This window comes from Oncorhynchus clarkii, chromosome 10 (assembly GCF_045791955.1).
Source record: "Oncorhynchus clarkii lewisi isolate Uvic-CL-2024 chromosome 10, UVic_Ocla_1.0, whole genome shotgun sequence".
Taxonomy (NCBI): domain Eukaryota; kingdom Metazoa; phylum Chordata; class Actinopteri; order Salmoniformes; family Salmonidae; genus Oncorhynchus; species Oncorhynchus clarkii.
The window spans coordinates 26,344,154-26,470,095 of record NC_092156.1 but is presented as its reverse complement, the minus strand read 5'-3'; the positions used below and the strand labels follow the sequence as shown (position 1 = coordinate 26,470,095).

General features: G+C 42.5%; 3 protein-coding genes across 3 annotated transcripts; 1 reads left to right on the top strand and 2 right to left on the bottom strand.

Annotated features, from left to right (window-relative positions):
• Positions 1–11,682: 11,682 nt before the first annotated feature.
• On the bottom strand, positions 11,683–13,673 carry LOC139419487 (alkB homolog 4, lysine demthylase). The gene is made up of 3 exons (XM_071169439.1): positions 13,547–13,673; positions 13,108–13,299; positions 11,683–12,913 (listed from the first exon to the last, which is right to left on the bottom strand). Exons 1-3 carry the CDS (start codon positions 13,652–13,654, stop codon positions 12,395–12,397), a joined length of 819 nt encoding a protein of 272 aa, XP_071025540.1. The 5' UTR covers positions 13,655–13,673; the 3' UTR covers positions 11,683–12,394.
• Positions 13,674–27,938: 14,265 nt separating this feature from the next.
• On the top strand, positions 27,939–53,783 carry LOC139418194 (E3 ubiquitin-protein ligase CBL-like). The gene is made up of 15 exons (XM_071167458.1): positions 27,939–28,442; positions 29,771–30,018; positions 35,507–35,653; positions 35,808–35,964; positions 42,859–42,980; positions 43,136–43,273; positions 43,730–43,817; positions 44,136–44,267; positions 47,472–47,708; positions 47,972–48,088; positions 48,240–48,526; positions 49,033–49,191; positions 49,335–49,456; positions 51,224–51,403; positions 51,506–53,783. Exons 1-15 carry the CDS (start codon positions 28,299–28,301, stop codon positions 51,820–51,822), a joined length of 2,595 nt encoding a protein of 864 aa, XP_071023559.1. The 5' UTR covers positions 27,939–28,298; the 3' UTR covers positions 51,823–53,783.
• Positions 53,784–54,739: 956 nt separating this feature from the next.
• Positions 54,740–122,568, bottom strand: LOC139418193 (cell surface glycoprotein MUC18-like). The gene is made up of 16 exons (XM_071167457.1): positions 122,463–122,568; positions 68,254–68,378; positions 67,758–67,986; positions 67,285–67,355; positions 67,100–67,187; positions 66,670–66,849; positions 65,829–65,956; positions 65,243–65,387; positions 62,764–62,879; positions 62,475–62,616; positions 62,097–62,227; positions 59,871–60,012; positions 59,171–59,206; positions 56,868–56,997; positions 56,502–56,619; positions 54,740–56,356 (listed from the first exon to the last, which is right to left on the bottom strand). Exons 1-16 carry the CDS (start codon positions 122,524–122,526, stop codon positions 56,336–56,338), a joined length of 1,866 nt encoding a protein of 621 aa, XP_071023558.1. The 5' UTR covers positions 122,527–122,568; the 3' UTR covers positions 54,740–56,335.
• Between the last annotated feature and the right edge of the window lie 3,374 nt (positions 122,569–125,942).

The following is a 125,942-nucleotide window of genomic DNA, read 5'->3' as shown; positions in this document are numbered from 1 at the left end:
GATGTTTTCAATGAGATCAGTATCTTTAAGAAGTGTATTGTTTAATTTCCAATATCCTCGAGTATCTTTTGATTTTTTAGTAGCTTGTAAATTCAGGGAAATCAAGTGATGATCAGAAAAGGGAGCCAACTGATGATCTACATCTATAACAAATTGTAACAAAAAAGGGGAAATTAGGAATAAATCTATTCTAGATTTACGTGATATAGTTTTGTTGGTCCAGGTAAAACCCTTAGCATCCGGATTGAAATAACGCCAGGCACCCTCAACACAGAGATCCTTGCATAATGTAATGATAATGTTACTATTTTGAAGGTTTTGACTCGTTCTAGGAGGAAAACGATCAGCAGATGCATCAGGTGTTTCATTAAGATCCCCTGAAATAATTAGAAAAGCCTCAGAGTATTTGTTGTTTAAATCCTGTACTTTCCTGGTAAATTGGGTAAAAAGGGTCTTATTAGGAGCATGTGAGTTATGTCCGTATACATTACAGATCATGAAAATAGCATTGTCAAGTTTAACAGTTACTATGACCCATCTGCCGTCTTGTGAAGATGTGGATTCTAGAATGTCACCTTTAAACTTGTGAATAAGTGTCAAAACACCAGCAGAATGATTTGATCCATGACTGAAATAGGCCAAATAGGCCATATCTCCCCAAAATTTCAAATCACTTTCACCCGAATGAGTTCTCTGAAGAAGGACAAAATCTGCATTACTGCGTTTACAGTATAAAAATAAAGCTTTCCTTTTTGTAGGATTTCTCAAACCCCTAGCATTCAGACTAACGATATTGAGTGAATTGAAAACGAACTCCTGCATTAAAAAATAAAGAACACAATTTAGATAACAAGTATTAATGTGAACAATAAAACAAACAGTGAACCTTGAGAGGATTACTCGACGTAAAACTACGCTCAGATGAGGTAGCGGTGGTTAACAGAATAACAAATCTATTTACTTCCTTTTCTTTGGCAAGTGTTCATCAGTTGTAGTTCGAACGGTACATGTATAATTGGCAGTACATTAACTGTACTCATGGTAGTACTCACAGTTCCAATTTGCTTAATGTCAACAGAGTTACCCAGTAATCATTCTTCCTTCGATAAACGCGTGTGGGCCCTTGAACCCCGCCTTCTTTCCTTCTTGTCGCGCCTTCTGTATATCCTGCGGTATCAGAGCTTCTTTGATGCAGAGTTTCTTCTCGTCCAGAAACTTGTTCCCCTTGGCCATTTTCCATATGATGTCCCTGTAATGGCGCATAGTTAAGCGCAAGAGGATATTGCGAGGGGGTCCATCAGATCTTCGTTTCCCAAGTCGATGTACCACATCAATCACGTCTCTTAGCCTGTCTTTGATGCATGGTGCCACTTTTCCCAGGATATTAATGACTACTTCTCTAATATCCTCTACCTCTTTTACACCTTGGATTTTCAGATTCCACCTGCGAGAGTACCTTTGAAGTTCAGCTACATTCTCACACAGCTCATTATTTTTGGATTGCATTTTCTTCAGCTCATTCTCTAGGAACGTTATCTTTTCCTTGTTCTCGCTCTCAATTTTGTGTAGTTGATTGACAGTTTCTGACAGATTATCGATCTTCTTTGATGTTTCTTCTGTAGCCCGCTCTATGATGGACACTTTGGAGAGTGTGGCGTCTTGTTGTAGACAGGGACTGGATTGCAGAGAAAAGTTCCGACATGGAAATGTCTTCTTTTACTTTTTTTACCGGTGGATTTTACTTGGGGTCTGAGGTAAAGAGGTTGCAAGGATTTCATCCTGGTCAGTTGTGTTCTTTCTCTTGTTTGAGATCGCGGCTTTGAGTGTATCCATGCTGCTCTGGTCCTCGTTGTGGCTAGCTAGCATGTCAGCCGTCTTCTGTGAGACTTGGATATTTAGTCTACTTTTGTCTTTCTGTCGTGTTCTTCCCATTCAACTTGACAAAAACTAACTCTAAACTTATCCCATGTCCATAAAAAAGTTATAGTTAGTTTCTTTCAATATTAATAGCCAATATTTGACTGTTAACCACCTAACTCTCAATATTGCTTTGAAGAGCGGAAAACACTCCCTCTCACAGCGACGCCATCTTGGAGTCCTCCTTAACCAACCATGTTGTTCCACCTCCTACATATGCGATGACATCACCTGGTTTAAACATCTCTAGAGACTATCTCTCTCTCTTCATTACTCAATGCCTAGGTTTCCCTCCAATGTACTCACATCCTACCTTACCTTTGTCTGTACACTATGCCTTGAATCTATGCTATCGTGCCCAGAAACCTGCTCCTTTTACTCTCTGTTCTGAATGTGTTAGACTGCCAGTTCGTATAGTCTTTAGCCGTACCCTTATCCTACTTCTCCTCTGTTCCTCTGGTGATGTGGAGGTTAATCCAGGTCCTGCAGTGCCTCACTCCACTCTCACCCCCCAGGTGCTATCATTTGTTTACTTCTGTAAACGTAAAAGCCTTGGTATCATGCATGTTAACATTAGAAGCCTACTCCCTAAGTTTGTTTTACTCACTGCTTTAGCACACTCTGACAACCCAGATGTCTTAGCCGTGTCTGAATCCTGGCTTAGGAAAACCACCAAAAACCCTGAAATCTCCATTGCTTACTATAACGTTTTCCGCCAAGATAGAACTGCCAAAGGGGGCGGTGTTGCAACCTACTGAAAAGATCGCCTACAGAGTTCTGTATTACTATCTTAGTCTGTACCCAAACAATTTGAGCTTCTACTTCTAAAAATTCACCTTTCCAGAAACAAGTCTCTCACTGTTGCCGCTTGCTATAGACCTCCCTCTGCCCCCAGCTGTGCCCTAGATACCATATGTGAATTGATTGCCCCCCATCTATCTTCTGAGCTCGTGCTACAAGGTGACCTAAACTGGGACATGCTTAACACCCCGGCCATCCTACAAACTAAGCTTGATTCCCTCAATCTCACAAATGATCAATTAACCTACCAGGTACAACCCCAAATCAGTAAACACGGGTACCCTCATAGATGTCATCCTAACTATTCGCCCTCCAAATACACCTCTGCTGTTTTCAATCAAGATCTCAGCGATCACGGCCTCATTGCCTGTATCCGTAATGAGTCTGCGACCAAACGACCACCCCCCATCACTGTCAAATGCTCCCTGAAACACTTCTGTGAGCAGGCCTTTCTAATCGACTTGGCCGGGGTATCGTGAAATGACATTGACCTCATCCCGTCAGTAGATGATGCCTGGCTATTCTTTAAAAGTGCCTTCCTCACCATCTTAAATAAGCATGCCCCTCTCAAAAAATGTAGAACTAGGAATAGATATAGTCCTTGGTTCACTCCAGACCTGTCTGCCCTTGACCAGCACAAAAACATCCTGTGGCGTTCTGCATTAGCATCGAATAGCCCCCGTGATATGCAACTTTTCAGGGAAGTTAGGAACAAATATACACAGGCAATTAGAAAAGCTAAGGCAAGCTTTTTCAAACAGAAATTTGCATCCTGTAGTACTAACTCAAAAAAGTTCTGGGACACCGTAAAGTCCATGGAGAATAAGAGCACCTCCTCCCAGCTGCCCACTGCTCTGAGGCTAGAAAACACTGTCACCACCGATAAATATACTATAATTGAGAATTTCAATAAGCATTTCTCTACGGCTGGCCATGCTACCCCTACCCCGGTCAACTGCCCGGCACCCTCCACAGCAACCCGCCAAAGCCCCCACCATTTCTCCTTTACCCAAATCCAGATAGCTGATGTTCTGAAAGAGCTGCAACATCTGGACCCCTACAAATCAGCCGGGCTAGACAATCTGGACCCTCTCTTTCTAAAATTATCTGCCAAAATTGTTGCAACCCCTATTACTAGCCTGTTCAACCTCTCTTTCGTATCGTCTGAGATTCCCAAAGATTGGAAAGCTGCCGCGGTCATCCCCCTCTTCAAAGGGGGTGACACTCTAGACCCAAACTGCTACAGACCTATATCTATCCTACCATGTCTTTCTAAAGTCTTCGAAAACCAAGTTAACAAACAGATTACTGACCATTTCGAATCCCACCATACCTTCTCCGCAATGCAATCTGGTTTCAGAGCTGGTCATGGGTGCACCTCAGCCACGCTCAAGGTTCTAAACGACATCATAACCGCCATCGATAAGAGACATTACTGTGCAGCCGACCTGGCCAAGGCTTTCGACTCTGTCAATCACAACATTCTTATTGGCAGACTCGACAGCCTTGGTTTCTCAAATGATTGCCTCGCCTGGTTTACCAACTACTTCTCTGATAGAGTTCAGTGTGTCAAATCGAAGGGCCTGTTGTCCGGACCTTTGACAGTCTCTATGGGTGTGCCGCAGGGTTCAATTCTCGGGCCGACTCTCTTTTCTGTATACATCAATGATGTTGCTCTTGCTGCTGGTGATTCTCTGATCCACCTCTACGCAGACAACACCATTCGGTATACTTCTGGCCCCTCATTGGACGCTGTGTTATCTAACCTCCAGACGAGCTTCAATGCCATACAACTCTCCTTCCGTGGCCTCCAACTGCTCTTAAACGCAAGTAAAACTAAATGCATGCTATTCAATCGATCACTGCCCGCACCTGCTCGCCCGCCCAGCATCACTACTCTGGACGGCTCTGACTTAGAATAAGTGGACAACTACAAATACCTGGGTGTCTGGTTAGACTGTAAACTCTCCTTCCAGACTCACATTAAGCATCTCCAATCCAAAATGAAATCTAGAATCGGCTTCCTATATCGCAACAAAGCATCCTTCACTCATGCTGCCAAAACTCGTAAAACTGACCATCGACTTCGGTGATGTCATCTATAAAATAGCCTCCAACACTCTACTCAACAAACTGGATGCAGTCTATCACAATGCCATCCGTTTTGTCACCAAAGCCCCATACACTACCCACCATTGCGACCTGTACGCTCTCGTTGGTTGGCCCTCGCTTCATACTCGTCGCCAAACCCACTGGCTACAGGTTATCTACAAGTCTCTGCTAGGTAAAGCCCCGCCTTATCTCAGCTCACTGGTCACCATAGCAGCACCCACTCGTAGCACGCGCTCCAGCAGTTATCTCACTGGTCACCCCCAAAGCCAATTCCTCCTTTGGTCGTCTTTCCTTACAGTTCTCTGCTGCCCATGACTGGAACGAATTGCAAAAAACTCTGAAGCTGGGGACTCACATCTCCCTCACAAGCTTTAAGCACCAGCTGTCAGAGCAGCTTACAGATCTGCACCTGTACCTGTACATAGCCCATCTGTAAACAGCCCATCTATCTACCTACCTCATCCCCATACTGGTATATATTTATTTTGCTCCTTTGCACCCCAGTATCTCTACCTGCACATTCATCTTCTGCCGATCTACCATTCCAATGTTTAATTGCTATATTGTAATTACTTCGCCACCATGGCCTATTTATTTCCTTAACTTACCTCATTTGCACTCACTGTATATAGACTTTTTGTTTTCTTTTGTTCCACTGTATTATTGACTGTATGTTTTGTTTATTCCATGTGTAACTCTGTGTTGTTGTATGTGCCGAATTGCTACGCTTTATCTTGGCCAGGTCGCAGTTGCAAATGAGAACTTGTACTCAACTAGCCTACCTAGTTAAATAAAGGTGAAATAAATCAAATAAAAAGTTGTAATTCTTTTTATACTTTTTTTTAACCTTTATTTAACTAGACAAGTCAGTTAAAAACAAATTCTTATTTACAATGACGGCCTTCCAAAAGGCCTCCTGCAGGGACGGGTCTGGGATTAAAAATAGAAAGAAAATAAAAAATAATATAGGACAAAACACACACGACAAGAGAGACAACACAACACTACATAAAGAGAGACCTAAAACAACAACATGGCATGGTAGCAACATGGCAGCAGCACAACATAGTAGCAGCGCAAAACACGGTACAAGCCTTATTGGGCACAGACAATAGCACGAAGGGCAAGAAGGTAGAGACAACAATACATCACGCAATGCAGCCACAACTGTCAATAAGACTGTCCATGATTGAGTCTTTGAATAAAGAGATTGAGATAAAACTGTCCAGTTTGAGTGTTTGTTGCAGCTCGTTCCAGTCGCTAGCTGCAGCGAACTGAAAAGACGAGCGACCCAGGGATGTGTGTGCTTTGGGGACCTTTAACAGATATACTGAGGCAGTGAAGAAAATAGAGGAAGATGGGTCTAGGGGGAGGGCACCTGATAGGAGTGATGTGAGTAGTAGATCTTTATCAGTAGAGGGATTTTTTTTGTTTTTACCTTTATTTAACCAGGTAGGCCAATTGAGAACAAGTTCTCATTTACAACTGCGACCTGGCCAAGATAAAGCAAAACAGTGCGACAAAAACAACACAGAGTTACACATAAACAAATGTACAGTCAATAACAGAATATAAACAAATCTATGTACAGTGTGTGCAAATTTGAAGAGTAAGGCAATAAATAGGCCATAGAAGCGAAATAATTACAATTTAGCATTAACACTGGAGTGATAGGTGTGCAGATGATGATGTGCAAATAGAGATACTGGGGTGCAAAAGAGCAAGAGGATAAGTAGCAATATGGGGATGAGGTAGTTGGGTGTGCTATTTACAGATTGGCTGTGTACAGGTACGGTGATCGGTAAGCTGCTCTGACAGCTGATGCTTAAAGTTAGAGAGGGAGATATAAGATTCCAGCTAAGGTGATTTTTGCAATTCGTTCCAGTCATTGGCAGCAGAGAACTGGAAGGAAAGGCAGCCAAAGTAAGTGTTGGCTCTGGGGATGACCAGTGAAATATACCTGCTGGAGCTTGTGCTACGGGTGGGTGTTGCTATGGTGACCAGGGAGCTAATGCGGGGCTTTACCTAGGAAAGACTTATAGATGACCTGGAGCCAGTGGGTTTGGCGACTAATATGTAGTGAGGGCCAGCCAACGAGAGCATACAGGTCGCAGTGGTGGGTGGTATATGGGGCTTTGGTGACAAAACAGATGGCACTGTGACATCCAGTGTGCTGAGTAGAGTGTTGGAGGCTATTTTGTAAATTACATCACCGAAGTCAAGGGTCGGTAGGATAGTCAGTTTTACGAGGGTATGTTTGGCAGCATGAGTGAAGGAGGCTTTGTTTGCGATATAGGAAACCAAATCAAGATTTAATTTTGGATTGGAGATGCTTAATGTGAGTCTGGAAGGAGAGTTTACAGTCTAACCAGACACCTAGGTATTTGTAGTTGTCCACATATTGTAAGTCAGAACCGTCCAGAGTAGTGATGCTAGTCAGGCAGGCAGGTTGCAGGCAGCAATCGGTTGAAGAGCATGCGCTTAGTTTTACTAGCAAGTATAAGCAGTTGGAGGCCACGGAATGAGTATTGTATGGCATTGAAGCTTGTTTGAATGTTTGTTAGCACAGTGTCCAAAGAAGGGCCAGATGTATACAGAATGGTGGCGTCTCCGTAGAGGTGGATCAGAGAATCACCAGCAGCAAGAGCGACATCATTGATATACATTGGGGCAAAAAAGTATTTAGTCAGCCACCAATTGTTCAAGTTCTCCCACTTAAAAAGATGAGAGGCCTGTAATTTTCATCATAGGTACACTTCAACTATGACAGACAAAATGAGAAAAATCCAGAAAATCACATTGTAGGATTTTTAATTTATTTATTTGCAAATTATGGTGGAAAATAAGTATTTGGTCAATAACAAAAGTTTATCTCAATACTTTGTTATATACCCTTTGTTGGATGATATCTAAGAGGGTACCCATGGTTATTCTGTATGTCTTCACAAGGTTTTCACACACTGTTGCTGGTATTTTGGCCTATTCCTCCATGCAGATCTCCTCTAGAGCAGTAATGTTTTGGGGCTGTTGCTGGGCAACACGGACTTTCAACTCCCTCCAAAGATTTTCTATGGGGTTGAGATCTGGAGACTGGCGAGGCCACTCCAGGACCTTGAAATGCTTCTTACGAAGCCACTCCTTCGTTGCCCGGGCGGTGTGTTTGGGATCATTGTCATGCTGAAAGACCCAGCCACGTTTCATCTTCAATGCCCTTGCTGATGGAAGGAGGTTTTCACTCAAAATCTCACAATACATGGCCCCATTCATTCTTTCCTTTATACGGATCAGTCGTCCTGGTCCCTTTGCAGAAAAACAGCCCCAAGCATGATGTTTCCACCCCCATGCTTCCCAGTAGGTATGGTGTTCTTTGGATGCAACTCAGCATTCTTTGTCCTCCAAACACGACGAGTTTAGTTTTTACCAAAAAGTTATATTTTGGTTTCATCTGACTATATGACATTCTCCCAATCTTCTTCTGGATCATCCAAATGCTCTCTAGCTAACTTCAGACGGGCCTGGACATGTACTGGCTTAAGCATGGGGACACATCTGGCACTGCAGGATTTGAGTCCCTGGCGGCGTAGTGTGTTACTGATGGTAGGCTTTGTTACTTTGGTCCCAGCTCTCTGCAGGTCATTCACTAGGTCCCCCCGTGTGGTTCTGGGATTTTTGCTCACCGTTCTTGTGATCATTTTGACCCCACGGGGTGAGATCTTGCGTGGAGCCCCAGCTCGAGGGAGATTATCAGTGGTCTTGTATGTCTTCCATTTCCTAATAATTGCTCCCACAGTTGATTTCTTCAAACCAAGCTGCTTACCTATTGCAGATTCAGTCATCCCAGCCTGGTGCAGGTCTACAATTTTGTTTCTGGTGTCCTTTGACAGCTCTTTGGTCTTGGCCATAGTGGAGTTTGGAGTGTGACTGTTTGAGGTTGTGGACAGGTGTCTTTTATACTGATAACAAGTTCAAACAGGTGCCATTAATACAGGTAACGAGTGGAGGACAGAGGAGCCTCTTATTAAAGAAGAAGTTACAGGTCTGTGAGAGCCAGAAATCTTGCTTGTTTGTAAATAAATGTTAAAAAAAAAAGGTGACCAAATACTTATTTTCCACCATAATTTGCAAATAAATTCATTAAAAATCCTACTTTTTTCTCATTTTGTCTGTCATAGTTGAAGTGTACCTATGATGAAAATTACAGGCCTCTCTCATCTTTTTAAGTGGGAAAACTTGCACAATTGGTGGCTGACTAAATACTTTTTTTGCCCCACTGTAGGTCTATAACAGTTTAGGTCTAGAGTGTCTCCCCCTTTGAAATGGGGGATGACCATGGCAGCTTTCCAATCTTTGGGGATCTCAGACGATGCGAAAGAGAGGTTGAATAGGCTAGTAATAGGGATTGCAACAATTTTGGCAGATAATTTTAGAAAGAGAGGGTCCAGATTGTCTAGTCCAGCTGATTTGTAGGGATCCAGATTTTGCAGCTCTTTCAGAACATCAGCTGTCTGGATTTGAGTGAAGGAGAAGCGGGGGGGGGGGGGGGGGGGCTTGGGCAAGTTGCTGCAGGGGGTGCTGAGATGTTGGCCGGGGTAGCCGGGTGGAAAGCATGGCCAGCCGTAGAAAAATGCTTATTGAAATTATCGATTGTCGTAGATTTATTGGTGGTGACAGTGTTTCCTATCCTCAGTGCAGTGGGCAGCTGGGAGGAGGTGCTCTTATTCTCCATGGACTTTACCGTGTCCCAAAACTTTTTGTAATTAGTGCTACAGAATGCACATTTCTGTTTGAAAAAGCCAGCCTTAGCTTTCCTAACTGACTGAGTATATTGGTTCCTGACTTCCCTGAAAAGTTGCATATCGCGGGGGCTATTCGATGCTAATGCAGTACACCACAGGATGTTTTTGTGCTGGTCAAGGGCAGTCAAGTCTGGGGTGAACCAAGGGCTATATCTGTTCTTAGTTCTATATTTTCTGAATGGGGCATGCTTACTTAAGATGGTGAGGAAAGCACTTTTAAAGAGCAACCAGGCATCCTCTACTGACGGGATGAGGTCAATATCCTTCCAGGATACCCAGACCAGGTCGATTAGAAAGGCCTGGTCGCTGAAGTGTTTTAACGAGCGTTTGACAGTGTTGAGGGGTGGTCGTTTGACCACGGACCCATTACGCACGCAGGCAATGAGGCAGTGATCACTGAGATCCTGGTTGAAGACAGCAGAGGTATATTTACAGGGCAAGTTGGTCAGGATGATATCTAAGAGGGTACCCATGGTTACGGATTTAGGGTTGTACCTGTTAGGTTCCTTGATAATTTGTGTGAGATTGAGAGCTTAGATTGTAGGACGGCCGGGGTGTTAAGCATGTTCCAGTTTAGGTCAACTAACAGTACAAACTCTGAAGATAGATGTGGGGCAATTAATTCACACATGGTGTCCGGGGCACAGCTGAGGGCTGAATGGGGTCTATAACAAGCGGCAACGATGAGAGACTTGTTTCTGGAAAGGTGGATTTTTAAAAGTAGAAGCTCGAATTGTTTGGGCACAAACCTGGATAGTATGACAGAACTCTGCAGGCACTCTCTGCAGTAGATTGCAACTACGCCCCCTTTGGCAGTTCTATCTTGTCAGAAAATGTAATAGTTAGGGATGGACATTTTTTGGTGGCCTTCCTAAGCCAGGATTCAGGCACGGCAAGGACATTTGGGTTGGCAGAGTGTGCTAAAGTAGTGAATGCATGAAACCAAGGCTTTTATGGTTACAGAAGTCAACAAATGAGAGTGCATGGGGAATGGGAGTAGTGCTGGGGGCTGCAGGGCCTGAGCAGGGCTGGAGGCTCTACAGTGAAATAAGACAATAATCACTAACCAAAACAGCAATAGGGATAGGCCAACAAGTAATATATGTTTCAGTAAGATTGGATTTTTAGCATTTATAGCAATGGTTATCAACTGTACTAAAGGGATGGAACGTAAGTCATAGACAATGTAGGTTGTGGTGGCAGCTGCAGAGAGGTATTTGGGTGTGCGAGACTAGACATCAGAAGAGTGACAGGGTGTGTTAAGTGGTGGTGTCCCATCATTTCAGGTTGTTGGCCTGAGGTAGGACTAAATAGTGGAGTAGGGTGAGTGTAGTGTTAGATGGTATGGTATTTGTTAAAATAATGTTTAAAACAAAGTATAAGTGAGTTGTACTCCAGTCTACTAGGTAGCGGTAAGGCAACATTTAAAGGATGCCAACCTCCGTTAAACCTCATCGAAGAAGCCTTCTAACCACAGCTTTCAGCCATTAGCTTTGCCCACGGCTGGCTCATGTGAACTACAATCCCGATACTGTGTTTTAACATTTAGAAGCATCAATGATTGTTGCTTGCGGGCTTTCAAAAGATATGTCCCTCATTTTTCATTCGTTATGAAGAATCGTTCAAATAAAAAATATACTTACTGTAGCAGTTTTTCACAGATCCACACAGCTATGGATGCCTCCATCCGATGGAACTACACTTCTGCTACACTTCCCGAGTTACGCTTCGGCGCATGCTAAATAGCTAAATAGCACAGGTGGCCTCTGATCTTCCGTCTGTTTCCATAAACAAGAGCTGTAATACGAAGAAATGACCTTGTGGGAACCCTAACCTTATCAAGTGGTGTATAAATGTAACCTTTTTTTCTCACTGATATGAAAGAAGGTGAATTTGCTTCTAAAACTGTACCGCAAACGATGCGTGTTAATGAAAAAATTGAAAGTAGGGGTTCTTAACAAAACTCACCCATGGAGAAGACGCCTTCGTCCAATGACTTATGTGTAATGTAATGGAACTGAGAGTCATGATCAAGGGCTAGTGAAAGGGCTGGAAAGATAGCTAGATGGTCAAGTTTAATGTCCTCCTTTGACAGCCAACACATACACTCATACAATGCAGTAACTTGCAATATTAGTTTAGTCTAGTGAATAGGACACTCTAGCTCTGGCAGAAACGGAATATTACGTTGTCCATGTCATAAGCCGTGAGTCGTCTATTAACTACCCAACACTGGGTGCATGCCCACTTTATAACATTCCCAAACTAACTGAGCAATGAGAACCACACATTACTAACATGCGCGCAGAATCGCATTAGCGGAAACGAAGACTGTTCTCAGGGCAGACCTGGTTATATATATATATATATATGTTCGAGTCACGTCAGGGACAATTTTGGCTAACTCTTTTCCTAACCTGTTTTACGAAAAGTCACTTCTGATAGTTAAAACTGGCAGACCTGTGCTAAGAGCAGTGTGAGTATCCAGTAATGCAATAGCCAATCACTACAATACATAGATTTCAATGGTCTGATTTATTTTACAAAATACACTCAAATACACACTCCTAGCAAGAAATGCAGTACAATGTGTCACCGTGTTATAACATAGTTATAAGAACTGTGAATTTACAGTTAAATTAATCAAACAATCCAACTGTATTCGTGCAATGCTTAGCCAAAGCATGTCAAAATAGTGTGCATAGAGGCTGCTTTCAGTCAAGGACATAGGATTGAAAAAAAATGAAACAGTGATGATTGCAGTCTTTCTATATCGGTGTACCCTCAAAGCTCAGAGCTATGTCCAGCAGTTGGGAGCCCATGTTTTGCTGCTCTCCCCCAGACATGAACTCAGCAGACAGCTCCCTGTAGGTACTGCACACCCTGCGCTCATGGATGTCATGTCTATGGATGGCATGTTTCCATCTGTGACGTGCTTCGCTGTATACCACCACAAGGGATCTGCAGGGAAGGTGCACAGACACTCGGACCCCCCCCGGTCCTAGTTCTGTCAGGCCCTCCTCCAGGGACATTGTGAGAGTGGTGTCTGAGAGCAGGTTGACGGTGACCAGACGCTCCCCCCACAGCCAGCTGTCATCCAGGTGGGGATCAATAGCAGACCCACGCTGGGGGTGGTAATCCAGGTTGCACTGCTCCACTGGTTGAAACCCGGCTAGGACCGGCTCCTGGGACATCCGTAGCACCAGTTTACGGCTGATTGGAGGCAGGCCGCAGAAGCCACCAAGACGCACTTTGTGTTTTTTGAAGTTCACTTTAGGCCCAAAGTCCTGTAAAGACATTTAAAAAAGTGGGTTATTCTTTCTCGTTAGGAGTGAATGGTTGCTATCATGGGTACCTCCCATGATAGAAGAATGAACCACTGGTCATTGTCAGAGGTGATTCTGCAACTCATGCTGCCAGCCCCTATTCACTTGCCAAAATTGCGTCATCTTGCAGCAAACGTTAGAAGATGACAACAAACCTGTTTCCGTCGACCAGACTGTGACTCTCTCCAGGCGTTGAGGTCCATATCGGTTATCAACTCATTCTCCTCCTCTTCTGATATGAAGTTATTCCATAAAAATATTCCAGGGAAGGGAAAAGTCAGCTGCTGCCCACCATAATTGCGCACAGCTCGTCTCAGCAATGGGTCGTACATAAAATCGTGTCGTATCTAAAGAAAGTCAACAAATCTGTTTAAGGGATCTCATGAAGTCAGTGCTGTAATAAGTGCTTTCCGGACACATTATACAGCTAAACAGTAATACGTAATATTACTGTAGTTTAGCTATAATATGATGTATTTGTTGACAGTGCTCAGACAGGGGGGCTGGCTAACGGCGTTTGCTTCAGAGCGCTGTGTCTAGCAACCGAACAGGATCTTATTTACATTATCTATTTTTCAGTTAACACAAACTTACCGGTTGACCATTCTCCGATAATAGTCCATTTCCATTCACGCTCTCACACAATAAACAAGTTCGAATCCCCTTACAACCACAATTAGCATGGTGAATTTCCGTCGCCATTAGTAGATTACGTGTCCCACCATAACAGGACGTAGCAAAAACACATCAAATGCATTAAGTTCCGCATTGAACCAGGCAAAATGCATCAAATACAGTAGAATCATTCAACAGTAGAAATGTTTATTTGCTCTTTTCACATTAGTGTCTCATGTTGTAGTCACTGATGCTTGCAATAGAGGCTTTGTAAGAATGTAAAAGGTATGAAGAAATATTACAATAATTATTTATTTAAAAACAAAAACAAACCTTACAGTACATAACAAACCATTATTCTCAGACAATTTAGGGTCAAATATGGAGCATGTTGGGCATTGCAAAACTAAAACATTTAACAGCAATGAATGTGATGCAAAATATTTCCATTAAATAAAGTTTTAAACCATGCTTGCCAACTTTCAGCTGGTTAGAACTACAGTACAGAATTGGATTCGAATGAGTTTAACAACATGTGCTTCTGTTTTGAATATACCAAACCACCGTATGAGCTCAGAATTTCAGTTTTAAATCACACGTTTCCTTATAATGTTTCTGTGTTAGAAAAATACAATTATTTGACCGATACAATTACATCCTTTCCTGCATATATGTTATCATGGTCTAGAATGAAAACTCCATTCAGTACTTAGATAAAGGGACCATGCTGTACCTTGTCTAAAATACAGTCCTTTTAAAGAATCCTAGTCAAATGAAAAGTGGAACAGTTCATGATATTGAGAACTCTTCAAAGTGACATCCTCTTTCCCAACATTATGCACCAATCCTCATTCAATTCCTTCTTGCTTGTCCTTATCCTAAAACAACCTGAAACCTGAAACAAAGTTTAAAGAGATATCATGAATTTATTTGTTACACATTCAGCTAATCTATCTGTGTCTATTGTCATATAGTCATTTAACTTTTGTTTTTATATTATATCTCTTGGTTAAAAAAATTGTATTGAAGATGAGTGTTTCAGGTATATTGCTAGTTATTGCAAGTGAAGATTGATGGAACGTAGATGATAAAACAAAGCGACCCATGAATAATTAGCGTAAACAATAAACAGTTATATTCTGGAAATTGCAATCACGAATGCTACTGGTTTTAGCCTTTGCTGTAATAAAGGCTTTACAATTTTAAAAAAATTTAACTGGAGCAGTGGAAACGCATTCTCTGGAGTGATGAATCACGCTTCACCATCTGGTAATCCGAAGGACGAATCTGGGTTTGGCGGATGCCAGGAGAACTCTACCTGCCCGACTACATAGTGCCAACTGTAAAGCTCGGTGAAGGAGGAATAATGGTCTAGGGCTGTTTTTCATGGTTCGGGCTAGGCCTCTTAGTTCCAGTGAAGGGAAATCTTAACACTACAGCATACAATGATATTCTAGATGATTCTGTGCTTCCAACTGTGACAACAGTTTGGAGAGGGTCCTTTCCTGTTTCACCATGACAATGCCCCTGTGCACAAAGCAAGGTTCATACAGAAATGGTTTGTCGAGATCGGTGTGGAAGAACTTGACTGGCCAGCAGAGCCCTGACCTCAACCCCATCAACCCCATCATACACCTTTGGGATGAATTTGAACACCAACTGCGAGCCATGTCTGATCGCCCAACCTCACTAATGCTCGTGGCTGAATGGTTGCAAGTCCACGTAGCAATGTTTCAACATCAAGTGTCAAGCCTTACTTTAATTTTCCTAAAAGCATGACATGCATCTACTGTAATTCATTGAAGACTGGTTTGGATTTCTCGCTGACCACAAGCATTTTCATAACATTCTGGAACCTTGAGGGTTTATGACATAGTTAGCTCCTAGTAATTTAATAAGATCTCTATGATCGTAGCCAACTAAACTCAACTAACGTTACACGATGAGTTAAGCGGCGACTAGTGTGGGCGAACTAGAGCGCCGACGTCACATACATTTTTTTTAATATGAAAATATAAACTACTTATTTCAGCACCCAAAGAATAGCGCACAATTATACATAACCGTGTCGTGGTAAACGGTAGTTTGAGACTATTCTTTGAGCGCTGAAATCCAGTCGGCCTATTATATGCTACTCTAGATGATTCTGTGCTTCCAACTGTGACAACAGTTTGGAAAGGGCCCTTTCCTGTTTCAGCATGACAATGCCGGCATTGTAAATAGTAGAGTTGGGTTTAATCGGCTATATAATCGTGGAGTTGAAAATTCTCAGCTAGCTAGTTTGCGTTATTTCGCTGTAGTAGCCAGTATTATGCTAACTTGCCAGCTAGCCGTTTAAGACTGAAATACTAACTAGTCTTGAGTCTCTACGACTCTAGCTACTGTGAAGCTATGAATAACTGTCAAAGCACAAACATAACGTTAGCCTGGCAGCATGCTGTGCAGCTATCTAGCTAGCTACCTCCCTGACAGTTAATGTATAGCTAGCTAACGTTACCATAAATTAACCAGAGTAACAACAATAGATAATGCCAGCTAGCTAAACGTTCTTGGAGTGAAACGTCAGCAAGGGATCTCGTAATAAATTACAAATCAAATCAAATCAAATGTATTTATATAGCCCTTCGTACATCAGCTGATATCTCAAAGTGCTGTACAGAAACCCAGCCTAAAACCCCAAACAGCAAGCAATGCAGGTGTAGAAGCACGGTGGCTAGGAAAAACTCCCTAGAAAGGCCAAAACCTAGGAAGAAACCTAGAGAGGAACCAGGCTATGTGGGGTGGCCAGTCCTCTTCTGGCTGTGCCGGGTGGAGATTATAACAGAACATGGCCAAGATGTTCAAATGTTCATAAATGACCAGCATGGTCGAATAATAATAAGGCAGAACAGTTGAAACTGGAGCAGCAGCACGGTCAGGTGGACTGGGGACAGCAAGGAGTCATCATGTCAGGTAGTCCTGGGGCATGATCCTAGGGCTCAGGTCCTCCGAGAGAGAGAAAGAAAGAGAGAAGGAGAGAATTAGAGAACGCACACTTAGATTCACACAGGACACCGAATAGGACAGGAGAAGTACTCCAGATATAACAAACTGACCCCAGCCCCCCGACACATAAACTACTGCAGCATAAATACTGGAGGCTGAGACAGGAGGGGTCAGGAGACACTGTGGACCCATCCGAGGACACCCCCGGACAGGGCCAAACAGGAAGGATATAACCCCACCCACTTTGCCAAAGCACAGCCCCCACACCACTAGAGGGATATCTTCAACCACCAACTTACCATCCTGAGACAAGGCTGAATTACAGTAGCTAACTATATGTAAATCTTACTTCTTTTCCATTCAAACAACAGAAATGACTCAAATGCAGGTGGCGCGTTCATATTTGATAACTAACGTTACATAGCGATAGACAAGGGTGCAAAAACTAAGAAACAGCGAACACACACCGCAGAGTACTTGAATGAGCAAGAAGACCCTGACTGCAGTTGGTGGAGTCAAACGGGTTTAAGCCGTCCCATGTCTTTCATGGTCACCCAAGTTGAGGTAAACGTCAAAGATGTCAACGACATCGAATCTTAATTGAACCAAACCTACATGTATACCATGGCAGTAAGTGAGACTGTCATTATGCATATTGTACTTTGTAATATTCATGTTATACCAGTGCAGTGGTATATTTTTATATGACTAACTTCCGAACCTATTTGCACGTGAGCTAGCTAATTGCTCACAGTGAGAGAATCGTATTTTGACAAATTTGCCTACTTGAGCAGTAAGCCTAGGTTTACATGTACAGTTATGTATTCGATTTGATCGTTGATTGTCTGTGTTTCTTCAATGTATGCCTTATTCTGTTTGGCTGGCTCTAAATGTGTATAGTTGATGCCATTCCCTTAGTTACACATAGCGAGTCTACACAGCCTGCACATAGTATATACAATAATGAAATCACCTGGTCCCAACATACATGACTAGTCAAGAAAAGTCATTGTAACTTGTCTACGTTGCAAACTAAGTTAAATAAGTGAAGTTAAATAAACTTCAAAACACATTTACGTAGAAAGCATACACATTGCTTTGAAACAGTGTCCATGGAAATATTTTGGCATGTGAGAGCATTGATGTGAGGAAATGGTGTGTTTGCAATCGAAAATACATTTTCTGGTCCAGCAACACCCATACATGTTGTGAAAAATAGTTTGGCTAATTCAGTTCCAACTGTGTTCAAAACTGTTATGCAATGTAATTTTTTTAAATGTAATTTTTCTTTACTTTCACATGCACCGTGTAAACAGAAACATTCTCGGATCTGGTCCCCTGGACCTTGGAGGACTTTTGGTGTGGATGTTCAGGTTAGATATTCCTTTACATTATTACACTGAACTGTACCATTTGATTGTCATTCCTTTATTGAAAATTGTATCTTGTTCACACCACAGGGCTTATCAAAGCAAAGTTTCTCAAACAACTGCGGGGTGTTTGTTTTGATGGTAAGATGCTGGCTATTCAGTATATTATATTAGTCTTATTTTCTTTTATAATGTATGAAAAGTTATTATTTCTGTGCTTGCAGCATGCAAAGCACACTATTGTTATTGCTCATACTTTTTCTTGTTTATTATTCTTGACACTTTTTGGGACCTATTTCCTTCAGTTTTTACACTACATACATCAAACTCCTGCAGAGCTAGATGCTGATGTGAAATGCTGTGACTTCATGGGGGGGGGTTTATTATGATTTACTATTATTGTTATCAAACTTAACCTAATCTTTCTTAATTTACAGTTCGCTCTGTACATTGCAATGGAAGCACAGTGTGATTTCACTTAGGTACGTATAAATTATGAAATTCTCATCACTAGTGGATATGTTTTTTGGGATACTCATCTGATTGTGTGATGAAAAAAATATTATTTTTATTTCAAAAGGACAACATGCAGCAAATTAGGTGATGGTGGTGCCTAGTTCTCCTGCAGGACTTTCCCCTGCTGTAAGTCTTGAACATTAAATAACTTTTCATTTGCTTCCTTAAAATCACTTGTTTCACTGTAGCTGGACTGACCTGAATATATGTTCATATGTAATTTATGTCATTCGCTCACTAAGGTCTGAAGAAGAGTGGTTGAAAAATTGAAAAAGGCGGCGAAAACAAAACACACTACATGTAGTTTAAAGACTGAACCCCCCCACCCCAATATATTTCAGGATGATGTTGATTGAGTCTGTAATACCAACATGCTTCAAGCGACCACCATAGTCCCTGTGCCCAAGAACACAAAGGCAACCTACCTAAATGACTACCGACCCGTGGCACTCACGTCCGTAGCCATGAAGTGCTTTGAAAGGCTGGTAATGGCTCACATCAACACCATTATCCCAGAAACCCTAGACCCACTCTAATTTGCATACCGCACCAACAGATCCACAGATGATGCAATCTCTATTGCACTCCACACTGCCCTTTCCCACCTGGACAAAAGGAACACCTATGTGAGAATGCTATTCATTGACTACAGCTCAGGGTTCAACACCATAGTACCCTCAAAGCTCATCACTAAGCTAAGGAACCTGGGACTAAACACCTCCCTCTGCAACTGGATCCTGGACTTCCTGACAGGCCGGCCCCAGGTGGTGAGGGTAGGTAGCAACACATCTGCCACGCTGATCCTCAACACTGGAGCTCCCCAGGGGTGTGTGCTCAGTCCCCTCCTGCACTCCCTGTTCATCCACGACTGCATGGCCAGGCACGACTCCAACACCATTATTAAGTTTGCTGACGACACAACACCGACAATGACGAGACAGCCTATAGGGAGGAAGTCAGAGACCTGGCCGGGTGGTGCCAGAATAACAACCTATCCCTCAACGTAACCAAGACTAAGGAGATGATTGTGGACTACAGGAAAAGGAGCACCGAGCACGTCCCCTTTCTCATCGACGGGGCTGTAGTGGAGCAGTTTGAGAGCTTCAAATTCCTTGGTGTCCATATCAACAACAAACTAGAATGGTCCAAACACACCAAGACAGTCGTGAAGAGGGCACGACAAAGCCTATTCCCCCTCAGGGATCTAAAAAGATTTGGCATGGGTCCTGAGATCCTCAAAAGGTTCTACAGCTGCAACGTCGAGAGCATCCTGACCGGTTGCATCACTGCCTGGTACGGCAATTTCTCGGCCTCTGACCGCAAGGCACTTCAGAGGGTAGTGCGTACGGCCCAGTACATCACTGGGGCAAAGCTGCCTGCCATCCAGGACCTCTACACCAGGCGGTGTCAGAGGTAGGCCCTGAAATTTGTCAAAGACCCCAGCCACCCCAGTCATAGACTGTTCTCTCTACTACCACATGGCAATCGGTACCGGAGTGCCAAGTCTAGGACAAAAAGGCTTCTCAACAGTTTTTACCCCCAAGCCATAAGACTCCTGAATAGGTAACCAAATGGTTACCTGGACTATTTGCATTGTGTGCCGCCCCCCAACCCCTCTTTTACGCTGCTGCTACTCTCTGTTTATCTTATATGCATAGTCACTTTAACTATACATTCATGTACATACTAGCTCAATTGGCCCGCACATTGGCTAACCGGGCTACCTGCATTGTGTCCCATCACCCGCCAACCCCTCTTTTTACGCTACTGCTACTCTCAGTTCATCATATATGCATAGTCACTTTAACCATACCTACATGTACATACTACCTCAATAAGCCTGACTAACCGGTGTCTGTATATAGCCTTGCTACTTTTATTTTCAAATGTCTTTTTACTGTTGTTTTATTTCTTTACTTACCTACACACACACACTTTTTTTTTCTCCGCACTATTAGTTAGAGCCTGTACATAAGCATTTCACCTGTTGTATTTGGCACATGATAAACTTTGATTTGAAGATATAATAGTTGTGATGACTGGTTGAGTAGTTATAAATATCACTGAAAATCCCTTTAGTAATAGTGGCTTTCATTTGCATGGTGGTATTGTGAAAGTGGGGTGTAATTTGACTTCATCACCCTTAATATGTATTCTTCAAGGAAGCAGATGTTTTTCTAAGGGACACCCTAGAGGCAACAAGGTGGTGCAAACTCCAAACATTTTAAAGGCACTGTTTCCTTCCCCAGTGTAGTTGGGAGGGACGGGGAAGACCGCATTACAACCCTTAAAGAACTACGGTTGTATGATGGCCTGGATAAAGAAGACAATATTCTCCTCATGGAATCATTCATAGGAGACGTGGAGGTAGTTGATGACAAGAAAATAACTGTCTTTGCATCTTTTGAGGAGCAGGAATGAAGCCATGTTTGAGTGATCAAACCTTGTTTTTGTCAGCTTTGTCAATTGTTAAATGTGTTATGTTTTTTAGTAAAGATGATGTAGTAGTCACCCGAGTCTTTGATCTCTTTGCTGGCGCTGGTATAACTTAATGTACAAAGCACATTCAGCTTGTCAGTATGTCTATATGGAATAGTCTGTCTCCATTCTCATTAGGAAAGTAAATAGCATTATTAATCAGGATGGGTAGTAACTGTGTGTATATATGCTCAATTACATAATATAATTAAACACTTATCAACACAATTTTAACAGGACACAAGTCTGCTCACTGCAACAATATTAGTAGCTTATCTCCAATATAGCATGAAGCTAAAAGTGTTACAACACATCTGCAGGTACCACTTTATATAATATTTCTTACGATCTTCAAAAATGCGTTTGTATTCAACGTGTGCCTTGCGAATACGTGTTTGTTGTATTCGGTGTGTGACTGTCAAACCTCAAAAGGACAAAGGGTGGGCGGGGTCAAACGTTTGACTCCGCCCACATTGAGCCCGGCCCCGAATTGCACGCTGCAGTCTTGGAGAGAGGGGCTAAATAGCTGGTGGGACCAACTTCCTGTAGTGTTTTTTTTATGAATGGATTTCAAAATAAAGGGATTTTTCAAGATCTGAATCTTAAGTGAAATCGTAGAAACGAAAGAATTATCAAATGTGTTTAGCGGTTTATATATGCCGAATATAGTGCTCACTCGGGGTTTAAGATTTGTAAATGAGGAACTGCACTGGGATTAAATTATAACTAGAAACTATCTTGCCTAATTGATTTACTTGCTTGTGCCTGAAGAGTCCAATTGGATTGATAAGGAGTGGTTTATTTCATATGTATGTCCCGTGGGCTATCAACATATCTAGTGTTCACTATCACAACCTTCAACGGTCTACGATACGACCATTACTCAGTAGACCTATTCACGCCATTGTTTCGTTGTTATTCAAATATGTTAGGTGCTTGAACCAACTACAAATCGGGTTCCATGAGCCTTTCTTGGTAGTTGAGACGTATTATGTGCGCAGCCAAAGTGACGTATGATGTAACATGCAAGTATTAGTTTACTAGATAAACTGCTTTGATAAAAATCCGTACATATGCTTTCTTTACTCAGGTTGTTTCAGGTCAAGCTTCAAATCAAATCAAATCAAATTTTATTTGTCACATACACATGGTTAGCAGATGTTAATGCGAGTGTAGCGAAATGCTTGTGCTTCTAGTACCGACAGTACAGTATATACATATGAGATGAGTATGTAAACAAAGTGGCATAGTTAAAGTGGCAAGTGATACATGTATTACATAAAGATGCAGTAGATGATATAGAGTACAGTACATATGAGATTAATAATGTAGGGTATGTAAACATTATATTAGGTAGCATTGTTTAAAGTGGCTAGTGATATATTTTACATCATTTCCCATCAATTCCCATTATTAAAGTGGCTGGAGTTGAGTCAGTGTGTTGGCAGCAGCCACTCAATGTTAGTGGTGGCTGTTTAACAGTCTGATGGCCTTGAGATAGAAGTTGTTTTTCAGTCTCTCGGTCCTAGCTTTGATGCACCTGTACTGACCTCGCCTTCTGGATGATAGCGGGGTGAACAGGCAGTGGCTCGGGTGGTTGTTGTCCTTGATGATCTTTATGGCCTCCCTGTGACATCGGGTGGTGTAGGTGTCCTGGAGGGCAGGTAGTTTGCCCCCGGTGATGCGTTGTGCAGACCTCACTACCCTCTGGAGAGCCTTACGGTTGTGGGCGGAGCAGTTGCCGTACCAGGCGGTGATACAGCCCGACAGGATGCTCTCGATTGTGCATCTGTAGAAGTTTGTGAGTGCTTTTGGTGACAAGCCAAATTTCTTCAGCCTCCTGAGGTTGAAGAGGCGCTGCTGCGCCTTCTTCACGATGCTGTCTGTGTGGGTGGACCAATTCAGTTTGTCTGTGATGTGTACGCCGAGGAACTTAAAACTTACTACCCTCTCCACTACTGTTCCATCGATGTGGATAGGGGGGTGTTCCCTCTGCTGTTTCCTGAAGTCCACAATCATCTCCTTAGTTTTGTTGACGTTGAGTGTGAGGTTATTTTCCTGACACCACACTCCGAGGGCCCTCACCTCCTCCCTGTAGGCCGTCTTGTCGTTGTTGGTAATCAAGCCTACCACTGTTGTGTCGTCTGCAAACTTGATGATTGAGTTGGAGGCGTGCGTGGCCACACAGTCGTGGGTGAACAGGGAGTACAGGAGAGGGCTCAGAATGCACCCTTGTGGGGCCCCAGTGTTGAGGATCAGCGGGGTGGAGATGTTGTTGCCTACCCTCACCACCTGGGGGCGGCCCGTCAGGAAGTCCAGTACCCAGTTGCACAGGGCAGGGTTGAGACCCAGGGTCTCGGGCTTGATGACGAGCTTGGAGGACACTATGGTGTTAAATGCCGAGCTGTAGTCGATGAACAGCATTCTCACATAGGTATTCCTCTTGTCCAGATGGGTTAGGGCAGTGTGCAGTGTGGTTGAGATTGCATCGTCTGTGGACCTATTTGGGCGGTAAGCAAATTGGAGTGGGTCTAGGGTGTCAGGTAGGGTGGAGGTGATATGGTCCTTGACTAGTCTCTCAAAGCACTTCATGATGACGGAAGTGAGTGCTACGGGGCGGGGCGGTAGTCGTTTAGCTCAGTTACCTTAGCTTTCTTGGGAACAGGAACAATGGTGGCCCTCTTGAAGCATGTGGGAACAACAGACTGGCATAGGCTGGGATAGGGATTGATTGAATATGTCCGTAAACACACCAGCCAGCCAGCTTATGGTGCATAGCCTGCCCTACCTGACGCTGTGTAGAGACTATTGGAAAAGGTTGGATAGATGTTTGAGCACTGTGCAAGGTGAGTTGGTGTTTTAGAATGTAGCCTGGTAGGCTTTTACGTTATTTGTGTGTCACTGGTGGCACCTTAAATGGTGAGGACAGGCTCATGGTAATGGCTGGAACAGAATACATGGAACGGCATTAAACACTTCAAACATATGGTTTCCATTAGAGTTCGACCGATTATGACTTTTCAACACCATACCGATTATTGGAGGACCCAAAAAAAAGCCGATACCGATTAATCGGACAATTTTTATATATATATATTTATAATAATGACAATTACAACAATACTGAATCAACAATGAACACTTATTTTAACTTAATATAATACATCAATAAAATCAATTTAGTCTCAAATAAATGAAACATGTTCAATTTGGTTTAAATAATACAAAAACAACGTGTTGGAGAAGAAAGTCAAAGTGCAATATGTGACCATGTAAAAAAGCTAACATTTAAGTTCATTGCTCAGAACATGAGAACATATGAAAGCTGGTGGTTCCTTTTAACACGAGTCTTCAATATTCCCAGGTAAGAAGTTTTAGGTTGTAGTTATTATAGGACTATTTATCTCTATACCATTTGTATTTCATATACCTTTGACTATTGCATGTTCTAATAGGTACTTTAGTATTGCCAGCCTAATCTCGGGAGTTGATAGGCTTGAAGTCATAAACAGCGCAATGCTTGAAGAGCGGCTGGCAAACGCAGTAAAGTGCTGTTTGAATGAATGCTTATGAACCTGCTGCTGCCTACCACCACTCGGTCAGACTGCTCTATCAAATCATAGACTTAATTATAATATAATAACACACATAAATACGAGCCTTAGGTCATTAATATGGTCAAATCTGGAAACTATCATTTCGAAAACAAAACGTTTATTCTTTTAGTGAAATACGGAACCGTTACGTATTTTATCTAATGGGTGGCATCCATAAGTCTAAATATTGCTGTTACATTGCACAACCTTCAATGTTATGTCATAATTACGTAAAATTCTGTCAAATTAGTTCGCAACGAGCCAGGCGGCCAAACTGTTGAATATATATCCTGACTCTGCATGCAATGAGAAATGACATAATTTCCCTAGTTTAATATTGCCTGCTAACATGAATTTATTTTAGCTTAATATGCAGGTTTAAAAATATATACTTCTGTGTATTGATTTTAAGAAAGGCATTGATGTTTATGGTTAGGTACATTCGTTCTAAGATTGTGCTTTTTTCGCAAATGCGCTTTTGTGAAATCATCCCCGTTTGGCGAAGTTGTCTGTCTTTGTTAGGAAGAAATAGTCTTCGCACAGTTCGCAATGAGCCAGGCGGCCCAAACTGCTGCATATACCCTGACTCTGTTGAACAGAACGCAAGAGAAGTGACACAATTTCCCTAGTTAAAAGAAATCCATGTTAGCAGACAATATTAACTAAATATGCAGGTTTAAAAATATATACTTGTGTATTGATTTTAAGAAAGGTGTTGATGTTTATGGTTAGGTACACATTGGTGCAACGACAGTGTTTCTTTCGCGAATGCGCTTGTTAAATCACCCGTTTGGCGAAGTAGGCTGCGATTCAATGATAAATTAACAGGCACCGCATCGATTGTATGCAAGGACAAGCTAGATAAACTAGTAATATCATCAACCATGTGTAGTTAACTAGTGATTATGTTAAGATGTATTGTTTTTTATAAGATATGTTTAATGCTAGCTAGCACCTTACCTTGGCTCCTTGCTGCACTCTCATAACAGGTAGTCAGCCTGCCACGCAGTCTCCTCGTGGAGTGCAATGTAATCTGCCATGATCGGTGTCCAAAAATACAGATTGTTATGAAAACTTAAAACTTTCCACAATAAGTTTGATCCAAGTTAAACAATTTAAAGGCAAAGCTACCAAATACTAATTGAGTGTATGTAAACTTCTGACCCACTGGGAATGTGATGAAAGAAATAAAAGCTGAAATAAATTATTCTCTCTACTATTATTCTGACATTTCACATCATTAAAGTAAATTGGTGATCCTAACTGACCTGAGACAGGGAATTGTTACTTGTATTAAATGTCAGGAATTGTGAAAAACAGAGTTGAAATGTATTTGGCTGAGGTGTATGTAAACTTCCGACTTCAACTGTATTTGTATTATTGCTCTTTATGTTTTCCCCGATACTGTATTGCTTCAATTTATATGTGGGGAGGTTGATCCTATAGTGGAAGTTTCTCTTCATTGGGTTTGTCACAGCGGTAGCTCATACATTGTCCCCATGCCGTTTGCTGTCTCTGACATGTTTTTTCACTGGATGGAGATGTGGTGCTCGTTCCTCTTAGGGCTTGTATGTTAGTGAACATCAGATATCCCATTTGGGGCTATTGCCCCTTGTGCCCAAATTGGAGATAGGCTGAGGGTAATTTTCCCTCTCTATGTCCACCAGGTTATACTGTGGATTTGAAATGGTCTTCTGGCAGGTCATGTCGTCCTCAGCACTTAAGTGGATCCACTGCATGCTCCAGTAGTGCAGGAGTGCACCACTTGAGGGTACTGTCTATTTGAACACACTGCCTCGACTGGTAGGCGAGTACTGGTCATGTGCAAGTTGCCAGTTGTTAACACCTGCAGGAGGAGTTGTCCAATATGTTGGTCTTCTAGCAGGTCATTGTGTCCTCAACATAAACGCATCCACTACATACTTGTTAAAGTTGTTACCGAGTGTAGCACTCCAGCTGGCTTTTGGCCCTCCCAAATGAGGGCTTCCCAGAAGCCTCAGCAGGACCCTTCCCTGTTAACCTCACTAATGGAGGACGAGTCGTCCTGGGTGGTCCAGGTACTACTGAGCATGTGCAAGAAAATTGCCGCACCCTCAGCATGTGACTGATAACCTTTGACCCAGACTTCCTTGGCTGCTACAGGAGCACTGAGTGACCGCCCAAGAGGGTAGACTTTTGATGATGCCCACAGGTGAGATGCGATAAGCTCCAGTACAGTAATGGAGGAGTGCACCTTGAGGGTTCCCGGCTCTTTGAACGCACTGTCTCGTCTGGTAGGCTTTTTGTGCATATCCGTTTTTAGTTCTTCACCAATGTGTTGGTGTGCCGCTCCTTGTTCAATGAAATGTAAGTTATTGTAATGGAGGCCTAGTCAAAATGCTGAATGAGAACATTACGTTTGGAGGGCAGCTGTACCTCCTCCATCTGAACACTACGAACCTTACTGGTCAGCAAAAGATGAGAACTCTTTCTTTAGCCAGGCTGAGAGCAGGACATACTCTCTCTGAGGCTAGATGTGGACTAGAGCCAGCACACACTGCTGGCTTGACTGTCAGAGCCTGTTGTCAACTTGTTTTGCTCTTGAATGCTTTATCCAGAACACCGTCCTCTACAGTTCCTACATACATTGTAACACATATGTCTATGAGCCTATGGGAGTCACTCTTGGCTTTGAGGCAGAATAGAATAATATATTGCACTGCAGCACTTGGAATCCTAAAAAGTAGGTTAGGTGACCCAACAGCTGCCAACACAGACATAGTGCTGTCGTAGTCCTCCTTTGTTAGTGATTTTGTAACATGTAAAATATGTGGAACATACATCTTCTTCCTTTTTTACAAGGCACATAACTACAGTACATCCAAACCAACAATTATGACTGACAACACATCTTTGTTGAATTACTGAACTCAGTTTATATAAAAATGTATTTCTCATTATAAACTGGGTGGTTTGAGGCCTGAATGCTGATTGGCTGACAGCCGTGGTATATCAGACCGTATACCATGGGTGTGATGAAACATTTATTTGTACTGCATTAATTATGTTGGTAACCAGTTTATAATCGCAATAAGGCACCTCGGGGGTTTGTGGTATATGGCCAATATACCATGGCTAAAGGCTGTGTCCAGGCACTCCGTGTTGTGTGGAGCCTTAGCCATGGTATATTGGCCATATACCACACCACCTCGGACCTTATTGCTTAAATAAAGCATGAAGAATGTGCCTACATTTTTGTCATTTGGTATTTTTTACATTTTTTTTCTTGTTTTGATTGCATTGTAATGTTTGTATTCATTAAAAACGTAATTGTCAGAAGAGCATTATTTCATGGGTTTCAAAATGACTTTTATTTTGACATTTGAAGATCATTCCAAGCCGGAAGTTAGCCAATTCACTCTACAGGCAAAAAAAAGGCTGAAACATAGGAAGAAAACAGACAAATAGTAGTTACTTTCCTATTTAGCTGAATGTCTGAAGATGTACGCCTTTGTATTTACCTGTCTCCAAAGATAACAGACGGGTCAGAAATAAAATAAAAAACAGGCAGGAGGTTGAGTTATGCAAACCCCTGTCTTTTCCGGCGAAATGAGAAGGCGGATGAGGACTTTAAATTAGCTAGTTAGCAAGCTCACGATTTTCTTCGTCTAGCAAGGTTTGTGTGATTATTACTCTTTTTATCAGATAACAATAGAGACAGTAATCACGGCAGTTGTCTGTAAATACGTGCCCAGAATTGTCATTCATTGACCGCCTCGGGGTTCTCCCCCGGCCGACGACAGAAGCATGGCAGGAAATCCGAGGAGGGGCGCAGGTCTCATCGGCTTGATGAAGGACGCATTTCAGCCCCATCACCAGCTTCTCCAGCCTCACCAACCTGCAGTGGTAGACAAGAAAATGGTGGAGAAATGCTGGAAACTTATGGATAAGGTAGGTAACAAGCCATCTAATTTCCTCTCTGGTCATGGGAAGTGCATTTAAATTGCAAGAATACTTAACATATGAAATGCCAGGTTTACTGTAATGTCCATAGTGTAGCAATAGCAAAACAATCGGTCACAGAATATAGGAGAGATACAGTTTGACAGTATTTTTTTCTAAATGAGGGGAACAATTACCACCACTAATCATGTAAATACTATTTATTCTGCAAAATGAAGCATGTTTTCAGACATTTAGTTATTTTTCTTCATAAAATGGTATCCAATACGTTGTTCCCCCAAATGGCCCGAATTTCACAAATTATGCTAATTGAGCAATGGAAGACACTTGGCTATTGAGTTTCACAACTAAGTCTATTTTCAAATGTGTGATTGAACTATCACGTGCTTTTTTTCAATATTTATTTTTTTGCTCACTGACTCGGCTTGAATTAACACAATTGTACCTGATCCCTGTGTCAAATGGCCTATTCAACCAGAACAACAATACCAAATGATTTTGTCATGTTTTATATATTTGTCATACAATCGTGTAGGCCTATCATTTGATGTTGTATGTTCCCTTTCCTACTACTGGTATGGTAAAAATATCAACACTTTTGAATTGTATTTTCTTAAAAACAAAGATGAGGACTACTTGGTGTACTGTCATTAGACAATTGAGACCATAACAAGGGACTGGCTAGGCCTGGTTGAATGAACCAGTTGAATTACAAACATCATCCAGACTGTAAATAATTGGTTTAACCACAAGCAGGAGCCACAATGTAAATGTTGAATTCTCCACTTGAATGTAAATATCCAGGTCACTCATACCCCAAATTTACTCTCACACTGTGTATCATGATATGTCCTGACTGCTTATTCTGTCTCTACATTCAAATATCCATCTTCCCCATTCATGCAGTTGGCCCACACAAGCAATATAACATATTATCATAAATCATAAAGGCAGAACAAAACAAGTGCATCTGTATCCTGTGTCGTTGTTTTAATTCCATCCCAGTGTACGCATGATATTACTAGTGACACTTTCAGTTCTTGTAATTTCTAGGGCCGGACTTGCTCTCCTAACCACTTACCTTGAGCAATTATTATGACCCAAGACAGTTTGTTTTTGTCTTGACAAAGATCAAGTGTTGACACAGCCCATGCATAGACAGATGTAGAGCAGAGAATGTAAGCTTTTAAAAAAGAAATAAAGGGGTGGGGAAAAAGAAACATCTGAGAACCCATTGTTATATGACCAGTCATTCTGGTATGCGCTGCTTTCTCCAGTTTCCTCCGACCTCGTCTCACCCTCCCTTTCCCACACAGGTGGTGCGTCTGTGCCAGAACCCTAAGGTGGCCCTGAAGAACAGCCCCCCATACATCCTGGACCTACTGCCAGACACCTACCAGCACCTCCGCACCATACTGTCACGCTACGAGGGCAAGATAGAGACGCTCGGGGAGAATGAGTACTTCCGGGTGGTGATGGAGAACCTGACCAATAAGATCAAGCAGACCATGAGCTTGTTCAAGGAGGCCAAGGAGCGCATGTATGAGGAGAACTCTCAACCCAGGTAAAATGGAGGGGTATATTGCGCCTGCTGATAGCCAGTCTGTTTCTGCTATAGCCAACATGTTGTTTCTTCAAGGCAATAGTTTATAAACCAAACAAAAAAATAAATGCAACATTTTAAAGTATTGGTACCATGTTTCATGAGCTGAAATAAAAGATCCCAGAAATGTTCCATACACAGCTAGCATGAATCAGTACAGATATTTATATAACTATTAATGTGTACAGTCAGCAATGTTATGTTGGCTCATTTCTTTGTTTTGCCTGGTGTTTACAAAAATGTTATTTCTCTCAAATTGTGCACAAATTTGTTTACATCCCTGTTAGTGAGAATTTCTCCTTTGCCAAGATAATCTATCCACCTGACAGGTGTGGCATATCAAGAAGCTGATTAAAACAGCATGAACATTACATTACACAGGTGCACCTTGTGCTAGGAACAATAAAAGGCCACTCTAAAATGTGCAGTTTTGTCACACAACACAATGCCACAAATGTCTCAAGTTTGAGGGAGCGTGCAATTGGCATACTGACTGCTAGAATGTCCACCACAGCTGTTGCCAGAGAATCTGTTCTTCTATCTACCATAAGCTTCCTCCGTCATTTTTGAGAATTTGGCAGTATGTCCAACCGGCCTCACAACCACAGTCGATGTGTATGGTGTTGGGTGGGTAAGTGGTTTGCTCATGTGAACAGAGTGCCCCATGATGGCGATAGGGTTATGGTATGGGCAGGCATAAACTAGGCACAACGAACACAATTGCATTTTATTGATGGTAATTTGAATGCCGTGGCGATATCCTGAGGCCCAGTGGCGTGCCATTCATCCGCCGCCATCACATTTTTCAGCATGAACGGCCCCATGTTGCAAGGATCTGTACACAATTCCTGGAAGCTGAAAATGTCCCAGTTCTTCCATGGCCTGCATACTCACCAGACATGTCACACATTGAGCATGTTTGTGATGCTCTGGATCAACGTTTACGACAGCGTGTTCCAGTTCCTGCCAATATCTAGCAACTTCACACATCCATTGAAGAGGAGTGGGACAACATTCCACATGCCACAATTAACACCCTGATGAACTGTATGTGAAGGAGATGTGTCACGCTGCATGAGGCAAATGGTGGTCACACCAGATACTGACTAGTTTTCTGATCCACGCCCCTACCTTTGTAAGGTATCTGTGACCAACAGATATATATATTCCCAGTTGTGAAATCCACAGATTAGGCCCAAATTAATTTATTTCAATTGACTGATTTTCTTACATTGCATTCGGAAACTATTCAGACCCTTCACTTTTCCCACATTTTGTTACATTAGCCTTAATCTAAAATGTATTAAATATATTTTTTTCTACATACAATACCCCATAATGACAAAACGAAAACAAGTTTTTAGAAAGCTATAAAAAGCATACCTGATTTACATAAGTATTCAGACCCTTTGCTATGAGACTTGAAACTGAGCTCGGGTACATCCTGTTTCCATTGATCGTCCTTGAGATGTTTCTACAACTTGGAGTCCACCTGTGGTAAATTCAGTAGATTGGACATGATTTGCAAAGGCACACACCTGTCTATACAAGGTCCCACAGTTGACAGTGCATAGCACAGTAAAAACCAAGCCATGAGGTCTAAGGAATTGTCCGTAGAGCTCCAAGACAGGATTGTGTCGGCACAGATCTGGGGAAGGGTACCAAATAATTTCTGCAGCATTGAAGGTCTCAAAGAACACAGTGGCCTCCATTATTCTTAAATGGAAGAAGTTTGGAACCACCAAGACTCTTCCTAGAGTTGGCCACCTGGCCAAACTGAGCAATCGAGGGAGAAGGGCCTTGGTCAGGGAGGTGACCAAAAACCCAATGGTCACTGACAGAGTTCCTCTGTGGAAATGGGAGAACCTTCCAGAAGGACAACTCTCTCTGCAGCACTCTACCAATCAGGCGTTTATGGTAGAGTGGCCAGACGGAAGCCATTCCTCAGTAAAAGGCACATGACAGCCCGCTTGGAGTTTGCAAAAAGGCACCTAAAGGACTCTCAGATCATGATAAACAAGATTCTCTGTTCTGATGAAACCAAGATTGAACTCTTTGGCCTGAATGCCAAGCGTCACATCTGGAAGAAATCTGGCACCATTCCTCCGGTAAAGCATGGTGGTGGCAGCATCATGCTGTGGGGATGCTTTTCAGCGGCAGGGACTGGGAGACTAGTCAGGCTCGAGGGAAAGATGAACACCGCAAAATACAGAGAGATCCTTGATGAAAACCTGCTCGGGACCTCGGACTGGGATGAAGGTTCACCTTCCAACGGGACAACGACCCTAAGCACACAGCAAAGACAACGCAAGAGTGGCTTCGGGACAAGTCTCTGAATGTCCTTGATTGGCCCGGACTTGAACCCGACCGAACATCTCAGCAATGCTCCCCATCCAACCTGACAGAACTTGAGGATCTGCAGAGAAGAATGGGTGAAACTCCCCAAATACAGGTGTGCCAAGCTTGTAGCGTTATACCCAAGAAGACTCAAGGCTGTAATCGCTGCCAAAGGTGCTTCAACAAAGTACTGAGTAAAGGGCCGGAATACTTATGTAAATGTAATATATATTTTTTATATATATATACAGTGCCTTGCGAAAGTATTCGGCCCCCTTGAACTTTGCGACCTTTTGCCACATTTCAGACTACAAACATAAAGATATAAAACTGTATTTTTTTGTGAAGAATCAACAACAAGTGGGACACAATCATGAAGTGGAACGACATTTATTGGATATTTCAAACTTTTTTAACAAATCAAAAACTGAAAAATTGGGCGTGCAAAATTATTCAGCCCCTTTACTTTCAGTGCAGCAAACTCTCCAGAAGTTCAGTGAGGATCTCTGAATGATCCAATGTTGACCTAAATGACTAATGATGATAAATACAATCCACCTGTGTGTAATCAAGTCTCCGTATAAATGCACCTGCACTGTGATGGTCTCAGAGGTCCGTTAAAAGCGCAGAGAGCATCATGAAGAACAAGGAACACACCAGGCAGGTCCGAGATACTGTTGTGAAGAAGTGTAAAGCCGGATTTGGATACAAAAAGATTTCCCAAGCTTTAAACATCCCAAGGAGCACTGTGCAAGCGATAATATTGAAATGGAAGGAGTATCAGACCACTGCAAATCTACCAAGACCTGGCCGTCGCTCTAAACTTTCAGCTCATACAAGGAGAAGACTGATCAGAGATGCAGCCAAGAGGCCCATGATCACTCTGGATGAACTGCAGAGATCTACAGCTGAGGTGGGAGACTCTGTCCATAGGACAACAATCAGTCGTATATTGCACAAATCTGGCCTTTATGGAAGAGTGGCAAGAAGAAAGCCATTTCTCAAAGATATCCATAAAAAGTGTCGTTTAAAGTTTGCCAAAAGCCACCTGGGAGACACACCAAACGTGTGGAAGAAGGTGCTCTGGTCAGATGAAACCAAAATTGAACTTTTTGGCAACAATGCAAAACGTTATGTTTGGCGTAAAAGCAACACAGCTCATCACCCTGAACACACCATCCCCACTGTCAAACATGGTGGTGGCAGCATCATGGTTTGGGCCTGCTTTTCTTCAGCAGGGACAGGGAAGATGGTTAAAATTGATGGGAAGATGGATGGAGCCAAATACAGGACCATTCTGGAAGAAAACCTGATGGAGTCTGCAAAAGACCTGAGACTGGGATGGAGATTTGTCTTCCAACAAGACAATGATCCAAAACATAAAGCAAAATCTACAATGGAATGGTTCAAAAATAAACATATCCAGGTGTTAGAATGGCCAAGTCAAAGTCCAGACCTGAATCCAATCGAGAATCTGTGGAAAGAACTGAAATCTGCTGTTCACAAATGCTCTCCATCCAACCTCACTGAGCTCGAGTTGTTTTGCAAGGAAGAATGGGAAAAAATGTCAGTCTCTCGATGTGCAAAACTGATAGAGACATACCCCAAGCGACTTACAGCTGTAATTGCAGCAAAAGGTGGCGCTACAAAGTATTAACTTAAGGGGGCTGAATAATTTTGCACGCCCAATTTTTCAGTTTTTGATTTGTTAAAAAAGTTTGAAATATCCAATACATGTCGTTCCACTTCATGATTGTGTCCCACTTGTTGTTGATTCTTCACAAAAACAAATACAGTTTTATATCTTTATGTTTGAAGCCTGAAATGTGGCAAAAGGTCGCAAAGTTCAAGGGGGCCGAATACTTTCGCAAGGCACTATATATATATATATATATATATATATATATATATGCTCATACATTTCTAGAAACCTGTTTTTGCTTTGTCATTATGGGGTATTTTGCGTAGATTGAGGAGCAAAAAATAATTAATGCTAATGTAACAATATGGAAAAAGTGAAGGGGTGTGAATACTTTCCGAATGTACTGTATATGAACTAACTCAGTAAAATCTTTTAAATTGTGGCGTTTTATTTTTGCTCAGTATAGTTGTTGATTTGTATAACCAGGTGAGGTCAAAATTAGCGCAACGGCTAGAACCCAACTTGAAAAGTAGGCCTAGGTGATCCTATCAAATGTTTCCTTTCTTGTTGTCAAGATTACTGGTATGTCTTATTTTCGGTGGGGTTTCTCATATGATGTCTTGGTTTTTTAGTTAATGTGGGTCGTTAAACATTTCTACCACTTGCGGGGAAGTGTAAGCGCAGTTAAGCTTCAAAACAGGAACCCCCCCCCCCATGACCCTGGTGGGAGATGCTTTGTTATCAGTGTTTTGAATCTCCATGTTGGTTTGTGATAAGCAGAGTGCTGCATGCTGACTACGATTTCCAAGAAACTACCTCACACCTCAAACCAATGTTCCATTAATTAGGCACGTGTTATTTGAAAATATTTTTTGCCATTTTAGCCACAACAAAAAATACTAGAAAATATCATGTTGCATAAAGGAAAGTGGGGATGTAAGAACCGCCTTAAGCTAAACAAACAGCTCTTTTTAGGGTATATTTCCTCTACTCAGAAATACATTGCTAAAACCCATCCTGTTTACTTTAGTTTCAGTTTAGCTATCATAAATATCTCATTCTAGTTCTGTGGAAGCAATGATGCTATCAGGGATTCTTCTGACTCACAAGTAGCACAAATGCATGTGCCATTATAAGAAACTGACATGCTAGTACTCATATACCGCATGCAATAGTTTGGTCATAAATAAGGTTAACATACACATTGATTAGTAGTTTGGTGTTGTGTGCCTTTGCAATGGGTTCTCAGCAGATGACACTTCTAAGAAGCTCATCACACATTCTTACAACTGAATGATTGTATACCAACCCCAACTCAAAGGCATCCAGTCCTGAAAGACTAGGCTTATACTACCTAGCCTTAAATGTTTGACCTGGGGGTACCAAAGTCAAGAAAATACATTACCATTGGTCAACTTCAGGGATGAGGTTTGTCTGAGGACGCTAAGATGACATACCTTTTCTTCATAGGCGGAACTTGACCAAGCTGTCGCTGATATTCAGCCACATGCTGGCTGAGCTAAAAGCCATCTTTCCTAATGGCCTATTCCAAGGAGACAACTTCCGCATCACCAAAGCAGACGCCGCCGAGTTCTGGAGGAGGTCTTTTGGTGACAAGTGAGTTTTTTGGGGGGGGCTCCGTTATCTTATAAAATGTCCTTAGTTGGGATGCCATATTTAAAAAGGGGTTAAAATGAAACAAACTCTCAACTAAAAACATGCCTGGGGATAATTACTACTTTTGTATCACTAAACCCTCTCCTCTCTGTAGGACCATTGTTCCATGGAGGATGTTCCGCCAGGCTCTTAATGAGTTCCACCCCATCAGCTCAGGCCTGGAGGCCATGGCTCTGAAGTCCACCATCGACCTCACATGCAACGACTACATCTCCGTCTTCGAGTTTGACATCTTCACCAGGCTCTTCCAGGTAATGATTTCTCAAACGCAAATAATGATGGATGGGTTTTAATAACTTTTCCAGGTGCCTAAAGCACTTTAGATTGAATGGTGGAAACTCAACTCATCCACTACCAAAATAGTTGTACACCCCTTCCACCACCAATATGTAGGGAATCTGCTTTCACTGCTCCCAATTCCCATTGCTGACCCACTCACTATCATAATACTTTGGATAAGAGCATCTCCTATATTAATACAAAGTGACTTACATTAAGTAAATTCAGGACCACTTACTGTAGCAGTTATCGTATTCATAAGTAATGAACTACCTTTCATGCAGTCAAAGTTCTCTGAGGAGCCAAATGTTTACAGAGCTCAACTGCTGTGTAGATAGTTAATTGTAGAAGCTAACAAAACATGGGTACCTTTTATTCCATCAGAGGCAATAAAGACGTTTGAGTACAAAGCTAGAGATAGAGCAGCTATCATCATTTAGGGTGGGGTGGTTAAAGTACAGTCAGTACGTCCTCTATTGGATGTCTCTCAACTGGGCGGGGCCTTTACAGTAGTTCCTTCAACTTTGTGTGCACAGAGGCTACAAGTGTTGGCACAGTCTGTCTGGGCAGACAGAAACCAAAATGACTTCCTCAAATTAGCCTTGAGAATTGAGCTGGAGCCTGTATGTTTAGTTTGTAGTGCAGTAGTGGTTACCGGCCAGTGGACAAAATGAACACCTATGTGAGAAATGCTATTCATTGATTACAACTCAGCGTTCAACACCATAGTGCCCTCAAAGCTCATCAATAAGTTAAGGAACCTGGGACTAAACACCTCCCTCTGTAACTGGATCCTGGACTTCCTGACAGGTGGTGAGGGTAGGTAGTAACACATCCGCCACGCAGATCAACAACACTGGAGCCCCTCAGGGGTGCGTGCTCAGTCCCCTCCTGTACTCCCTGTTCACCCATGACTGCATGGCCAGGCACGACTCAAGCACCATCATTAAGTTTGCAGACGACACAACAGTGGTAGGCCTGATCACGGGCAACGATGAGACAGCCTATAGAGAGGTCAGTGACCTGGCCTGGTGGTGCCAAAATAACAACCTTATCCCTCAACGTAATCAAGACAGAGGAGATGATTGTGGACTACAGGAAAAAAAGGCCCGAGCACGCCCCCATTCTAATTGACGGGGCTGTAGTGGAGCAGGTTGAGAGCTTCAAGTTCCTTGGTGTCCACATCACCAACAAACTATCATGGTCCAAACACACCAAGACCGTTGTGAAGAGTGCACGACAAAGCCTTTTCCCCCTCAGGAAACTAAAAAGATTTGGCATGGGTCCTGAGATCCTAAAAAAGGTTCTACAGCTGCAACATCGAGAGCATCCTGACTGGTTGCATCACTGCCTGGTATGGCAACTGCTCAGCCTCCAACCACAAAGCACTACAGAGGGTAGTGCGTATGGCCCAGTACGTCACCGGGGCCAAGCTACTTGCCATCCAGGACCTCTATACTAGGCGGTGTCAGAGGAAGGCCCTGAAAATTGTCAAAGACCCCAGCCACCCCAGTCATAGACTGTTCTCTCTATTGCCGCATGGCAAGCAGAACCGGAGCGCCAAGTCTAGGACCAAAAGGCTTCTCAACAACTTCTACCCCCAAACCATAAGACTCCTGAACCGGTTATCAAATGGCTACCCGGACTATTTGCATTGTGTGTGTGTGTGTGTGTGTGTGTGTCCCCAACCCCTCTTTTACGCTGCCGCTACTCTCTGTTTATCTTATATTCATAGTCATTAACTATACACACATGTAAACTACCGTTCAAAAGTTAGGGTTCACTTAGGAATGTCCTTGTTTTTCTTTCAAAAACATTTCTTTGTCCATTTTTAAAATAACATAAAATTGATCAGAAATACAGTGTAGACATTGTTAATGTTGTAAATGACTATTGTAGCTGGAAATGGTAGATTTTTTATTTTTGGGGGCCCATTACATGGGCGTACAGAGGCCCATTACATGGGCGTACAGAGGCCCATTACATGGGCGTACAGAGGCCCATTACATGGGCGTACAGAGGCCCATTATCAGCAACCATCACTCCTGTGTTCCAATGGCACGTTGTGTTAATGGTCATTAGAAAACCCTTTTGCAATTATGCTAGCACAGCTGAAAACTGTTGTCCTGATTAAAGAAGCAATAAAACCGGCCTTCTTTAGACTATTTGAGTATCTGGAGCATCAGTATTTGTGGGTTCGATTACAGTCTTAAAATGGCCAGAAACAAAGAACTTTCTTCTGAAACTCGTCAGTTTATTTGTGTTCTGAGAAAACAACGCTGTGCACTAACCAGAATAGAAAGAGTGGGAGGCCCCGGTGCACAACTGAGCAAGAGGACAAGTACAGTCGTGGCCAACATTTTTGAGAATGACACAAATATTAATTTCCACAAAGTTTGCTGCTTCAGTGTCTTTAGATATTTTGTCAGATGTTACTATGAAATCCTGAAGTATAATTACAAGCATTTCACAAGTGTCAAATGCTTTTATTGACAATTACATGAAGTTGATACAAAGAGTCAATATTTGCAGTGTTGACCCTTCTTTTTCAAGACCTCTGCAATCCACCCTGGCATTCTGTCAATTAACTTCTGGGCCACATCCTGACTGATGGCAGCCCATTCTTGCATAATCAATGTTTGGAGTTTTGTCAGAATTTGTGGGGTTTTGTTTGTCTACCTGCCTCTTGAGGATTGACCACAAATTCAATGGGATTAAGGTCTGTGGAGTTTCCTGGCCATGGACCCAAAATGTAGATGTTTTGTTCCACGAGCCACTTAGTTATCACTTTTGCCTTATGGCAAGGTGCTCCATCATGCTAGAAAAGGCATTGTTCGTCACCAAACTGTTCCTAGATGGTTGGTAGAAGTTGCTCTCGGAGGATGTGTTGGTACCATTCTTTATTCATGGCTGTGTTCTTAGGCAAAATTGTGAATGAGCCCACTCCCTTGGCTGAGAAGCCACCCCACACATGAATGGTCTCAGGATGCTTTACTGTTGGCATGACACAGGACTGATGGTAGCGCTCACCTTGTCTTCTCCGGACAAGCTTTTTCCCGGATGCCCCAAACAATCAGAAAGGGGATTCATCAGAGAAAATGACTTTACCCCAGTCCTCAGCAGTCCAATCCTTGTACCCTTTTTAGAATATCAGTCTGTCCCGATGTCTTTCCTGGAGAGAAGTGGCTTCTTTGCTGCCCTTCTTGACACCAGGCCATCCTCCAAAAGTCTTTGCCTCACTGTGCGTGCAGATGCACTCACACCTGCCTGCTGCCATTCCTGAGCAAGCTCTGTACTGGTGGTGTCCAGATCCCGCAGCTGAATCAACTTAGGAGATGGTCTTGGCGCTTGCTGCGCTTTCTTGGGTGCCTTGAAGCCTTCTTCACAACAATTTAACCGCTCTCCTTGATGTTCTTGATGATCCAATAAATGTTTGATTGAGGTGCAATCTTACTGGCAGCAATATCCTTGCCTGTGAAGCCCTTTTTGTGCAAAGCAATGTTGACGGCATGTGTTTCCTTGCAGGTAACCATGTTTGACAGAGGAAGAACAATGATTCCAAGCACCGCCCTCCTTTTGAAGCTTCCAGTCTGTTATTCAAACTCAATCAGCATGACAGAGTGATCTCCAGCCTTGTCCTCGTCAACACTCACACCTGTGTTGAGAGAATCACTGACATGTCAGCTGGTCCTTTTGTGGCAGGGCTGAAATGCAGTCAATGTTTTTTGGGGATTCAGTTCATTTGCATGGCAAAGAGGCAATTAATTACAATTCATCTGATCACTTTTCATAACATTCTGGAGTATATGCAAATTGCCATCATACAAACTGAGGCAGCAGACTTAGGAAATTTATATTCGTGTCATTTCTCAAAACTTGGCCACGACTGAACATTAGTGTCTAGTTTGAGAAATCGACGCCTCAAGTCCTCAACTGGCAGCTTTATTAAATAGTACCCGCAAAACACCCGTCTCAACGTCAACAGTGAAGAGGCAACTCCGGGATGCTGGCCTTCTAGGCAGAGTTCCTCTATCCAGTGTCTGTTCTTTTGCCCGTCTTAATCTTTTATTGGCCAGTCTGAGATGGATTTTTATTTGCAACTCTCCCTAGAAGGCCAGCATCCCGGAGTTGCCTTTTCACCGTTGACGTTGAGACTGGTGTTTTGCGGGTACAATTTAATGAAGCTGCACAGCTTTTTGTGCATATGGAAAATGTCTGTGATCTTTTTTTCAGCTCATGAAACATGGGACCAACACATTGCATGTTGCATTTATATTTTTGTTCAGTGTTATAACCAGATGCAATCATTTTCTGTTAGTGAGAAGAGCAAAAACCTAATTTGATCTATTTCCTGTTTGTTTTTTTCCCACGATCATTGCAGAATAAGTTCTTAAACTCTTCTGATGGTTTCATACTCGCAAAATAGCCAATAGGCCTACAACAATTTAAGATGGGCTACCATTCGTCCCATTTCTCATTTAATTGAACCCACTTCACAGTAGGAAATAGATAATCTATTTTAAAGTATTTTGGTCTATGCTGTCCAATCCAAAGTGCAGTAGAACAGACTGTTTTTTTTCTGAGTAGAGAATGTTTCAGAATTTGTGGGCAGTGCAGCTTATTTAGGTTCTGGAAAAAGTAAATGCAAAACATCATTGAATTTGAATGATCTGTTTACAGGTGCACAACAATTTAATTGTTTTTGTCTTTCAGAAACTGTCAAGCTACAGCAAATGTAACTGCAAAAGAAAACATTCTGCCAACACCTCCGAAGGCATTTAATCAAGTTTGCCATTGCTATTCCCTTTAGATACTACCAAAGTATACAAAAAATAAGGACCACCTTGTCACCATAAAAACTGAAGGGTGTTTTTCAGGCAGAGTTGTTATGCTTGTTCACGGATACAGTTTGACAACAGGTCTGATTTTATAAACAGAAAACATGCGTGTTCATGGCATGTGCCAAATGTATAAATCTCAATATTTAGTGTAAAATGTACACAACGGTTCTAAATGAGACCGGGTGTGAAGGCGTTTTGTTCTCAACCATCACTACTAGAGGTTGACCGATTTAATCGGAATGGCCGATTAATTAGGGCCGATTTCAGGTTTTCATAACAATAGAAAATCTGTGTTTTTGGGCGCTGATTTCCGATTACTAGGCAGTTAAGAACACATTCTTATTTTCAATGACTGCCTAGGAACTGTGGGTTAACTGACTTGTTCAGGGGCAGAACTACAGATTGGAACCCATGAGCTGACAATCTTGCAACCGCACAGTTAACTAGTCCAACACTCTAACCATTGCACTCCACGAGTAGCCTGCCTGTTACGCGAATGTAGTAGAAGCCAAGGTAAATTGCTAGCTAGCATTAAACTTATCTTATAAAAAACAATCAATCATAATCTCTAGTTATAACTACTAATTATAACTACTAATTTATAATATAATACCAGTTTAGCAGGCAATATTAACCAGGTGGAATTGTGTCATTTCTCTTGCGTTTACTGCACGTAGAGTCAGGGTATATGCAACAGTTTGGGCTGCCTGGCTCATTGCGAACTATTTTGCCAGAATTTTACGTAATTATGACATACATTGAAGGTTGTGCAATGTAACAAGAATATTTAGATTTAGGGATGCCACCCGTTAGATAAAATACCGAAAGGTTCTGTATTTCACTGAAATAATAAACGTTCTGTTTTCGAAATGATAGTTTCCGGATTCGACCATATTAATGACCAAAGGCTCGTATTTATGTGTGTTATTATGTTATAATTAAGTCTGATTTGATAGAGCAGTCTGACTGAGCAGCAGCAGGCCCGTAATCATTCATTCAAACAGCACTTTTGTGCGTTTTGCCAGCAGCTCTTCACAAGCACAGCACTGTTTATGACTTCAAGCCTATCAGTCTAATGGCTAGTGTAACCAATGTGAAATGGCTAGCTAGTTAGCTGGGTGTGCGCTAATACTGTTTCAAAAGTCACTCGCTTTTAGATTTGGAGTAGTTATTCCCCTTGCGCTGCAAGGGCTTTGGCTTTTGTGGAGCGATGGGTAACGATGCTTCGAGTGTGGCTGTTGTCTGTGTTCCTGGTTCGAGCCCGGGTAGGGGCAAGGAGGGGGACGGAAGCTATACTGTTACACTGGCAATACTATAGTGCCTATAAGAACATCCAATAGTCAAAGGTATATGAAATACAAATGGTATAGAGAGAAATAGTCCTATAAATACTGTATTAACTACAACCTAAAACCTCTTACCTTGGACTATTGAAGTCTCATGTTAAAAGGAACCACCAACTTTAATATGTTCTGAGCAAGGAACTTAAACGTTAGCTTTTTTACATGGCACACATTTTTACATGGCACATATTACTTTCTTCTCCAACACTTTGTTTTTGCATTATTTAAACCAAATTGAACATGTTTCATTATTTATTTGAGGCTAAATTGATTTTATTGATGTTTTATATTAAGTTAAAATAAGTTAATTCAGTATTGTTGTAATTGTCATTATTACAAATAAAAAAATAGTCAGATTTTAATCGGTATCGCTTTTTTGTTCCTCCAATAATCTGTATCGGCGTTGAAAAATCATAATCGGTTAGCCTCTAATCACTACACATCAGCTTCAACTAGAAATCAATTGATCATTAAGGTATTGAGGAGATTTTAGAGCTGGGCTGAAACAAAATTATGCACGCCCTGTAGTTCTCCAGAACATCGTTGGTGACCACTGTTGCCGTGAATATCAGGTGAAGAACACAAGTTCTTCTTTGTTAACTAGGATAAAGATTTGTTGTCAATACAAAGACAAGCTGTTGTTGCATAAGGGTTCTGACTGTGGTGTGTGTGTATTGTGCAGCCGTGGTCATCTCTCCTGAGGAATTGGAACAGCCTGGCTGTCACACACCCAGGGTATATGGCCTTCCTCACCTACGACGAGGTTAAGGCCCGACTGCAAAGGTTCATCCACAAGCCTGGCAGGTGAGACACACACACACAATGACACATACACTTGACGCTGAAGTAAATATTTTGACATGTACACTTGCATTCAAAAAAACATCACAGGCCATCCAAGTACATCAACATGTACACAACTTCTCTCACACCACACATCTTTGGTCTGCCTCTGTCAGTTATATCTTCAGACTGAGTTGCACCCGGCTGGGCCAGTGGGCCATTGGCTACGTCACTGCAGATGGGAACATTCTGCAGACCATCCCCCACAACAAGCCCCTCTTTCAGGCCCTCATTGATGGATTCAGGGAGGGATTGTGAGTATGACATATGTAACGGATGTGAAACGCTAGCTTAGTTAGCGGTGGTGCGCGCTAAATAGCGTTTCAATCGGTGATGTCACTTGCTCTGAGACCTTGAAGTAGTGGTTCCTCTTGCTCTGCAAGGGCCGCGGCTTTTGTGGAGCGATGGGTAACGATGCTTCGTGGGTGACTGTTGTTGATGTGTGCAGAGGGTCCCTGGTTCGCACCCGGGTATGGGCGAGGGGACGGTATAAAGTTATACTGTTACACATAGTTAAGATGAAAGAATGACCAAATACTAGCTTTTCTGGTTCAGTCAAGGCGTTTGTAAAATCTGTTGTGTGACGTTTCCTCTGTAGTTTGTAGTCAAACCGATTTCAACCTCTTTCAATCATCACATAATTGCTAATTTAATTAGCCTCTGGCTTCAACTGGCCATTGAAATGTTTAGACTTTTTGCTCGCTCTCCAGCTACCTGTTCCCAGACGGCCGGGCCCAGAACCCAGACCTCACAGGGCTGTGTGAGCCCTCCCCACAGGACCACATTAAAGTAACACAGGTCAGACACATTCTCACATCCACTAAGTTCATAACATTCACTACAGGTCGTAATTCAGACTTCAGATGCACTTGTGACTCAAACTTTTGCCTAATGTAATTTTCAATTGCTTACAATGCCCTTAACATACATTTGTATATTTGTCAGAATACTGTCTGTTTAGATGGATTTAGTTTGTCTGTTTAGATGGAGTTTCCTAAAATCAGAATTAGGCCAGAAAAATATTTGTCCTATTGAAGTATCTCATACACTGAGATGACAATTCTGATGTATAATTTACTTGTGTGATACTCATCCTTTCTCTTCTCTGTGCTACAGGAGCAGTATGAGCTCTACTGTGAGATGGGCTCCACATTCCAGCTATGTAAGATCTGTGCCGAGAATGACAAGGATGTGAAGATAGAGCCCTGCAGCCACCTCATGTGCACCTCCTGTCTCACTGCCTGGCAGGTATTTCCCAGAATTATGTCATCTTGCAAGAGTGTCTATTGTTTCACATTCATTTTGTACATTTTATTGGTCGTAAGTGCTGAGAATAGACATTTTACTCCTACTCTGGGTAAAATGAGAAAAAGAAACCCGCACTCTGCTCTTTAATAAGCTTTATGTATCGGTTCCATGGCCTTCGTCAGAGCTTTTGAGTTTTTTAAAATTGGCACCCTCATGTAGACCTAGCCCCACCCACATCTGTTTCACCCATAAAATTGGGTTTGAGTTGAGGGAAAACAAATAAGTGCTACCAAATATAACAATATGCATTTCATAAATATTTAAATAAAGTGTGTACATAAAACGTATTAAAGACGTCTGTAAAACCACAATGAGGATATCGACCTACCAAGAAAGTTTTCATGAATCGCTGTGTACAGCGCAAGAAAAACGTCAGAGTAATCTGAAATAGGGGAATAATTCATGTTCACATTTACAACATAACATACATAGGCATTTCATCATTAAGACCTTCAGGAAATAATGTCTGGAGAGTGAAAATCCCAAAACATTCTCCTTTGCTCAGAGTATTATTTTGATCACCTCCCCTGCCTCATATCTTAACTTTGTCTATGCCACAAAATCTAAAGGTAGAAATGTAATGTTTTAGGTCATTAAAATGTACTGCGACTGGATAATCCCTGTCGTTTCTCCTGATTGAATTTATGTTCACAGATTCTCTATGAGAGAACGAGAGGTTATACCTACATAGCACATCCTACTCTTATGGGTAAAACTAAAAGCAATGCATGAAGCTTCTTTAGTCATAGGCTCAAAAAAATAAAGAGAACACTTAAACAACACAATGTAACTCACACTTCTGTGAAATCAAACTGTCCACTTAGGAAGCAACACTGATTGACAATACATTTCACATGCTGTTGTGCAAATGGAATAGACAACAGGTGGAAATTATAGGCAATTAGCAAGACACCCCCAATAAAGGAGTGGTTCTGCAGGTGGTGACCACAGACCACTTCTCAGTTCCTATGCTTCCTGATGTTTTGGTCACTTTTGAATGCTGGCGGTGCTTTCACTCTAGTGGTAGCATGAGACGGAGTCTACAACCCACACAAGTGGCTCAGGTAGTGCAGCTCATCCAGGATGGCACATCAATGCGAGCTGTGGCAAGAAGGTTTGCTGTGTCTGTCAGCGTAGTGTCCAGAGCATGGAGGCGCTACCAGGAGACAGGCCAGTACATCAGGAGACGTGGAGGAGGCCGTAGGAGGGCAACAACCCAGCAGCAGGACTGCTATCTCCGCCTTTGTGCAAGTAGGACCACTGCCAATAGCCCTGCAAAATGACCTCCATCAGGCCACAAATGTGCATGTGTCTGCTCAAACGGTCAGAAACAGACTCCATGAGGGTGGTATGAGGGCCCGACGTCCACAGGTGGGGGTTGTGTTTACAGCCCAACACCGTGCAGGACGTTTGGCATTTGCCAGAGAACACCAAGATTGGCAAATTCGCCACTGGCGCCCTGTGCTCTTCACAGATGAAAGCACTGAGCACATGTGACAGACGTGACAGAGTCTGGAGACGCCGTGGAGAATGTTCTGCTGCCTGCAACATCCTCCAGAATGACCGGTTTGGCGTTGGGTCAGTCATGGTGTGGGGTGGCATTTCTTTGGGGGGCCGCACAGCCCTCCATGTGCTCGCCAGAGGTAGCCTGACTGCCATTAGGTACCGAGATTAGATCCTCAGACCCCTTGTGAGACCATATGCTGGTGCGGTTGGCCCTGGGTTCCTCCTAATGCAAGACAATGCTAGACCTCATGTGGCTGGAGTGTGTCAGCAGTTCCTGCAAGAGGAAGGCATTGATGCTATGGACTGGCCCTGCCCGTTCCCCAGACCTGAATCCAATTGAGCACATCTGGGATTTCATGTCTTGCTCCATCCACCAACGCCACGTTGCACCACAGACTGTCCAGGAGTTGGCGGATGCTTTAGTCCAGGTCTGGGAGGAGATCCCTCAGGAGACCATCCGCCACCTCATCAGGAGCATGCCCAGGCGTTGTAGGGAGGTCATACAGACACGTGGAGGCCACACACACTACTGAGCCTCATTTTGACTTGTTTTAAGGACATTACATCAAAGTTGGATCAGCCTGTAGTGTGGTTTTCCACTTTAATTTTGAGTGTGACTCCAAATCCAGACTTCCATGGGTTGATAAATTTGATTTCCATTGATCATTTTTGTGTGATTTTGTTGTCAGCACATTCAACTATGTAAAGAAAAAAGTATTTAATAAGAATATTTCATTCATTCAGATCTAGGATGTGTTATTTTAGTGTTCCCTTTATTTTTTTGAGCAGTGTATTTAGGACCCATCATAAGCTGCCCTGACCAGTTAAGAGTTCAACAGGTGTCTTGATAATAGAAAGATTCAGTGAGTCAGTGTTTCCTGTGTCACATGCAATTGCTTTTGAGTTGTTCAGAATGTTTTGATATTTTATCAATCCATAAATAATCTAGACCTACATGTAAAAGTATCGCTTGCACTTTTGACAATTTCACAAGACATGTTTTATATGATGTGCCTAAATACTTAACCACTTGATTATTTAATTACCTACATGTTATTTAAAGTTATCCGTTTGGAACGCAACATGTTGTAAAAAAAAATCTCTAAATTGGGCATGCCTAAAAGTAGTGCAATTGAAGGCATATATAGTGCGTGTGTTAACTTTGATAGTGTTGTATGCAACATTATCGCCAAGTGACTTGATGCCTACTGTCCCAAAGTGATTTAGAGTTGTTCAACGGGAGTGACAACGAGTGTGTGTTGATAACAATAATATTGTGAAAATTCCACTTTTAACCATATAAATTTGATTAAAATAAATGTTGTGCATGTTAACATTAGGCGATAATTAAGAGTAGGCAAAGTGATTGTCAGGCAAAAATTATAAAACATTTTACCTTTACATTTGATGTACAGTCACATTCACTGTGGTCTGAAGCATGCTATATAGAATTCACGCTGGCGATGCCGCATGTCTAAGCAGTGTCTTAACATCATCCTAAAACCTACTCTTGAGCTGGGAGGTTTCTTTCCTTCTTAAAACAGGTTCACAGGATTTCTTGGACCTTTTCTGAGATGCTTTGTGGATATCAGCCCTTTGTCCGATTTGATGTTAAACTGCAGTATTGCTCTCTCCCAGGAATCGGAGGGGCAGGGCTGCCCATTCTGCCGCTGTGAGATTAAAGGCACAGAGCCCATCGTGGTAGACCCCTTCCACCCCAAGAACAGCAGCAGCGGGGCCTCCTTTGCCAGCTTCCAGGGGCCCTACGGGGTGGAAGGAGGTGGCTCCCTGTCAGTCTCCCCCAGCAACGACGAGGATGATGACGAGCGCCTGGAGGATCCCCACCTCATTATGAGCAGGCTAGCCTGCACCAAGGCAAGGCCACCAGCCACCATCTATGACCAGCAAGGCTTTGTCATGTTCTCTCTATTTCTCCTACACACACCATCTCACATCACCATTGTGTCCTTGTGGTAAAAGTGAAAAGACGATCTATAAAAGACTTGGTAGTTTTCAGAATTCGCCAATTAGATACACCACCCAGTAAATCAACAACTAAAAAACCATCTCCCTCCATCTACATGTTGTAGAAACAAGCTCACGTATTACTTGTTTTGATGTCTCCCCTGTGTTTTCAGGTGGAGCGCCCACCCTCCCCTGTGACGCCCCTGCCCCCCGTGCCCCCCAGGCTGGACCTGCTGCAGCAGAGGCCCCCCAGCTCCCCAGGGGCCCCGGGCCAAGGAGCAACAACCAAGGCAAGTGGAAGACCTAATCAAATTCAAGCTTTCTTTATGTATATAATGGTGTGCCCATGCATGTCATGTGATTTTTACATTTGACTATTTTAGCAGACACTCTAATCCAGAGATAGTATTGCATACAGTCATTAATATCTGCTCTCCCCAGATTGCAGCCCTCCACAGAGACAAACCTTTGCCCCTCCCTCCTGCCCTGCGAGAGTTACCCCCACCTCCCCCACCCGAACGCCCTTCTCCCCTTGGACCCCCAGAGGGCCGGCTTCAAAGGAGACCTCTGCCAAGCACCCCTCCAGAGCCCAACTGGGCCTCCAACTACATGGTTCCCCGGCACGTAGCCAAGGCCCCCCCACAGACCAACGGACCCAGTGACAGTGACTGCATCCACAGAGCAAAGCCGCTAGCAGTGACCAACGCTATCTACTCCCTGGCAGTCGGGTATGGCATTTGTATAGAAATTGATAAAATGTGGTATGGATGTAATGTAGATGTTCAATAGAGAGAAGTCACTCTTGCCCTGAAGAGTTATGGGAAATGCTGATTTTTATTCTAGTCCAGCACTAAAACAATAGATAAAAAAACATTAAAAAATGATTTGACCTTTTATTTAACTAAGCAAGTCAGTTAAGAACAAATTCTTATTTTCAATGACAGCCTAGGAACAGTGGGTTAACTGCTTTGTTCAGGGGCAGAAGGACAGATTTTTACCTTGTCTGCTCGGGGATTCGATCTTGCAACCTTCCGGTTACTTGTCCAACGCGCTAACCACTAGGCTTCCTGCCACCCCAAATGTAATGGTGGCCTTCCATTCCTGACGTGATTGGTTGAATCAGAGGCTCTCTGGGACTTAGATTGTCTGTATACCCTGTAGTAACTCAGTGACTGATTGGTAATTCAATGTGTTGTATGTATTACCTGGCTCAGTCTGTCTTGCTCTCTGTTAGGCCTCAACAGGAGTCTACTGGTGAGAAGTCATCTGGGAGTGATGAGGAGAATGAGTACATGAGCCCCACCTCTCTCCCTGCAGCAGGACCCTCCTGGGCCATGGCAGGTGCTGTCGTGCCCTCACCACCACCGCTCCAACCCACTAACCGTGACTCACGGTGAGTGCTCAACACTGTCACTATGAGGTGACCAGGTTGATTATGATCAGTACAGGGTCCTAACTAAGGTTTTTCTGATGCCTCTCCCTCTGCCCTTTATCTTCCTCCATCCCTACCTCTCTCCCCTCCCCCTTCTCTCCTAGGACTGTGGCGTGTGATGTGGACTGTGAGGACCCTCAGGTGTATGAGTCCATGTGTAACATCCAGGCTAGTGCTACGGAGCCCCTCCCTCTGCCCTCCCTGCCCCAGCAGCCACCAGAGTCAGGTACATGGAGATGGATGAAGGATCTCTATTCTCACTTTTCTGATTGCACATGAAGTTACATAAGTCATCCCCTTTGTACAATCAGAAAACCATCATGAAACTTGAATCACACTGGCGTCTTTTGCATGTCTACACCTGCCAAGAAACATACTATCTCAATGAATGTGGCCACAATCCGATTACAGTTATGTATCTCAGCAAGTGGAAAATGCACACTACTGTTCAAAAGTTTGGGGTCACTTAGAAATGTCCTTGGAAGAAAATCACATTTTTTTTGTCCATTATCAAATTGATCAAAAATACAGTGTAGACATAGTTGTAAATGACTATTGTAGATGGAAACAGCTGATTTTTAATGGGATATTTACATGAGGGGGTACAGAGGCACATTATCAGCAACCATCACTCCTATGTTCCAAAGGCACGTTGTGTTAGCTAATCCAAGGTTATCATTTTAAAAGGCTAATTGAGCATTAGAAAACCCTTTTGCAATTATATTAGCACAGCTGAAAACTTGTTCTGATTAAATAAGCAATAAAATGGGCCTTCTTTAGACTAGTTGCGTGTCTGGTGCATCAACATTTGTGGGTTCGATTACAGTCTCAAAATTTTCTTCTGAAACTCGTCAGTCTATTCTTGTTCTGAGAAATCAAAGCTATTCCATGCAAGAAATTGCCAAGAAACTGAAGATCTTGTACAACGCTATGTACTACTCTCTTCACAGAAGAGCGCAAACTGGCTCTAACCAGAATAGAAAGAGGAGTGGGAGGCCCCGGTGCACAACTGAGCAAGAGGACAAGTCCTCAACTGGCAGCTTCATTAAATAGTACCCGCAAAAACACCAGTCTCAACGTCAACAGTGAAGAGGCGACCCCGGGATGCTGGCCTTCTAGGCAGTTGCAAAGAAAAAGCCCTCTCTGACTGGCCAATAAAAAGAAAAGGTAAAGAAGGGCAAAAGAACACAGACACGGGACAGAGGAAGATTGAAAAAAAGTGTTATGGACAAGTTTCTAAGTTTGAGGTGTTCGGATCACAAAGAAGAACATTTGTGAGACGCAGAAAAAATGAAGATGCTGGAGGAGTGCTTGACACCATCTGTCAGGCATGGTGGATGCAATGTGATGGTCTGGGGTTACTTTGGCGGTGGTAAAGTGGGAGATTTGTACAGGGTAAAAGGGATCTTAAAGAAGGAAGGCTATCACTCCATTTTGCAACACCATGCCATACCCTGTGGATGGCTCTTATTTGGAGCCAATTTCCTCCTACAACAGGACAAAGCACACCTCCAAACTATGCAATAACTATTTAGGGAAGAAGCAGTCAGCTGGTATTCTAACAGAGTGGCCAGCACAGTCACCGTATCTCAACCCTATTGAGCTGTTGTGGGAGCAGCTTGACCGTATGGTATGTAAGAAGTGCCCATCAAGCCGATCCAAGCATGGGGTGAAATCTCTTCAGATTACCTCAGCAAGATTGACAACTAGAATGCCAAAGGTCTGCAAGGCTGTAATTGCTGCAAATGGAGGATTCTTTGACGAAAGCAAAGTTTGAAGGACACTTATTATTACAATGGAAAATCATTATTTATAACCTTGTCAACGTCTTGAATATATTTCCTATACATTTTGCACCTCATTTCATGTATGTTTTCATGGAAAACAAGGACATTTCTAAGTGACCCAAAACTTTTGAACGGTAGTGTATATCCTGTGTTCAGGTATTCAAATCACTCTTTTTATCCCTTTAATCCTCTTGTTCACCCTCCAGACTACCTCATCCCTCCCCCTGCGGTTCCCCTGCACCATATGGTAGAGGAGATGGAGGATGAGTATGACTACCCCCGACCCCAGGCTCCCCCAGCACCCGCCAGGCGCACCCTCTCTGACGTCACCGGCACCTCGGCAGCCTTCAGCTGCCTATCAATGGACAGCCCTACCATAGATGCCTGTATGTAAATCAGCATTAGAGTTTTCAGTCCTTTTCCTCTCTTGCTTTGTCATGTTAAGAGTTATATTTATCAAACACTACGAACATGTTCCTCTCTCCCAGCTACGTTTTCATCAGGTCAGGACCCCGAGTGCCCCCCTAAGCCCCTCCCACGCCGGGTCAACTCAGACCACCGGCCCCGCCCCCTTACCCCAGAAGCCCTGCTCCCTGCCGCCAGTCCATCAGCTGGCTCCCGAGGGGGGCCCGTTCCCGGTGTGGCGCTACCCATCAACGGGGAGATAGAGCATCTGATGAGCCAGGGCTACTCGTTCCAGGACATTCAGAAGGCCCTGATGATCGCCCAGAACAACCTGGAGACGGCTAAGAACATCCTGCGCGAGTTTGTGTCCATCCCCTCCACGGCCCACATCCTCACGTAGCAGCCTCAACACCACACCCTATATCCTTTACCTACTGTGCCATAATGGATAGCATTTCTACTGTGCTGGTTGTGACCTGTCTGGAAGCACTGTAAATTGTAAGGGGAAGAGGACTCGGTCCCATGCACAGGCATCTAAGTGAGAGAATCTAAAGGGAGAGGGAGAATGCTTGACGTGGCCTCTGTATGGCCAAGCCTTTGACCCTTGTATGGTCGTTTGTGCTTGCCTCCAGTCTTATTGTGTGGCTCTAAGCATTTCCTTGTTTCTGAGTGCAAGGTAGAGTAAGCCGAAATTCACACGGTGTGCTTAGGCTACAGTAAGGAATAGTTATGGACTTATTGTGCAGCAGCAGTAACTGTTGTTGGGGCATACCTGACTCATGATTCCCACTCCCTCTTCACCCTAATGGTGACCATGTTAGTCTTGATTGTGTCATAGTCGTACATAGAGTTTGTAGCTAGATACGCCAGGTGGAGACTAAACCATTTGATTCTGTGGTTTGTGCTAAAGCCAATGAATGTGAATATTTTAGTTGGATTACAGTATTACAGGGCTCCATGTCATGCATTTCACTAATTGCAGTAGGTGAAGTAACTATTTTTTTAAAGTAAGCATAACTCCAAATTGCTTTAGTTCCTGGTTTACTTATAATATATAAGCCTGAATGACGTGTACGTAATCTCAGAATGTATTCAGTGTAGTGCTAACATTGACTGGTGAACTAATGTAACATTTCTGATGTCATCATTCACTGTTAGGCCTTATTGTTAATTCTGTGAATAGCTTATATTTTAAAGTGAGTGTCCTTTTTTTAATGTCATACTTAAAAATAAAGGGAGTATATCTGCCCTATCTGAATTTTGCTCTCTGCTAATCAGTGTGCAATTGGACTGCTGCTTGTAAGGGTTTGTTTTTTTCGGATCCATACTATTCATTTTCCAGACAATAATATATTGATTGGGCAGAGAAGACAAAGTGATCCAAGTCATGTATATACCATGATATTTAGTGAACTGAAGTACTTAATTGGCACTACCTCAGACTTGCTTTGCTGCCTCCTCTGGGAAAGAACACTTTGTTCAACGTTCTTGTTTATACGTTACAAACAGAATGTGGCTCAGTATGCGTTTTGAACTAATGTATTTTCTTTGTACCTACCTTGATTAGGATTGTTTTTTTTCTCCCAATTATGTGGCTTCGACATATATATGAATCATTTAAATCTCTTTCCTTTTGAAAGGATTTTGAAACCCTGTTGAACACTGCGTTTTTGTCATTGTCCTCTGGACTTGGGTACAACAGACTGGACAATGTGCAGTAATATGCCAAGGTTATTTGGGGACTCACACCACAAATGTTAGGTGTTAATGTGTTGGATTCAAAGCCAAAAGTATTTAAATACAGGTTTAAATCACATTATTAGTTGTAGATACTTCTAGTTGTAAAGAATGGCCATGATGTTTCTGTTTCTGTTTGTTTCGCTTGAGTTTAATACTGTTTTAACTTCTTTCAAATTGTGATGTACTTTGACTGCAATTCCTTGATCATCAACTTAAGTGCCACTCCTTGTAAAGTCATTTGAGAATTGACTTCAGGCCTCTGCTTTCCAGTGTCGCTCATATGTGGACTCACCACAAGAGGACACTCTGTCATAAGAGATAGCTGTGGTCTCATACGCCACACTAGTCATTGCTCAATAGTTGCAGAATTTACTGGTGTACGGAAGCACAGTTGGTACTTTGTCGTTCGATCGAAGATAACAATGTGAAATTGTATGTTAGAATTCATTGTGCGCCTCACCTGTACATATAGAGAGAACTAACAAACTTTTTTCATTGCCTTATTGCATGTGTAGTTAAAGTATTTTATTTATTCATTTTAATGTACTCAGCATTCATTATGTTGCCATGTGTTCATTCCTCAGCCATTAAAGATTTTCAAATAAACAATATTTTCTTTAACATTTTGATTGGTATATTTTATGGAAAATGTTATACTGTAAGATATGGTCCATGTAGCTCTTGTTACAAACCTAATAACTAGCCTACTAATATTGTTTTGCACTTACTTTGTCTAGGGGTCCCAGGCCTATTTACATGGTCTGTCACCTGAATGAATGTGCACATTTGGGATTAATCAGCAATTTGAGGACTGTGTTGGTCCTCACTAACCCCCCCCCAATGTGCCCAGGAGACAGCAACTTACTGAGTTCAGGGCCAGCTCTGTCTTCTTGTTTTGCCTGTAAAAGCAGATTATTATTCGTTCAGATGGTGACAAAACATATGTACAAAAAGGAACAATTCTAAAGGCATGGCCAAACAAAACCAACAACCTCACGGCTTGCAAGCTGGGACAGACTGACGATCACCTTAATTGCCAGTACCTGATGTGCTTATCAACCAGGCTCAGCACCAGGACAAGGTTGCTGCTGCCTCCTGGGGGAATGTAGTGTGGAAGTGTATCCGTCTATGTTCTAACTAACCTCCCGCCCAATATCATAATACTGGAAGAGCATGCTGTTCCAACATGTCTAGACTATTGTGTTGAACATCCTCTTCTTCCCACCAAGCATGCACTCTGGAAATCTGAAGCTACTGTGCTACTCACTCCAGGAGACAGCATAACAGTGGTTAGATGGGAGAACTCACCCCTTTCCCCTGTCGATCACATTCTGGGTCTCTGTTATAGACCATAGTGAGGTGTAGTGTGCGTTATGATCAATTTTGGCTGTTGTGAATTAAATCAGTGGAAATATGTATTTTCAGTCGTGCCTTAGCCATTGAAATGCACTTGTACGTTTTCATTTCTCAGCTATGAACTTTTCTTTAAATATTTAGTGTAAAGATAATGAAAAAGATCAAATGTAGCTTTTTTATTTGGCATTTTCTTGCAAAAAATAATTATAAAAAGGCAAGCATCAAATCACAAGAACTGTACTTTAATTTACACACGTTTGCAAGATCAGACCATTATAAACCAATAATGAACTGTGCAGGTCCAAACATTCCTGTCCAACGGTAGCTGTTTTATATTGTCAACAAAAACACATCACTCAAAGAAAGCGGTTGGGGTGGGAGGAAGCCGGTATAACTGTCCCCTCAAGTTTCTGTTTTCTGAGCCAACTGCACAACAAGCTGTTTTTACTGTTGGTGGTGGACAACAGTGAACCTTTTTCACATCATGATGGCCAGTCATCCACATACTGGCATCAAAAAGTGTTTCCCGTGTTGGGATCTGTCTTTGGGCAACATGAATGTAATTCAAACAGTGTTATTAAGGCCAGACCTCTTCTTTCCATAAGCATCAGAACACTACAACACAACTAAACCAGACTGAACATAAAAGGCACACAGTTGAGAGCAGTGTCTTTACTGGAGTCATACTACCAAAAGTCCACTATCTGCAGTCCTATGGCCGGATGTAAGCAGGCTGAACAAAATGGGTCATTTCAACTAAACACAATGACCACTAAAATATTACCTTGAAGGCAATATTTGGATCACAACATACAGTATTTGTACCAATTGAACTCTCCCCTTTGTGTACAATATCAAAAATCATAATACCTTTAACATATCATTCTGTAAATGATGCACGTCAGGCAGTCTTTGCGCTAGCAACAGCTTCTTCCATGCACATAACTTACAGTAAGCATCCAAAATGTATCACACACAAAATGAGCTTCAGGTCTCCTTGGCCCTCACCCAAATATAAAGAAATAAACAGCAAATCATAAAATAAGGAAACATTTCAGTGTATCTTACATCAAAGTGAGACAAATTTCCACAGGCGCTGCAGATAACACAATAGGCCATTTCAAAAAAGACAATCGAAGGCCACAGCTACAAATGGTTCTTATGCCACGATTATTTACAAACAGTACAAGAGCTTGACAGTAATTCACAAGAGAATTACTCTGAAATTATGAGTTTTGCTGAGAAAATGTTGACGTGGTGTTTCTCCACAAACATATTGGTGGTCATTTATGGCCAGATTACCTCCATAAAATAATGTAGAATCGCCAAATCAAGGACCATGGATGAATAGCTAAAGTAAGTGAGACCATAAACAGATAATACCATACCAAGTCTGAATTTGAAAGGTCTGTGTCAAAATATCTTAAATAATGAAATATATATATAATATATACAGTTTATAAAGTTTATAACGCACAGTTAATGAACGTCATCATCGTACACTTGAAACCGGCAAACGAGAGAGTAAAAAGGCTTTGGGGAAACAGTGTAAAATTACAATGGGTAAAATGGAGCAATCAAAACATCCTCCAAACACCTTAAAATCAGTCGTGTGTGTTCCTGTGTGGTTTTGGCCAGATATGGTGAATACTGCTGAACACAAATGTGGGGAAAGTGATTGATTGGTTGACTCCTAATTAGAGTCCTAACTCATTTTTCCCAAGGCTTCCAGTAGTCTAGCCTTGGCTTGTGGGTGGATTTGGTGGGGTGGCGAAGAGCTTCGGCTGGCTACGTCAGAGCTCAGCCCTCTGCATATATCACTTCCTCAGGTCCATGTACTTTACTCCAGGGAAAAGCACACAGGGAAAGAGGAAAGGGAGAAAAAACACCAACAAATGTCAATACAGTGGGCAATGCAAGATTCAAGAAAGACAGACAGTAAGCTACTTCTGTTTAGCGTATAGCTTTCATATTCATAGTTACCTGGTCGTTGGGGACATTCTTGTCACCGTTAACGCCCTTCAGAAGAACAGCCTCCTCGGTCTTGGTGTCAGTCTTCATCTCTACCACAATGCCATCTTTGTTAGGGTTCTCCTTAGTGCTGTGGATAGAGAGCACAAACTCAGTTTCCTCTCTACTCCTCTCCAGTGAGGATAGTATCACATTCTTGGAGGCAGAAAGACTCAATTATGGATGAACATATGGAATACATTTATATAACACTTTTTCAAGTGCTCAGAGTGCTTTACATTGTAATTTACCCTCATCCACTACCTATGTGTAGCACCCACCTTATAGAACTAGACACAAAACCTGGCCCTAGACCAGTTGTTGAAGTAGAAAACTCACATTTCCTGCTTGCCAGAGCGGCCACAGGGGATCTTGCCCTTCTTGTGGAGGAAGTAGAGCACACTGCCCAGGACGGCCAGCAGGAGGACACAGATGATGACGACCACGATGATCACACCATTTCCTTCAGCTATACACACAGACAGACAGGGAGAGGGGAGGGAAAACTCAGGTTAATGCTTATACCTGATCATGGAATCATCCGGACATGATATGTGTAAACATTTCCTGGTTACCTGTGCTGCCTATACATGTGTGACCAGTGACCCATAACCCCATGTGAGAGTGCCCCTAGCATACAAAACAAGTGAAAACATCCCTTGACAGACAACATAAGGCCAAAATGACTCAGATTTGTCTACATCAGCAGTTGTCAAAGCAGTTGTGACAACTTGTTACATCAGCAATTGTCACAAAGTGTTTGCAGTAAATAACCCGGCCAAGACCCCAAAGAGCTAGTAGAAGCAAAATCAGAAGCATAGTGGCCAGGGAAAAAAACTAGAAGGAAGAAACACAGAGAGGAACCCAGCTCAGATGGGAAGCCCATCCTCTTCTAGTAGGACAAAACATAGGAAGATGTGGAGGATAACCACTATCCAGGACAGTCCACTCAGTAACATATTACATTTTTTCCAGGGAGTCCTGGGATCCAGGTTGTAGAACAGTGTTAGAGTATGATGATATTGGTCATGATTTATGGGTCAAGTCATAAGAAGCAGATGGGAAACAGATCAAGGGCTCTATTCAATCCACATCGCGGAGCTTCAGTTTTACAGGGTGATTGAAATGTAAAGTTTAAGCAGTGACTGCATTCACGGTAAACATTCACGGTAAACGCTGCATATGTTAGCACAATCGGAAATTACCTTTAAATGTATATGCAGAATCAAAAATATTAGTTAAATGTTGATATTTGGTTGTGTTGTCAACAAAACAATTCAATATAACTTTTGTATTACAGTAAATAGCATAAAGTTAAGGCTATCTTACAAACGAATGTAACGTTCAACCTTAAAATGTGCAACACATCCATGGCCACATTTTTAAGTTACTATAACTATACATTTCTTATTAAGTAATCAGTAAAGTGTGCATGTTCGAGAGAGCATTCATCGCAGGGCTGTAGAGATCGTCACAATTACTGTAATAATCTGCACAGAATCTTAAACTTGCACCATGTACATTTAATGTAATCTCAACGATATCACAATCTGTTGTATAAATAAACAAATTATCTGATATTGTATTCCCATTTGAACTTTCCTGTGCTTTTAAAATGGTTGAAAGCGCAGTGATAGACATTTGGGTGACAATTAAACCAAAAATGAGACATTGTTTTTCCATTGGAATTTGGTTGTGCTTTTAGATAGAACATTGGAAATACAACAAACTTTTGGCTATATTTTTGAGTGGGTGAATATAGGTTGTTGTAATCTCATAATGTCTCAACCCAATATTACCCAATAATCTATGTTGAAATGCGCCCAGTGAGCAGCTTCAACTCTCATGCTTGTGAGTGAGTGCTCCAGACACTGGGCAGAGAGCGATGTGAAACAGCCCTGGCCTGCCCCTCTGACAGAGCCATCAACACTTCAGTGCAATCACCCCAGGAGGAAATGAGTTAGTGCTCCTCCCTACCAGAACTACTAACTCCTCTCTTTAAACATGGAGTAAGCCCTTGTTAAAAGGAACATTATGGGTTTATGAGAACTTCTATTGCAGCAGCTCAATAAAAGAAGTGATACAGCGCATTAACTTCCCCAAAATTTAACTCAAAATATGTGCTTTTGGCAATCAACCACTTCAAAACATTTCTCGAAATGCTAGACAAACTGTAAAAAACATTAGGTGTTGGACATCCTTATATTTTCCTAAGTGTTGTCTTGTTCTTTTTTTCCTATTTTTCTGTCACATAATTTTCAATGTATGAGCAGAGCCAATTCTCCCGCCTTTTCCTGCAAACACTATGCCCGTATGAAAATCATGAATTATTTAGTTGCCTTGTTGGCTAATCCTTCATGGTCTGGATTGGTGTGGATTCAGAAATCATTTTTAAAAGCGCTTCTCAACTGGATCAGAGTGATTCAAAGGTCAAGAAGAAGAGAAACAGTGCTGGAGCGTTATCCATAGTGCCATGGGTACGAATCCCACCCCACAAGTTCATGCTGTTTCCTCTCTATACTCTGTACTCCATCTAACTTCCAACTGTCTAGGGTTAGGGTTAGGGTTATCCTCCTTGCGTGATCAAACACGCTCCTGTTCTCATCAGCAAGAATACAATAATAGCAAGATCTCTGTCTTACCAGGTGAGTAGGGTGCAGTTGAAGTGACCATGGGAACTGTGGACAAGCAAAACAACACTTAAAATGTAAGAGGTTCCCATCATCAAATATATTTCCACATAATATGCCCATATACAGTATTCCATACATTCTAAATACAAAACATTAGGAACACCTGCTCTCTCCATGACATCAGGTGAATCCAGGGGAAAGCTATGATCCCTCATTGATGTCACTTGTTAAATCCACTTCAATCAGTGTAGATGAAGAGGAGGAGACATGTTAAATAATGGGTTTTAAGCCTTGAAACAACTGAGACATGGATTGTGTATGTGTGCCATTCAGAGGGTGAATGGGCAAGACAAAATATATAAATGCCTTTGAATGGGGTATGGTAGTAGGTGCCAGGTACACCGGTTTGAGTGTGTCAAGAACTGCAACGCTGCTGGATTTTTCAAACTCAACAGTTTCCGGTGTGTATCAAGAACGGTCCACCACCCAAAGGACATCAAGACAATTTGACAACAACTGTGGGAAGCAATGGAGTCAACATGGGCCAGCAACCCTGTGGAATGCTTTCGACACCTTGTAGAGTCCATGAGGCTGTTCTGAGGGCAAAAGGGGGTGTAACTCAATATTTGATGTTCCTTATGTTTTGTACACTCAGTGTGTATGCCTATATATTCCTATGTAGTGTACAGTATATGGCAGGGTGGCTTACTGGCACTGATGCTGAAAGACTTTGCCTCTGTGCCCATCTCGTTGGTGGCGTTGCAGAAGGCTGTGATGTCAGAGGTCACTTTGATGGACACCAGGCTGATTGTGCTGTGCTCCGTGGCGCTGGTGAGCACCTCGCGCCAGCTCTGTCAACACACAAGCATACACACCAATGTCATGTCACCAGTCACACCAATATGCATTGGAACAGACACACCAAGAAAATTAGATGTTAATGTTTTCAAATCATACATTCATGCCATGTACAGTTGAAGTCAGAAGTTTACATAAACTTTAGTCAAATACATTTAAACTCAGTTTTTCACAATTCCTGACATTTAATCCTTGTAAAAATTCCCTGTCTTAGGTCAGTTAGGATCACCACTTTATTTTAAGAACGTGAAATGTCAGAATAATAGTAGAGAGAACGATTTATTTCAGCTTTTATTTCTTTCATCACATTCCCAGTGGGTCAGAAGTTTACATCCACTCAATTAGTATTTGGTAGCATTGCCTTTAAATTGTTTAACTTGGGTCAAACCAAGGGAAGGGTAGCCTTCCACAAGCTTCACACAGACCAGAGGACCTTTCTCCAAAAAGTACGATCTTTGTCCCCATGTGCAGTTGCAAACCGTAGTCTGGATTTTTGATGGTGGTTTTGGAGCAGTGGCTTCTCCCTTGCTGAGCCGCCTTTCAGGTTATGTTGATATAGGACTTGCTTTACTGTGGATATAGATACTTTTGTACCCGTTTCCTCCAGCATCTTTACAAGGTCCTTTGCTGTTGTTCTGGGATTGAGTTGCACTTTTCGCACCAAAGTACGTTCATCTCTAGGAGACAGAACGCGTCTCCTTCCCGAGTGGTATGATGGCAGCGTGGTCCCATGGTGTTTATACTTGCATACTATCGTTTGTACAGATGAACGTGGTACCTTCAGGCGTTTGGAAATTGCTCCCAAGGATGAACCAGACTTGTGGAGGTCTACAATTTTTTTCCAGATGTCTTGGCTGATTTTCCCATGATGTCAAGCAAAAAGGCACTGAGTTTGATGGTAGGCCTTGAAATCCATCCACAGGTACACCTCCAATTGACTCAAATTATGTCAATGAGCCTATCAGAAGCTTCTAATGCCATGACATCATTTTCTGGAATTTTCCAAGCTGTTTAAAGGCACAGTCAACTTAGTGTATGTAAACTTCTGACCCACTGGAATTGTGATACAGTGAATTATAAGTGAAATAATCTGTCTTTAAACAATTGTTGGAAAAATGACTTATGTAATGCATAAATTATAGGTCCTAACCGACTTGCCAAAACTAAAGTTTGTTAACAAGAAATCTGTGGAGTGGTTGAAAAATTAGTTTTAATGACTCCAACCTAAGTGTATGTAAACTTCAGACTTCAACTGTAAATATGCCCACATAATCTATAAATACAAAAGTATGTGGACACCCCTTCAAATTAGTGGATTTAACTATTTCAGCCACACCTGTTGGTGACAGGGGTATAAAATATACAAAAATTGGCAGTATAATGGCTTTAATGAACAGCTCAGTGAATTTCAACGTGGCACCGTCATAGGATGCCACCTTTCCAACAAGTAAATTCGTCAAATTTCTGTCCTGCTAGAGCAGGTCAACTGTAACTGCTGTTATTGTGAAGTGGAAACGTCTAGGAGCAAGAACACCTCAGCCCCGAAGTAGTCAGCCACACAAGCTCACAGAACTGGACCGCTGAAGTGCGTACACATCGTCTGTCATCGGTTGCAACACTCACTACCGAGTTCCCAACTTCCTCTGGAAACAACGTCAGCATAAGAACTGCTCGTCGGGAGCTTCATGAAATGGCTTTCCATGGCCAAGCAGCGGCACACAAGTCTAAGATCACCATGCTCAATGCCAAGCTTTGGCTGGCAAACTTATTGTTATTTTATTGTGTTACTTTTTCCTTATTATTTGGTAAATATTTTCTTAACTCTTTCTTGAACTGCACTGTTGGTTAAGGGCTTTTAAGTAAGCATTTCACGGTAACCTGTTGTATTCGACGCATGTGACAAATAAAGTTTGATTTGATTTGAACACCATCGAACACCTTTGGGATGAATTGGAACGCCGACATCGAGCCAGGCCTAATCGATTTTGAAATGAGATGTTCAATGAGCAGGTGTCCACATACTTTTGGTCATGTAGTGTACGTTAACTGCCCAGTGCTCTGCCATGCCCTGTTTTACCTGGCTGCCAGTGACAGTCCAAGAGATGGTGGGCAGGGGGTGTGCATGTGCCTCACAGCTCAGGTTCATCCACTTCCCAGCTCCCTCCTCCATCTCCACCTCCCTGTCAGCATCCTTCATCTGGGGAGCACCTGGGGGACATATTATAGACCCTGCTAAAGACCGCTTGTTAGGTATGAAAACATCTGATCTGACAAACTCAGTGTTTCTCAATCAATTCCTGGTGGGAACCCCAGGGTGGAAGCACATTTTTGTTGTATGCCTTTACTAATCACACCTGATACAACTAATCACCAAGGAGTGATAGTGTTGGGCTAAAGCAAAGATGCGTACCCCCTGATGGGGGAATTCCTCAGAAATGATGGTTTGGTGACTAACCCTGGACGATGATGTGGACAGAACCAGAGGTGTGCAGTCCAGGCAGAGAAGGAACAGTCACCTCACACACGTACTCTCCTGCTGTGTCATAGGTGGCGTCCTGCAGAAACAGCATGTGGCCTGTGCCAACCTGCTGCCCATTCTTCACACAGGAAAAAAATAGACTAAGTCCACAACTGAATAACAACACATGATTAGCTACATTTGGCAAGCGACATGTTTATGTCAGTCTTATAATTGTGTTGCATTTAAAGCACTAAGTTGGTGCTTATTACAGGGTGCATTGTACCTTGAACCAGACAGTGAAGGTTTGCAGAGAAGACAGAGCGTTGCAGGTAGCAGTCAGACTCTCTCCTTTGAACATGATCTCCAAGTCTTTGGGCACCACCAGGGCTGGGTCCAGATCTGGAGAGAGAAACATGATGTGAAAAAGAAACAATGGCTAAGTGACATGCTGGTGTGTGGTCCATGCAACCTTATTCCAATCAAATGTTTTCTTGATTTGAGTTACACCACTGCAAATCATAATATTTATCGACTGTGAAAATGTTGACATCAATTAAATTATCATAGCCCTTTCCTGCAATCAAATTACCTAGTGGACTCATGGGTGGAATGTTATTCATATTTTTCATAATTTCATAATTAATAAACATTTGGGTTTTTTTACGCTGAAAATCCGGTGTTTCTATGTCCAACAGTTTTGTTATATTTCAGTGTTCAGTGATGTACAGTGCCAGTCAAAAGTTTGGACACACCCACTCATTCAAGAGTAAAAAAATATATAAAAAAAATACTATTTTAGACATTGTAGAATAATAGTGAAGACATTAAAACTATGAAATAGTATATTTTAGATTCTTTAAAGTAGCCACCCTTTGACTTGATGACAGCTTTGAGCACGCTTGGTATTCTCTCAACCAGCTTCACCTGGAATGCTTTTCCAACAGTCTTGAAGGAGTTCCCACATATGCTGAGCATTTGTTGGCTGCTTTTCCTTCACTTTGCGGTACAACTCATCCCAAACAATCTCAACTGGGTTGAGGTAAGGTGATTGTGGAGGCCAGGTCATCTGATGCAGCACTCCATCACTATCCTTCTTGGTAAAATACCCCTTACACAGGCTGGAGGTGTGTTGGGTCATTGTCCTTTTGAAAAACAAATGATAGTCCCACTAAGCCCAAACCAGATGGGATGGCGTATCGCTGCAGAATGCTGTGGTAGCCATGCTGGTTAAGTGTGCCTTGAATTCTATATAAATCATTGACAGTGTCACCAGCAAAGCACCCCCACACCATCACACCTCCTCCTCCATGCTTCACGGTGGGAACCACACATGCGGAGATCATCCGTTCACTTAGAACCAAAAATCTAAAATTTGGACTCATCAGACCAAAGGACAGATTTCCACCAGTCTAATGTCCATTGCTCGTCTTTCTTGGCCCAAGCAAGTCTCTTCTTCTTATTGGTGTCCTTTATTAGTGGTTTCTTTGCAGCAATTGGACCATGAAGGCCTGATGTGTCTGTTACTTGAACTCTGGGAAGCATTTATTTGGGCTGCAATTTCTGAGGCTGGTAACTGTAATGAACTATTCCTCTGCAGCAGAGGTAACCCTGGGTCCTCCTTTCCTGTGGTGGTCCTCATGAGAGACAGTTTCATCAAAGCGCTTAATGAATTTTTACTTCTGTGCTTGAAGAAACTTTCAAAGTTCTTGAAATGTTCCGTATTGACTGACTTTCATGTCTTAAAGTAATGATGGACTGTTGTTTCTCTTTGCTCTGTTCTTGCCATAATATGGACTTGGTATTTTACCAAATAGGGCTATCTTCGGTATACCACCCCTACCTTGTCACAACACAACTGATTGGCTCAAACACATTAAGGAGGAAAGAAATTCCACAAATGAACTTTTAACAAGGCACACCTGTTAATTGAAATGCATTCCAGGTGACTACCTCATGAAGCTGGCTGAGAGAATACCAAGAGTGTGCAAAGCTGTCATCAAGGTAAAGGGTGGCTACTTTAAAGAATATCAAATGTATAATATATTTTGATTTGTTTAACACTTTTTTTGGTTACTACATGATTCCATGTGTTATTTCATGTTTTTGATGTCTTCACTATTATTCTACAATGCAGAAAATACTACAAGAAAGAAAAACGTTTGAATGAGTAGGTGTGTCTAAACTTTTGACTGGTACTGTATATAACGTGTAATATTGGGATGCACACTCTAAATTAAATACATTTCAGCTCTATAGCTGACATGGTACAGTTGTCTTCTTTTTTGTAAGCCCCTAAGGTGTATACTTTTGTTTCAAAGTAGATTTGTTTAAGACTACCAAGAAACCCTCTGTGTCACCCTGATTTAGCCCACTGCAATAAAAGGTTAATGAGTAGTTAAGTGATGCAGTGACAAATCAAATCAAAATCAAATTTTATTTGTCACATACACATGGTTAGCAGATGTTAATGCGAGTGTAGCGAAATGCTTGTGCTTTCGCTACACTCGCATTAACATCTGCTAACCATGTGTATGTCTATCTATCACATGGTAACAGTGAGTGAGTGGAAGACAACAGCAGAGCTGTCTATCTTGGTAATGAAATTATCGATGGTGTGAAACTCAGTCAAGCAGCTGACGGACATTAATACTCTTAGTATCAATCTCAGAGAAATTCAACCACTTCCAGTCCAAACCAAAAGAGCATAAATACATGTGTGTGCATGCACATGTTTCAGTGTGTGTGTGTGTTAGCTAACTCACAGTGGACAATGAGCTGCACGTCTCCCATGACCTCCTCGTAAGTGTCCAGATCCAGTGAGCGGCACTGGTAGACCCCACTGTCTCCACGCGTCACCTCCCTCAGCACCAATGTGTCATCGCTGGCCTCCAACGCTGTCTCCTGCTCCTGAGAGGGGATGACATCAGGTTTACACTGTCATATTACAGGATCTACATTTAGGCTAATAAATCTTTGATTTTGGGATGAACTATCCTTTTAAGTCACACCCAACCAACAGCTGAATTAGTCTGGTTACTGTGAGCTACATAAACTTTAACTTTAACATGTTCCTGTGACCCTCTAAATGACCAAACCATGCCTCTATCCACATCCCAGTCTTGAGACCCAACAGGGGAACCCCCCAAATGTGTTTTTGTGGTCAAATGAACACACAGGAATGAGAAATGTTGATCTCCAGTCAGTCACAGACCTTGAAAGGGTCTAAAGATTTATCCCAGAGCCACAGGGTCAGACATGATGCGGTCCTGTTCACAAGGCCTACACTTCTACTCCAAGGCCTGAGTCTGCATATAAAAAAACATTCACAGAAAGGAGGGCCCTTCTTACTTGTTGTCGGTTGAAAGTGAAGGGCGGTGGGGGGTTGCCATCGCCTTGGCAACGGATCTCCACAGTGTCCCCCTCTTTGACCAGGCCCTGGGGGGATTCCTTCCACAGCTCGACAACGGTTGTGGGGTCTGCGGGACAAAACCCATAAATCAACGTGGCTATGCAATGCCTGGTAGTCACTAGGCTAATCAGCTTTACAAGCCAGTCATTTACTCAGCATTGACAACAGCAGAGTTTGTGTTTTGTCATTGCTGTCATGGTATGCAAAATTGGTTCAAACAACACTAGATATATTGAGAAAATATTGTGGGCTAAACTTGAAGAGCGCCAAAGATGGGTGGGTTTGGGTTACATTAGTTGGCCTACTACTTTGACAGCCCAGAAGCTGTTGACTTGTTTGAGGTAGGCTGATATCATTTCATAGGCTTTAACTTGGGTGTTGTAGAGAGAAACATCAGTGACCATCCTACTAGTTTCATGGTAGGGACAGTCATAAAAACAATTGGAAAGCACCGTTAACACACTGAAGTAGTATTAGCTCTAGTTAGCATTACAGTCAATTCATTATTTTTTATTTAACCTTTATTTAACTAGGCAAGTAAGTTAAGAACAAAATCTTATTTACAATGATGGCCTAGGAACAGTGCCTTGTTCAGGGGCAGAACGACAGATGTTTTACCTTGTCAGCTCGGGGATTTAATTGAGCAACCTTTCGGGTTACTGGCCCAATGCTCTAACCACTTGGTTACCTGCTGCCCGAAAGCATGCTGAGTCAGCATAAGTTATGTGGTTAGAAATAGAATGTCTGGGGTATAAGATATTGAGTTAGTTGGGTCCTTACAGTACACAGTGATGTTGATGCCCTTGGACTCAGCCGTCCTCACAGCTCCTGGGACGTAGTAGCTGACCTCACAGGAGAACAGGACATCCTTGTCCTCTTTGGCAACTTTATATTGCAGCTCACTCTGGACCGTGTAGAAGCCACTGAACTCACGGGTCACCAGAATTACCACGTTGATCTCTGGGAGGGGTGAGAAAACACTGATTTAGCTACCATTACAGGCTGACAGATAGATGATATCCGGAAACAATTCTTCATGTAACGACAACATGTAGTATTTCAGTGACAGTTGTGAGTATCACCACATGGAGTCAAAACAAGATAATTGCTTGACTAGTTTTTCTCCAATAGACCATTAGTGAGAGTGGCAGTGAAGATGTTAAAACTGCTCTAAGATCGTTTTTTTTGTATTGGTATTCCTGCTACTCACGGCCATGCGTGGGGGTCAGTGGGCTGATGCCACGGTACCAGGTGATGTTGGGTCTGGGGAAGCCATTCCTTGCCTCACACGATGCAATCTGTACACACACAGAGAATAAGATTGCTTGTTCAATGGTGCTTTCATAGACTGAGAGCTAAATTGAGATGTACTCAAGTGGACTGCCTAATGCCTACTCTTGATGGCAGCTCGTTGGTCACAGAGATTCCAGCATGGACACCTTCAATTACTGGGGCCATTGGAGGATCTGGAATAAAATATAAAATGGCATTATCAATGCAAACAAGCATTCTATCAATAACCACTGAAACACATGGTAATGGGCAGAGCATGTACTCATACTGTATGTGCTGTAACCAAATCCTCTATCATTGGGATAACAAGAAATGAACACACAGAGATGAGTTGGGGCTCCTGTGTGGCTTTCAACGCCAGGGTTGAGGGTTAAATTCCCAAAGGGGACAAGTAGGAGAAAGAAGTATGAAAATGTATGCACTCACTACTGTAAGTCTCTCTGGATAAGAGCTTCTGCTAAATGACTCAAATCAAATGTCAAATGGTCAGTAGAGAGATGAATTGGATCAAGCACAAACAGATCTGGACCCCCCCCCCCCCCCCCCCCCCCCAATGTCTTGCTCCAATGTCTTACCGAACACCCTGAGGTGGGTCTTGCCTTCTCCGTTGCCTGCAGCCATGCCGTTGACCTGGCAGAAGAACTCCCTCTCGTCAGTCAGCTGGACATCCTGGATGGTCAGCAGCACACCCTCCTTGTCCCCGATGTTGGACACCGTGATGCGGCCTGTGAAGTCTGTACCATCGTCCACTATCTGCTGTGCATTGTCACCGTAGTAGATCCGCTCCCGGCTACTGTGATTCCTCTGTAGGGAAGGAGATAATAATAATAATAATAGTAATAATAATTTGGGCGGTGCTGATATTTGTTCTGTTATACACTTGTACAAGCGAAAGGGCCACCAGGCATAGGTTGAGTTAATTTCATTCAATTTAGAAGATGAACTAGGTTGAATGGCAAAAACACCTTGCACCGTACATTGAAACAAATTGGCGTGTGTGTGAGATAGACTGAGTGGGTGGCTGGGTGAGTTGGGGGGGGGGGGGGCAGATAATGGTCCAGAAGTACTCACCACAAACCACTGGATCATGAACGCTCTGGGCTGCTCACTGAAGACGTACTGGCAGGGGATGCCTGCTGAGTCGCCCAGGTACACTTCCACACTCTCCTCCATGGTCATGTCCACCTTGGCCCAGGCTGCAAAGAGCAAACACAACAACCCAGTCAGTATCTTGTCTCATCAAGGACCACAACAACATGTCTGGCAGGCAAAAAGCAGGCTTTGAATATTCATGTTTTAGCATTCAGTTCAATGTTTTATCTCCAAAAAAGTGATTTCAAAATACTATTATTTATTGCCACTTTTGTGCCATACTATAATGACACACAGGCAGTTTGGGAGCCAGAATGTTTACTCTATTGCAAACTGATGGATCATCTATGGATCAGTGGGACCAGTGTTTTAACCGCTCTAACGGTGTGAGAACTAGACTATGTGGCTGGCTAGTAGAGAGGAGAGATGTTACAATGTGTGGAATGTGTGAAGCAGGGCCCACCCTGGTCCCTCCAGCAGCACTGGGCAGTGTCCAGCACTTAAGCGAGTCAGCTGCCAGCACATAGAAAAGGCTTGATTTACACACAGATTGAAGAATTACTGCAATGTTCCCTGTTAACCTGCAACAGAGCCAACAAACTAGCATAAAACTGTCCCATCAGAATTGTCATGGGAACCACCAGACACAAGACAGAGTTTGACCTATAACAGTGTTATAAAGACAACTGTTTTTATAGGATGTGGAATCTAGCACTATTCTTGCCAGATCTGGGAAGTTGTGTAGGGTCACAGAGCTACCCAAAGAAAAGTTATATGGGTTGCTATTGCAGGGTTTTGTAATTTGAAGTAACAATGAAATACGCAATAGTAATTGAATTGTGTCTGGTTTGAAGGTCACTTAAAACATTTGCTGGTAATGTTGCTCTCAAGCTTCTTCCCACGACATTGGAGCTGAGCCACACAAACACTCTCTGAGACAGGCTTAAAATACGTGTTGTTTTTGTTTACCACATTGTTATTGTGATCTCCAGTAGGTAGCCTCCTCCACCCAGATCTCTATCTACAGTGATACCCTGTCTGAGCCAGACAGATGGAGACATGCCCCAAATGAAGCCTCCCATTCATGGTGGAGAGATATCCTTGGTGCAACAGTAATCCAACAGACTGACTTTTTAGATATGACCCCTACTCTGTCCTCTCCCTCTCTACCCCTTACATCCCCCTCTTTCTGGCTCAAAGACATATATCTAGCCTGATCCTAGTCCACTGGGGCCCCCATGCCCCTCTACACCCCCTCTTCTTCTAATTCTTCTCTCTCTCCATCTCAACCCCCCTCTCTTTCTCCCTCTCTCCATCTCAACCCTACCTCCCCTCCCCCAACCCTCTATTGCCTTCATCTTCACTTCAGCATGGAGAGAGGTGTAGAGACTTGAGAGAGGCTTCCTGTTAATTGGTAACGTGGGAGATGGGGGCTGGTGCAGGTGGGGTGCCGTGAAGAGCAGACATTGGCAGGGGTTAGGGGGTGAAGTTGGTACAGTGAGTAGTCTAAGAGTAGGAATGCCAATGTCAAAGACTAGAGGGGCCAGGGGGGTCCTGGGTGAGCAAGAGGGAATGGAATTGGAATCGGCCTCGTTCATTGTTTGTATGGTGTGTGGGCAGGGGCGTGTTGCGGGGGCGTATGTGTCTGAGTATGTCTGTCTGTGTCCAGGCCCATAAGCCACAGAATGTTGAAGATTTGCACTTTCTGGAAGTATTTTCAAACTTGTTTTGTATATTCAGATCTGTCATTATAGATCACGCAAACACACACGTGCGCAAGCGTGCACACACGCGCAAGCGCACACGTACACACCCCTTATTAAACTCACAGTCACATACCGGTGATCCTATTGAGCTCTCCCACCAGCATTGTCAGCCTGCTTTTCCCTGACTACCCCTTCTTTATCCCATCCACAGCGCAATGCAACCAGTCTGCTCTTTGTGGCCCTGCTTGGTGGGGCTTTGCACTGTGTCCATTCTCTGTCTCTCCTCTGGTCTCTCTCTCTATGTCCTTTGCTATGAGCTCTGAGGCTCAAGGCTGTGTTCAGCCAGCCGTGACCCTAAGACGCACATGCCATTGTGCTCTTCAGAATGCATTTTTCCATCTCAGAGGTTAGAGGGAGTTTGTCATGTACGGCAGCAGGGTAGCCTAGTGGTTAGAGCGTTGGACTAGTAACCGAAAGGTTGCAAGTTCGAATCCTTGAGCTGACAAGGTACAAATCTGTCGCTCTGCCCCTGAACAAGGCAGTTAACCCACTGTTCCTAGGCCGTCATTGAAAATAAGAATTTGTTCTTAACTGACTTGCCTAGTTAAATAAAGGGAGAAAAAAAAATTACCACCAAGGTTGTTTGCTGTTTATCTCCTGAACTGTGGTGGTTTAGCTCATGATGGAACAGGAAGTTGATGTAAAAGATTGTGTCTCTTGGGACTAATCCGGTTAACATGGGGACAGAATATCTACTCATCTGGAGATTTGACTCCAAAGCCAACACGAGCTGCCTTATCTACAGACACACCAGCAGAATACCTGACCTATAGTCATGGGGCATCACAGCTCCCCAGCCTCTGTTAACACAGAGTCTGCTGGCTGACGAACACTCCACCAGTCTGGAAACAGCCACAGGATATTCGGATGTGTTGACAGGGCCCGTAATGAAGCCCAAAACTTCTAGGCTGTCACAGAGGTGGAGGGGGTGTTTGTGTGCGTGTGTGTATCGAGGAGAATTACAGTTTGTCCCGTTCTTAGAGAATGTTGCCCATTGAGTCCAACCTGCATTGTTAACGGATGGGGCCTTGCAGACTATAGCATTGAGACAATGGGAAGTGCTGCCTGGATTGTTTGAGGGGAGTCTTGCATACAGTCGGTCATTATGCAGACAATAGCATCAGACGCTAATCACAGTAGTCACAACATTAGCTTATGTGCACCGCCCCTCTCTCGCTGACAAAGCAGATCAGCTTGGGTTGAAGGCCCAGCTGAGCTCCACTAAAGCTCCAGCTGTTCCTTGTCATCCTCTTTATCCACGGCAACAGACCCACCCTGCCTCTGCCAACCGCTGACAACAACACACACAATCATCTGTAACAAGAGAAATTAAAGTTATTTAAATGGGAGATATAGCATAATCCCTACATGTCTAGGCAGGCATGAAATAGTGCCATATGTATGTTGTGGCTGATAAACAGTGCCCTATGTATGTTGTGGCTGATAAACAGTGCCATATTATATGGAATCTTGCTAACATGGGGAAAGGAATGTATGTGGGGGTAGGCCTATAACGTTTATGTGCCTGGGGTCTCATGTTGGTTTTCCTTGGCCCTGACTCTCTGAGCCTGTTTCTGCTTAGAGGCCTTGCCTGCATCAACTCCTCATATAGATCATGGACACACCTTCCAAAGAGGAGTTGTTGTGCTCAGGCTTTCTATTGATTCCTATTGACGTGTGATCCACTTAATTAAAAAACATTGTTCTAACACTCACATCTTTAGAGTCACCAAAGCCTATCCAGGCAATGGTGATTCCTTCTGTCGTTCTTCAAAACACCAGGTGTTCTATGTGGTGTGGTTTGAAAATGTCAGCCCTGGTAGTTCTAAACCATCTCAGGGATTCAAAGGGGTCAGTCGGTGGGGTTGGTATGTAACCTGGGCTGACAGTTAGGCAGTGCTAACCCTCTCAGAACTATGAACAGCACCCCCTGGTTCCTCTGAAACACCTGGGGGAGTCCACATAGTACCCACCTGAGATCAAAGAGAGCCTGAGCTCTGCTCTGCAATCTGAGTGCTGTGTGATGCACACACACACATTGTGAAAGCACATATCCCTAGACTGGAGTAATAAGACCCCTTGACCTCCTACTGAGCTCCCCTGGCTTTGTGAACTACACTCTGGCACAAATCTCCCCAGGAGGGGCATTCATTCAGATGGCAGCAAAGAGAGGGTTAACGTCAACTCTTTCCAAGAGAAAATACTGGAAGTGGTGGTCTACATCAAACATGTAAATCCCTCAAAGCGGGCAGGCCGCCGTGTGTGCACATGAACTTGACACACAGAATCCCCTTGCACAGGCAGGCAAGCACATTTGCAGCCCCCATGCCAGAGCCAAACGAACACACACTCCAACACAGCACAAACATACACTCTCTGTCACACACACCAAACATCCTTCTCAGTCACACCCCTTACAGAAAAAACACATGATTTTACATAGAAAATCACATTTTCACATTACATTCTCACGTGATATCATGTGAAAATCTGTTTTTGGAACATTTCACATGTGTAGTTTCATGTTATCACGTTGCTTAACACATTAACGAGATCATGTGATCACATGAAAATGTGTTTTTGGAACACTTCACATGTGTTTATGCAAGGGACACCACAAACAGACTCTTTTTCACAACTTAAATGTAAACATCAACCTCGACGTGCACATAAACCCTTGTCATGAACCTGGGTGTCAGTAAAGGGTTTATGCAATGACGGTTGAACCGTGGAATACCATGCAATGACGGTTGAACCGTGGAATACCATGCAATGACGGTTGAACCGTGGAATACCATGCAATGACGGTTGAACCGTGGAATACCATGCAATGACGGTTGAACCGTGGAATACCATGCAATGACGGTTGAACCGTGGAATACCATGCAATGACGGTTGAACCGTGGAATACCATGCAATGACGGTTGAACCGTGGAATACCATGCAATGACGGTTGAACCGTGGAATACCATGCAATGGCGGTTGAACCGTGGAATACCATGCAATGGCGGTTGAACCGTGGAATACCATGCAATGACGGTTGAACCGTGGAATACCATGCAATGACGGTTGAACCGTGGAATACCATGCAATGACGGTTGAACCGTGGAATACCATGCAATGGCGGTTGAACCGTGGAATACCATGCAATGGCGGTTGAACCGTGGAATACCATGCAATGACGGTTGAACCGTGGAATACCATGCAATGACGGTTGAACCGTGGAATACCATGCAATGACGGTTGAACCGTGGAATACCATGCAATGGCGGTTGAACCGTGGAATACCATGCAATGACGGTTGAACCGTGGAATACCATGCAATGACGGGTGAACCGTGGAATACCATGCAATGACGGGTGAACCGTGGAATACCATGCAATGACGGGTGAACCGTGGAATACCATGCAATGACGGGTGAACCGTGGAATACCATGCAATGACGGGTGAACCGTGGAATACCATGCAATGACGGGTGAACCGTGGAATACCATGCAATGACGGTTGAACCGTGGAATACCAAAACACAATGCCGTGCCAATGTGTTTTGCTACTTGTTACGCATATTCAAATGTGTTCCTGCCTTCAACAAATATTGCGGATCCTAATGTTTTTTAAACAGCTGTAATTACTCCCGGTGGGTTAGTAACGTCTTAAGCCTTGACATTGCTTCTTGCCCGTGGCGAAGCCCTCCTCCTTGAAGGAGTAAAATAATGTTTTATTTACACTTCTAACTAACATGCTCCACTGTGAACGATGGGTTCCAGGCCTCATCAATATCAAACCCCCAGTGTTTCTGAGGTCAGACATGCATGTTGGTTAACTATCAGCAGGCGCTTATAATTAAAGGTCATGGATGTCCATAATATGTTTGAGTAAAATTTTTAAGGTTGTTTAAGTGTAAATTGGTTGACATCTTTGATAGGCTTACATCATTCATCATTAAACCTTGACTCTGAATGGACTTTCTTCTCCAGCTTCTTGGTCCTTTTGGCTTTTCTCAACATTTTGCAAAGCATAGTCTCCCCAGAGATCATAAATATAGCCACAGGTCATATGATCCAAAAAGGGGCTGAAAAATGTACGGCAGTCAAGAGTGACATTCACATGCGTTTCCAGGTAGACGACCCGAAGCTGATTAAGGTGATTCTGATTCTATCTTGAATTAAAATCACAAGGAATGACAGACAAGCTTGACTGACATTAAAGCAGAAAGGTCAGGTGTCCCATTGCAAAGATACAACATATCAGACGTTGGCTTGTGATGTTATTACAACCCTATAAATAGAATCCCTGCTTCACAACTCTCTTGACAGCAGCCTCACAGAAACCTGACAAAAGAGATCCTTGTGTCTGCCCTCAGGCCAGTGGTTAGCAACATAATGGCTACTCTCAGAGAAGTCCAGGAGGAGAAAGCAAAGGGTGGAGGTGGGGAATAAATCCCACTGGCCTTAGGTGGCTTTATCTTTACTTTGGAATAAGTATTCTATGTATTTTTTTGGCAGGAAATACACTGAAAACCATCAAATGGACCAGATTTAAAGAGCACTATGATTTTCAATACAACCTTGCCAATAATCTGACTCCAACCCCTCTAGCACTTCTCCAACATTCCCAGCACACACACACACACACACACACACACACACTGCTGTCTGCCTGTGTGTGATGCTACATCAACCAACTAAACCCTATTGTCCTGACAGAACTCTCAGCCCACTTCTACAAGTCACACAACAAAGGCCCATCTGCATTTACCCGTTCTTTTATCCCATCGATCAGACGTCAAGATGCTGTCAGCCAGGCAGAGCCACACCCGAGACGAGGATCAACCAGCAGCATTTCTGCAGTCCTCTGAACCCCCCGCAACGAGGGCTTAATGCCCTCAAAGAGAATAGCAGAGTGATCACACGTGCACTACAACGTTAATAAGGGTACCCCCAACCCAACCCCCCCATTTTCAAACTCCCGGCTGTCAGCTAATGAGAGCCTTGGCTAGTCTGAATTCTAATCTTTTATTTTAAAGGGATTCTTTAAATGGGACTTGAGATAAACCTGGTTTTGTGGATTATGGATTTTGCACTACCTCATCACATGCGCTGCTGTTACTGTTTATTGTCTATCCTGTTGCCTAGTCACTTTATCCTTACCTACACTGAGTGTACAAAACATTAGGAATTACTTCCTAATATTGAGTTGTACCCCCTTTTGCCATCAGAATAACCTCAATTCGTCGGGCCATGGACTCTACAAGGTGTCGAAAGCGTTCCACAGGGATGCTGGCCCATGTTAACTCCAATGCTTCCCACAGTTGTGTCAAGTTGACTGGATGTCCTTTGGGTGGTGGACCATTCTTGATGCACACGGGAAAGTGTCAAAAATCCAGCAGTGTTGCAGTTCTTGACACATTCAAACCGGTGCACCTGGCACCATACCCCGTTGAAAGGCACTTAAATATTTTGTCTTGCCCATTTTTTATATTTTTTACTTTTTTAACTAGGCAAGTCAGTTAAGAACATTATTTTCAATGGCGGCCTAGGAACAGTGGGTTAACTGCCTTGTTCAGGGGCAGAAAGACAGACTTTTTACCTTGTCAGCTCGGGGATTCGATCTTGCAACCTTTCAGTTACTAGTCTAACGCTCTAACCACTAGGATACCTGCCACCCCATTCACCCTCTGCATGCTACACATACACAATCCATGTCTCAATTGTCTCAAGGCTTAAAATTACTTCATTAACCTGTCTCCTCCCCTTCAACTACACTGATTGAAGTAGATTTAACAATTGACATCAATAAGGGAACATAGCTTTCACCTGGATTCACCTGATCAGTCTATGTCATGGAAAGAGCAGGTGTCCTTAATGTTTTGTACACTCAGTGTATATGTACATATCTACCTCAATTACCTCGTACCCCTGCACATCGACTTGATACTGGTACCCTGTGTATATAGCCAAGTGGGGCTGGGAGATATGGTCAAAATATCATATCACGGTATTTTTTTAAAATATGTATTTAAAATTGTATTTTATGTTTTTGAATAATAAAAGTTTGAAATTTGCTTTATGAGTAGTACGTGACCCTTGGGTGGCAACACATACATTCTAAGTGATCGTTTTATACCGTTCAATTCAACCCCAAAAAATGTTCAGCATTTTCATCAATTTCTGCATTTCCTGCACTCATTTGAGATAATTTCCACATTGTCACGTAGGGCTGCACGATATGGGCAAACAATCTAGGCCTTGTTTTAAACAAATGTTGCAATTGCGATTTGACTTGCAATGTAGAGCAAAACACAGTGGTGAACTGTTGGAATCATAGAAATAGAATGATTATTCTCATTCTAAAGTTAGAATATAATAGTGGGCACTTTGAATACAGTGTTGTTTGACATGACAACAAATGAAAATGCCAGGGAAGAGTTATTGTGAAAGGGTAGGAACTGAAGTGTTGATAAGTGTTTCCTAGGAGACCCTATAATCTTTGGCTACATTGAAGTTTTTTTCTCTTAGCTACTTCATGTAGCTAACATATTCATGCTTTGCGTATTCCTCTTTGATTTAGAAGATACAGTTGCTAATTTAGGTCTACACCATCAATGGTATTATCAGGCTGTATAGCTAATTACTTTTGCGCTGACACATTTAGGCTAGCGATTAGCGTTAGTGGCTAACACGATTTAGGCCCAACTTGCTAAGAAAAGACTAGCTGTTTGCAGATGTAAGAAACACAAACAAATAGTGTAATTATAGAACGCTAGTGGATTTATACTAAGAAGCAAAGTGAAAACAGCATCGTTGTCATCAAAATTGTTGTATGTACTGCATTGACCATGCAGACTGAATGCAAGAGTCTCGTGGTCAAGGAACAACAAATGCGCTGCATTGTTGGGAAAGGCCCGTAAGTAAGCATTTCACTGCTAGTCTACACCTGTTGTTTACAAAGCACGAGACAAATAAAATGTGATTTGATTTGAGTAGATGAGTTATTTTCGTGTTTAAATTAAGATGTGCAGATTTAGAGGTACACAGCCCCAAACCAAACTGTGCTTTGGGAGACAGGGCCTGATTAGGCTTCGAATGGCTCGATTTGGACTGGAATAGTAGCTCAAGCTCGACAGGAGAATTCAGTGTTGTAAATGTTCTGAGGTTTGGCACGGGAAAGGTTTGTGTGTGAAATCCTACTGCCTGGAGTAGTTTCAGCTGCCCACCAATCCCAAGCCTCTCTCCCCACCAGCACCAGCAAGTGAAAAAACAACTGTTGGTTTCCTCCTCACACCCCTCAGTGTATTATACTCTTCGTCCCCAGTTCGCACTGTCATCTCTCTAAAGCACTGTTTACAGCAGCCACAAACAGCCTAGCACTAAACGACAGGACTAGAAGTCCTACAACCACTTCTGTTTTCACAACCAAGTACCAACTGCCCATGTTTCCCATTGAAACAGATTCTCAACTCCAGGAACAAAAAACACAGCCTCCTTTACCTCGACTAAATCCACCACCAGTCAAACAAAGTCAAGCTCAATGACATATCAACTGTTTTCATAACTCCAAGCCATGGACTTTCATATCAGAATGTTGAGTGCTTTCCCTTTCCTATCTACTGTACATCTAGATTTGTGATTGGGACTAAATCCTCTGTGGAGGGAATAATAATAACAGCTCTTTATTGACTGAGTGCCGTGCCAAGACCTTGAGAGGTCTGCTGGGTGTCCGCTGGGTGACCCGTGTCACGCTGTGCCGGGAAAGAGGACAGAGTAGTCCTGGGTTAGATAGAGAGGTGTAGTTCACGCTGACATGGGCAGCTGCAACAAAGGGAACATCTGTCAGATTCACATGCTAAAGATAGGCACAGCTGGGGACAGGGAACTCTCTTATTGACACCTGCCGCCTGGCCATTTGTCAAGTGATTTAGTGGGAAACGGTAGAGGGGGGATTGGGGGTGGTCAGAGGGGGAACAAAGGTGAGAAAATAGAGGAGAGGCAGTAGACCACACACAACGACACACTGTTCTTTATCAATTTTTGATTTATCTCTCCCAAGCCTGCCCCACCTGTGCCCATAACAAATCTTGCATTTCCTTTCCTCCTCATTCAGAGGGCTCAGTTCTGAAGTTTCTCTGCAGAAGTCTGGGTCATGGAAACTGTCTCTGGGTAATGTCCCTGCTGGGATGTCAACAGCAGGTGCTCTGGTGCCTTTAACTGGATATGCCTTTTGCACCTTAGGCCATAACTTTGATTTAAGAGCAACATTATGTAGCCTTCTGTTTTGTAGCATTTGCATACATAATGCATAGCTGCTGTTCTGTTTGAATATGTCCTTACGCAGTCATAGGATAAGGGCTAGTCATTATATATCCGTTTCAATACTACTGAACTCATGAACAAATTCAGTCTATCAGTCTCTGAACTTGTTGAGTTAATTCAGCCTGGTTTGAGTTACGCCACTGAGTGCACCTGTTCCTATTATTCTTTAGTTTCACACTCGCAAAGATTCTTTCCTTCAGTACTGCAAAAAGTCAAACTTACATCGGTTCCCAAACTAGGGGTCCCCATGTATTTATTAGGGATCCTCATTAGCTGCTGCCTCTTCCTGGGGTCCAAATATATATATATATTTTATTTAACCTTTATTTAACTAGGCAAGTCAGTTAAGAACAAATTCTTATTTACAATGACTGCCTACCCCGGCCCAATTGTGGCCACCCTATGGGACTCCCAATCACAGCCGGATGTGATACAGCCTGGATTCAAACCAGGGACGCCTCTTGCACTGAGATGCAGTGCCTTAGACCAGTGCGCCACTCGGGAGCCCAAAGCACTTACATTAAAGCACTTACATTACATATAAAACAAAAGTTAAACATTACATCATATAACATTGTTACACCATTACATTTCTACAATAAATGTTTAATACCACCATACAACAATATCACGATGTATGCATGTGTCTGTACCTTTGTGTATCTCTTCACAGTCCTCATTGTTCCATAAGGTGTATTTTTACCTGTTTTTAAAATCTGATTCTACTGCTTGCATCAGAACTGATTCTACTGCTTGCATCAGTTACCTGATGTGGAGTTCCATGTAGTCATGGCTCTATGTAGTACTGTACGCCTCCCATAGTCTGTTCTGGACAGTGGAGAGACCTCTGGTGACATGACTTGTGGGGTGTGCATTAGAGGTCGACCAATTATGATTTTTCAACGCCGATACCGATTATTGGAGGACCAAAAAAGCCGATGCCGATTAATCGGACAATTTCTTTTATTTGTAATAATACAACAATACTGAATTAACACTTATTTTAACTTAATATAAAACATAAATAAAATCAATTTAGCCTCAAATAAATAATGAAACATGTTCAATTTGGTTTAAATAATGCAAAAACAAAGTGTTGGAGAAGAAAGTAATATGTGCCATGTAAAAATGTGTGCCATGTAAAATATGTGCCATGTAAAAAAGCTAACGTTTAAGTTCCTTGCTCAAAACATGAGAACATATGAAAGTTGGAGATTCCTTTTAACATGAGACTTCAATATTCCAAGGTAAGAGGTTTTAGGTTGTAGTTGATATAGTATTTATAGGACTATTCCTCTCTATACCAATTGTATTTCATATACCTTTGACTATTGGATGTTTTATAGGCACTATAGTATTGCCAGTGTAAGGCTGTTCTGAGCCAACTGCAATTTTCCTAAGTCCCTCTTTGTGGCACCTGACCACACTACTGAACAGTAGTCTCGGGGAGACAGTTGTTGTTGATAGTGGCGTTAAGAAGGCATAGTAGCGATTTATTATGGACAGACTTCTCCCCATCTTAGCTACTGTTGTATCAATATGTTTTGACCATGACAGTTAACAAGCCAGGGTTACTCCAAGCAGTTTATTCACTTCAACTTGCTCAATTTCCACATTATTCATTACGAGATGTAGTTGAGGTTTAGGGTTTAGTGAATTATTTGTCCCAAATACAATCCTTTTAGTTTTAGAAATATTTAGAACTAACTAACTGCAGCTCTTTGTGTTGCAGTCATTTCAATTAGTGTAGTAGCTGATATAGTGTTGAGTAGTGTATAGTGTTGAGTCATCCGCATTAATAGACACACTGGCTTTACTCAAAGCTAGTGGCATGTTGTTAGTAAAGATTGAACAAAGTTAGGGGTCTAAACAGCTACCCTGGGGAATTCCTGATTCTACCTGGATTATGTTGGAGATGCTTCCATTAAACAACACCATCTGTGTTCTGTTAGATAAGTTACTCTTTATCCACATTATAGCAGGGGGTGTAAAGCCATAACACATACGTTTTTCCAGCAGCAGACTATGATCGTAAAGGGTGCTTTACTATTCTTGGGTAGTGGAATGACTTTATCTTCCCTCCAGGCCTGAGGGCACACACTTTCTAGTAGGCTTAAATTGAAGATGTAGCAAATAGGAATGGCAATATTATCCGCTATTATCCTCAGTAATTTTCTATCCAGATTGTCAGACCCTGGTGGCTTGTCATTATTGATAGACAACAAACATTTTTTTCACCTCTTCCACACTGACTTTACGGAATTCAGAAGTACAATTCATGTCTTCCATAATTTGGTCAAATATACTGTACTTGGAAGTGTAGTGTTTGTTGCTGGCATGTCATTCCTAAGTTTGCTTATCGTGCCAATGAAAAAGTCATTAAAGTAGTTGGCAATATCAGTGGGTTTTGTGATGAATGAGCCATCAATGAATGATGGGCTGAGTTAGCCTTTTCCCCCAAAATTTCAATTAATGTGCTCCAAAGCTTTTTACTATCATTCTTTATATAATTTATTTTTGTTTCGCAGTATAGTTTATTTTTCTTTAGTATAGTCACATGATTTATTCTTTTGCAGTATGTTTGCCAATCAGTTGGGCTGCCAGACTTATTTGCTATACCTTTTGCCTCATCCCTCTCAACCATACAATTTTTAAAATTCCTCATCAATCCAAGGGGATGTAACAGTTTTTACAGTCATTTTCTTAATGGGTGCGTGCTTATTAGTAACTGGAATAAGCAATTTCATAAATGTGTCAAGTCCAGCATCTGGTTGCTCCTCATTACACACCACAGACCAGCAAATATTCTTTACATCATCAACATATGAATCATTACAAAACCTATTTGTATGAAGTTTGTGGGGTCACCTGATATGATAATGGGATAATGGGAGAATTTCCAAAATCCTGGTAAAAATAAATAAATAAATAATAATATATATTTTTATCATTAAAATCGAAAAGTTAAAATTCAATCAGAGATTGTGGATCGTGGAAAAGGCCGCACTTGACCTTTGCACTTGAATCATTCACACTGTCTGAACAACTCAAAAACTCCCCACTTTATGCTCTCTCTCTCCAAATGGACGTTAGCTGTGAGGAACGAGGTGCCCATGCATTTACTTTTGTTCGCTCCATGTCGGGGGATGCTCTTTACGAGGACATATTGTTCAGTCTCACGATTCCCGAGCATGAAACGGCTCAGGTGATGTTCAGTGCACTGCGTGGCTATATTGACGAAAAACAGATTCCATGGGATCGAATAGTGGGCTATTGCACAGATGGGGCTCTATCACAGGACTGAGGGCAGGCCTCTGCACAATCTAGTTATGAATGTGTCTCCCTCTGCTATATGGACAGATTGTATGATACACCCACTGAGCTATAATGGATACATAACTGGCGGCAATAGAGCTGAGCGCAGAACTCTGAGATATGCAGCAGGTAACTTTGATTGCAAACTTATAAGGGCACAGGTTGAGACCCAGATGCAGACACGGGAGGCAGACGATTCGAGTCTCTGATATTTATTAGTATCCAAGGGGCAGGCAAGAGAATGGTCGTGGACAGGCAAAAGATCATAACAAGGTCAGAGTCAAGGAGGTACAGAGTGGCCGGCACACTCGAGGTCAGTGCATGCAGTATGGTCAGGCAGGCGGGTTCAGGCAGGCAAGGGTCAAAACCGGGAGGAGTAGCAAAAGAGAGATAAGAAAAAGAAGGCGCACGGAAAAAACACGCTGGTTGACTTGACAAGACAAGACGAACTGGCACAGAGAGACAGGAAACACAGGGATAAATTCACCTGGGAAAATTAGCGACACCTGGATGGGGTGGAGACAATCACAAGGACAGGTGAAACAGATCAGGCGTGACAAAACTACATCGTGCACGCCTGTTTGCAAAACTATGTGGAGATATGGGATCAGAGCATGACAATGATCTATTTCACATCGAGGTTTGGCGGTTATCAAGGGGGAGTGTTGGAAAGATTTTTTTAATTGAGAGACACTGTTTTCATTCGCAATGGATGTAAAAAAAAACTGTTGACTTTCTATGTAATGAAAAGAAAATACGACTCCTTGCCTATGTAACAGACATATTTGGGAAACTGAATGAACTGAACGCAAGCATGCAGGGGAAATACAAAAAATATATACAGATGAGTGACCAAATCTTCGAAATCCATTTGACTGTGATCCTGCCTCAGTTGACATGCCGGTAAGTGAAATCGAACAGTTGTCATGTGACCGAATGCTGCAGACAACGCATTCACACGGGTCACTATGGAGGAGCTTTGGTTCCTGACTCAAAGCAAATACTGGGCGGTCTCGCTCCGAGCATTAAAACTCATGGTATGGCAAGATGGCGCAGGAGGAGATGGCCGCCGTTTTAAGGTCTCCTAACCAATTGTGCTATTATGTTTTTTTTCTCTGCAATATTTGTAAATGATTTTGTACATATAGTTTCTGCAACCGTATCTTACGGCAGAAAACAGCTTCTGGACATCAGGACAGCGATCACTCACCTCCCGTTAGACAAAGATTTTTTCAACAACAACAACAACAACAAGCAGGACTCACACGATATTCTCCAAACACCCCACAGGGCAGACATCCCAATTATTCGCAAAAGGAAGCGATGCAGAGGAGGAAGAGCCGGATGCCTCGTCCAGACCCGCATAAGGCGAGTAGGAAAGCTGCCTAACCGTCAATATTACTCGCCAACGTGCAATCATTGGACAATAAACTAGACGGGGTACGATCACGAATATTCTACCAAGGGACATCAAAAACTGTAATATCCTATGTTTCACAGAATTGTGGCTAAATGACAACATGGATATTCAGCTAGCGGGATAAACACTGCACCGGCAGGATAGAACAGCAGACTCCGGTAAGACGAGGGGGGGCGGTCTGTGCATATTTGTAAACAACAGCTGGTGAGCGAAATCTAAGGAAGTCTCTAGATTTTGCTCGTCTGAAGTAAATATTGTGATAAATTGAAGGCCACACTACTTGCCTAGAGTTCTCAGCTATACTTTTTGTGGCTGTTTATTTACCACCACAAACAGATTCTGGCACTAAGACCGCACTCAGTCAGCTGTATAAGGAAATAAGCAAACAGGAAACCCCTCACCCAGAGGTGGCGCTCCTAGTGGCCGGAGACTTTAATGCAGGGAAACTTAAATCAGTTCTACCAAATCTCTATCAACACGTTAAATGTTCAACCAGAGGGAAAGAATTCTAGATCACCTGTACTCCACACACAGAGATGCGTACAAGGCTCTCCCTCGCCCTCCATTTGGTAAATCCGACCACAATTCCTGCTTACAAGCAAAAATTTAAGCAGGAAGCACCAGTGACTCAGTCTATTAAAAAAATGGTCAGATGAAGCAGATGCTAAACTCCAGGACTGTTTTGCAATCACAGACTGGAACCTGTTCCGGGATTCTTCCAATGACATTAAGGAATACACCACATCAGTCACTGGCTTTATCAATAAGTGCATCGAGGAAGTCGTCCCCACAATGACTGTACGTACCTACCCCAAAAAGGCAAAGCGTCAATACAAGATTGAATCATACTACACCTGCTCCGACGCTCGTGGCAGGGCTTGCAAACTATTACAGACTACAAAGGAAAGCACAGCCGAGAGCTGACCAGTGACACGAGCCTACCAGACGAGCTAAATCACTTCTATGCTCGCTTCGAGGCAAGTAACACTGAAACATGCATGAGAGCATCAACTGTTCTGGATGACTGTGTGATCACGCTCTCCATAGCCGATGTGAGCAAGACCTTTAAACAGGTCAACATTCACAAGGCCGCTGGGCCAGGACATGTACTCCGAGCATGACCAACTGGCAAGTGTCTTCACTGACATTCTCAACCTCTCCCTGTCTGAGACTGTAATACCAACATGTTTCAAGCAGACCACCATAGTTCCTGTGCCCAAGAACACTAAGGCAACCTGCCTAAAAGACTACCGACCCGTAGCACTCACGTCTGTAGCCATGAAATGCTTTGAAAGGCTAGTTATGGCTCACATCAACACCATTATCCCAGAAACCCTAGACCCACTCCAATTTGCATACTGCCCAAACAGATCCACAGATGATGCAATCTCTATTGCACTCCACACTGCCCTTTCCCACCTGGACAAAATGAACACCTATGTGAGAATGCTATTCATTGACTACAGCTCAGTGTTCAACACCATAGTGCCCTCAAAGCTCATCACTAAGCTAAGGACCCTGGGAATAAACAGCTCCCTCTGCAATTGGATCCTAGACTTCCTGACGGGCCGGCCCCAGGTGGCAAGGGTAGGTAACAAAACATCCGCCATGCTGATCCTCAACACACAGCCCCCTCAGGGGTGCGTGCTCAGTCCCCTCCTGTACTCCCTGTTCACTCATGACTGCACGGCCAGGCACAACTCCAACACAATCATTAAGTATGCTGATGACAACAGTGGTAGGCCTGATCACTGACAACGATGAGACAGCCTATAGGGAGGAGGTCAGAGACCTGCCCATGTGGTGCAAGGACAACAACCTCTCCCTCAACGTGATCAAGACAAAGGAGATGATTGCGGACTACAGGAAAGAGATGATTGTGGACTACAGCAAAGAGATGATTGTGGACTACAGGAAAAAGAGGACCGAGCACGCCCCCATTCTCATCGTTGGGGCTGTAGTGGAGCAGGTTGATAGCTTCAAGTTCCTTGGCGTCCACATCAACAACAAACTAACATGGTCCAAGCACACCAAGACAGTTGCGAAGAGGGCACGACAAAACCTATTTCCCCTCAGGAGACTGAAAAGATTTGACATGGGTCCTCAGATCCTTAAAAGATTTTACAACTGTACCATCGAGAACATCCAGACGGGTTGCATCCCTACCTGGTATGGCAACTGCTCGGCCTCCGACCACAAGGCACTACAGAGGGTAGTGCGTACGGCCCAGTACATCACCGGGGCCAAGATTCCTGCCATCCAGGACCTCTATATCAGGGGGTGTCAGAGGAAGGCCCTAAAAATCGTCAGACTCCAGCCACCCTAGTCATTGACTGTTCTATCTGCTACCGCACAGCAAGCGGTACCGGAGCGCCAAGTCTAGTTCCAAGAGGCTTCTAAACAGCTTCTACCCCCAAGCCATAAGACTACTGAACAGCTAATTAAATGGCTACCCAGAATATTTGCACCCCCCCTGGCTGCTACAACTCTCTGTTATTATATATGCATAGCCACTTTAACAACCCTACCTGCATGTGCATAATTATCTCAATTACCTCCATACCGGTGCCTCCACACATTGACTCTGTACCGGTACCCCCTGTACATAACCCCGCTATTGTTATTCACTGCTGCTCTTTAATGATTTGTTTTTCTTATCTTACTTTTTTCTTTATTTTTTAGGTATTTTCTTAAAACTGCATCGTATGTAAGCATTTCACTGTAAGGTCTACTACACCTGTTGTATTCGACGCATGTGACAAATAAAATTTGATTTGATCATGTCATCTCTATAGAGCTGTTTCCTATGCTGTCTGTCAAAATCACTATTTGAGTAGTTCTTATTTATAGTAAAAAAAAAAGGCATACTTTTATGACAAGATGAATACCACCTATCCATCACTTAGATCATGTATTTTCAGGTAGAGATACTGTACTTCGCGAAGCAACTGCACTATCCCTATCAATCACACGTCTATCTCTTCTCTCCCTCTCCGTGTCTGCCACACACAGACCTAATCTATAGATTTCACATAACTGGGCAGGGGCGCAGCCATGGGTGGGCCTGAGAGGGCATAGGCCCACCCACTGGGGAGCTAGGCCCAGCCAATCAGAATGAGATTTTCCCCACAAAAGGGCTTTATTACGGACAGAAATACACCTGTTTTATCAGCTGTCAGGGTGGCTGGTTTCAGACGATCCCGCAGGTGAGGAAGCCAGATGTGGAGGTCCAGGGCTGGTGTGGTTGCACGTGGTCTGCGGTTGTGAGGCCGGTTGGATGTACTGCCAAATTCTCAAAAAAGACATTTGAGGTGGCTTATGGTAAAGAAATGAACATTAAATTGTCTGGCAACAGCTCTGTTGGACATTCCTCCAGTCCGCATGCCAATTGCACACTCCCTCAAAACTTGAAACATCTGTGGCTTTGTGTTGTGTGATAAAACTTCACATTTTAGAGTGGCCTTTCGTTGTCCCCAGCACAAGGTGCACCTGTGTAATGATCATGCTGTTTAATCAGCTTCTTGATATGCCATACCTGTCAGGTGGGTGGAATATCTTGGCAAAGGAGAAATGCTCACTAACAGGGATGTAAACACATTTGTGCACACAATTTGAGAGAAACATTTAGTGCTTTTGGAAATTTATGAAATATTTTTTCAGCTCATGAGACATGGGACCAACACTTTACATGTTGGTCCCATATTTGTGTTCAGTATAGTTGTTTAAAAATGCAATTGGCATTGTTTAAAAACAACTATACTGAGTCTGCATTTTCCTTTTAAATGTTTTGAAACATTACTACAAGATGTTTTAACTGATAACCTTCTTATACTAACAAAGACATATGAGACTTGTGTGACTAAGCCTAAAACATACATGTAGGACATACAGTACTAATACGTCGTCCACATTTAGACGGACTGCAACAGCGTCAGACATTAATCACGTCACACAGTGATAAGTAGACATGCCAACATCTTACTGAATGTAGGCTATATGTATATGCATCTCCTAAGACCTGGGCTTGATTTGTATGTGTATTCTGATATGTGTACTTAAGAGACGTGTGAAGCCGTTCATAAGTTTGACAAGGCGGGCTTGAGTGTGTGATTAAGTGCCACACTCCCTCAGTGTGCCCTGACCCGCCGCAGCAAAACAAGACCTCCCTTCAAGTCCTGTTGTCAGGAAAGACAAGCCAGATATGAAATCTGGGAGACCGCTGGGAGGAAACTCAAGATCAGTTACATGGAGCTGCTCTCTCTAAGTCCCAAAAAATTGTAAACGTATGTTTTACCTTTGCTGTTCAAGCAGCATGCAAATCTATTTTCATTCCAAATGATAAAAGACACAGAGGTAAAATACATCAAGCAGCTATGACATGAAACCAAATAAACTGATTGAAGTTGTCAGTTCTCATTGGAACTTAGAAGCATTGTATTTCCAAGCAGTGAGTGCTTGCATTGCTAAAGACAAATGGATACAAAGCGTCTGGTGACCACAAAGTATTGGTCTCTGCTTTCAAAAATGCACTATTGAACGTATCATGATTCATTTAGGACGTAAGCCGTTTCTATGACAAATTCAGGAGTCCCCTGCAGGATAAATTAAATTACCTCTTAGGTGACTGGTCTTCCAAAAGTACCAATGAGAAGTGCCTCAGGTCCATAAGCAACTTAGGTATATTTGAGAATAAGCCAAGTATATACATCGCCTTCGGAAAGTATTCAGACTCCTTGACTTTTTCCACATTTTTCTCTCATCAATCTACACACAATATCCCATCATGACAAAGCAAAAACAGGTTATTCATTTTTATTTGCAAAAACAATAAATAAAAAAAACGAAATATCACATTTACCTAAGTATTCAGACTCTTTACTCAGTACTTTGTTGTAGCACCTTTGGCAGTGATGACAGCCTCTAGTCTTGGGTATGACGCTATAAGCTTGGCACACCTGTATTTGGGGAGTTTCTCCCATTCTTCTCTGCAGATCCTCTCAAGCTCTGTCAAGTTGGATGGGGAGCGTCGCTGCACAGCTATTTTCAGGTCTCTCCAGAGACTACCAGTTTGAGATCCTGAGTGCTCTGGAGCAGGTTTTCATCAAGGATCTCTCTGTACTTTGCTCCGTTCATCTTTCCCTTGATCCTGACTAGTCTCCCAGTCCTTGCCGCTGAAAAACATCCCCACAGCATGATGCTCCCATCACCATGCTTCACCGTAGGGATTGTGCCAGGTTTCCTCCAGACATGACACTTGGCATTTAGGCCTAAGAGTTCAATCTTGGTTTCATCAGACTAGAGAATCTGGCTTCTTATAGTCTGAGAGTCCTTTAGGTGCCTTTTGGCAAACTCATAGCGGGCTGTCATAGCGGGCTGCCTTTTTACTGATGAATGGCTTCCGTCTGGCCACCCTACCATAAAGGCCTAATTGGTGGAGTACTGCAGAGTTGGTTGTCCTTCTGGAAGGTTCTCCCATCTCCACAGAGGTACTCTGGAGCTCTGTCAGAGTGACCATCAGGTTCTTGGTCACCTCCCTGACCAAGGCCCTTCTCCCCCGATTGCTCAGTTTGGCCGGGCGGCCAGTTCTAGGAAGCGTTTTGGTGGTTCCAAACGTATTCCATTTAAGAATAATGGAGGCCACTGTGTTCTTGGGGATCTTCACTGCTGCAGAAATGTTTTGGTAGCCTTACCCAGATCTGTGCCTCGACACAATCCTGTCTAGGAGCTCTACGGACAATTCCTTCGACCTCATGGCTTGGTTTTTGCTCTGACATGCACTGTCAACTGTGGGAACTTATATAGACAGGTGAACTGTGTTGTTATGTGTTAATAACATTTAGACTATGTTACCCAGCAGGCTATGCGGGCGGGGCAGGTGGTTGAAGAATGCCTTGCAAAACAAGGAGTTTTCTAACTGAAGTATATGTTTATTAAAAGTAGTTGACAAACATAACATGGTGTCAGATTGGTAGTCACTATGATGAGACAGAGAAAAGAAAGGAGTAACTCTGCAAATTTCCGCGATGAAAATTTAACATTCTACCACAAGTCAAGTGAAGTGAGTAGTCGAAGATGCTAGCTTGACAGAGCGAGGGCAACGAGCCGCAGCAGCGAGAGTGACAGCAGTGAGAGCGAGGCTGCATTGGAATCTGATTGACGAGCAAGTTGATGAGCAACATACTGAAGTAAGAGAAATTGACACTGTTCCTGTTCTCCGTCATGGATAGGCTTAGTCCTCCTATTCCTATGCAGTTAACAGGCAATTGGAAAACGTTTCAAGCAGAGATTCAATATCTACCTAGCAGCCAGTGGAGCAGGGGGAGATGATGACAAATTGAAAGTTTCCATTTTTCTGCATGTTATTGGAGAGGACGCATTGGACATTTACAATAGCTTTCAGCAAGACGAGGCAAACTTGACATTGACTGTGCTAATGGCTACATTTGAGGAGTACTTTGTACCAAGCCAGAACGTCACGTTTGAGAGATACAAGTTTTTCTCACACGATCAGAAACAGGGAGTCAGTTTTGACCCGTATTTGGCTGTGCTGAACACACTGAGCAAAACGTGTGAATTTGAAAATCTGAAAGATTCCCTAGTGAAAGACAGGATAGTCTGTGGCATACTTGATAATGGACTCAAGGAGAGATTGCTGCGTGAGCAAGATGTAACTTTGGATAAAGCAGTGTATGTGTCGAGCAGCTGAAACCACCAGAGCACAAGCTAAAGAGCTGCGCAGGGATGAGATGTCTGTACATGCAATAAAAAGAGAGGAGCACCACACACAACGCCTTACAAAACAAAAACAAGAAAAAGAGAGAAATCAAAACACTACATGTGGAAAATGTGGATTTGTCCACAAGCCAAAAAAATGCCCTGAATATGGCAGATGATGTAACAACTGTGGAAAAAATAATAATTTATCAAAATGCTGCAAAGCTGAGGCTACAAAGAAAAAGGTTCACACAATCAAGGAGGAGATTGAAGAATTCTTACTTGATTCTGTGGAAATATGAAATACAGTAAAAGCAGAATGGATTGTGCCATTGACTGTGAATGAAACTATAATACCATTCAAGCTTGATACTGGAGCACAGGTAAACCTGTTGTCGCTGGATGACTACAAAACACTGAAGGTGAAGAGCAAAATACACCCGGTGAAAATTAAGGTTACTGGTTATACTGGGGAGAACATACCAGTCAAAGGAAACTGCATAGTAACTTTACAGCACAAAGGAAAACCATTCAGAGCACAGCTGATGATCGTGGAAAAGAGTGTACAGCCTATTCTAGGAATCAATGCATGTGAAAAGCTTGATTTGTTGAAATGCGGGCGGGGCAGGTGGTTGAAGAATGCCTTGCATGGCTAAACAAGGAGTTTTCTAGCTGAAGTATATGTTCATTAAAAGTAGTTAAACCTACACCCCGGTTTGCCATTATATAAGGAACAAACATAACATGTGCCATCAAGGAGGATCAATGGAAACAGGATGCCCCTGAGCTCAATTTTGAGTCTCAAAACAAATTGTCTGAATACTTATGTAATTAAGGTATGTTTTTTTCTATATAAATTTGCCCCCCCCCAAAAAAATACTGTCTTCACTTTGTCATTATGGAGTAGTGTGTGTAGATTGATGAGGATTATTTTTTTAAATACATTTTAGAATATGGCTGTAACGTAACAAAATGTGGAAAAAGGGGTCTGAATACTTTACGAATGCACTAAGTTCCATCTGCTTAACAAAACCCATGTGTCACTTCCAGGCTGCTTCTCTGTGTCTAGGCCTAATCTGTTAAGACCACCTGCCTCAGTTTATTATAACATTTCCTGAACACTTCAAAAAACTTTAAACTTAAATGGAACTCTGAAGAAAAACAGACACACTTGGATGGCAAATGTCCCCTCAAGTTTACTCCAAACTGGCTGAGTTGAGAGTAGTTTTGTGCACAGAACCTCTGAAGCACCCCTGAACAGTTGTCTACATAAACTCCATTAGTAACGCCATACTATACAACACATTACCAAGTCTGTCATAACCTAAAGTGGTTACTAATATGGTTACATAAAGTCTTCTCTAAAAGCTAAGTTTTAGTGACTCCACCTCACACTTAGTGACATGGACTCCATAATGTAATTGGAAATACACTAGGATACATTATCAGTAAAGGGTCATGGATGAGCTCTGAACTGACTAACTCAGGGAAACCTTCACGAAGGCAGGTGGCTGCCGTATCTGTGTTTTGACTTTCAATAAATAATTTGCATCTGAGAGACAGTGTGCGGCTAAATTCTGAAAATAATCAATTATTTTCTTCATCCTATTTCATTCTTTCCTTTCCTTCAATTTTGCCACTATAAGTCTGTTTAGGTCCAAATAGTGTGGTATTTCTGCTGGTATTTTATCAATTACTTCCCTAGGATGAGTGGGATGAATTAATGCATATTTTGATTATAAGATGTAAGATTCTGGTTCCCCTTGGAAAATCAGCTGCACTGGATGGATAAGAGGGTGCATTGTCCCATATTCATCAACGCGTCACATGCTAAATGTCACCAAATGCTGAATGGAATACCTACAGGAAAGGTCTAAAAAGAACCACACAAAACACGTCAGCAAACATTGTGGAACTGGAAGCCTGTCTAGAATTCATGTATTTACATACTCCTACAGATTTTAGGGACAGACTTCAATATACACTATCGGTCAAAAGTTTTAGAACACCTACTCATTCAAGGTATTTTCTGTATTTATACTATTTTCTAAGACATCTAAGAATAAGACATCAAAACTATGAAATGGCACATATGGAATCATGTAGTAACCAAAAAAGTATTAAACAAATCAATATATTTTATATTTTGAGATTCTTCAAATAGCCACCCTTTTCCTTGATGACAGCTGTAACGGTATTCATTGTCTGAAGAAGAGGAATCCTCGGACCAAAGCGCAGCGTGGTAAGTGTTCATGCTTGTTTTATTAAAACTGAACACTATAACAAAAATAAACAAGAGAATAACCAAAACAGTGAAGGTGAAAGGTGAAAACACTAAACAGAAATTAACTACCCACAAAAACCATGTGGGGAAAAGCTACCTAAGTATGGTTCCCAATCAGAGACAACGATAGACAGCTGTCCCTGATAGAGAACCATACCTGACCAAAAACAAAGAAATACAAAAACATAGAAAAAGGAACATAGAATGCCCACCCAAATCACACCCGGACCAAACCAAAATAGAGACATAAAAGTTCTAAGGTCAGGGCGTGACAACAGCTTGGCATTCTCTCAACCAGCTTCATGAGGTAGTCACCTGGAATGCATTTCAATTAACAGGTGAGCCTTGTTAAAAGTTAATTTGCGGAATTTATTTCCTACTTAAAGCGCTTGGGCCAATCAGTTGTGTTGTGACAAGGTAGGGGGTTTCCAGAAAATAGCCCTATTTGGTAAAAGACCTAGTCCATATTATGGCAAGATCAGCTCAAATACGCAATGAGAAACGACAGTCCATCATTACCTTAAGACAAGAAAGGTCAGTCAATACAGAACATTAAGAACTTTGAAAGTTTCTTCAAGTGCAGTCGCAAAAACCATCAAGCGCTATGATGAAATTGGCTCTCATGAGGACCGCCAAAGGAATGGAAGACCCAGAGTTACCTGTGCTACAGAGGATAAGTTCATTATAGTTAACTGCACCTCAGAAATTGCAGCCCAAATGTTTCACAGAGTTCAAGTAACAGACAAATCAACATCAGCTGTTCAGAGGAGACTGTGTGAATCAGGCTTTCATGGTTGAATTGCTGCAAAGAAACCACTTATAAAGGACACCAATAAGAAGAAGAGACTTGCTGGGCCAAGAAACACGAGCAATGGACATTAGACCAGTGGAAATTTGTCCTTTGGTCTAGAGTCCAAATTAGAGATGTTTGGTTCCAACCGCCGTATCATTGTGAGACGTGGTGTGGCTGAACAGATGATCTCCGCATGTGTATTTCCCACCGTAAAGCATGGATGAGGAGATGTTATGGTGTGGGGGGGCTTTGCTGGTGACACTGTGTGATTTATTTAGAATTCAAGGCACACTTAACCAGCATGGCTACCACAGCATTCTGCAGTGACACATCATCCCATCTGGTTTGGGCTCAGTGGGACTATCATTTGTTTTACAACAGGACAATGACCTAACAAATCAAATCAAATCTTATTTTTCACATGTGCAGAATACAACAGGTGAAATGCTTACTTTACAAGCCCTTAACCAACAATGCAGTTAAAAAAACCAAGTGTTAAGTAAAAAATAGCAGTAACAAATAATTAAAGAGCAGCAGTAAAATAACAATAGCGAGGCTATATACAGGGGGTACCGGTACAGAGTCAATGTGTTGGGGAACCGGATAGTCAAGGTAATTGAGGTAATATGTACATGTAGGTAAAGTTAAAGTGACTATGCATAGATAATAAACAGAGAGTAGCAGCAGTGTACAATGCAGAAATGCTGGGTAGCCATTTGATTAGCTGTTCAGGAGTCTTATGGCTTGGGAGTAGAAGCTGTTAAGAAGTTTCTTGGACCTAGACTTGGCACTCTGGTACCGCTTGCCATGCGGTAGCAGAGAGAACAGTCTGACTAAGGTGGCTGGAGTTGTTGACAATTTTTAGGGTTTTCCTGACACTGCTTGGTATAGAGGTCCTGGATGGCAGGAAGCTTGGCCCCAGTGATGTACTGGGCCGTACGCAGTGTAGTGTAGTGTCTTGCGGTTGGAGGCCGAGCAGTTGCCATACCAGGCAGTGATTATGATTTTTCAACGCCGATACCGATTATTGGAGGACCAAAAAGGCCAATACCGATTAATCAGCCAATTTTTTTTTAGAAATGTATTTGTAATAATGACAATTACAACAATACTGAATGAACACTTCTTTTAACTTAATATAATACATCAATAAAAATAAATTTAGCCTAAAATAAATAATGAAACATGTTCAATTTGGTTTAAATAATGCAAAAACAAAGTGTTGGAGAAGAAAGTAAAAGTGCAATATGTGCTATGTAAGAAAGCTAAAGTTTAAGTTCCTTGCTCAGAACATGAGAACATATGAAAGCTGGTGGTTCCTTTTAACATGAGACTTCAATATTCCAAGGTAAGAAGTTTTAGGTTGTAGTTATTATAGGAATTATAGGACTATTTGTCTCTATACCATTTGTATTTCATATACCTTTGAATATTGGATGTTCTTATAGGCACTTCAGTATTGCCAGTGTAACAGTATAGATTCCGTCCCTCTCCTCGCCCCTACCTGGGCTCGAACCAGGAACACATCGACAACAGCCACCCTCGAAGCAACGTTACCCATGCAGAGCAAGGGGAACAACAACTCCAAGTCTCAGAGCGAGTGACGTTTGAAACGCTATTAACTAGCTAGCCATTTCACATCGGTTACCCCAGCCTAATCTCGGGAGTTGATAGGCTTGAAGTCATAAACAGCTCAATGCTTGAAGCATTGCGAAGAGCTGCTGGCAAAACGCACTAAAGTGCTGTTTGAATGAATGCTTACGAGCCTGCTGGTGCCTACCATCGCTCAGTCAGACTGCTCTATCAAATCATAGTCTTAATTATAACATAACACACAGAAATACGAGCCTTAGGTTATTAATATGGTCGAATCCGGAAACTATCATCTCGAAAACAAAACATTTATTCTTTCAGTGAAATACGGAACCGTTCCATATTTTATCTAATGGGTGGCATCCATAAGTCTAAATATTCCTGTTACATTGCACAACCTTCAATGTTATGTCATAATTACGTACAATTCTGGCAAATTAGGCAGCCCGAACTGTTGCATATATCCTGACTCTGCGTGCAATGAACGCAAGAGAAGTGACACAATTTCACCTGGTGTCACGGCTGCCTGAAGGACTGGACCAAGGTGCAGCATGGTAAGCGTACATTTTGTCTTTATTAAAAATGACGCCGACAAAACAAAGAACAAAACCAAACTGTGAAGCTTTGGTCTATGTGCCCTGAACAAAGTCAAAGTTAACTTCCCACAAAACAGGTGGGGGAAAAGGGTACCTAAGTATGGTTCTCAATCAGAGACAACGATAGACAGCTGCCTCTGATTGAGAACCACACCCGGCCAAACACATAGAAATAGAAAAACATAGACTGCCCACCCAAATCACACCCTGACCAAACCAAAATAAAGACATAAAACGCTTTCTACGGTCAGGGCGTGACGCCTGGTTAATATTGCCTGCTAACCTGGATTTCTTTTAGCTAAATATGCAGGTTAAAAAATATATACTTTTGTGTATTGATTTTAAGAAAGGCATTGATGTTTATGGTTAGGTACACGTTGGAGCAACAACATTCCTTTGTCGCAAATACGCACCGATTATATGCAACGCAGGACACGCTAGATAAACTAGTAATATCATCAACCATGTGTAATTAACAAGTGATTATGATTGATTGATTGTTTTTTATAAGATAAGTTTAATGCTAGCTAGCAACTTACCTTGGCTTACTGCATTCGCGTAACAGGCAGGCAGTTAGAGCGTTGGACTAGTTAACTGTAAGGTTGCAAGATTGAATCCCCGAGCTGACAAGGTAAAAATCTGTAGTTCTGCCCTTGAACGAGGCAGTTAACCCACCGTTCCTAGGCCGTCATTGAATATAAGAATGTGTACTTAACTGACTTGCCTAGTTAAATAAAGATTAAATAATGGTGTAAAATATATATATAATATATATATATATATTAAAAAATGGCCAAATGTGTCCAAAAACATTTCCGATTGTTATGAAAACTTGAAATCGGCCCTAATTAATCGGCCATGATAGTTTGTTGGTGATGTGGACACCAAGGAACTTGAAGCTCTCAACTTGCTCCACTACAGCCCCGTCGATGAGAATGGGGGCATACTTGGTCCTCCTTTTCTTGTAGTCCACAATCATCTCCTTTGTTTTGATCACGTTGAGGGAGAGGTTGTTGTCCTGGCACCATACGACCAGGTCTCTGACCTCCTCCCTATAGGCTGTCTCATCGTTCTTGGTGATCAGGCCTACCACTGTTGTGTCATTGGCAAACTTAATGGTTTTGTTGGGAGTGGTGCCTGGCCGTGCAGTCATGAGTGAACAGGGAGTACAGGAGGGGACTGAGCACGTACCCAAGGGCCCCCGTGTTGAGGATCAGCATGACGTATGTGTTGTTACCTACCTTACCACCTCGGGGAGGCCCATCAGGAAGTCCAGGATCCAGTTGCAGAGGGAGGTGTTTAGTCCCAGGATCCTTAACTTAGTGATGAGCTTTGAGGGCACTATGGTGTTGAATGCTGAGCTGTAGTCAATTAATAGCATTCTCACATAGGTGTTAATTTTGTCCAGGTGGGAAAGGGCAGTGTGGAGTGCAATAGAGATTGCATCATCTGTGGATCTGTTGGGGCAGTATGCAAATTGGAGTGGGTCTAGGGTTTCTGGGATAACCTCCAGGCTGTGTAAGAGCTGTTTTACCAAGAAGGAGAGTTATTTTACCAAGAAGGAGAGTTGTTCGCTGCATCAGATGACCTGGCCTCCACAATCCCCCAACCTCAACCAAATTGAGTTGGTTTGGGATGGGTTGGACAGCAGGGTGAAGGAAAAGCAGCCAACAGGTGCTCAGCATATGTGGGAACTCCTTCAATACTGTTGGAAAAGCATTCCAGGTGAAGCTGGTTGAGAGAATGCCAAGAGTGTGCAAAGCTGTCATCAAGGCAAAGGGTGTCTATTTCAATAATCTCAAATCTAAAATGTATTTAGATTTGTTAAAACACTTTTATGGTTACTACATGATTCCATATGTGTTATTTCATAGTTTGTCTTCACTATTATTCTACAATGTAGAAAATAGTCTAAATAAATAAAAACCCCTGAGTAGGTGTTCTAAAACTTTTGACCTTTAGTGTATAAACACAAACAAATTACTGAGTGCAGTAATATTTTGAATTAATGATATTACTTAATCATCAACACCCCCCCCCCCCTCTTATTCCATCCTACCCCATCTCTGTCCTCTTTCTCATGAGCCTCTTGTGACACACTTAAACAAAGAGGTCTTTCCCATGGGTGCCTGAGCCAATGACATGGTGGATGAATAAATGCCCTGAAACTCATAGAACGTCCACCCAGCCAGTCCTTGAATAATTATCCCATGAGCCGCCTGAAGGGTAAAGGCACACACAAAACAAAAAGTTGTTCAGCCTAATTTTGCCCTTTTTCACTGCATGTGTGCTAGTCAAGAAACCATAGGGCAACCTTAGAGTTAGCAATAACATCTAACCACCACGGTGCTGCTGTTTTTTACTTCCTGCCCATGATTGCATGGCATGCAAGTGCAATCCAGGCTGCAATTACCTTTGAATCAGGGTAGGTGGTTCCTCTACAAGAGTCTGCACAACCCTCTTTGAACTTGTCCTGCTGTAGTTAGTGTCATGTTGTGCCATTTGTTCCACTATTTAAGGATAATTTGCTCTATTACATACATAACATAACAATATATTATGGTCTACCAGGATACAAGTTGTGTTGAACAAGCAAATCTATTGCAGACACTGAATGATTTAACTATTTTGACCATTTGTGTCAGAACATGGTGGATGTCCAATTTTTTACTTCTGGAAAACCGATCCCTCTGCTGTCACAAATAGTCACTTTGAGGCAACACCATTCCACAGATGACTGTAATGAATGTACTATAAGCAGCATTTGCTAATAACAGACCAATCCCATCTCTGACAACAAAGGAACCGATGGAGCATCTCATAAATTGGCACCCTATCCCCAAACATTCCGTCACTAAGATACAGTATGTCAGATTCTAGGTGTCCTGCAGTCTCATTCCAATGAATAAGGTCACTTCATATCATCATTCCTAAGGGGCCACCCACCAAACACCATAACCCTAATCATCTTGTCAATGGTAAGGACAGTAGGCCTTCTTCAAAGAGCCAGCGTAAACATGAATATTTATGTGCATATGCACAGCCTTTATGCCTATCTTTAATTTTGCTGCCAAAGCTGCCATTACATACTCACCAGGGACTCATTTTAATTAGATGGGATGCATGTGAATGCATGGGATGAGAGCTGCTAGTGGCAGGAGGTTGGCATGGTGCCAGAAAAAGCATAATATGTTTCACCAATTGGCTTCTCCTCCTCACTTGTCTCTGCTCAGGCTCTACACCGACAGCCAATCTACCAAGGGCTTAAGACGGAGCCAGCTAGCATCTAAGAAGCAGGTTAGCATGGTTATTGTTATTCTAGCCTTTACAAAACTCTTCCCTCTGGGGTTCTTGACAACTCACCGTACCCTTGCTGAATAGAGTTCTAAGTTTGGTTTGGCTGGCGATATCAAAAAGTGGGCAATTTCTGTGAGTTCTGTGACTTATTTGTTGTGTGTATGTACTGATGTATGTGTAACTGATACATACACACACACACACACACACACACACACACACACACTACATGTATGTCAATTGTAAAGTCTTTTGTCTGTCATTTCTTCGTCGTTATGTGTCGGACCCCAGTAAGACTAGCTGTCGCCATTGGCGTTGGCTAATGGGAATCCTAATAAATCAAATCAAAGTTCAGCAGATTTCCTAATGTTTATTTGAAAAACTGCCTTTTGAGTGCAGAACTGAGGAAAACCACTGCCAGGGCTATGTTCAGATATAGAATATTCATGAAGTACAAACCTGCAATGAACCGGGGAGAGAAAATTCAGCATTTTGAGCCGAGCAACTTCTGGTAAAAATACTCAAACAAATACTGTTCTAAAATTGGAATTGGAGACTATTTGCGAATCTGATAGCACATTCAAAGGTGAAAGAAAGTGAGTCATTGGTTAAACTGTCATCTTGACATAAGCCCAAGAACAAAAGGAGTTAGCAAAGGCACATTCCTCAAGTCATTGATAAGGTTTGAGGGTATGTTCAGAGAGAGCATTCAGAGAAGAAGGTTGGCAGTTGCATTGTTCTATGACGAAACATTACCATATCTGTTACAATATAGAGTCCAGACCAAAGATGAAAGTAGAACTTCGATCTTATGACATATTGCCTTGTTAGAATTTCACCATTCCTCAAGTGTGTCCCTTGAGCATTAAAAGGTAGGAAGCATGAGTTTTTACTAACCAAAGTAACAACATAGTGTGGTCAGAGACTTAGTAACTTAGTTGTAGTCACGATCTGGTTACTAAAAACATAATTATGTTTCAGTATTTTTACATATTTATTCATTACTTATTTCTGGGTTTTTTTAACTACCTACAATGCACTATTTCTCAATTTCTATTTTCCTACCCTTTAAGGACAATAGGTGAAGCTATGTGCGTGTATAAGTCAAATCAAGCTCACATTACAGCCCCTTCACCAACCGCAAGGCACGACTTTATTCCTAGTTATACAGTGCATTCGGAAAGTATTCAGACCCATTGACTTTTTACACATTTTGTTACATTACAGCCTTATTCTAAAATGGATTCAATAGTTTTTTCCCCCTCAATCTACAAACAATACCCCATAATGACAATGCAAAAACTGGTTGAGAATGGTTTTGCAAATGTATTAAAAATATTTTAAAAACTTGAAAATCACATTTACCAAAGTATCCAGAACCTTTACTCAGTACTTTGTTGAAGCACCTTTTGCAGCGATTCCAGCATCGAGTCTTCTTGGGTATGATGCTACAAGCTTGGCACACCTGTATTTGGAGAGTTTCTCCCACTCTTCTCTGCAGATCCTCTCAAGCTCTGTCGCTGCACAGCTATTTTCAGGTCTCTCCAGAGATGTTTGATCGGGTTCAAGTCCGGGCTCTGGCTGTGACATTCAAAGACTGTCCCGAAGCCACTCCTGCGTTGTCTTGGCTGTGTGCTTAGGGTCACTGTCCTTTTGGAAGGTGAACCTCCGCACCAGTCCGGAGTCCTGAGCACTCCGGAGCAGGTTTTCATCAAGGATCTCTCTGTACTTTGCTCCGTTCATCTTTCCCTCCATCCTGACTAATCTCCCAGTCCCTGACGCTGAAAAACATCCCCCACCACCATAGGGATGGTGCCAGGTTTCCTCCAGACGCGACGCTTGGTATTCAGGCCAAAGAGTTCAATCTTGGTTTCATCAGACAAGAGAATCTTTTAGGTGCCTTTTGGCAAACTCCAAGTGGCTGTCATGTGCCTTTTACAGAGGAGGGGCTTCCGTCTGGCCACTCTACCATAAAGGCCTGATTGGTGGATTGCTGCAGAGTTGGGAGAACCTTCCAGAAGGACAACCATCTCCACAGAGGAAAACAGGAGCTCTGTCAGAGTGACCATCGGGTTCTTGGTCATCTCCCTGAAAAATGTCCTCCACCGATTGCTCAGTTTGGCCCGGACAGCAAGCTCTAGGAAGTCTTGGTGGTTCTAAACTTCTTCAATTTAAGAATGATGGAGGCCACTGTGTTCTTGGGGACTTTCAATGCTGCAGACATTTTTTGGTACCCTTCCCCAGATCTGCATCGACACAATCCTGTCTCAGAGGGCTATGGACAAGTCCTTCGACCTCATGGCTTGGTTTTTGCTCTGACATGCACTGTCAACTGTGGGACCTTATATAGACAGGTGTGTGCCTTTCCAAATCATGTCCAGTCAATTGAATTACCACAGGTTGACTCCAATCAAGTTGTAAAAACATCTCAAGGATGATCAATGGAAACAGGATGCGCCTGAGCTCAATTTTGAGTCTCGTAGCAAAGGGTCTGAATACTTAAGTAAATAAGGATTTCTTTAAAAATGTACATTTACATTTACAAACATGTCTTTGTCATGATGGGGTATTTTGTGTAGATTGATGAGGACATGTTTTTATTTCATCCATTTTAGAATAAGGCTGTAACATAACAAAATGTGGAAAAAGTCAAGGGGTCTGAATACTTTGAATGCACTGTATGTATATGTCTACCTCAATTACCCCTTACCCCTGCACATCAACTCGGTATTCCTGTATATAGCCAAGATATTGTTACTCATTGTGTATCTATTGTTACTTTTATTATTACGTGTTTTACTTTTCTATTTAACTATTTTCTTTCTCTCTGCATTGTTGGGAAGGGCCCATACGTAAGCATTTCAATGTTAGTCCACACCTGTTGTTTACGAAGCATGTGACAAATCAAATATTTGATTTTTCCGTTTTAAACCGACAGTAAGACAATCTATTCAAGGTGTTTGCCTATGCCTGTCACACAGACTATGTTCTGAATTTCTGATGAATCGCAAGATCAGGACCTACAGTGCCTACAGTGCCTTGCGAAAGTATTCGGCCCCCTTGAACTTTGCGACCTTTTGCCACATTTCAGGCTTCAAACATAAAGATATAAAACTGTATTTTTTTGTGAAGAATCAACAACAAGTGGGACACAATCATGAAGTGGAACGACATTTATTGGATATTTCAAACTTTTTTAACAAATCAAAAACTGAAAAATTGGGCGTGCAAAATTATTCAGCCCCTTTACTTTCAGTGCAGCAAACTCTCTCCAGAAGTTCAGTGAGGATCTCTGAATGATCCAATGTTGACCTAAATGACTAATGATGATAAATATAATCCACCTGTGTGTAATCAAGTCTCCGTATAAATGCACCTGCACTGTGATAGTCTCAGAGGTCCGTTAAAAGCGCAAAGAGCATCATGAAGAACAAGGAACACACCAGGCAGGTCCGAGATATTGTTGTGAAGAAGTGTAAAGCCGGATTTGGATACAAAAATATTTCCCAAGCTTTAAACATCCCAAGGAGCACTGTGCAAGCGATAATATTGAAATGGAAGGAGTATCAGACCACTGCAAATCTACCAAGACCTGGCCGTCCCTCTAAACTTTCAGCTCATACAAGGAGAAGACTGATCAGAGATGCAGCCAAGAGGCCCATGATCACTCTTGATGAACTGCAGAGATCTACAGCTGAGGTGGGAGACTCTGTCCATAGGACAACAATCTATACAAGTATATTGCACAAATCTGGCCTTTATGGAAGAGTGGCAAGAAGAAAGCCATTTCTTAAAGATATCCATAAAAAGTGTTGTTTAAAGTTTGCCACAAGCCACCTGGGAGACACACCAAACATGTGGAAGAAGGTGCTCTGGTCAGATGAAACCAAAATTGAACTTTTTGGCAACAATGCAAAACGTTATGTTTGGCGTAAAAGCAACACAGCTGAACACACCATCCCCACTGTCAAACATGGTGGTGGCAGCATCATGGTTTGGGCCTGCTTTTCTTCAGCAGGGACAGGGAAGATGGTTAAAATTGATGGGAAGATGGATGGAGCCAAATACAGGACCATTCTGGAAAAAAACCTGATGGAGTCTGCAAAAGACCTGAGACTGGGACGGAGATTTGTCTTCCAACAAGACAATGATCCAAAACATAAAGCAAAATCTACAATGGAATGGTTCAAAAATAAACATATCCAGGTGTTAGAATGGCCAAGTCAAAGTCCAGACCTGAATCCAATCGAGAATCTGTGGAAAGAACTGAAAACTGCTGTTCACAAATGCTCTCCATCCAACCTCACTGAGCTCGAGCTGTTTTGCAAGGAGGAATGGGAAAAAATGTCAGTCTCTCGATGTGCAAAACTGATAGAGACATACCCCAAGCGACTTACAGCTGTAATCGCAGCAAAAGGTGGCGCTACAAAGTATTAACTTAAGGGGGCTGAATAATTTTGCACGCCCAATTTTTCAGTTTTTGATTTGTTAAAAAAGTTTGAAATATCCAATAAATGTCGTTCCACTTCATGATTGTGTCCCACTTGTTGTTGATTCTTCACAAAAAAATCCAGTTTTATATCTTTATGTTTGAAGCCTGAAATGTGGCAAAAGGTCGCAAAGTTCAAGGGGGCCGAATACTTTCGCAAGGCACTGTATCTTCTCTATTCTATCCATTCACAGTACAAAGGGATGGAGTAATAATCCCGGGCCAAAACAACCTGAAAGTGCCATGTAGAAAATAAATGGCCTTGAATAGACTGAATAAATGACAGGATTTAAAATTACAATTCATATCAACAATGAATCTTTCTTTGACAGGACTGCACATTGCCCCACACTTCCACCCTGTCTCTCCCTGTATCTAAAAATCACTGGTGTTTTATTCTGCTATTGGTATTTCTATGTTAATAAATACAGTTTCCTACAGAAATAGAAATACATAGAGGCCTGGCAGTCTCGGGCTCAATCCACCAGTCAAACAAAGACAAGGGGGGGGGGGGGGGGGGGGGGGGTCGACAGTGGCCACAAGAGAGGGGGGAGGCATGAGAGAGGTGTGGGAGGACACATTTTCAACTGAGAAGAATGGCGGTGGCTAGGATTGGGGGGGCGTTGTAGTATAAGATTTCTGTGTAACCTGAGCAGTGTAGCACCCCAACCTCTGCCCATTCCCCCACAAAAATCTGCCTTGTCTGTGAATTGGGTGCCAGGTGTGTGCAGCTGCTGTTTGTTGAACTTTTTTGTTCGGAGGAATAGAGAGGTTTGGGGCAAAGGAAGAAGAACGGGGGGGAAGTTTCAGCAAAGACAACATCAGAGAGGTTCTTAGAGTCCCTTTGGAATCGTCATTACAAAGATACTGTCACCTTTTAAGGTAAACCTGCTTACTAATATATAACTCTTAAAGGGTCGAAGACAGGGGTAACACTTGGCACGTAAGCAGCATTACTGGCAGCAGTTTTTGATCTCCACACATCTTTTGGTTATCCCGGATCCTGGCCCAAGAGAGTGTCATGTGTCCCACAGACGGACGCTCCCAATATGAGGGGGCATATAGTACAGACAGGCAGGATGGCTAATATCAAATCAAATCTTAAATCAAATCAAACTTTGTCACATGTGCAGAATACTACAACAAGTGTAGACCTCACCGTGAAATACTTACTTACAAGCCCTTAACCAACAGTGCAGTTCAAGAAAGAATTAACTAAAGTAAAAAATAGGAGTGAAGTGACTATGCATAGATAAAACAGCAAGTAGCAGCAGTGTAAAAACAAATGGAGGGGGGGGGGGGGTCAATATAAATAGTCCGGTGGTGATTTGAATAATTATTCAGCAGTCTTATGGCTTGGGGTAAAAGCTGTTAAAGGAGCCGTTTGGTCCTATACTTGGCGCTACGGTACCGCTTGCCGTGCGGTAGCAGAGAAAACAGTCTGTGACTTGGGTGACTGGAGTCTGACAACTTTTGGGGCTTTCCTCTGACACCCACTAGTATATAGGTCCTGGATGGTAGGAAGCTTGGCCCCAGTGATGTACTAGACCGTACGCACTACCCTCTGTAGCACCTTACGTCAGATGCCGAGCAGTTGCCATACCAGGCAGTGATGCAACCGGTCACACTAGATTTCTGAAAACTTTTGGTATTGTGCAAGTTTGAAACTGGGGAAAAAATTTTTAGCAAAAAAGGAACATAATGACAGGGATAAAGGAGAACAAAAATAGGGAAACAGAGAGGAAAATAGGGGAGACTACATTAGATTGATTGTCGGTCTGCCTCCTTCACCACCAGCATCTTCGAAGGGACCTGGGACTTCGTCAGTGGACAAGGGGTCCTCAGATTCATGGTTCTCAATGGCTACAAGATGAGGGGCAGCTCCTCACTGTCCCTTTCAGAATCTGATTCCGGACTTTCATTCTCAGACTCATTGTCAGAATTTTAAAAAATCTCCAGAATTTCCGCATCGTCTCCTTTTGAAAGACATTGCTAATGCTACAGCTTAGCTCACTAGCTACATACATAAGCAACAACACTGAATGGCTCAGAGTGGGAGTGAGCGATGACAGTTGAAGTCGGAAGTTTACATACACTTAGCTTAGAGTCATTAAAACTCATTTTTCAACCACTCCACAAATGTCTTGTTAACAAACTATAGTTTTGGCAAGTCGGTTAGGACATATACTTTGTGCATGACACAAGTATTTTTTTTCAACAATTGTTTACAGACAGATTATTTCACTTATAATTCACTGTATCACAATTCCAGTGGGTCAGAAGTTTACATACACTAAGTTGACTGTGCCTTTAAACAGCTTGGAAAATTTCAGAAAATGATGTCATGGCTTTAGAAGCTTCTGAAAGGCTCATTGACATAATTTTAGTCAATTGGAGGTGTACCTGTGGATGTATTTCAAGGCCTACCATCAAACTCAGTGCCTCTTTGCTTGACATCATGGGAAAATCAACAACAAAAAAAATCGCACGGCAAGCGGTAGCAGAGAAAACAGTCTGTGACTTGGGTGACTGGAGTCTGACAACTTTTGGGGCTTTCCTCTGACACCCACTAGTATATAGGTCCTGGATGGTAGGAAGCTTGGCCCCAGTGATGTACTAGACCGTACGCACTACCCTCTGTAGCATCTTACGTCAGATGCCGAGCAGTTGCCATACCAGGCAGTGATGCAACCGGTCACACTAGATTTCTGAAAACTTTTGGTATTGTGCAAGTTTGAAACTGGGGAAATTTTTTTTAGCAAAAAAGGAACATAATGACAGGGATAAAGGAGAACAAAAATAGGGAAACAGAGAGGAAAATAGGGGAGACTACATTAGATTGATTGTCGGTCTGCCTCCTTCACCACCAGCATCTTCGAAGGGACCTGGGACTTCGTCAGTGGACAAGGGGTCCTCAGATTCGTGGTTCTCAATGGCTACAAGATGAGGGGCAGCTCCTCACTGTCCCTTTCAGAATCTGATTCCGGACTTTCATTCTCAGACTCATTGTCAGAATTTTAAAAAATCTCCAGAATTTCCGCATTGTCTCCTTTTGAAAGACATTGCTAATGCTACAGCTTAGCTCACTAGCTACATACATAAGCAACAACACTGAATGGCTCAGAGTGGGAGTTAGCGATGACAGTTGAAGTCGGAAGTTTACATACACTTAGCTTAGAGTCATTAAAACTCATTTTTCAACCACTCCACAAATGTCTTGTTAACAAACTATAGTTTTGGCAAGTCGGTTAGGACATATACTTTGTGCATGACACAAGTATTTTTTTTCAACAATTGTTTACAGTCAGATTATTTCACTTATAATTCACTGTATCACAATTCCAGTGGGTCAGAAGTTTACATACACTAAGTTGACTGTGCCTTTAAACAGCTTGGAAAATTTCAGAAAATGATGTCATGGCTTTAGAAGCTTCTGAAAGGCTCATTGACATAATTTGAGTCAATTGGAGGTGTACCTGTGGATGTATTTCAAGGCCTACCATCAAACTCAGTGCCTCTTTGCTTGACATCATGGGAAAATCAAAAAAAAAATCAGCCAAGAAAAATAATTGTAGACCTCCACAAGTCAGGTTCATCCTTGGGAGCAATTTCCAAACGCCTGAAGGTACCACGTTCATCTGTACAAACCATAGTATGCAAGTATAAAAACCATGGGACCACGCAGCCATCATACCACTCAGGAAGGAGACGCATTCTGTCTCCTAGAGATGAACGTACTTTGGTGTGAAAAGTGCAAATCAATCCCAGAACAACAGCAAAGGACCTTGTGAAGATGCTGGAGGAAACAGGTACAAAAGTGTCTATATCCACAGTAAGAGTCCTATATCGACATAATCTGAAAGGCCGCTGAGCAAAACAGAAGCCAGACTGTTTGCAACTGTACATGGGGACAAAGATAACACTTTTTGGAGAAATGTCCTGTTTGGCCATAATGACCATCGTTATGTTTGGAGGAAAAGGGGGAGGCTTGCAAGCCGAAGAACACCATCCAAACCGTGAAGCACGGGGGTGGCAGCATCATGTGGTGGGGGTGCTTTGCTGCAGGAGGGTCTGGGTGCACTTCACAAAATAGATTGCATCATGAGGTAGGAAAATTATGTGGATATATTGAAGCAACATCTCAAGACATCAGACATCAATTTAAAGCTTGGTCGCAAATGGGTCTTCCAAATGGACAATGATCCCAAGCATACTTCCAAAGTTGTGGCAAAATGGCTTAAGGACAACAAGGTCAAGGTATTGGACTGGCCATCACAAAGCCCTGACCTCAATCCTATAGAAAATGTGTTGCTCAGAACTGCAAAAGTGTATGCGAGGTGGCCAACAAACTTGACTCAGTTACACCAACTCTGTCAGGAGGAATGGGCCAAAATTCACCAACTTATTGTGGGAAGCTTGTGGAAGGCTACCCAAAACGTTTGACCCAAGTTAAACAATATAAAGGCAATGCTACCAAATACTAATTGAGTGTATGTAAACTTCTGACCCACTGGGAATGTGATGAAAGAAATAAAAGCTGGAATAAATCATTCTCTCTACTATTATTCTGACATTTCACATTCTTAAAATAAACTGGTGATCCTAACTGACCTAAGACAGGGACATTTTAAATGTCAGGAATTGTGAAAAATTTAATTTAAATGTATTTGGCTGAGGTATGTAAACTTTCGACTTCAACTGTACAAGCATTTCGCTACACTCGCATTAACATCTGCTAACCATATGTATGTGACCAATAAAATTTGATTTGATTTTATTTTGATTGACTGCCAGCAAGCACCACTTGTATCAATAAATCACTATCAGAAAATATTTTGTGTGGGAATTATTTATATATTTACTGTTTTATTCACATATTTTCAAGTACCGGTGACAAATCATGCATTCCGATTCTTGCATAGATTGTAATGGGCACATATTATGTGTGTAAAATACTTTTTTGAAGGTTGTACTGATTGTATGATGAGCTAAGCTAATTCCAGCTGTGTGTGGAGCCATGTTTGTTGACATACAATGCATTCTGGGTTTCACGTAATCGTCTGTTGGACCAAAGATGTAATAACAAAATGAGGTGAGTAAGGGTTCACTAATTTTTTGCGAACTTCCGGAAGTGAATGGTGGGATGTGAACAATGGTAGACGACACACCCCCTTCAACATGCATACTATAAACAGACCAAACTCCTCGTCTTCTCTTATTATCTTTGGTTTCTGTGAGAGAGAGAAAAGCATGGCAGCGGTGCAAAAACTGCCCATCAACAAATTACTTTCGATTTCTAGAGTGTTTTATTCAATTATTTTGATCAATGGTGAGCTCACCCGTGATGTGATTCATTATAAATAGTAATAGCTCATTCATATTGTTGTTTATGTCAGCCAAGAGTTCTAAAAATATGACCGCTTGTGTTACGTCAATCTTTCCTCAGATAGCACTAGGACAAATGTAGCCTACATTTTTCTGTGTTATGCTGTAGATACTTCTGTGAATGTCTGAACATTGCATCAAAAAATTAACAGCTTACATTCTGGACATAACTTTGTAAGGACTGTGTTTGTGCAAAATGTTTCTGAAAAAACTGTGTGGCCAGCTCAAAAGCTGATTGTTGCGTCATTTGAAACAGGCAGTTCTAAATAAGCATTCTAATCACACCGGTTTGATCGTACCCTACAGGGACCACTGTAGAATGATCACTCACACCAGTGTGTTGGAACGTGTGAAAAGGTTAATGTCCCGCTGGTAGGATAATCCTGATCGTAGGTCATCGATTTTATTTTTCCAATATTGCACGTTGGCCTATAGAACCGACGGCAGCTGCCGTTGTGATACAGCCCGAGATCGAACCAAAGGGAAAGAGGGATACATAGTCAGTTGTCCAACTGAATGTATTCAACTGAAATGTGCCTTCTGAATTTAACCCAACCCCTCTGAATCAGAGCCAGGGTCTGTAGTGACGCATCTAGCAATGTGATGCAGTGCCATAGACCGCTGTGCCACTTGGGAGCTCAAATGAAGTCTATTAATATGAAGACTCATGCAGACATAATATGCGCATTTTGAGCTACTCCAGGAAGTGATGTTGCAGGCTAGCTCAGTGCTGCCTCCTCTCATTGAGTAACTCCAGTTGAAGGCCGACCGCGGTATTGCAGGCTGCCATTAGCAACTAAATTATTAGAAACTAAACTCAAATATATTCTGTGTGTGATTATAAAATAATTGGTTCAAGGACATACAGTGGGGCAAAAAAGTATTTAGTCAGCCACCAATTGTGTAAGTTCTCCCACTTAAAAAGATGAGAGGACTGTAATTTTCCCCATAGGTACACTTCAACTATGACAGACAAAATTAGGAAAAAAATCCTGAAAATCACATTGTAGGACTTTTAATGAATTTATTTGCAAATTATGGTGGAAAATAAGTATTTGGTCAATAACAAAAGTTTATCTCAATACTTTGTTATATACCCTTTGTTGGCAATGACAGAAGTCAAACGTTTTCTGTAAGTCGTCACAAGGTTTTCACACACTGTTGCTGGTATTTTGGACCATTCCTCCATGCAGATCTCCTCTAGAGCAGTGATGTTTTGGGGCTGTTGCTGGGCAACATGGACTTTCAACTCCCTCCAAAGATTTTCTAAGGGGTTGAGATCTGGAGACTGGCTAGGCCACTCCAGGACCTTGAAATGCTTCTTACGAAGCCACTCCTTCATTGCCCAGCCGGTGTGTTTGGGATCATTGTCATATTGAAAGACCCAGCCACGTTTCATCTTCAATGCCCTTGCTGATGGAAGGAGGTTTTCACTCAAAATCTCACGATACATGGCCCCATTCATTCTTTCCTTTACACGGATCAGTCGTCCTGGTCCCTTTGCAGAAAAACAGCCCCAAAGCATGATGTTTCCACCCCCATGCTTCACAGTAGGTATGGTGTTCTTTGGATGCAACTCAGCATTCTTTGTCCTCCAAACACGATGAGTTGAGTTTTTACCAAAAAAGTTACATTTTGGGTTCATCTGACCATATGACATTCTCCCAATCCTCTTCTGGATCATCCAAATGCTCTCTAGCTAACTTCAGACGGGCTTAGACATGTACTGGCTTAAGCAAGGGGACACGTCTGGCACTGCAGGATTTGAGTCCCTGGCGGCGTAGTGTGTTACTGATGGTAGGCTTTGTTACTTTGGTCCCAGCTCTCTGCAGGTCATTCACTAGGTCCCCCTGTGTGGTTCTGGGATTTTTGCTCACCGTTCTTGTGATCATTTTGACCCCACGGGGTGAGATCTTGCGTGGAGCCCCAGATCGAGGGAGATTATCAATGGTCTTGTATGTCTTCCATTTCCTAATAATTGCTCCCACAGTTGATTTCTTCAAACCAAGCTGCTTACCTATTGCAGATTCAGTTTTCCAGCCTGGTGCAGGTCTACAATTTTGTTTCTGGTGTCCTTTGACAGCACTTTGGTCTTGGCCATAGTGGAGTTTGGAGTGTGACTGTTTGAGGTTGTGGACAGGTGTCTTTTATACTGATAACAAGTTCAAACAGGTGCCATTAATACAGGTAACGAGTGGAGGACAGAGGAGCCTCTTAAAGAAGAAGTTACAGGTCTGTGAGAGCCAGAAATCTTGCTTGTTTGTAGGTGACCAAGTACTTATTTTCCACCATAATTTGCAAATAAATTCATAAAAAATCCTACAATGTGATTTTCTGAATTCTTTTTTTCATTTTGTCTGTCATAGTTGAAGTTTACCTATGATGAAAATTACAGGCCTCTCTCATCTTTTTAAGTGGGAGAACTTGCACAATTGATGGCTGACTAAATAATTTTTTGCCCCACTGTATATCTGGTGTATTAAAAGCAATTATTGGTACCATAATTCACTTTTAATTACTTGATCTTTTTACAAGAGGATTGCCATCCAAGATCCCATTCCCTATAATGGGGGATGTTGCTTTCTGCAAACAATGACTGCAGTACAACGGTCGGCATTGAACTTCCGCGCTTCAATGAGAGGGAGCAGTCGTTCTCCCCTGGGTCTAACACATTCCATTCTGATGAAAGAGATGCCCTGAATAAAACTGTTAATCTCAAGAGGGTTTTTTTCTGTTTTCTGGCACGAATAAGTCAATGCTGAGGAATTCCCTCCAAGAGGGCAGGAATAATTCTAATCACTTTATATAGACCAACTGTTCAATATGAAAACCCACACTAAGATTAATAATCCACAGTCAGGAGATACTGTATGTATGGCAAAGCCCTCAGCTCAGGCCCAGGGTGGATGCCTGCTCATGCACTGGTTGCTGGATGCCTCTTTGATATACTGTCTGTGCCTGGTTTATTTTTTTAACAACGTGGCAAAGACGTCCAACCAAAATCTAAAGCCATGGGTATGTAACCATAATCAATGAAAGAGCTCCACTAAAGAAACTGAATCAAAACAAACCGAGACTTTCTTCAGATCAGCACAGCCTCTAGACCCCCTATATACAGGTCTAGATACACTTCGGATTCAGAAGACCCCCCTCCTCTAATCAAAGCCTGGATGGAGCAACCTGGGGCCCATAGAAGCCCCTACTCATTGTTTTGGTCCACCCTTCAGTGAACAACTTCAAATGGTGCAGGGGGGTGGACTGTTTTGGCACTTCCCTCGGGCCCTGTGGTCCTGTCTCACCTCATCATTGCTCAAGGGGGCTTAGCACAGCAAGGCTCAGGACCTAACTCCATGGCTCTTTGGCCTTGATCAATGAGCCTCCAGAATGAGAGGTGTCATGTTCGTCTGAGCTCCTGAATGCAGCTGTCAGGGCTGTGGACGTTTAAGGTCAATCAGAATAAATGATCCGGAAGTTTAAAGGTTCAATTAATGTTTTGGTAAAGTTGGGAGTCCCAGCACCAAGCAAAAAGTATTTGGGAATGTAAACTGCATGGCTTGGCCAAAAAGGTCTACTGAGACACGGTACAAACAGATTATACTTTTTAAGCTCTACTCTAAATCGAATATCAGTTCAAGAGCATATTTTCCACCAATACCTTTTAGTCAGTATTTCCATCAGTAATTGTATGTACACACACCCCACACAATATTATTCTTAAGCTGTATTGTTTATTTTGTGTTTCTCTTTAGTTGTAATATACAGTACCAGTCAAAAGTTTGGACACACCGACTCATTCAAGTGTTTTTCTTTATTTTTACTATTTTCTACATTGTCAAATGATAGTGAAGACAACAAAACTATGAAATAACACATATGGAATCATGTAGTAACCAGAAAAGTGTTATATATATATATATATATATATACACACACAAATACATACAGTGGCAATAAAACATATGTGAACCCTTTGGAAATACCTGGATTTCTGCATAAATTGGTCATCAAATTTGATCTCATCTTCATCTAAGTTACAACAATAGACACACAGTGTGCTTCAACTAATAACACAGAAATTATTGTATTTTTCTTGTCTATATTGAATACATAATTTAAACATTGTGTAGGTTGGAATAAGTATGTGATCCTCTAGGCTAATGACTTCTCCAAAAGCTAATTGGAGTCAGGAGTCAGCTAACCTGGAGTCCAATCAATGAGACGAGATTGGAGACATTGGTTAGAGCTGCTTTGCCCGATAGAAAACACTCACAAAATGTGAGTTTGCTATTCACAAGAAGCATTGTCTGATGTGAACCTTGCCTTGAACAAAAGAGATCTTAGACCTAAGATTAAGAATCATTGACTTGCATAAAGCTCGAAAGGGTTACAAAAGTATCTCTAAAAAGCCTTGATGTTCATCAGTTCACGGTAAGACAAATTGTCTATAAATTGAGAAAGTTCAGCACTGTTGCTACTTTCCCTAGGAGTGGCCATCCCGTAAAATGACTGCAAGAGCACAGCATGCTCAATGACGTTAAGAAGAATCCTAGAGTGTCAGCTAAAGACTTATAGATATCTCTGGAACACGCTAACGCCTCAGTTGACGAGTCTACGATACATAAAACACTAAACAAGAATGGTGTTTATGGGAGGACACCACGGAAAAAGCAACTGCTGTCCAAATAAAACATTGCTGCAGGTCTGAAGTTTGCAAAAGTGCACCTGAATGTTCCACAGCGCTACTGGCAAAATATTCTATGGACAAATTAAACTAAAGTTGAGTTGTTTGGAAGGAACACACAAGACTATGTGTGGAGGGAAAAAGTCATAGCACACCAACATCATGACCTCAAGAGAGCAGTTCACACCAGACATCCCAAGAATATTGCTGACCTGAAACAGTTTTGTAAAGAGGAATAGTCCAAAATTCCTCCTGACCGTTGTGCAGTTCTGATCCGCAACTACAGAAAACGTTTGGTTGAGGTTATTGCTGCCAAAGGAGGGTTAACCAGTTATTGAATCCAAGGGTTTACATACATTTTCAACCCTGCACTGTGAATGTTTACACGGTGTGTTCAATAAAGACATGAAAACATATAATTGTTTGTGTGTTATTAGTTCAAGCAGAGCTCAACAAACCATTTCTGTACTGAACTTGCTTTGTGCACAGGGACATTGTCATGCTGCAACAGGAAAAAGCCTTCCCCAAACTGTTGCCACAAAGTTGGAAGCATAGAATCGTTTAGAATGTCATTGTATCCTGTAGCGTTAAGAATTCCCTTCATTGAAAGTAAGGGCTTAGCCCAAACCATGAAAAACATCCCCGGACCATTATTCCTCCTCCACCAAACTTTACAGTTGGTACTATGCATTGGGGCAGGATACGCATCCGCCAAACCCAGATTCCTCCGTCGGTCTGCCAGATGGTGAAGCATAATTCATCACACCAGTTTTGATAGCCGACCACCCCGCATCACTGTCAAACGCTCCCTAAAACACTTCTGTGAGCAGGCCTTTCTAATTGACCTGGCCCGGGTATCCTGGAAGGATATTGACCTCATCCCGTCAGTTGAGGATGCCTGGTCATTCTTTAAAAGTAACTTTCTCACCATTTTAGATAAGCATGCTCCGTTCAAAAAATGCAGAACTAAGAACAGATATAGCCCTTGGTTCACTCCAGACCTGACTGCCCTCGACCAGCACAAAAACATCCTGTGGTGGACTGCAATAGCATCGAATAGTCCCCGCGATATGCAACTGTTCAGGGAAGTCAGGAACCAATACTTCAGGCAGAAATTTGCATCCTGTAGCTCTAACTCCAAAAAGTTCTGGGACACTGTAAAGTCCATGGAGAACAAGAGCACCTCCTCCCAGCTGCCCACTGCACTGAGGCTAGGTAACACGGCACCATCGATAAATCCATGATTATCGAAAACTTCAACAAGCATTTCTCAGCGGCTGGCCATGCCTTCCTCCTGGCTACTCCAACCTTGGCCAACAGCTCCGCCCCCCCCCCCCCAGCTACTCGCCCAAGCCTCTCCAGGTTCTCCTTTACCCAAATCCAGATAGCAGATGTTCTGAAAGAGCTGCAAAACCTGGACCCGTACAAATCAGCTGGGCTTGACAATCTGGACCCTCTATTTCTGAAACTATCCGCCGCCATTGTCGCAACCCCTATTACCAGCCTGTTCAACCTCTCTTTCATATCGTCTGAGATCCCCAAGGATTGGAAAGCTGCCACAGTCATTCCCCTCTTCAAAGGGGGAGACACCCTGGACCTGGTTCACCAACTACTTTGCAGACAGAGTTGGCAGTCTCTATGGGGGTGCCACAGGGTTCAATTCTCGGGCCGACTCTTTTCTCGGTATATATCAATGATGTTGCTCTTGCTGCGGGCGATTCCCTGATCCACCTCTACGCAGACGACACCATTCTGTGTACTTCTGGCCCTTCCTTGGACACAGTGCCGTCTAACCTCCAAACGAGCTTCAATGCCATACAACACTCCTTCGGTGGCCTCCAACTGCTCTTAAACGCTAGTAAAACCAAATGCATACTTTTCAACCGTTCGCTGCCTGCACCCACACGCCCGACTAGCATCACCACCCTGGATGGTTCCGACCTAGAATATGTGGACATCTATAAGTACCTAGGTGTCTGGCTAGGACAATACAGTGCCACTGACACGGCCTGCAACGAAAACATACGGACTCTCCTTCACTGCAGCCGAGGTGAGTAAGACATTTAAACGTGTTAACCCTCGCAAGGCTGCAGGCCCAGACGGCATCCCCAGCCGCGCCCTCAGAGCATGCGCAGACCAGCTGGCCGGTGTGTTTACGGACATATTCAATCAATCCCTATACCAGTCTGCTGTTCCCACATGCTTCAAGAGGGACACCATTGTTCCTGTTCCCAAGAAAGCTAAGGTAACTGAGCTAAACGACTACCGCCCCGTAGCACTCACTTCCGTCATCATGAAGTGCTTTGAGAGACTAGTCAAGGACCATATCACCTCCACCCTACCCGACACCCTAGACCCACTCCAATTTGCTTACCGCCCAAATAGGTCCACAGACGATGCAATCTCAACCACACTGCACACTGCCCTAACCCATCTGGACAAGAGGAATACCTATGTGAGAATGCTGTTCATCGACTACAGCTCGGCATTCAACACCATAGTACCCTCCAAGCTCGTCATCAAGCTCGAGACCCTGGGTCTCGACCCCGCCCTGTGCAACTGGGTACTGGACTTCCTGACGGGCCGCCCCCAGGTGGTGAGGGTAGGCAACAACATCTCCACCCCGCTGATCCTCAACACTGGGGCCCCACAAGGGTGCGTTCTGAGCCCTCTCCTGTACTCCCTGTTCACCCACGACTGCGTGGCCACGCACGCCTCCAACTCAATCATCAAGTTTGCGGATGACACAACAGTGGTAGGCTTGATTACCAACAACGACGAGACGGCCTACAGGAAGGAGGTGAGGGCCCTCGGAGTGTGGTGTCAGGAAAATAACCTCACACTCAACGTCAACAAAACTACGGAGATGATTGTGGACTTCAGGAAACATAGTACATAGTCCATCGGTAAATAGCCCACCCAATTTGACCTACCTCATCCCCATACTGTTTTTATTTATTTACTTTTCTGCTCTTTTGCACACCAATATCTCTTCCTGTACATGACCATCTGATCATTTATCACTCCAGTGTTAATCTGCAAAATTGTAATTACTCGCCTACCTCCTCATGCCTTTTGCACACAATGTATATAGACTCTTTTTTTCTACTGTGTTATTGACTTGTTAATTGTTTACTCCATGTGTAACTCTGTGTTGTCTGTTCACACTGCTATGCTTTATCTTGGCCAGGTCGCAGTTGCAAATGAGAACTTGTTCTCAACTAGCCTATCTGGTTAAATAAAGGTGAAATAAAATAAATAAAATAAAAAAAGAAACACCAGACAACACGTTTCCACAGCTCCAGAGTCCAATGGTGGCAAGCTGCACACCACTCCAGCAGACACTTGACATTGCGCATAGTGATCTTAGACTTGTGTGCGGCTGCTTAGCCATGGAAACCCATTTCATGAACCTCCTGATGGACAGTTATTGTGCTGATGTTGCTTCCAGAGACAGTTTGGTACTTGGTAGTGAGTGTTGCAACCGAGGAATATCGATTTTTTCGTTCTGTGAGCTTGTGTGGTCTATCACTTCGCAACTGAGCCTTTGTTGCTCCTAGACATTTCCACTTCACAATAACAGCACTTTACAGTTGACCGCGGCAGCTCTAGCAGGGCAGATATTTTACGAACTGACTTGTTGGAACCCTATGACTTGTTGGAATCCTATGACAGTGCCATGTTGAAAGTCAATGAGCTCTTCAGTAAGGCCATTCTACTGCCAATGTTTGTCTATGGAGATTGCATGGCTGTGTTCTCAATCTTTTATACCTGTCAGCAACAGGTGTGGCTGAAATAGGCAAATCCAATCATTTGCAGGGGTGTCCACATACACACACACACACACACACACACACACACACACACACACACACACACACACACACACACACACACACAGTCCCCGCAGCAATGTTCCAACATCTGGTGGAAAGCCCTCCCAGAAACGTGGAGGCTGTTATAGTAGCAAAGGGAAGACCCACTCCATATTAATGCCCATGATTTTGGAATGAGATGTTCGACGAGAATGTCTACATACTTTTGGCAATGTAGTGTAAATATATACACTCAGTATACTCAGTGTACAGTTGAAGTCGGAAGTTTACATACACTTAGCTTGGAGTCATTAAAACTCGTTTTTCAACGACTCCACAAATTTCTTGTTAACAAACTATAGTTTTGGCAACTCGGTTAGGACATATACTTTGTGCATGACACAAGTAATTTTTCCAACAATTGTTTACAGACAGATTATTTCACTTATAATTCACTGTATCACAATTCCAGTAGGTCAGAAGTTTACATACACTAAATTGACTGTGCTTTTAAACAGCTTGGAAAATTCCAGAAGCTTTAGAAGCTTCTGATACGCTAATTGACATAACTTGAGTCAATTGGAGGTGTACCTGTGGATATATTTCAAGGCCTACCTTCAAACTCAGTGTCTCTTTGCTTGACATCATGGGAAAATAAAAAAAAATCTGCCTAGAAAAAAAATTGTAGACCTCCACAAGTCAGGTTCATCCTTGGGAGCAATTTCCAAACGCCTGAAGGTACCACGTTCATCTGTTCAAACAATAGTATGCAAGTATAAACACCATGGGACCACGCAGCCGTCACACCGCTCAGGAAGGAGACACGTTCTGTCTCCTAGAGATGAACGTAATATGGTGTGAAAAGTGCAAATCAATACCAGAACAACAGCAAAGGACCTTGTGAAGATGCTGGAGGAAACAGGTACAAAAGTATCTATATCCACAGTAAAATGAGTCTTATATCGACATAACCTGAAAGCTCGCTCAGCAAGGAAGAAGCCACTGCTCCAAAACTCCCATAAATAAGCCAGACTACGGTTTGCAACTGCACAAAGATCGTACTTTTTGGAGAAATGTCCTCTGGTCTGAAAAAGGGGGAGGCTTGCAAGCCGAAGAACATCATCCCAACCGTGAAGCACGGGGGTGGCAACATCATGTTGTGGGGGTGCTTTGCTACAGGAGGGACTGGTGCACTTCACAAAATAGATGGCATCATGAGGAAGAAAAATGATGTGGATATATTGAAGCAACATCTCAAGACATCAGATATAGCTTGGTCGCAAATAGGTCTTCCAAATGGACATTGACCCCAAGCATGCTTCCAAAGTTGTGGCAAAATGGACAACAAGGTCAAGGTATTGGAGTGGCCATCACAAAGCCCTGACCTCAATCCTATAGAAGATTTGTGGGAAGAACTGAAAAAGCATGTGCGAGCAAGAAGGCCTACAAACCTGACTCAGTTACACCAGCTCTGTCAGGAATGGGCCAAAATTCACCCAATTTATTGTGGTAAGCTTGTAGAAAGCTACCCAAAACGTTTGACCCAAGTTAAACAATTTAAAGGCAATGCTACCAAATACTAATTGAGTGAATGTAAACTTCTGACCCACTGGGAATGTGATGAAATAAATAAAAGCTGAAATAAATAATTCTCTCTACTATTATTCTGACATTTCACATTCTTAAAATAAAGTGGTGATTCTAACTGACCTAAGACAGGAAATTTTTACAAATATTAAATGTCAGGAATTGTGAAAAACTGAGTTTAAATGTATTTAAATAAGGTGTATGTAAACTTCCGACTTCAACTGTATATACATCTATAATTTCTATGTTAATGTTTTAAATGTATGCAAATTATAAAGTATTTTTGTCTGTATTGTCTTTTTCGTTATGTGTCGGTCCCCAGGAAAACTAGCTGTCGCCATTGGTGTCGGCTAATGGGGATTCAAATAAAAATCATCAGCACTATTTCAAGGCCCTATTTTAAGCCTCTGGGCTCAGCTATCACCCTCTCTCTAAAGAACACAAAGAGTCAGTATGTTTGAGTATGTGCCGTGGCTAGCTGTCACTCATGCACTAACAGTATGGACGAGGCCCGCAGCTGCACACATCCCAGCTGCCTCTGGACCGTCACACGGCAAATCCACCTCATTTCCACAGCTGCTCACTTCTGTAATGGAGGAGTTGTGAAGAAAAGAGGGGGAAAGTCACAAAAGGTATGAGCTTATGGGTACAGTATGTTCTCATGGTATTGAGAAGTGTCTGGCTGCTGGAGCTAGAATACCATTGTTCAGCCAGACTTCTGTTCTTTCAGTCTTGGCCTCAAAAAAAAGATTTAATTTTATAGAATATGTTTTTCCTCTGCGAGAAAGCATGGCTTGAATATAATAATTAATCTAAAGCTTTGCTGGGAGCCTGAGAGTTTGCTTTAGGATTAAGCATTTTTATCCATTTAATAGACCATCCATAATAATTTACCCTCTTGCTGCCCCCTGTTGGAGGTCTATGACATTACATCATCATATACAAGTGATGATTAACATTCAATTGCATTATACTCTCATGAGCATGCAGAGTTCCCCCATCAGTAAGTGACAGGTTGATATCTCAGCCAGGGGCTCTGGTTAATGGCATTACATCTTATCTAGATGCACATGTCAGAGAACCACTAGCAACTGTGTATTATTATGCCATGAATGTTTCCATTCGTGATGAATAGTGTGTAATCTGGGGAGCTCTTCATATAGATTTTTAGGAAGGGCTGAGTGCTCCGTTCCTCAGTAAAATAATGACTGCCAAAACTAAGGTTATATTCAGTCTTGAAAAACTCTCTCTCTCTCTCGTTCCCTCCCCCCTCTTTCTAGAAGAGGAAATCATTGAAGATGTGAAGAGAACATCTTCCTCTACCAAAGATGCTTAAAATATGTCCATAGAATTTCCTTCAGTCGTTTTAAAAGCTTCCTTTCAGATGCCTTCTTTAATTTAATATTTTGGGTCATCTGAGTTCAGTCCCGAATACATACTTAAAGAACTGTAATACTTCTGAATATTAAGCTGCAGGAAAAGCAGGGCTCCATTGTTGATGAACCTAGCAGTGTGCAAAGACTGGTCTCTGAGAGGGAACAGCATCCCATTGTGCTTCCATCAGCAGAGGTCAGGGGATGCTCCATCAAGCAGGAAGTGGGCTGCTCACTGAGTGGGCATAGGCCTACTGAGGCTCCTATGATGGACGGGGACAGTAATATACTTCCATATTCGAATGAAGGCTTAATTTGAAGTCTATTATTTCCTTAATCTGAATTAATATAAAAATGTATGCGGGGAATGGGCCAATGCATCAAGAAATATGGAGAGATATAATGCAACCTCATAAATAATGGCAGTGTTTGTGTCATTCAAAGAAAGCCAGGCCTGATTTCTCTGCTCAGGGAGCAGCACTACTTTCATTTTTTTGGGATGATTTTGTTCTCTAAAACTTGATTAGAGAATCTCCAACCTCAGGAGCCTGATTATAGATGGTTAGTAGTGAAATGCCTTCATGTTTTGGAGTTACAGTAAAAGGAAGGAATAGATTAGGCATGCATGCTCAATATAATTTCAAGTATTTTGTTGAATTCCTCATATGGAAATGCTGTTATCTACTTTTAAGAATTTAAGATACAAGTGCCTTCAAAATGCCTATATGAGGAGGGGTATCATACTCACAACAGTCTCTGTTTAGAGGCTCCAGATGGGCCAAGGGTCTCTATCTCTAGTCAATAATCCCAAAACAGACAGCTTTACTCCATCTCCCAGGGGGACGAGGAGGAGCTGAGGATTAAGTGGAGGTGACCCAATTAAGACAAGGTTAAAAGAGGAAAAAACAGGGATTGGAGGCTAAATTAGGGATAAGGCCAGGGCAGAGTGAGTGTTGTCCTGTTGTGAAGTGATGGAGGGAGAGGGAGAGAAGGACATGGGGAGGAGGAGAGGGAATGCCACACCATACTCAGAGATAGTTAAATGAACAGGGAGTGTCCGCTGAACTATGAGTGGAGGATTTAGTGGGTGGAGAGGAAACGTTGTGCCTTGTGACCAGCAGGGTCAGACGATGAAAACGACACTCACACACACTGTTAATGGGAGTTGCACTTAGTAAAAGCAACACTCAACCTCCACCCATCCTAGTTTAGAGTGCACAAACATGCACACACAATAATGTAGATACACACAAGTAGGCCTACTCATGCAAAGTATTTACAACACAGTGTCAGGTGACCATATCCTAACTTTACATTCATATGACCACAGTAACCCAAACCTATGCATTTTCAGTCACAACTGTGGGAAAAGAATAGATTCAAAATGTGACTAATACCTGACTTATGCCTGATATTTTATCTGCAGAACTCTGTCCTGGTTTTATGGTCCTGGTCTTATGATTTTTTATCAAAACAGGCACAGTGAACACCTAACATAGTTTATACTTAAAAGAAGGCCCCTGGTCCAGGAGATGAAAAACAGAGATATTCCATTGACAGCAGTCAGCTCTTGATTAAACAATGTAAACCTCTTGGTCGTTGGAGAGGGGTGTCCAACAGTTAGCACCATGGACTTTGGCGGTCCAACACATATCCTATGATAATATTGGTAAGCAAATTGTGTTTATAATGCAAAAACACATCAATGTTTACCCAGAATTCCAGAATGGACACTGCATGGATATTTGCTGTGATAATTGGCAACGTGATTTCAAATCTTAGCCTATACCTAATGAATAGGCCACTTAAATTACCATGTTAATATTGAGACGTCAATAAAATGTACAGTTAACTCTGTCTATGGCAGGTTTTTACTCGTTTGGAAATATGGACGATTTTTTATTTCCCCAAAACAACTTCCAAGTAATGAGTTGCACTCCCGTTCGCCCTTATAACATCCTCAATTCATTGGGCCGTAATATGGACTCTACAAGGTGTCGAAAGCGTTCCACATGGATGCTGGCCCATGCTGACTCCAATGCTTCCCACAGTTGTGTCAAGTTGGCTGGATGTCCTTTAGGTGGTGGACCATTCTTGATACACACGGGAAACTGTTGAGCGTGAAAAACCCAACAGCGTTGCAGTTCTTGACACACTCAAAACAGTGCGCATGGCACCTAGTACCATTCCCCGTTCAAAGGCACTTACATCTTTTGTCTTGCCCACTCACCCTCTGAATGGCACATATACACAACCCATGTCTCAGTTGTCTCAAGGCTTAAAACCCCTTATTTAACTCCTCTTCGTCTACACTGATTGAAGTGGATTTAACAAGTGACATCAATAAGGGATCATAGCCTTCCCCAGGATTCACCTGGTCAGTCTATGTCATAGAACGAGCAGGTGTTCATATTACGTTGTTCACTCGGGGTATGCTCCAACCGTTCACGTTTCAATATTTGCACACTGGCACTTGCTTCTCCGAATCTGGAAATACGCTACAAAATCTTGCCTCAAAGTGTCTATTATGGCCAAGGCTTCGAAAAAAGTCTAAATCTATTTGGTTTTAATGTGACTGTGTTGAAATAAATGAAACTTTACATTCAAAACAGCCTAATTTTGGGCTGCTACAGCATCCATCCCTCACTCAGTCGGGATGCATGCCGAAGTGCATTCAAACTCTCCCCGTTGTAAACATTTGTCAACCCCTCGAGAAAAGTTTCCCAATATCAAAAACAAAGCAAAATGGTTGTATTTGTCTTACTTACCATTCAAACTGAGGGAACAAATAAGAACAAACAACAATATGAACGAGTTCTTTGGGAAAGCCATGCTGTTTCTCTCGTCTTATCCAGTCTTTAGAATGAAACTAGTTCGTTTGCCGCGCAAGGAGAGCGCAAGCCAGTCTGGACTGTAGGGAAGGAAAGCGAGCAAGGGAGGGAGGGGTGAGGGCGTGGAGTTGCAGAAAAAGGTCTGTCGTCTACTCTATTGTACTGTCTGTAGGAGAACATTTTGGATTTCCAAATTCCTTCCCCCTTCCCTTTTGTATTTAGTGAGAAACACGAGTTTTTTTCTTGGGAGAAAAAAACTGTATCTATTATGGATGGTAAATTTACATCATGCCTGGAATAACACCTATTGGCTAACACGGTATCTCATTTTGCTATCTTTATGTATAGCATAGCTTTCGTCCCTCTCTTCGCCCCTACCTGGGCTCGAACAAGAGACCCTCTGCACACATAGACGACAGCTACCCTCGAAGCATCGTTACCCACCCCGCTAACTACCTAGCCAGTTCACATTGGTTACATTCACAATAGGGTGGCTGTATCACGAACTAGGACTGATAAATGAAATGAGAAAATATGATTTATATGATTATGATTTATTTAGCATGAATATCATCAGCTCATGTAATATTCCAATAAGGTAATGCCATGACATAAAAGGATTTGAACAAGGAATTAACATTCTATCCTATTTACATGACCCTTTGTTCTCGATAGGTAAAGAAATAGCCTACTGTAAATTGGAAGAATATTGGAAGAGATGCCATGTCCACCAATCCAGGCTGTATCACATCCGGCCGTGATTAGGAGTCCCATAGGGCGGTGCACAATTGGCCCAACGTCGTCGGGGTTTGGCCAGAGTAGGCCGTCATTGTAAATAACTTTTTTTTTTTTATGTGCCCTTGTAAACACAGTAGTGGCCCCAACTCTCAACCCTAGAAAAAGGGATTCTCCGGAGCGTCTTAGCTTGCAGCACCTATGGGTTAATGACCTCGGCTGTTTTCATCACTTGACTGTCTCCTCCGCTAACAGCTGCAGCAGAGAGGTGCTCCAGAGCAAGGCTGCCGGGCCTGGGACACAGTGCAGGGAGATATACGGTTACAAATGGATGTAAGATCAACCCATAGGGCAGACATGAAGACCTGTACACTCTCGTTGGTTGGCCCTTGCTACATACTCGTCGCCAAACCCACTGGCTACAGGTTATCTACAAGTCTCTGCTAGGTAAAGCCCCACCTTATCTCAGCTCACTGGTCACCATAGCAGCACCCACTCGTAGCACACGCTCCAGCAGGTATATCTCACTGGTTACCCCCAAAGCCAATTCCTCTTTTGGTCGTCTTTCCTTCCAGTTCTCTGCTGCCAATGACTGGAACTAACTGCAAACATCTCTGAAGCTGGAAACTCATATCTCCCTCACTAGCTTTAAGCACCAGCTGTCAGAGCAGCTCACAGATCACTGCACCTGTACATAGCCCATCTGTAAACAGCCCATCTATCTACCTACCTCATCCCCATACTGTATTTATTTATTTATCTTTTTCCTTTGCACCCCAGTATCTCTACTTGCACATTTATCTTCTGCACATCTACCATTCCAGTGTTTTAATTGCTATATTGTAATTACTTCGCCACCATGGCCTATTTATTGCCTTAACTCCCTTATCTTACCTCATTTGCACTCACTGTATATAGACTTTTTTTTCCTACTGTATTATTGACTATGTTTTGTTTATTCCATGTGTAACGCTGTGTTGTTGTATGTGTCGAATTGCTATGCTTTATCTTGGCCAGGTCGCAGTTGCAAATGAGAACTTGTTCTCAACTAGCCTACCTGGTTAAATAAAGGTGAAATAAAAAAACAGTGGCAGTTATAGAGCTACGTTGAGCTATGATGAACAATAGATGTAACAGGACACATATGTTCTGTTTTTACATTATTTTAGTTTGTGCAGGATATCTGGTTCGGCAATATGTTTTCTTTTTGGTGAATTACACATTCAATCTCCTCAATGGTGGTATATTTAGACTTCCAAATCTAACAAGGACCACATCAGAAACAATGGTGAACAATTAGTGTTAATATTTTACTCAATAATTTCTGCTTACAAAATGGTCTCTACAGGTACCACACTGTCAGTGTAGTCAAGGTCACCTACATCCATCACACACTCTGCATGCATTACCCCATGTGGGTGTGTTCACCTGCGGGTACAAACAGTCATCACTGTACACAGTAGGAATTGACATTTCTACCACCCCTGCAAGTGCGCTAAATCTGGTCCAGTGGATTTAGAAAGAAGGTCACAAAGGCAGCATGTAGCACAGTCCCTTGAGGCCGGGGTACAGTAAAGTCCAGACTATAGAGCAGAGAAGGCAAGTCTGAAGCAAATGAGAAAATGCCATTGATGTGGACCCAGAGCCCCAAATACTTTATTTTCTATGTGATAGAGAGAAGGCAGAAAAAGACGATTCCATGCTTACATTTCATTTTCTCTATCTCAAATTGATTGTACCTTTTGCTCTTGCTCTGTCTCTCTTTCTCTCTCCCTGTTATAAGTAATTAAGCATTTCACTGTTAGTCTACACCTGTTGTTTACAAAGCATATGACAAATAACATTTGATTTGTATCAGTTTCCCATCTGTCTCTCACACTGTTGTGTCACCGGAGAGCAAACAGGGTGGGGAGAGATGGGGGTGACAGTAAGGATTTAATGGTCAAACACCATTAACACACACAAATGACTTTACCAAGAGACAGGTGCCAGTTCAGATGATCTGCACACTCTCGCTAAGTCTCCAAGTTGACTTTTCCAGAATGATTGTGGTCTGGAAAGACAAGCAGGACTTTTGTCGACTCAACTACAAGTGTCTCATGAACAAGTCAAGATCACTGTGACAAAGCATGTTGTCACTTCATTAAAATGGGTTTCAAAGTACAGCTGGGTGGATACCTCATATCAATTAATTATTTAGTCTGAAACAGACAGGTTAGCAAGAGGTTGAAACTCAGTCAAAAACACACAGTATTTGTGCTTTCCTGTTTCTTGGACATATTTTTGTAGAATGGTTGACAAAAAGTCATTATCTTGCTAGATTAATGTAATGCATATTCTGCAAAGACCAGAATGATGACCGTTATGACTAATCATCACATTCACAAAACACATGATATCTCTATTCCTCACCCTAGTATCATATGACGAATCCACTCCCGTTGGGCTTACTGGGTGGGTGCTGACGATGTGGAGGACATGAAGGAGAGATGAACCAACAGAGGATTAGGAGTAGCCCTGAGGCCCCTGCCGCTGCTAAATCGTGGCTTCCACTGCAACAATTAATTTTTTTTTTGGGGGGGGGGTCATTTTCAGGATGGTAAAACTTTTTCAGTGTAAACTTAAATGACTAAAACCAGATGTAAAGTATGTAAAAAAGATAATGGAGAAATACATTATTTA

Bases quoted from the DNA above. Each gene is read 5' to 3' on its own strand.
- LOC139419487 (XM_071169439.1), bottom strand. From the start codon at position 13,654: ATGGCGACGGAAATTCACCATGCTAATTGTGGTTGTAAGGGGATTCGA. The intron at 13,300-13,546 runs GTAAGTTTGTGT...GACTTTCTTTAG, and splicing joins TATCGGAGAATGGTCAACCG to ATACGACACGATTTTATGTA. The intron at 12,914-13,107 runs GTTTGTTGTCAT...ATGTCTTTACAG, and splicing joins AGTCTGGTCGACGGAAACAG to GACTTTGGGCCTAAAGTGAA.
- LOC139418194 (XM_071167458.1), top strand. From the start codon at position 28,299: ATGGCAGGAAATCCGAGGAGGGGCGCAGGTCTCATCGGCTTGATGAAG. The intron at 30,019-35,506 runs GTAAAATGGAGG...TTTTCTTCATAG, and splicing joins GAGGAGAACTCTCAACCCAG to GCGGAACTTGACCAAGCTGT. The intron at 35,965-42,858 runs GTAATGATTTCT...TGTATTGTGCAG, and splicing joins TCTTCACCAGGCTCTTCCAG to CCGTGGTCATCTCTCCTGAG.
- LOC139418193 (XM_071167457.1), bottom strand. From the start codon at position 122,526: ATGGCTTTCCCAAAGAACTCGTTCATATTGTTGTTTGTTCTTATTTGT. The intron at 62,228-62,474 runs GTTAGTCACCAA...TATGTCCCCCAG, and splicing joins TGTCCACATCATCGTCCAGG to GTGCTCCCCAGATGAAGGAT. The intron at 56,998-59,170 runs GTAAGACAGAGA...CTGTGTGTATAG, and splicing joins AACTGCACCCTACTCACCTG to CTGAAGGAAATGGTGTGATC.